Source organism: Mchenga conophoros, linkage group LG17, assembly GCF_057382185.1.
Source record: "Mchenga conophoros isolate Kocher_MC1m ecotype Shallow Benthic linkage group LG17, M_conophoros_male_GT1.1, whole genome shotgun sequence".
In the NCBI taxonomy this organism is placed as follows: domain Eukaryota; kingdom Metazoa; phylum Chordata; class Actinopteri; order Cichliformes; family Cichlidae; genus Mchenga; species Mchenga conophoros.
In genome coordinates, this window is record NC_140542.1 from 11594449 (window position 1) to 11738627 (window position 144179).

Here is a 144179-nt window from a genome sequence, read left to right on the forward strand (position 1 = left end):
GGGACAAACCTCTATACCGCGTCAGGACTGGACAAGTTTGGTGTCCTCTGGAAAATCGCCGAACTGATGTAGTGAGTGTATTTAAAAAAAAAAAAAAAAAAAAAAAAGAAAAAAAAAAGACCGCTGTCTATATTTCAAACTGATTTGCTATTGATTCTCACTGGCTTATCTGTCCTTATTGAAATGCTGTTTTAAGTGCATCTGACTTGAAAAGGTGTTGCTCATACTCAGTTACTCGTAAGTTTGGATCTATTTTACACCTAAATGCTTTTGATCCAGGGTGTTTGCTCCTTCCACCTCCACGTTTCAAAGTCAGATAAGACATGTGTAGCTAAACTTCAGAATTCACATGTTTCATATACTTTTGTGTGACCAGAACTGAAGTTGATTTCTGCTTAACTGCTACCTTGTATAGATTTGGGTCTTTGATAAGTGTGTATTATGGCTACTCATCCTGACTTGAATGACATGTGTGATGATATAGACTTTATGTTACACCCCAACCGACTTACTGCCAGACATAGTACTGCTGACCTTGGGCATAAAGTGCAAAGTCTGCAAGCAGAGGTTGATATGCTTCAGCAGTGTCTTCATGACTCTTTGGACCTCCAGAGGAATATTCTGGAGCAGTGGACTCAACAAAAACGACCAGTCCCAAAAGTGCCAGCTGCCCAGATTACTCACCCTTTTCCTCAGGCCTCCTCTACCCCATATGTGCCAGGCCTGCCAACCAGGGAAACGCAGCAATCTATCTCAGCACCTGGCCCCACGCAGCCCGCCAGAGCCTTGTCCCAATCCCACTCAGATTCACTGGAGCTAATTAATACAACCAGAGTCCTTGCTGCGGCATTGCACCAAGCTAAATTGGAGCCCAAGGTGTTCGCTAATGATGGCAGCCTTCACCCAGAAGAATGGCTGCAGTCTGTTGCTGCTTATAAAACCTCCTTAGACCTAACAGACGCCCAAATCCTCAGAGAGCTGCCACACTTCCTAGCTAAGGAACCAAGAAAGTGGTCTAATGTGCTCATTCCTCACGTATCTACATGGGCTAAGTTTTGTGAACTTTTCAGAACCGTCTTCTTGCCTGCTGACAACCAGGAGCAGATTTTGAGAGGCATCCTGGACTGTTTCCAGCACCCCGAAGAGCCTCTGCCAACGTTTGTTGCCCACATGCTCAGTGAATTTAGGAGACTGAGGAGCCCACCATCTGAACTGGAGCAAATTGAGCTCATCTGTAACCACGCAGTGGAGAAGTACAGAGTGGCACTGTTCGGAACGCCTGTAAAGTCAGTAATTGATCTAGTGCTGCGTGCCCACGAGCTGCATTCTGTTCTTGGCACTAACCTTTCACGGCCCTCCCGAGCTCAGCCGAAAAACAGAACTGAGGGAGGACCCCGCTGTTTCAAATGTGCCATGCCTGGTGTTACCTCTCGTACGTGCCCTAACTGTTCCACTGATTTTCAGGGAGCTCGACACTCTCCCAGGATGGCTCCGGAGCTTCCCCAAACGCTGTCTCCTGACCAACATCCAGTAACTCAGCCTGCGGATCCAGATGAAACTGGCGGGGTCAGGGAGACGAGAGCAACGGGCAGGAGGCCGGGAAACTTCAGGGGGGGGAGAGTGTTTCACAGGGGCAACCCTCCCCCCAACCAATAACTCAGCCCTCATCGTCTTTGTCAAATCAAAGTGTGCCACCAGTGCTCAATCACGTTGAAGATGGAACTTCGCAAGCATCGTGGAACACCCCTCTCAGAGTTAAAGTGAACTTTAATGGGGCGGCTCTGGATGCCACACTAGATACAGGGGCATCTCTTTCAGCAGTAAATGCAGACCTATTATCTGAGAGACACCGAAACCAGTCATTAGAGAATCCGTGGGATTCTCCTCCAATAAGACTGGCCAATGGCACCAACTGCAGTCCATTAGGAATAACCTGGCTGACCATTGGATTTATGGGCAAGCGAGTCTATCAGCGGTTTGTGATAGTGCAGGACCTGTCATCCCCCTTTGTTCTTGGGATGGACTTCATGACTCGCACTTCACTGACAATACATGTCCCAACAAGAACTGTAATTATGGATGATAATCCCCCATGTCTTGATGAACTCTGTGAAAATGGCTTTGTGGAAGCTGATCTTGAGTGTGGAACTATGACCCTGCAGAACACCCCGCAACTCCATGATAAGGCTGGAGAAGCTAACTTGGATTCTGAGGAACGGGAAGAACTGTTGGAGTTGTTAAATAGTTTTGGTGACCTGTTTGATGGCCACCTTGGTCGCACTTCTCTGGCAGAACATGTCATTGTAACTGGGGATGCAAAGCCTGTTAACTTACCACCATACCGCACCTCACCAGCTAAAAAGCAAATCATAGAAGAGCAAGTGGAAAAAATGCTACAGGATAACATCATCGAACCTGCATCAGGACCATGGGCAGCCCCCGTGGTCATTGTGAACAAACCCCCCCGCGAACCACGGTTCTGTGTTGACTTCCGTGGTCTGAATCAGCTGACCGTGAAGGATTCTTACCCACTCCCGCGAGTGGATGAATCACTGGACTTTCTGTCGAGAGGGAAGTTTCTCACAACACTAGACCTCGCTCGAGGTTACTGGCAGGTCCCCATTGCTGAAGAAGCTAAACCAAAGACTGCTTTTATCACGCACTGTGGCCTGTTTCAGTTCAGAGTCCTTCCTTTCGGCCTGTGTAACGCCCCTGCGACTTTTCAGCGGCTTATGAACAATGTTCTAGCTGGCCTAATTTATAAGTCCTGCGCGGTGTATCTAGATGACATTGTTGTCGCATCACCGACCTTTGAGCAACACCTGCTTGACTTAAAAGAGGTCCTTGGTAGGCTTCAGTCCGCTGGCCTCTCTTTAAAGCTGAGCAAATGCCAATTCTGCCTTTCAGAACTCACCTTCCTTGGTTATCGGGTTACGCCGGCTGGCATTCATCCTGACCCTGACAAGGTGAGAGCTGTGACTGACTTCAGAGTGCCGACCACAACAAAGCAGGTGCGACAGTTCCTTGGCCTGACTGGCTACTATCGCCGCTTTGTGCAGGACTATGCCCGCCATGCAGAGCCACTCTTCGCCCTCACTAAAAAGGACGTACAGTTTCACTGGGATGACAAGTGCCAGGCAGCTGTGGACTTTCTGAAACATTCAATAACCTCAGCGCCGGTCCTCAGGTTCCCAGATTTTTCGCGTCCATTCTTCATTCACACTGATGCATGCGATGCTGGTCTTGGGGCAGCATTAATGCAAAAAGATGAGGATGACAAAGACGTTGCTGTAGCATTTGCTAGCCGGGCTATGCACAAATCGGAAAAGCCCTACTCAACTCCAGAGAAGGAGTGTCTGGCCGTGATCTGGGCCTTGGAACATTTCCGACCCTATGTCGAAGGCTTGCGCGTCACCATTTACACCGACCACAGCAGCCTCAAGTGGTTGATGTCTCGACCGAATCCCTCTGGCAGGCTTGCTCGGTGGTCTCTGCGCCTTCAAGACTTTGACTTCAGCATCATCCACAAACCTGGAGAACGTAATAAGGTGCCCGATGCCCTTTCCCGTAATCCTCTACCAGATGTGGATGCCCCCATTGATCTTCTCCCTCCCTATGCCGTGATTGGGAGCATGGACCTTCGTGCTCTACCTTCTGTGATTGTTTCGGACCGCCTGCATGTTCGTCAGCTGCAGCTTGAGGACCCAGTCACAGGCCCGTTGCTCAATCAACTGGAAACTGACCAACAAACGGGGGAGAATAATCAAGATCTGGAACAGTACGTTGTCCATGACAGTCTCCTCTATTTCCTCGACCCAAAGACAAAGTGTGGTCTCCACCCACTCAAGCAGCTTAAACTGTTTGCTCCTACTGCCCTCCGTGGTTATCTGCTCAAATATTACCACGATCATCCCACAGCTGGACACCTGGGCATTGCAAAAACGCTGGCACGCTTGCGTCTCAGATTCTTCTGGCCACACATGAACTCTGACGTGAAAAAGTATGTGGTCTCATGTTGTTTGTGTCAAACCACTAAGCCGAGTCAAAGAAAAACAGCAGGCCTTATGGTCCCTATCCAGCCACAAAGACCATGGGAGTACGCAGGGGTGGACTATGTTGGCCCACTGCCCCGCACACAAAGGGGGAATGCTTATATCCTTGTTTTTGTGGACTATTTCTCAAAATGGGTCGAGGTGAGTGCTGTGAGAGAAGCCACTGCTCAAGTTGCTGCGAACAAGTTCATTACTGACATTTTTGCCCGACATGGTTCTCCCTCACACCTTATTTCTGATAGGGGAACGCCTTTCGTCAGTGAACTCTTTGAGCATGTTTTGTTGACTCTTGGGACTGAACACAGACTAACAACTGCATACCATCCTCAAACGAATGCAACTGAGCGTGTAAATCGCACTTTGAAAACGGCCATTCGAGCCTATGTTGGGGATAAACACACCTCTTGGGACAAGTATCTTCCCCAGATCTGTTTTGCACTGCGCACTGCGCCTCACGAGAGCACAGGCCTGAGTCCGTCCATGATGCTGTATGGGCGAGAGTTGGACACGCCCTTGGACCTTGTCACTCAACCCTCCTGGGAGGGACTGAGCGACCCGGAAACATCCCACTCAGATAACCTGAGAGCTTCGCTTCGGGATGCTCACGAACATGCTCGCTTGGTGCTCGGAGAGAGTCATGAAAGGCAAAAGCGCTACTATGATCTGAGACGTCGCACGGTTTCTTATGAAGTTGGGGACCTCGTCAGGGTAAAGTCACACCCAAAATCAGATGCATCGTCCAACTTCTCTGCTAAGTTGGCCCCGCTTTACACGGGTCCCTACCGCATCTCCAAGAGGATGTCGGATGTGAATTACTCTCTCACCACAGTGGACACTGGGGAGAGAGTGGGAGTTTTTCATGTTGCGAACATGCAACCATTCCATACCTGGGACTCAGCTTTGTCTAGCCAGCGTGCGAAGCTAAATGCTACAGCAGCTTTGGATCTCAGTGTCCCGGACAGCAGTTTGCCTCCTGCTCTTTCAGTCCCGGGCCGCATTGACTGTGACGCGGTTGACGCAACTCCCGCGGTCTTTAGCAACGCCCCTGCTGAGACTGACTTTGACTGTGCTGACGCTGCCCCGCTTGTCATGGACCAGAACTCTTTCCAAGAGACTGCTGATGTTGCTCTGGAGACAGAGGTTAACAGTTCACCTCCTGCTGCCGATGGGTGTGCTGTTAGAGGTTCTTATGACCTCAGACCAAGACGAGTTCCTAGGGTCACCGCTGACTGGTCGGTCAATAGGTGGACCAACCCTTTTCATACTGACAGATTTAACATAAAGTGACCTTGTTTGCTTTCTGATGTGTTTCATGTGGTCTACTGTTGTCACAGGACCGTTGTTTGAGTTTTCTACGATTCATGTTGGCACTGTTTTCATGTTGTGATGATATGTTCATGCTTACTGTTGCAATTTTTGGGGAAGCGGTGGAAACGCAATGTAACAATAAGAGGGAATTTCATTCTGTCATTGTCCTGGCTATCCTAAGCTTATTTTCTTTCTTTGACATTTATTTGAATGGGCATTCACCATGTGGGACACTGTCATGTATGCCAGGTTGTCAATTTTGGACTGTACATTCCCCTATTTTGGTTTTAACGTCTTATCCTGCTGACCATGTATGGAGGCTGGTTAAGTTTGAACTGTACCTTTGCTGTGTTCGGCTGGGGACAGCCTTTGTTTAACCGGGGGGGAATATGTAACAGCCACTATGGTGTGGTGTCCCTTTAAGACACCCAAGTCGAGGGTTGATGGTGTCATCAGTTTGTGCCACTGCTCTCTCTCTCTCGCTCTGGGATTATGAGGACACGTGCCTTCACGCTCGTGCTTAACGAGGGACGGACTTATGTTTTCTTTTCCAGACCCTTTTTTTTTGTTTTGTTTGCAACGCTTGGGTTGTATGAACGCTGGGCATTTTGTTGTTGAGCCGCAGCCGTTCAGCCGGGCTTTTATATGGTTGCTGAAGAATGCGTATTAAAGAACCACCGTGGATTACTGATACCAGTGTGGGTGTGTATCCTTCCGCCTAGCCTGCTAGGTGTTTTGCCGCCTCTTCTCAACCACACAACACAACCCAACGTTACAAGTGCTTCACCAAAATATGCAAACAGTTAACATCTGTCAATGTAGGGTATCTACCTACATTGACAGATGAATACTATTTGGTTAGGGTCATACCAAAGGTAAAACAGCACATACTTGACTTACATTTGTAAAATAACCATTACTACAAGTAAACGCTTGTGTGTGTTGGATGTTTGAAATATGGAACTTTATTACATTATTAGATGTTGTAGCCATGACTCAGAGCCCTCTTGCCCTATTGGAGCTTTTTGAAAGCTCATATTGCTTGAACATTTGCTTAACAAAGTAAAAGTGCATCGATGGCCACAAAAAAACTCCAGTGTCTAACTTAAAAACTATTTCATTTCTATCAAAGTATGATTTATGGGCATGGTTTTCACATTATCAAACAATGACAAGAAACAAACACGCACCAACACACAACACACTTCTCCCTGAGGATAATATTTTCACATCGATGATATTCTGACATCAGTAACCCCCAAACTAAAAGGCATTCATTTTTTTCTCTACCACACATGTTCACTGAAACAAAACTCAACTTTTTCACTCATGATGGTTTTAGCAGATTCTGACTTTGGTGGAAAAACTCATAATGGTGTATTTATAACGATATATGCATGTTTTCACATTTACATGAAAAAAATCATTATTTTTTTGTAATGTTACATCTGTTCAGTTGAACCGTTCACTACCAACAACATTAGTAAGGGAACCAGACAAACTGAAAAAAAGTGTTCAGTGTCTCATTTGCAGGCTGGATTTCATCAATAGAGTGAAAGCTATGTCTATAGGGACTTCCTGTTCTTCTCTGCTAGTCAGAAAATCAGAAGAAATACATTTGATACAAAAATGTCTCAGAACCTAAGGGGCAAGTGGTAAATATGTAATTCCTGCCTCTGCACTGACACTGTAGGATAGAATACTGCTTTGAAAAACAAAGAGTGGCCTTTTTCCCCAGGCCTGCACATGCTGTGATATTAATAAATGTCCTTGATCATTTCCCACAGTGGGATCTTGTTAACCTATGCACCGCACTTAATCAATCTTTAGAAAAACAAACTATGCCACCATGTAAGTACTTTACCTTAAAATATACTGCAAGACTGTGCATTTTTTATCTTAACACACACGCACACATAGAATATAGTTGATAGAAGGATAATGTTAGATTTTCTTAATATACTATATATACATACAGTGTTGGGGAGTAACGGAATACATGTACCGCCGTTACGTATTTAAAATACAAAATATGAGTAACTGTATTCCGTTACAGTTACCATTTAAAAAGGTGGTATTCAGAATACAGTTACTTTGTTGAAATAAATGGATTACACTGCGGTACTTTCCCGTTTCATTTTGTCGCGGGTCAGGACTCGCTCTCTCTCTCTCTGCGACTGTGTGTTTCCTGGGTGAGAGAGCGCCTTTTCGTTGTTGTTGTTGTTGTTGTGCTAAGCTAACAGGCAGAATGCTACAAGCATAGCTCTAAAGAATGTAGCATCATGGCCAGTGTAGTCCGTATTGCAGGGAGAATGGACTGCCATACACGTTATGGGTCTGTGAGCGCGAGGAGGGAGAGAGAAAAAGGGGAGTGGAAAGGTACGAGTTGTCATCGAGCAAAAACGGGAGCTGGAAGCATGTAAATATAATAATAACCACTTCAGCCAAGAAGAGAGCCTGACAAGCCCAGTTGTAAGTAAGCTATTAAGACTCGACTGTACGCTGTGTTCGTGTTTTCCTCCGAAAACAATAAGTTCCGTTGGAGCAGCCTTTCAACGCCTCTCTCTGTCTCTCGCAAGAAAAGTTGACCCACACAACAAAGTAAAGCTAGTTTTCGGCTACGAGCCGACAGGGACCCCGCTGTATTAGCCAGAGGTCCCTTTACTACAGTTCGGAGACGCGGACCTTCAGTAATAGTAATAAATCACACAGCAATAGTACATTCACGTTGTTGTAAAAAGCATGATGATATATTAAGTAATCCAAAGTATTCAGAATGCGTTACTGTCATTGAGTAACGTAACGGAATACGTTACAGAATACATTTTGGGGCATGTATTCTGTATTCTGTAATGGAATACATTTTAAAAGTAACCTTCCCAACACTGTGTGTGTGTGTATATATATATATATATATATATATATATATATATATATATGTATGTATGTATGTATGTATGTATGTATGTATGTATGTATGTGTGTGTGTGTGTGTGTGTGTGTGTGTGTGTGTGTGTGTGCGTGTGCGTAGCTAATACTAGCAGCTGTCTACTCTAGATTAAACTCTACCTGGGTTTACTTGCTCAGGTGGGAGCTGAGAAGTTTTTATTTCTATTAAAAAATGAAAAAACGTTTTGAGTAGGTTTACACTTTGTTTTTAGCTCATGCATTTTCTAGATGTCTATCAAGGAGATGTTCATCTAAGGGATGACAATGGGCACACTAATTAGTAAGGAAACCTTTGTCAACATTTAGAGTTGGTAAAATTAACAAAAAGTATTTTTTCAATTCATAAACTCATTACATTAATAAACATAAGTAATAACAAACTAAAACTATTTGTCAGCTACCAATAATTAGGCTTTTATTTATTGTTAACAATAGGTATATTTAATTATTGATGGATACACACATACACACACATACATTTGCTGTTAGAAACTATTTTTATGTACTGCACCACATGCATTGCCTACAACTTGATTACTGAGCTATTACAGCACTCATGACCTTAAGCAGATTAGATGGAATAAATGCATTTTTGTATAGAGAGCATTTCCATTTAACAGCACTCAGGTCTGCTTGTAAAAATGCAGCTTACTGTGGGTCATCGCACCCAGCTCCGTGGGAAGAAATCTAACCAAAGTGATGATTAAAAAAAAGAAAGAAAAGGAAAAGAAAAGGAGGAGGATTGGTTCCTTCTGACTGAACTCACAGTGATATATTCATCAATAGTGCTGAAACCATGCAAGCAAGGCCGCAGATAGTTTAGCTGTTCTATTCTTGGCAAGGCAGATAGTGCCCCTCTTGTTAAATTCATCTGTCAATGCTATTGGAGAAGAAGATAAGAAGTGGAGTGACCCCACATGGAATCAGTCAAACTCATATCGATCACTCTTGCCTTCATTTCAGCTGGATGGTTAAAAATGATTAGAGTTCCGGAACTGAAGTTAATTCTCGGGGATTGGCTCTCTATAACAAGAATCTGACATAATCGTTGCAAATGATCTCGCACTCTCATGCTATCAAATCCAGCTCCCCTCACAGGCAGAAGTTTAATCAAGGACTATTTATCATTGTTTAAGATTTGCATTACCCCTGTCTGCTAAAGTCTGACACTGTGTGTCCAGGCAAGGATACTGCTATGACTTTTTTGTCCACCCACTGGAAGTAAAATGATTGATTAAAATGTGGTTTTAATGTCAAAGGCTCTGTCAGCAGCACGCTGCTAAGAAATGGGGGAAAAAGATTACTTTCTTGTGTAGAGTAAACTGCAAATGACTGTTGAAGATGACCCTCCACTGAATGAAAAAAATGTTAGTTGACAGTGTTACAGTGAAACATGGGTATCTGGAGCTGTTCAAATATTTTGCAGATCCCCTGACTAGAACTGAATGAAAGTCAATGAAAAACAAAAAAGCCCAATTATCTGTTCCAGTTCTGTTTCTTCCTCCAGTGTAGTACTCCACAGGTCTCGGCACTGGAGTTGTCATAGCTGCTCTTGGATGTTCACAAAAAAGGATGACTGCAATGATTCACCTCACTTAGTAGCAAAAACAAATGTGAGTCTCTTCAAATGTCATAGTGTGGAACTCAGCACTCACCACTACTGTCATGGTCCGCGGCCCGGTGTCCAAGGAGCTGATGGAATGCCCTCGCCCACGGGTGTGGCTGTCGACTCCACACCTGCATCCCATCCCAGGCAATCATCAGGTGAACTATTTAACCCAGCTCAGTGTTTTGAGCCCTCACCTGCCTGTCCTCCTGCCTGCCTGGAGTTCAGATCACCACCGGTCTTCATCTCCTCTGTTTTCCCTGGAGCTCTCCCGCGGACCCTCACCCCTCCCTCTGGTTCCTACGGCCCAGCCTTGATCGTAAGATTAACAACTCTACCCTGCTTATGCTGTTATTTCCCCGTTCCCCAGTAACTCTCTTCCTCTTTCTGTTGCAGCCTCCCTCAGTCCCGACTACGGTGTTCCTGAGTTTTTTATCTCCCGGCCCCTTGGTTTCCAGTTAATTGGCGTGTTTTCCTTTGACACTTCCGGGACACCCTTAGTTAAAAATATATTTTGCGCGCACATTGGCGTGTTGTCTCTGCTTCTGGGTCCAGCTTGTGTGCTGAACTACGGTTCGTGACAACTACAATTTGAATATATTCATGAAAAGCAAGGACCAATAACTTGCATCCATCCAAGCTCACAGCTGATGAGCAGTGTGTTTTGGTAATTGTGCTTCACTTCCATTTCTCTTTAGGATTAAAAAAAAACATGTAGAAGTAAACATGAGACAAGTGGTTGCAGAGTGCAGAGTTGTGGGAACATAATGGAAAGAAGAGTTACATTCATTAGCAAGACAAACCTTTGAATATTTTGACTATTTTCATTCAAATCACATTCTACAAGTCATAGTTGTTTCACAACCACATCCATTGGAGCTCGCTGTTTCAGTGCCAAATACCACTGCAGTATTCTCCTGAATGATGTCCTGAATGGTGTCACCCATCAGGCAATTCCTCCACATCAGCACTGATATAGGAGGAGAAGAAGTCAAAACTGGAAGCGATGAAATTCCTGAGTTTTTTTCTCCAAAGCCTCATTTTTTTCAGCCTGTTGCAGCACCTCCCTCTTTATAATCTTTTATGCAGGTTGAAGGTGGACCAATGGGAAGCACTTAAATCTGTATTATAATGTCCCACCTACTGTCATGGAAGCCTGTTCACTTTGTAGATCTATCAGCTAATAGACCTCACAGGGGGGGGGGGTCCCATCTTACAAATTCTGTCATATTCTCTCCTATCACACAGGCACTCGCTCACTCTTGCTTTCTCACTGTCATCCCCTTAGGTCCACATTCATTTGTGATGCCACTTTCAGCAACACCACAGTAAAATTTTTCATGAATTTCTAAGATTCTAACTCATCTGTTGTTTCAGAGTAGCCACACCTCCTTGCCCTTATTACCACCACATAAATCAATATGCTGAAATTAACCCACTATATAGTGCACAACACTCACAGGAGACTTTATTAGGTACACATTGCTAGTTCCGGATTGGACCCCCTGTTGCCTTGAGAACTCCCCTAATTCTTCATGGCACAAATTTAACAAGGTGCTGGAAACATTCCTCTGAGATTCTGGTCTATATTGACATGATAGTATCACACAGTTGCTGCAGATTTCCATGATGTGATTCCCCCATTCCACCAAATCCCGAAGGTGCGCTAATGGATTGAGATAAGTGAGACTGAAAAGGTCATTTAAGTACAGTGAACTCATTGTCATTTTCAAAACACCACTTTCAGATGATTGGAGCTTTGTGACGTCCTGCTGGAAGCAGCCATTAGAAAATGGGCACACTGTGGTCATAAAGGGATGAAAATGGTCAGCGACAAAACTTAGGCAGTCTCTAACATTTAAATCATGTTTAGTTAGTAGTAAGGGGCCCAAAGTGTGCCAAGAACACACTACCACCAGCAGCCTGAACCTTTGATAGAAGCAAAATTCATGCCTTCATGTAATTTATGCTCAGTTTCAACTCTACCATCTGAATGTGGCAACAGAGATTGACACTCATCAGACCTAGGGATGGGTACCGGTTCTGACATAAACGGTAGTAACCAGACCGAAAAGCAGCGCACATTTCGGTGCTTCGTTTCTGTGCTTTTTTTTACTGAGACATCATACACTTTGGATTCCAGCCAATCATTTTACCTTTGCGAGCTTAGTAGGCGGGCCCAGGTACATACGTTCTTTTAGAGCAGAGCGACAGATTAAAAATGCCCAAAGTGAAGCGGTCAAAAGTATGGCTGTACTTCACAGGAAAAGATGCAAACTCAGCAGCCTGCAACAAGTACTTGAAGGTGATACTGTGCAAAGGAGGTAACACCTCGAATCTGATGAAACACCTGGCGACGTACAGCATTTTGTTAAAAGCCGAGAAATGCGCCGTATTTGATTGCTTGCTGCAAGACCTCACACCGAGCACATCTACTGCGCGTGGGTTGCCTGTTATTTGACCCGGAGTTACATCCCCCAAAAACCCGAAGAGGAGAGTCCTGGCCCCTAGCCCTGCAAGTGTAGCAGAAATGATGACGGATGATGATGGCAGCAGCAGCCGTTCTTCTCTACGTGAGTAGCTTAATGTTGTTCGTGTGTAATTTACATTGAGTAGGCTAACCACGTTATTACATTAATGCATGTAAGGTGAACTAGCAAACAGCGTCGTAATTACATGTGGCTGTCTTCTTGTTTGATGGCAGATGCTTCCTTCACTCTGGCCAAAAAGGCTAAAATGACCAAAGAAAAAGTGGAAAACAGCTAAACATGAGAGGTTTTTGGACAAAGTTTGTTTTTTCCATTGTTTAAGCACTGCTTCCAGCCAAGAGTGATGCCATAAATCCCCTATAGCTGCAGAAAAGGCTAACATTGTTTTCTTTTTACAAAAAAACAGCTGAACATGAGAGGTTTTTGGACAAAGTTTGTGTTCTCCATTCTTTAAGCACCGGTTCGAGCACCGTTTAAGCACCGGCACCGTTTCAAAAGTACAGGGTTGGTACTGGTGTCGGATAAAACCTAAACGATACCATCCCTAATCAGACCAGGCAATGTTTTTCCAATTTTCTATTGTCCAGTGTTGTTTCAGGTTCTTGGGTAACAGGAATGGCACGTAGTATGGTCTTCTGCTGTTGTAGCCCATCTGATTCATAATTAGAAGTCTTGTACAGAGATGCTCTTCTGCATACCTTGGTTGGAATGGACTGATTCTTATATTGCTCTTTTCTACTCTCCCGGAGTACTCAAAGCACTGTACACTACATGCCTCATTCACCCATTAACACCCACTCATACAAGCACTTCTAAACTCAAGTGCAAACTAACCAACAATTGCACACATTCACACTCCGATGAACGCATCAGAGTGTAACCCATAACCCCAAGATACAACTTAGGGTTAGTATATTGCCCACGGTGGCACGGTGGTTAGCACTGTTGCCGCACAGCAAGAAGGTCCTGAGTTCAATTCCACCATCAGGCCGGGGTCTTTCTGTGTGGAGTTTGCATGTTCTCCCCGTGTTTGCGTGGGTTCTCTCCGGGTACTCCGGCTTCCTCCCACCGTCCAAAGACATGCACTTAGTGGGGATAGGTTAATTGATTAATCCAAATTGTCACTAGGTGTGAGTGTGAATGGTTGTCTGTCCCTATGTGTTAGCCCTGCGACAGACTGGCGACCTGTCCAGGGTGTACCCCGCCTTTCGCCCTATGACAGCTGGGATAGGCTCCAGCGCCCCCCGCGACCCTGAAAAGGATAAGCGGAAGCGAATGGATAGATGGATGGATGGATATTGCCCAAAAATGTTTGGCATGTAGACTGGGGAAGCCAAGGATTGAACTACCAACATTCTAATCAGTAGCTGATCTGCTCCACCACCTGAGCCACAGGCACCCCAGTGAGTGGCTATTTGAGTTATCAGCTAGAAAAAACGCAGTCTATCCATTCTCCTTATACCTCTGACATCGACAAGGCCCAAGGATCATTCTCTGTTATTAATAATAAATAAAATGTATTATTATTATTATTATTATTATTATTATTATTATGTTAACCTTAGAGACTGTTGTGTCCGAACATCCCAGCAGTTTCTGAAATCCTTTTGGCACCAACAGCGGTGGTGCCAGTCACTTAAAATCACCTGTCTTTCAAACTTACACCCAGCATTTTGTCTTGACCATGTTCATTTAGTTGCTGCATTGTAATTGGTTGATTAGATTTTTGTATTAATGAACAGTTGAACAGGTGTTGCCGTTTAATAGTGCTGTTCAAAACTATGCATTTCATCCAGTCTACAGTGTAATTCAAAACTGTCAATAAAAAGCGGTCTACAGATATTTTACACTATATCCATCGATCAGAACCGTGTCTCTTCATTTGTCTGAGCAGCAGGTTTTTTAAAAATGCTATCAAACCTGACACCTAGTTGAGACTTTGCTTACTGATAAATACAGTGCATTGGCAACTAATTGAAGATTAGTACATGCAAGCACAACTGCTGCAGTTTTCATTGTGCTTTTATAGGGTGATATGGTACAATCAAAGTTTGTTGTAAGTTAATTAATAACTCTCTTTATTAATGTGGAGAGATATGGCTCAATGACTATGCTATTTTTGTCCAAGTACACAAAGTAGCTTAAATATGGTGCAGGTGTTTGGACATTAATTTAGCTTTATTATGTAGGAGTGATGCATCCCTGTAGTGTCTGAACTTTGCTAACAACTGTCTGCATTTTTTCTCTAGTTACTGCACTTTGTAGATGAGGGAATGAGTAAAGTAGTTGCCAGCTCAAAAAAGCCCTCATCTCCTTTATCTTCTACCTTATTCACCCGTATGTACTTCCATTATTCATTCCCTGAGTACCACCAGTCCAACATTGTTTCATCATCAGATTCTCTTTGTTATGTTTGAGCTTTCCAACCATTTGATTTTATCTGCTACCTTTGAATTTAACCTTGGCCTTTTTGCCTCCTGTGTCTGCTTTAGTTTAACCTACAGCTTTCCAGTGTGTGTATTTGTGTCTGCTTTCTGAGTAACCCCAAAAAGTTATCAATTGTGACTTTTTTTGTATCAGTACCTAATTGTGCCTTTACAGTGTGCAGAGACATATCTAATACAGGATGATCTGAAGAGCTTGGTTATCATAGGTGGAATGTATTGTGTGATGCACAATTTCTGTTCCTGAGTTATCATATGACTCATTTCTCCATGTAGTCAGCTACAAGGTCTGATTTCTAACCTGTACCTGAGGTATATGTCCGATATGAGCTATCTCAGAGGACAGCCAAGCCAGGCAATGGCTCTGGTTTCCAGTTATGTCTTTCCCCAAATTAGCAATCCAGTGGGGTCACCTCTCAGCCTTTGCTGCCATCATCAGGCCCATACTCCAAAAGGATTCCGCTGTTGCCACTGAATGACCTTAAGCTATTGAAGGTCTTCTTCCTCATCCATTTGCTCCAGAGGGGCTCTGCCTTTGTCATCAGGTGTAGTGTTTCCAGTTAGCATGAGTAGTTTCACCTGTGTTTACCTAGTTTTTCATGTCCAGAAGTATGTTGTATTAAAAAAGACTGTCCCCTGCAGCGTTCTCGTATCCACTCAAGCCCTTGGGGTCTTTTTCTTCCTTGTTAGTCTCTTGTGTTAGATTCTGTATCTCCCCTGCAGTGCTTTTTGTTTATATACCCTACCTTTTTCCCTTTGGTAGATGGGTAGGCTGCAGGTCTCCGTGCCCCTGATAAAGATAAGCAGAAGAAAATTGATGGAAGGATAGTTGGATATTAGAAAGTAAAAAAACAAAATAAACCTGCTTGAATAATGCATGAATCATCTATAATGGATGGCTCTGAGAAAGTTAACACCTATGTTGTCAGTTTAAGTGATTTCACCACCCTCAACTGATTCCCAAAAAGTTTGAACATTAACTAAATCACAGGTTTGCTAAGGAAAAAGTCAAGTCTAAAATAAGGTCAAATTGACTGTGATTTTTTTTGTCAACTAATGTTACTTTTTCCATTTTTAGATTCTTTGTTAGTTTGTCATGGATGACCATGTAAGGTCTAATCTGATCATTTAAACGATTTTCATACCAAAATAGATTTCAAATCAATTACACTAAGCCAGTGATGTTTAAAATAAGTCTCTGTGTCAAGTCATGTGACTCAGGTAGCAGAGCGTTGAGGGGCCTTTTAAAGAAATTAAACACAAAAGCTTGGGGTTATTGAAAAGTAGAAACAACGGTGTTGATGATGTAACAGTACTTTACTATTCAATGTGTTTTTTGTCAGCTAGTTTATAGCTTTCTCCCAGTTTTTTTCAATTTTGTGTAATTCTGACGTGTCAAGACGTATACCTTAAATAACACTGGTAAGGTGTTCCTCTTAACCAAATATAGCACAGCAATGAATGAGGGCACAGCTTCAGTACTTTATGGGATGATAAGGCAGGCAGCTGAGAAATAACTAAGAAAGGAAAGCACTGGGCTGGCTGTAGGAAAACACAATGGCAGAGGCAGGGGGTTCTATCTGGCACTTCTGTCCTGTTTTGCCCATCAGTTCAAAGGCTGCATCCTCTGGCAGTCCATATTTCAAAACCTAGTATATCAGACCAGGTTGACAGACCTGTCCTCTACTAAAGGCTTTAAAATGGGAGGAAATTGCTGTACCTTTTTGCAGCTCATTGTGCAATGGCCACTTGTTTAATGGTGCATTCAGAAGGTCCTTGTCAACATGAGGAAGTCAGGAAATAAGTTGCCAAGTAACATTTATCAGGTCTTTGCATCCAGGATTTTAATCATTTAGTAGTAAATACCAGAGGTGTGGACTCGAGTCACATGACTTGGACTCGAGTCAGACTCGAGTCATTAATTTTATGACTTTAGACTTGACTTGAAAAAATGTTCTAAGACTTGTGACTTGACTTGGACTTTTACACCAATGACTTGGGACTTGAATTGGACTTGAACCGGTTTACTTGAAAAGACTTGATATTTTACCCCAAATATAAAATTTAACATGCATATTATATAGAGATTGGAAATGTGACGTCATTCACGGGTAGAACCGCAAAGGATTCTGGGAACTTGTGGCAAGCGGTACTAGCGCACGCAGGCTTTCAATTAAAATCAGTCACACAGCGATAAAAAGAAACACAAAAATGTCAAGAAGCTGTTGTGTTATTAACTGCAATAGCCGGTCGCATGACAGCCACGGGAAGCCGACGGGTAAAGAGATCGGTTGTTATGGGATTACGTCGTTGAAGAGAAATTGTTCGAGCCATGTTTCCGAAGTGACAAAGACGCGAGGGTGTCCTGGATTGCAGCCATTCAAAGATCAAATATAACGTCCCAGAACACTCCAGCTCACAGGTTAGTCTGCTCCAAGCATTTCCACAAAGGTCAGTCTGCTGTTGTAGTTAATGCGTCATTTTTCTTAACATAATTGGTGATATAGGTTACAAGCAAGTCTGGCGCTGAACAGAAATTGTCGCGCTATGCTCCTTTATTTATTGTGCATAAATAGTGAATTGTCCTGACACAATATTGCGTTTCGCTTCTGTTATTATGGTACATTGACAAAAACATATACTTTTATTCACAGGATAAAACAGGTTTTTTGTATCACTAATTGCCCAGTACGATTACAGCATACAATATTATTGTCACTGCTACATTTCTGTGATGGGTACCAGAAATTATTTCCACTACTAATTAATTACCGTTGAGCTCAAAGGTCCTATTAATAAACGGTTAAGGAATGTGTATTTATGACAACAATTTGTGAGACTGGTAAACTTATGATACGTACGATGGTCTTTCGTTCTACACGGTGCATTTCAAGGTCCTGCACCCATCCGTCGGTAAACTGTACCTGGGCTTGTTGCAGTGACCGGAAGTTACTAAACTTCATGAGTGTATGCACTCACTCCAAGAACCGTATGATTATAAATATGCATATAAATATGCTACGATGAGATAGCTGACTTCATCTAACTAGCAAATGTTTTCCAGGCTACGTTGGTGATGCAGTTTTTTTTTTATGTGTATGATATTTTTGTCATGCGATTTCAAAGCTGGTCCTACAACCGCATCCAAGAATAACATGCAGCTTATCTCAGAACTGTCGGTGAAAATTATTCTTGGAGCTAGGTTTAATTGAGCTGCATTTTAAAGAGGTGCAATTTCACAATTTGTGTATATTTTCTAAGTTCACTATTTTGTCATGTGTTGAGAAAAACACAGATTAAAAAATTACATGGTCTAATATTTACATTTAGCATAACTGCAACATGCTTTTTTTCGTTTTTTTTTTAAAGACTCGAAAGGACTTGAAATTCAAAGTTTCAGACTTGTGACTTGACTCGGACTTTTACACCAGTGACTTGAGACTCGACTCTGACTTGCCTGACATTACTTGAGACTTGACTTGAGACTTGAGGATAAAGACTTGAGACTTACTTGAGACTTGCAAAACAATGACTTGGTCCCACCTCTGGTAAATACATCACCTGTACTGCAAAGTATCAAAGCAAATGTCACAAATAAATCACAGTTAATCCTCATCTATCTAACTCTCTCTCTCACACACACACACACACATGCGCACACACAGACACAGATGCTCATAATTTAAACTTGTGATTTTGCACCAATCTTCTGCATGTTGTCAGGCTGTTACAGTACAATTTGCAAATACTTCGCCTTTTTAATGACCGTTGCTTTCACTAACATATTAAATGTACTTCCATCAAAAGAACTCTATACCTGGGAGAAGTTTATGCAGGGGGGGGTGCTCAGTGTGAGGAAAAAAAAGAGAAAAAAATATACTTTCTCGTTATCCAATTCGATGTCCAGCTGGGCCACAAACCCACACTTTGCTCTTCTACTCAAAATAACAAAAGACAGCCTCTAAGCCTCCAGGCACCATTGGATGTGCTTTTTTTTTTTTACATGTCCCAGTCCCTTTATCCTCACAGTATCTAAAAACCTAAAACTGCACTATGGAAAGATAAAGGTCAGGGACATTGGGTTTCAAATTCTTTGATGCTGCTATTAGAGTAGTTGTTCGAATACTTAAGACTTAATGAATTTTCACATTTATTAAGTATGCTTAATAAATGTGAAAATTTAATGTTACACCAAACTGGGGAGAAAAAGAGATTTAAGCAAACTAAATTCTAGCCTGATCTTGTTCCAGAGGCATCACACACTTTAAATTTGGACAAAGCTGCTGGCATCACATACATGCACACAAGGTGTCCCATGGTCGATGTGCCATGACTCAGCAGCAACAGAGAAACAATTATTGGCGTCACCTTGGAACATAGTGCGGAGCTTTGCTTTTCAGTATGAAGGCTTAATGTTGCGATGTGGCATATTTTAATTGTAACTCTAATATTTTCATAAACTAAGTGCCTTTGGATTCCTTAACATAACTCCAATTAAAAGCAAAAGCAAGTAAAAATAAAGCAAAGCAGATTTCACCAACTTCCCAAACAAGACACAAATCCTGGTCTCCTGGCTGATAAACTCTTGATTTGCATAACAGCAGTGCTTGATGCCGTGGGATAAAGACATACTATCAGTTCTGGGTTTCTTTTTATTGTATTGTACACATAGTGAAGCACATGAAATGGTGACTTCTTTGAAATCCAGTACTACTGATGGTTGTACCTTAATGGCATGTAATTGGTATCCCTACATTATTTCCAGTGGTTGTCATATTAAACAAATAAGGTGACAGGATGAGATGATTTGCTTTGATTCACCCAGGGCAAGAACAGCACAGTGTGAAGGGTGAACATAACATCACGAGTTGATATTCAGACAAAGTGATAGAGGCTGTACCCTAGCACCACCCCTGCGGGTCCTCTCAAGAGTCCCACTGACTTCTCTTGATAATAGTGTCAGCCGGTGATTGACATTTGCTAATTTTTCATTTTTGCTTTGCAAGTTTAAGGACAGTTTAAAGCTTGAGGCTCTAAGCAGGAGTCCATGTTAATGACAGTCCCTACTGGGACAAAACCAGTTCATTTAGACCCCGTCTAAATCATGCATCCTTGGCTCTGGTGAGTCTAATTGGGTAAGTAAATTTGACCGAAAATCATTGGAAAAAAGAATTTACTATGAGCATTAATGCTGAAACCCTCACGAGCTCTTTATGTCTACCATTTTTGCTACACAGGTAACAGTGAGTTGGTATATCATATTCTTTTATTACAGCTAAACGAAAAGAGAGCAACCATTTAAAATGAGCCATTGCCTCTGGTTATTTCACCAGTTTCAGTATTTGTAGCCATTTTCTCTAATTGTTGTAGTCAATTTAGGTACAGTACACCACTTAATTAGGATTAATTTGTTTTTGTTGCAAAAACCTTTTTCTGGCTTTAAATAACTGTCATTAAAGTTGTACCAAACCTGGCTAAACTCAGCTTTTAGCAAAGAAATAGATTCGATTCATTAGGACAAACATTCAAAAGAACTTCTTTATGAAAGAAAACTTTCCTTCAGGGGTGGGGTGCCCCCGGCCTCTCGGCCTGGGGCTCGGTCACTCAGGCACGGCTGGCTGCCGGCGGAGCTCACGGGCGCGTCACTGCAACTCCCCCTGGCTTCTGCTCCGCGGCTGCTGAGTGAGCCCTCATCTGGGACTCTCCTCAGCTCTTACTGGGACAGTGGCGCGGCTGCCCCTCTGTTGGTCTTCCTTGGTCTCTTGTGTTCTGGGGGCCTCTGGATGTCTGGAGTTTTGATCTCCTCCATACCTGCTTCATGCCCTGGAGGACGGGGCTGTGGCCCCCCCACACCCTCTAGCAGATCATTACATGAAGGAACCTTTTAAAAAAACAAGCGCGTCCATGCTCACAGGTGTACACACGGGTGATCACACCCACAAACTACACCCTTTTTGGCTCCTACCTCAAAGCACACTGTGTTCTGTTGATCTTATGTGCTGCACAATAATGTTTAACATTTAGTATTTACTGTCATATTCCCATATATCATTGTGATGTTGTTTATTCTATTACTCTTGTTCTCTTCTGCTTGTTTTCTTTTTTCTTTCTCAGCAGGTGATCCAGGTGATCGATATATGCATTTTTTTTATTTTTATTTTTTTTCTCCCCCGTCCCTCTTCTCAGCTGTTTCTCTTTCCCTCTTTCTTTCTCCCCTTCTTTCCCCCAGTCAAGTCTGTCCCGTATTCAGTAAGTGAAAATAAAAGAAACAATAAAAGGTGAATCAAATGGACCATTACGGCAAGGCTGGGATGGTCAATTTGGTAAAGTAAATCCGTTGGGCATCTTACTTTGCCTTTAGACAACAATTCTGATGGCAAAAGAGCCAAACGGGACAGGCAAAAAGAAAGAAAAAAAAAATGAAAGAAAACTTTCATAATATATACTAAACTATATCCTACATGTAATGGATATATTATAAGCACTGATGTGGTTGTTTATTCTCAGTATTTTGAAGTCATATTGAAGCCTTTTATTGAGCTTCCATTCATACCATTGCACTCAACCTCTTTAAGTCGTTTGATTTCCCATTCTAGACTGTTTATACTGAGCAGAAGACATCAGTCATAAATGTTGACAGCTGTATTGTATGAAGTTGGTAGTTCACCTAGTGAGTGTGCTCTTTCCATAAACTTCACTGCTCACTAAAAAGCTGCCTTCGCTCTGCCTTCCTGTTGAAAAACCAATTTAGTCCAAGAAAGCCAATGTAAAACTGAAACTTGGCATGCAACTATACAACAGAAAAACTAGTTACTTACAGAATAAAATGGCTTTGATATTGTCAGGCTAATGAATTGTGGTTCAAATGTAAATACAAGTGCAGTCAAAAGAAGACTGTTACTCTAAACTGCAGGAATTTATGTTTGCAGACATGTCTCCATTCTGGAGAGCAATGGTAAGACCCAGTAAAGAACGGTGTATTAGATATTCTCATATTTGTGTTGTTCCTGGATTAAGATTGCATCTAACCAATCACGCTGTTATGATGTCATAGCTTTGCAGCTTGGAAAATTTTAAGGAAAGAGAACCTAAAACAGGAGGCAGATCATTTCAGGATGAGGGTTATATGTTAGGATGTGATGATTGTTACAGTTTATGGGATTAGAGCTACAGTGTTGGTGTATGGTGTGATGATGATTCATGTCACAAAACTATGACATCACTACAATGGGACTGTTCACTCGCACTGTTGAACTTGGATCAATATTAGTTTTGTTGACCCAGGAATAACACCATTGTGACGATATCAGATCACGTGTACAGAACGGAAAAAGCTGCTCCTTCGTCACTGCTGGCTCCCACGCCGTCACCTGCTGCTGCGCCGCCGCTAGCCATCTCCTAGTCCACGTTGGATTTGGCGAAAGTGGCCACCTTCCAGGCCACTGACTGGACTTCGTCGCCGGCGTGGTCGACTTCCGGACCTGCTCACTTGCCTCAGCCGCTGGCCATGCGGCCGCCCTCCTGGCCGGTTTCATTTTGAACAATCTCTGCCCAAAAAATCACTGACTTACAGATTAATTGTTAAAAAAATATTCCTTCTCTGCATCTGTCAGCTGTTCTATTTTCATTAGCCAGCCTTTATATGTCCTTCCAGTGAACTCATCAGTAGTCCTGCTTCAGATTACATCATGAGCCTTCCATTGTTCTTCACCCCTGCAGCATCACATGTTTATCAACTGATATTTCTGTGCACCAATGTCAAGACTACCTGCTCAAATTTTGAATTTATCTTTATTTAACCAAGATGTCCATTGAGGTTAGTAAATCTCTTTTACAAGGATGTCCTGACCAAGAAGCAGCAGTGCGCCAAGTGCAAAACAAGCATTTATTTACAGATGCAACAATTTATAAAATTTTTCACATTTACCACAAAACATGAAACTGTAAAATATATAAAATTCATTTCAACATTTAAAAACAATTTCATATCCCCCATATTTAAATTTTACAGGTACAGTTGGTGACTAAAACCTCTCAGTTTTTGTTTGAAACTAGATAAAGGGATGAGAAATTCCAACATCAACCTGAGCTGCAGATCTTTCCAGGACCACAGGCTGAAAAAAGACAGACTTAACTTTCCTAACTCTGTGCTCACAAGGGGCACGTTAAACACTTTAGCACAGCCAACTACTGGCTCTGAGATTGCAGGTGTTCTGGAGGGCAATGAACTTGGTGTAGATATATGATGGTAATTTGCTTACAATAGCCTTGTATATAAAAATATACCAATGGTTCATCCTTTGATTCTTGAGTGCAGTAAATCCAGCAAGGGTATACAAAGTGCGATGATGAGTCAGGAAGTGTGAGGCTGTTATATACCTTAGGGCAGTTTGCTAAATGGGGTCTAATTTAGCTAAAGTAGTGGGACAGGCCCATCGGTAGACGGCATCACCATATTCCAACTGTCTGTAAAAGAAGTTTATTCGCAAAGGACTCCTCAACTTTTCCTTATGTGCACACCATGTCAAATCATTTAATTACTCTTTGAGCTGTCCTCTAATTTAAGTCTCTCCTGAATGAATTCAGCTCTCTTGAGCTCTGAGTGAAGTTGATGTGGCACTTGAATGAATATGGATGGCCCTTTGAAGGGAGTCAGGGAAGAAGTTCCCCTGACACATATAGTACGAAATGTCACACAAAACATAAAAAAAAAAAAAAAACTATTTCCAGTATGAGCCAGCCAAATGAAGCAGAGCATAAGCTTACAGAAAATACACAAACCAGAAATCATATTTGAAAGGTGTTTAATTGAAATGGAGGGCAAAGCAGGCAGAGAGTGGGGTTAGCAGGTAAGTAAAGCTGGTGTGGAGGCGCAATGCCTGAGAACAGGTTGGCTTCGAGACCAATCTGTAGCACAGAGAAGAAACCCAGGTGTTTGTTCCAAGTACTTGGAACAAACACTGAGCGGCAAAACTAAACCTGAACTGGCCTGAGAATGTTCTCTACAACCTGAGCTGGTGGATCAATCTGGTGACATTTAATCATAAAAACTATATTGAAGCATGGTATACGATACAATTTCGCAGCTGCCAATAAGAACAGTAAAATTCACTCTATATTCACTGCTTCACTTTAGCCAAAGTAAATAGTTGTGATGGAATGTGTGCAAAAATGTTCACTTTGCAGGTCAAAATTCTGATTTATTTTCTTAGTTTCATGTTGATTTAATAAAACACTATTTCACTCTGTCACCTTTCCCATCTACTATTTCCATTTTTAGAGGTAACTGTTGCTTATACAACTGATTTTTACATGTATTTTTGGTCTGGTTGCCAATGCTGCAACAGCATACACCTACATCTAGACCAAACCCCAATGGAGAATACTTACCCTCAGTGGTGATGTTTACCACCAGTCAAAGCAGGCAACTGTTTGCAGCCCCAGGCCACTGGAGGTCTCCGGGGACTGAAAAACATTCACCTGTGGCAGTGGCGATGTGCTGAGTTTGCAGACCAGCGTTCCCTGTGGTTCCCACCTGATTCTTGCAGGTGCATGCACGATCCTGATCAAAAACCAACAACAGTGCTGGACTTGAGCACACGGCTTTCAGAGACTGTTCATCAGGTGTAGATAGCTGACATCTTCATAAAACAAAGTTTCTCTCTTGTGCTCCAGTTTCCTCAAATTTTTTAAGGATGCACCACACACTTTGCTATGATGCCAATGTAAGCCAAGTTTCTGACTAATAGCATGCTGTGAATTGCTTTATTTTTCAAAAGAACTATTTCATGTTTTTTAAATGTTGTTTCTGTAGCTTTAACCCAATAACTGCCAACATTTGCAATAGCTGGCAAGTAATAAAATGCATAAAGATCTTTTTAAGTTGGGTAGTTGTTCAGTTTTCTGTGTAAACACAACAGTGGTTCATATCTATATTCAATTAGATTTGTGCTGAACATTTGATTGTGCTTTTTTTATGTATATCTGTTTTTATATTACTGTGCAGCACTTTGTGGTTTTTACCTGTGAAGAGTGCTATATAAATAAATTGAATTCTATTGAATTCATATCTTTAGTTGTGATGTGTAGCTTTGTGTTAAGTGGTTTTACAAACAAACAATAAAAGATTCCTTTGAAAATTGCCGGGTACAAGGACTGGACCGGAAAAGCAGCAAATGTCCAAAATGTCCAAAAGCCTGTAGAACTATTGCTCAGCTTTAAAAAAAATGACAAAAAAAAGCCTGACTCCCTGGAAGCACAATATAAAAACATGAAGAATGACTCATGCTTTCACACAGTACTGTATATCAAACTTCATCTGAGGGATTGGTCTAATCAAAAACAACCAAAAACAAGCCCGTGGTCCCTTTCAGCATGAAGGCTTTGCGTAGGGGTTAAAACATGATGATGGTGATGATGATGATGATGATGATGATGTATCATCATGTTAAAAAAAGAAAAATCATTCATAACCACTCCACTGCAAACAACCCTCTGCTATGAATTCACAGAGAGCATTTCAAAACATGCCTAATGAATATTTTATGTAAGGAAAGCTTTGACATCAGCAAAGCAATCAGATAATGGCTACTTGTTAACTCATATCTGGCTGTAAGAAAGGAAAAGGCGACCAGTCTGTTTTTGCATCCCAGTCCTTTTTTCCCCCTTTCTTTGAAGAATATTTAAATGCTGACTCTACACCCGAGCACCACCATTACTCCTTCCTTTCCTCAAACATACAGCCCATATGAGTGACATTTGTACAGGACTGCGAGCAAGGCATGGGTCAAAGACTACTTGCAAATCAATCTTGGTATTTTTAATCTTGGTGCAGTACATGATGGCAGAGATTTTCTGCACCAGCACAATTAAAACGGTGTCAGCAATGTCCACAGGGTGCCAGTCAAACAGAAACATAACAAATTGACTTTCAAAACATCCCTGTTACTGTCAAAAGACTAATTGCATTTATCTACATTAAACCCATATGTTGCACGACTTTAAAAAAAAACAAAAAAACAATGTATTTGAAATGTGGTTGACTGATACTGCGGAAAATCACGTTGGTATTATAAAATAGAAGTGATTATTTTGTGGTGCAATTCAATATGATCTGAACCCCACTCCCTCCCCAAAAAAACACAAAAACAAACAAAAAAAAATTCTTGTATAATCAAGTATTGTTGCCCAGAATTGTGCTCTCATCAAAGTGGAAATACTCCAAGAACAATGTTCAAGCTATTACAGGACAAAAGCTCTCAGAAACTAGACTGATGCAATTCTTAGTGACACTGCAGGGTGACCCGTTCCTCCCAGGAGAGAAGAACTTGAAAGAAAAATCCACATGACATGAATATTTTTATAAAGATTGCATAATAAATGTTCACTACAAATGTATTTCAGCTCTATGTAGTAAGTTGGAGGGTCAATTCAAGGTCTGTATGTTATCAACAAAATTGTGGCTCAAAGCACAAATTTGCTAGACTAACAAATGGAAAATAAACTAAACAACTGGCAAATGTCACAGTGATTAAATCAAACGGGGTGTAACATTTATTTAGTTAAATTTGTCATAGGCTTTATAACTCAGATCATGAATTCAAAATAAACCTTTGAATATTTGAGCAGGTGGAATCACTGGCACTTTTCCCAGCTTTAGTGAGTCTGTAAATAATTTTCACAAACTTAAATCTGAAAATTCACACATCACTCAATTTGCAGTTATTAATTTTGGCATGTTTGAAAAACCTTGGTGTTTATAGCTCTTTATCTTCAAGGTAAGGAGAGCTGAACTGGTGAAGCAACAGATAAGACAGCCGCTAATTCATTCAGTGGCTAATTGTTCTGCTTACACAAAGAGCAGCATCACAGACACCTCTTAAATCAGGTTTGGACTTGCTGGTTGCCAGTTTGTTGCTGAAGATGGACTGAAGGGCTTTTAGTTTGTTTGGGTTTTTTTTATTGTTTTCTGTACATGTTAACTGTGTTTAGTAGGCAGTCTGGTAACCTGGGTTTCATTAGCCATACACAAAAAACTTTCGGATGCATGTATTAAAATTATTCATGACACCAAAATAAATAAATAAACTGAAAAAAAACTATGTATACTAGAACTGTTTGCTTTTTTAAGGAATTATGCTTCTTAAAAAAAACAAAAAACACATGCATGGCTTAGTTTTCTGTTCTCTTTTGTTGTACCTTGGCTCAGCACAATAAGTTGATAAATCTGTTTCTTTGTGCCTTTTCTTTAGGAGAGTAACCTGCTTAGGTGCACATGGATGCCTGTAGATGTCAGTGATAAATTCATTCATTTTAAATGATCACCCCTGATTGTAGCTCACATGTTTTTCAGCAAGATTTCTGCTCCCATTGCAAACGTTCTGCAAATATAAAACTTTTTCATGTATTTCTGTGTAATTTGTGTATTTCTTCTTTTAAATCATCTTGTAGCTCACATGTTTTTTTTAGCAAAACATTCTGCAAATAGAACAGATATGCATGTATCTGTATTTCTCTTTTGGAATAATGGACTTCTTAATTATGTTACTGCACAGTTGAAATGTACTACTTTGACAGTTCAGAAAACACAAAAAGGACATGCAAGATTATTTTAAGATCAGCTAGCAGATCAATTCATGGTCTAGGGTTATCTATTGCCCAGTGGCAGTTGAGATCGACTCCAGCATCCCTGTGACTGTGAACTAGATAAATGAAAGAAAATGGATGGATGAAATGATAGCATTAAAGAAAATATATTCATTGATTTGTGGAACAGTTAGTTCAGAACAAGTTATGGAAAAAAACATTGTGAATGTAATTTGCCCTTTGATCTGCTTGCAGCTTTTCCTGAGTGTCCAGATTGACCAATGCCACTTCCATGTGCACTACTGTATAAATATATTCATGAATATGACCTCTGAAGTTACACAAGAGTTTTTGGATATGAGGTAATAATGGTGGAAATTTAACATACATTAATCTTGCACATTGGTTCTTAATAACACAACATAATTGCTAATACCAACAACCCCCACACTTGAATAAAACTAAGTAGATAGATAGAGAGCTCATAGATTTCTGTCCCTTCCTGTGCTATCCTCTGTCAGCCTCTGGCCTGAACGATGGCTCTCAGTAACTTATGTGACGGTGGAGTTATCGCTGTGACTAATGGGCGCCCCAAAGGAATCAATAGCATGCATGCCTTGTGCTGAGGGAAAAATGCGTACATATTTCAGAGCCATTAAATGACCACAGTTACCATACAGAGGGCAATGTTTCTCAATTTGACCTGCCTTTTCATATCAGGAGGTAGGCTAGATATGAAAAATTAAAGAGTCAGATACAAATTGGAACGGTGTGTACTGCTGCTGCTCTCTGCTGAAAGCATCAGGGCGGAGCAGGGGGGCTGCTGGTCTGCTTCTCGGGTCAAAGGGGATTTGTTAACAGCATTTGCTAGATCTCTACCGTCCCTTTTTAAGTGATAGTGTTTACAGGCATGCCAGATGATTTACGACCTTGCCTCCTGCAATCACATATTGTCTCGATTCAAGAGATACCACATGTAAAGCAAAGTTAATTAAATGATTGGGTGACATGGTGTTTTATCACAGGGGGCCCCATCGTCACTACCTTAGTCGGCCATTTGACCTTTAATTATCTTCACTCAAAACTGGATTAGATAAAGCTTTGCACTCAATGGAAACATGGTGCTATCTATCCTTTCAATTACCCCTGTTCCTTGATGAAGAGGAGGGATTACTCATGTTATCTTAAATACAGTGATTATCTCCATGTTCTGTGTTTAACGGTTTTCTGTGTCCTTAAATATTTTGGGGTTTTTTGGGGCACTGGGTGTTGTATATCCATTAGTCCTTATCACCAAAGGATTTATCTCATGGACACCACGGATACCTGTTCAGAATATCATGGAAATCCATCATGTGCCATGCTCTTGCTCATGCTGTTTATATGGAAATGGGGACAAAAAATTGTTCGTTCCAAATTTTGTAGTGTGAAAATGAAAACTAGTGCGTGTCTCTGTGTCTTCATAAATGCATATGTAACATGTAACAAGTCTTTCCTGAACAAATTTCTTACCTAGTTGGATTTCCAGTTATCACAACCATCTCTTGTGTAGAAGCACAAGCTGCCTTTCAGATCTGACGGCATATGGAAGCCCACCAAGAGCCATGATACTGAAATTAATCACAACATTTTTTGGAAAGCAAAGGCTCTGTAAACAAAATTAACAAAGCAGATGAGCAGGCCAATAAGGGCATGTCCTGTTGACACTGGTGCAATATTGTCACTATGGACACGTAGAGAGCAGAAGATTTCCTCCTTGGCATAGTATGTCTTTCTGAGGCCCAAGCAGCTGGGGTTCTATTAATTAACTTGGCATTAGCAACATTTGGTTTTTTGTTCAGCATCGACTGCACAAGGGTGGTTTAGGACTGTTAAATTAGGGCTCGGGAACAGGGGAATGCTTGCACCAGATTCAGGGAAAATTACAGCCAGTCTAACCACGAGGGAAGAAGCCTCTTCTGGAACCGCTGTGTAATTTAACATGGCTGTCAATCACTCTTTCTAAAGCACCTCTAAATCCCCTGTCTGTAGTGGGGATAAAACAACAACGCCAGGGATTGGCGACAGCTCTGTTTCTCAGTAAATATTCTCTCGAACCCCCCAAAACAGATGTCTAACATTCAATGTCTAAATAAATGTTGATGGATGGAAATTTTCCTTGGAAGGAAGCCAAATAATTATTTGGCATCCCAATTATTTTCCGAGGCAGGTGGTTCTGTTACGAAACCGACTTAACAGCTCATGTCAGAAATACCTGCTTCTAGCAATGACCTTTCAGTGTTTTCAAGTCAATGATGATGCATTTTCTTTTGACATATATTATTTTTAATTCTATGAGTAATGTATTGATTTGAAAGCATGTTAATTTGGTTAATTTGATTAAACTTTTTGCCTAGCTGCTGATAAATATATGTCTCTTTCCATTGCAGGTGAGCTTACCGGTAGAAGAAAGCTATTTTCATGACTTTATCTGCACATTTATAGACACACATTGTTATTTGCTCTACTGCACTCTGGTTTTGTACTACTGAAAGCAGCCAATAGCTTACAAAAATTACTTACTTTTATTACTATAAAAAAAACAAAAAACGACAAAGTGAAAGTGATTCTTCATGATGATTGATGGACTTACAGAGACGTTTAAGCTGAATCTACAGCAGCATTATGGAGGCCTATAGCATGTTTCAACCCAGTGTTTAGCAATTCAGCCCACAGCTTTTAATACGTTGGATCACTGTCACAACATAAATCTAAAAAGGCCCACTGTGTACAACCTTCTCAGCATCATACAGATGGTGCACATAATAGGTATACACATAATTTAGTAGCTACAGAAGCTATAGGATTTGGTCTAGGCTAAAACTGGAGTTAAATGAGACTTTTGGAAAGAATAGTAAATGTGTGGTAACGTCATCAGTTTCATATCTGTTTTCGTTCATGCCTGCTCTGTTCTGTTTTAGGATCTTAATTTCTTCTGGGAGAGTCGTGCGCTCCAAGAACAAAACAAACCTACTAAACATAAATTATGGAGATGCAATATTTACATATGGAAATGTAAATTTTGTTTGGTTTCGTTGTTTTGTAATGATCCTGAGTGACTTCAAGGTATTGTTTATAATTCCTGGATTCATAAATACAAAACTATTTGCAAGATCAACTGCTTTCTTTAAAGTTTGAAACTGCTACATCAAAGTCCCCCGAAACATTTTTTTTGTTTCATTGTGTTTGGATGTTGGTTGCTTTTTCATTTAATTTCAGCCCAGTCTGTGCACCTGATCATTTTCAGAGCAATGAGTATTGGAATCCAAATTTGAAATCTTTGCTTCAGACTTTTAGTATGTTAGGGGGGGATCTTATTAAAACTGATGCAATTATGAAAGCAGATGAGTCTGATTTTGAAGCACCCCAAAAAAAAAACCCCACAATGGCACACTATCAGTCATGGATTGGCCTCCTCAGAGCCCGGCCCTCGACATTATTGAAGCAGTCTGTGATCATCTTGATTAAAAAAATGGAAGAAAAATTGGCCAAAATCTAAATCTAAATAATTCAATTCAATTCTGTGTCAGTGCTGTGTCTGCGAATTCTTTAAAGTAAAGACATCTCAGTAGAGGAAGAGCTTTGGAATATCATTCAAGAAGCCTGAAGATTACTGAAAAAAATGACAAGAAAGCTGCCTAAGAGTGTTCAGGTTGTGTTGAAGAAAGCAGGTGATCATACCAAATATTGATGTTTGACCTTATATAATAATACCTTGTATTTCCATGTATTTTTGTGCATGTTTAAGTAAGTTACTACAAGCAATTTTCCATTTCCAGGCAAAATATAATGAGGGGTGCTCTAGACTTTTGCACATTGCTATAGATGTTGTTTGCAGCATCATGGACATTCAGTCTGTGTGCTACTCTGGAGCCACAGGATGCTATACAGAGTTTTTTCCCCCACCATGCTTTCTGTGGTTTGGTTCTATTGAAATGAAAAACCTTAAAGTCTGATGTGAAATTTGTTTACAGTCAGAAATCAGAGCAAAAATGAAAGAAATTGGTGATGCAGAAAAACACCCTGAGCATGACTGCGATCGAGGAATATTGCACACAGCATTTTCTTTTATGATTTTTATTATTGGACAGCAAGGCGACAGAACGAGGGAAAAAATATGTGGTGAATGTTACGCCATGCATGATGTGATGTTGCTTTTAAATAAGGCGACAGGCTAATGGTTAGCCTGTCGCCTTATTGCATTATGAGAAGAACAGGAAAATCATTTGAAAAACACAAATGAGTGGCAGTTATTTAGATTGCAGATGCATTCATTTGTAAGTCTGATTTTTTTGTGTGTGTGCAGTATCAATGTGTAAATGATTGTCGAGTTGAAGTGATTGGCTTTTGCTCTCTGGCCAAAATGTTCTAATCCATTCTCCTAAGCTCCACTGTAATTGAAGTATTTAATTTGGGAAGATAGATAGGCCTATAAGGGTATTATGGTAATATAAAAAAATCGATTTCTCTGCATAAAGTTGGCAGTGCTGATTTTTGTAATATCGCCAGGGGGAAACGCCAGGTTATAGTTATTAATTTGTAATTTAATTTGTTTGTTTAATCAGGGGTCATAGACCACAGAAGAAAATTCATCAGTTCTACCCATGGTTTTGTGCACACTCTGTGATCGCAGAACCTCCTGTGAACACTTCTTTCTTTCTGCTTGCTGATTTTGGATACTTTTGTAGAATAACAATTGTTTTTCATTTAAAACACTGGAGTAGTTCAGCTCATATCAAGTGTCCATCCATCCATCCATCCATCCATCCATCCATCCATCTATCTATCTATCTATCCATCTATCTATCCATCTATCTATCTATCTATCTATCTATCTATCTATCTATCTATCTATCTATCTATCTATCTATCTATCTATCTATCTATCTATCTATCTATCTATCTATCCATCCATCCATCCATCCATCCATCCATCCATCCCTTTGTCTATCCTTTAAACGGATAGACAAACATGCAGGAAAGCTTCCCCTTTGATTTTCCTGAAAACGTGCAAGCTGGAGATGGAGATTTTGAGATCTTTAATGACAGAGAGCTGGACAGACAGTACACCAGCCAGCTCAGCTCTGATGAATTAACTGTGGACAACCGAGTGCCAAACCCATCACTGCTCAGACAGTTTAAGTAGTGGTAGGTGTAAAATATGATTCAGAAGTCCCAAGAACTGGGGTGTCAATTTGTCCTCCAAACGCCCAACCAGCTCTCCCTACAGCCACCGAGCTTACAGATTTGTCTGAAACCAGCTGTAAATTTAATTTTAATGGTGCAACACCTTTCGCTGAGTCATGCACTTTCCCCTCCCCATCTCTCCTTTCCCCCACTCCTCTCTGCTTTTCCCAATGCTGTCACAAAACCGTCTTTCTCTCTGCCTTGTATTATCTCTGTCAGCAGAGAGCCCATGGATCTATCAGGGCAAGCTGGGAAATACAGATAGTGACAGGGGTAATGTGGACCAGGTCACTTCACATGCCTTAACTTGTCCCCTCTTTCAGTGCTCAATCTTCCGCAAACCACAGGTTGAGAATTTATCTGTATGACTTCCACTCAGCTTTGTGTCATTTGTTTACTCTTCTACCCAAAGCAAAAGGTGAGATTAGAAGAATGTACCATAAAAAAAAAGAGAACCACTTTATTTTCCAGCAGTCCTTTTTCTAACACCCAGAGCAGCCTTAAATCTCAAAGCAGAGCAGGGATAAGACGGTAGATTCATTCTGTCTGTCCAAATATACTGTACCTCAACAAGCCGGTTACAGTCAAAGGGAACCAAATATCTGCTCTCAGAAACTGATGAATCAAATACTTTTTTTCTTCTCATCTCTAAGACTGGCCCAAGGCATTCTGGTGGCATAACTAGACTCAATTCCCAACACCACATTAGGTATGTTATTACAGCGATGCAGGCCTAAGTATATGTCTTAAAAGAATGGAAACATTAAAAACTGAGATTTCTGGGAGTGTGAAAGTATTTCTGACACATTCACACATACCTCCTGACTATTTTAATGATTGCAATTTAACTATCTTTGTCTCTTATGCACCACTGTGGGTTTCAGTATCTTGCTGAAACACAAACAATAAACTGGATGGATGACCTAATCGACCTCCTCCATAGCCACCCACAAAGCTAAGCAGCTAATTGTAAAGAAGGACTCTGATATTTAGTGCAGGTTACGACCTATATATAATATCTGTAAACATATATCTGTATGTGAACATGAGTATCTGCAGATGTGAGAGCACAAGACTTTTGGCACTGGCAACTTTGAGATGCGGTGCACAAGGTAAATAATAACAAATTATAATGTTATGCAAATTCCTGCAGTTATCCAGCAGCAGCCCAAGTAACTGCTATCCCATGTTAGTCAGCGGTGTAACTATCGCTCAGTCTAGATCTTGTGTGAAAACTTACCTGCTTTTTCCTGTCTTCATAGTCGGCTCCTGGAGTGGGGTTCTCGCCTCAGTCGTCCCCATTCAGAGCAACATTCAGAAATGTGAACCCAGGAGTCAAATGGAAATCAGAGAACACATCCAACAGGTTTGGTATAACTTCTCAAATGGCATACAAGTTTCTTCTCTGTTACAGAAAGCCAGCGTCTTTTGGATCAATTGGCCTGAGTACACTTTTAGCAGTGGAGCTAGCTAACCTTGCTAAGCTGCTTGCACCAGCTGTTTCAAGCATACAACCATTGCAAAGTGCCCTTGCTAGCCCAGGCATGGAGCCATCAAATTCAGCCTTGATCCACATATCAGAGGCTCCTCCAGCAACCAGTGCAGAGACATGTTGTCTTTCTTTGTGTATTTGAAAATAGCACATGGCTTGACAACACCTTAATATAAAGGAGACGATGTTTTCAATTGCAAAGATCTAAAACAAGTTAAAAACAGAGAGAAATCCAAACTTTTCACCATTGCTCCTCCAGATACACCTTACAAAACTCAAACCTTTCCATGGTCTTCCATAGAAAGCAGTTGCATTGTTTGAAGGGCAGCTCAAAGGTCATTTATAGACAGAAGCCGAGTCAGCCTAGAACATCTGATCTCATCTGAGACTCTTGGCAGACCAATGAAGAAGTCCTCTTGCGATTCTTTACTTTCTTTGTACCCACTTTAAAACAATGAAGAATAAAAGCTTGCTCTCTTCCTTAACAAGGCTGGCTCTGTCAACTCCTGCCCTGTATCTGACAAGGGAGAGTAGATGATCTTTCTTTGCCCTTGTTTCTTCTCCAGGCCCCAAAAAATAAAGCGAGAGTGAACAAGAGCACCCTGTACTTTTGTGTCAGACTTTCTTCATTTTAAGGAGTTTAACATATCCTTGACTTCCTGTGGATTCACTCAATCGCTCAAGTTCCACAATATCAGACTTCAGATCTCCAACAGATCTGATGATGTTACGAGTAACAGTAAGCATGTGCTGTTGACACAGGAGTTGACTGAACCTTCCTATGGTCACACCACTCACTCAAAGAAGAGAAGTCACTTTTTCTCTGTTTAAAACATGACCAATAAAACATAAAAGTCTCTCTAAAACATCTGTTAGCAGTCATAGTTGAATTAAAATGCCAGTAGGTACTTTTAGGTGAAATATTTGTAAAAGAAACATTGCATTCAACCAAAGAATGATCCGTAAAACCAGCAGGTAGGAACTTGATCTTGAATGTTTTAACAACATCAAAATGATGAGAAAAGAAAGAAATGCGATCAAGGTGAGCCAAAGAAATTCTACTGTCTTTATGTTGAGACCATGTGTACTGTCTGCAGCCTGCGGGCATCCTTCTCCATACATCCAGGCGCTCCAGAGCACACTGGCAAATTAAAAGAGGTTCTGCATGATGATCTAAAAGCTCACTCTCAGTATAGTTAAATTCTAAAAAAATAAATAAGCAGTAACACTGCAATCTTTCAGTTTTTCATTAGGAAACATGTCTGCTCTGCTCCACCATTAGGAGCATAGAGATTTAAAAAAACAAACAACAACAACAATAACAACAATCAAACAAAAAACATTAAAAAGCTCAAAAACAGCAGTGACTAATAAAGTTCTGTGTTGGGCCACTGTCTCCACTCTTACAGATACTGGGGCAAATGCCTTGGAAAATAAAATCCCCACTCCTACACTAAGTGTTGTACCATGTTTTAAAAAGACCTTCCCTGCCCACTCTCTATTTCAGTCCACTTCATTGTTCAAATCACTGTGGGTTTCCTATACAAACAGGACATCTGTTTAAGGTTTGCAGTTTTAAAGAACACTGCTCTCTTTTTCTGTTTCATAGCGCCATTTACATTCAAACTGCCCACTTTGAAAATATTTACAAAGCCTTAAATATAAAAAAAAAACAACCAGAAACAGTCAATAAACTAAGAAACAAAAGCCTAACTAGAACGGTGTCCATCATTGTCAAATCTGTTTCTTTATTTTGGCCAAAGTTTCCTTAACCTGTAAACTTCCTGGCTTGTTAGACCAGACTGAACTTTAGACAACCTGTATATCCTGAAAAAATGACTCTGAGTTCATCCTCTTTATGTTTTTTGTTTCCTGTAATAACTTTTTAACAGCCACAGCAGGATACAACTTGTCTTTGGTTTCTGACCTCTGAGTACAAAACAAGTCACTCTGATCAGACAACATGCTCTCACTGTCACTGTCATCAGAAAGCCTGGTTCTTCTACCCAGCTGGCTGATTCTCTGTCTTCTAGTCTTAGCGCCAACTTCTGCACCAGCTTTATCCACATTTGTTTTCTTACTGTGCCGTTTTAATGGAGGTGCAGGATCCTCGTAGCATGGTCCACCTCACCAATCTGAACAACTCAAGCATCAATAATTTCATCATTTGGACTCACTTTTATCATATTTCCCTCTTCCTCACAGCCAAAGCACTTCATAACAGTGGACACTGCAAAAAAAATTTAATCATAATCTTCCAGTCTGACACGAAAGTGCAGCTTAAGCTCATCTGATTCATTGTGAAGAATCATAAACACCTGGTGTCTATAAGAGATGGAATGACTAAGTAAGGGTGATTTGCAACCAGACAAAACTTTCTTAATGGAAGACAAAACTTTCAACACAACACAAACGTCTTGAAAGCTCGCATCTCTGAAATTCATCGCTTATAAATGGGGGCACATTAGAAAGAGTGATCAAGTAGCAGGCTGTCCCAGCAGAACAACTGACACAAAAGCTCCCCCAACAGCGACCCCTTCCTCGACTAGCCTATTAATCCGATCTACCTTCTCAACAAACAGGACCACAGCTCTGTTCAGCGCCCACAGTCAAAGCAACCTCCTCCACCACACGCAGAAAACATTAACCCTGATGTCATGCTTTCGTGTCAGCATGGAAAAGCAACCTGTACTAACCATGGTGTTTAGACACCAAGTGGCCAAAAACTTTACTAAAAAACCCACAAAATAATGAAACAAAACCAACTGATGAGGAAAAAAAAAACAAATAAAAAAACTAGGAAAGAAGGAAGTATGGAAAAATACAGCTACACAGATCAGACACCCTCTTGCAGTTCAGACCTTTCAAAGTCAAAGTCAAAGTCAGCTTTACTGTCAAAAACCATATATACAGATCATACACAGGAATCTGATATTGCAGTGCTCACATGGCCCTCAGTGTTACAGGCCATGAGATGTAAGATGTAAATAAGGTAGTCCAACAAGTGCCACTCTAGAAGTCTCCAGAAGTTTACTGGCTGGTCATAAAATGTTGGGGGAATGTCACAGTTGTAAATATGGTTCTATCACAACTTTTTTTGTTTTCCTGCAATCAAATTTAAAGTGACTTTACATTTTTTATATAAACTAAAGGTAGATTTTTTTCCCTTTTAATATTTGATGTGTTTTCTATGTTCAGTTGTGAATAAAACATTATTTTATGACATTTCCAGTTCATTGCATTCTGGTTTAATTATTTTACACAGCATCCCCGTTTTTTGGAATTGTGGTTGTATCAACCAATTCAGGCACCTGCAAGTAAACAGTCCTTGTGGATAATAAAAAGAGAGATTGAACTTTTTTGTAAATGCAATCTGGAATCTGCAGCTCTGCTGTTGATTGTGTTTTATTTATTTATTATTTATTTATTATATATTTATTATAAGCAACAACTGGGGAAAAGAACAGGACCACTTGGACCTAACTGTCACTTGCAGACCTTGCTTCCATCCCATTCTTATAAAAGCGATCTCTGTGAGCAAATTTCCTAAAATCTGGCATAGTTCACTTAGAAGAAGAACCTATTAAAATTTGATGGTTGAAATTTAAAGTCACTGTGACCTCCAGAAAGCTGTTTTTCTCCCCCAAGGATAAGAAGCTCTAGATGACAAGATTTCAAACAAATATCTAATAGGATAAAACAATGATCTGATAACATTCTATATAATGTCAGTGGCTGACTTCACTGTGACATCATTACTCTCCACAGAAAGAAGAATCTGTGTCTGTTTTAATATTTTACATTTGATTGAATACCGGATTGGTGAGATTAATCTCTGATGCCAAGAGATCAAATTCTCTTGAAAATCTGTTTTCTTTAGGGTTGCCTGTGCTGACATGGATGCAGACTGCAACCCAAGGATTTGTTGGAGGCACACAACCCTAGGGAATAATTATTTAGTCAGACAACTGGTGTACAGAGTGGGGATACAATACCCAGGGCATATAAAGCAAATTTTGAAATAAACACACTGTGTCATCTATTTCAAAGGAAAGGGAAAAAGCTTTAGTTATGACAGGCATATATTAAAGAGAAAAAAATAAAGTACAATTAACATTTGATTCATAACTTCAACAATGGATTTAATAACCTAATCTAGGAAATATTATTCACCTTCACCTTATGTTTATTTGAAAATAGTACATAGAGAACATATCAAATCCTTTTGTTACCTAGCCTGCAACACAGTGCCAAACATGCCCCAATTTCAACCTCACACCTATAATTTCAAGATCAGATCATTTAAGCCAATAAATAAGGTGTTGATTGCAACTTAAGGCAACTAATGGAAACAAAATCATTGGATGACACAACAGCAGCCACAAATGAAAACTATAAAACTGTCTCTGTAGTTTGGAAGAAAAAAAATAGGAGCTTTTTGATCAGCAAGTGAAATTTTCAAAGGCCAAAAATCACATAATCTATTCTGTTGTATTCTATTCTATATCACTAAGAGTTAAGGTAAGGGTCACTTACAGCTCAGAGTAATCTATGTGGAATCTATGCGATCACCTACCACAGAAGAGCAAAATTAGTGTTGATCAAATGACACTTTCTGGGATGCCACTACAGTTCACTTGGCTGAGCAGGCAATCCATGTGCCCAAAGGCTGTAGGGCCCGAGTTCAAATCTGCCTTGGCCCATTTCCTTTGTGTCATTCCCTCCTGCTCTCTACTGCCCTTGTCTAAAACCAATAAAGGCTGAAATAATAACAAATAAAGCTCCAAAGAAGTGACATCTTCCACACAGGTGCCTAAAATTCTAACAAATGATAATTAATGATGATAAGCAAGATGAGAATGAGCAAATCCTGAAGCAGCTACAAAAAATTCAGACTGATGCCACGCCCCCTGTCACAGGACACTTTGATTAGAAAATGCAAATATTTAAACATTTTAATGTGGGAATCTTGGAGTGCAGACACCATGCTGCTGTCCTACAGTATAACGGGAAATGTAAATATTAGGTCTGCCTCCTTCAGCACGCACTGTATTATGGCAGTGTGGGTTAAAAACGTAATTGGGGCATCGGTACTTCAGAGGGATCCGCTATTGCTGGGACATTAAGCAAAGTTTTTGCTGAGAGTCATGTTTTCCAGTGTGTTCTATTTCAAAAGACCAGCCACCTCTTGGAAAAGCCTTTTTCACCCACCGACTCGGCTTGACAATGCATCGCTTCATTGGTGCCACTGATTCCTGGATTTTTAAGTCCTCGAAATATGTCAAAAGATTTTACAAGACCTCGTGCTCATCGTTTATTTTCACTTAACTCAAAATACGGGCTCAGCTGCAGTCTGTTTACACGAGCCTGTGTGAAATAAAACCAGACGCTCTAGCGAAGATTCACCTCAGCGCTGTAGAGCGAGAACAGCCTTTTGACTTAACCTTCAAGCACTGATGTAGAGGCATGGGCCTTTCCATCCCAAGTGCGGAGACAAATTGTGAGTTTGTTCAGTTCTGTCAGTATACACACACCAACCCCCAACAAGTAATAGCGTTGATATGAATTCCCTTGTACAGAGACAAGCTCTGACTGTTGTATTGAAAAGAGGGGGCTGTGTACTCCGCGATGGCCATGGGGGAGTTTTTCGCTTTCATCAATGAGGTCAGCCTCTCAGCAAAAGCTTGTTGCTGCCTAGTAGTTTATCTGCAATACATCATAGGTGATGGATGGGTAATGGAGAAGCCATAGCTTTCTCATTCACAGCACTATATCATTTCAGATAAATCTTCAAGCTATCTGTTCATTGGGTTTCGGTGATATCCTCCACGGCACAGCCTAGTCCTGGTATAAAGGCACACTGATCTATCCATATCTCTCAATTTTTTCAGCTTTCTTTCTTGAAATCTCTTTATTGCTAAGAATAAATATGACTACACAGATGGATTTAGCTGTGCTGCGGATCATGATGATTATTTTTGAGTCTTTTAATATTTCACCCTTGTTATTAAGTTTATTAGAAAAGAAAACATTACAGCAAAATCAAAGAGAAGCTGTCATGGTCCTGGGCCATGTGGGCCCAGTATTCTTAGTTCTTTGTATTTTTGTATTTCGTTCCTTATTTTAGGCCATGTTTTCTGAGTTGCCCTCTTGTGTTGTTCCCTTAGTGTTTTCCATTCGTGGCTTTTGCCCCCTGTGTGCCCCTCTGTGTATCTGTGAGCCCTCGTCTCTCCTTATGTTTTATTCCATGTTTCCCCAGCCCACTATGCCCGTGCTCTCTCTCTCTCCTCCTGTTTGCACCTCTGTGTACTTCCTGTTTTACTTTGACAGTCTCCCGTCAGTGTTGTTTACTCCTGCCATGTCTTGTTATGTTTATCTGTGTCAGCTGTGTTCCCATGTGTGGCCACTTCCCCTGATCATCCCTCTTGTGTATTTAGTCTCTGTGTTTCATGTAGTCTGTGTCGCGTCGTCTGTGTTATCTCCCCTACCCCTTGTCATAGTTCCCCAGCCTCAACTAGTCCTAGTTTGTACCTTGTTTAGCCATAGTTTTCCCAGTCTATGTTCAGGTTTTCCCTCAGTTCCTTTGCTGCCTTGTTCCTTATGTTTTCGGCCCTAAATAAAGGCTCGCCTTCTGTTAAGTCCGGTTTTGTGTCCTCACCTCTGTTTGCTCTTGGGTCCTCCACTCACTCCACACGGTCTGCCCCGGCGGTCCGTGACAGAAGCAGTGGGAGTTCTTTGTCAAATGTTTATTACAGCTCTGCTTTGCTGGCTAATGATTAGCTTAGCAGGGGTAGTGATTCAGTTTTTAGCTAACCTAAGGGCACTCTGAGTGTGGGTTGGTTTGTTTTTTGTTTTTTGACCTTGTAGAGGGTTTTTTTTTCATACAACTTTTCAAGTTTACATCATTAACAGTGAACGGAAATACAATTTACATTTCATTTGCAATTTGTCTTTACTAAAGTCTCCAGTGTTTCTAGTAAGATGGCTGTCAGAAAAGAGCATTATCTGTATGAGATTATGAATGTGATCTGTGTTCACTAAAGGACAGAGAAAGCAGCTTACCTTAGTCCACAGCTTTATCAATCCCACAATCCAAATGAATTAGCAGCCACACAGTTGAGCACTGCCGCTGTCGTACAGTGATAAATATCTCCAATGCGAACACAGATCACTATCAGAGTGTTACTGTTCACAAGGTTATCTCACCTTTATTATACTACCTCTGGTGTCAGGTTAATTTCTCTCCTCACAGGGGTCAGCATTAACACCTATGCCGGCCACTACACAGAGTGTTGCTAATTGCACAATAAGTCCAACAGAGAGATTTCATTGTCGCGCACTAAAAGCTAAACAACAATGATTCCAACTTACCTCCTTAAAAAGTCAAGGGGAAAAGCAGCAGTTTTCCTTTTGCGGAGAGAAGAAATGTTAAATATTCTCTCTGAGCCGTTTTAAAAGTTCCTTCTGTTCATGAACCTTTTGTCCTGGGTATGCAAAGATAAGCACATACCATAATAAACAGGGTATGATACTGCTGCCACTGGCTTATATTCTAATACCAAATCTGTAGTGCAGCAATAGATAGAAGGTAACACAAGATAGCTTGGGGTAATCTGTATGAAGCATGAGGTATATTCATCCCCCCTGCACCAAATAATCCTAGCTGTTTTAAATATAGAATAGATAACTGCTGCTCTGGTGGTATTCTGGGGGAGATGATAGACGGTGAAATGGAGCCAAAATGAATGGGCCCTTAGTTGAACAGGCCTAAATTCATTTCACAGACCCAGTGGAATGGAGTTATCTGAATCAACTGTCCTCCATGGCTGCCTGAGGGATATTGGAGACTGCTAAGGTCAAATTACAAGCGAGGATTCGACTTGTGTGTGACTGTGGAGAAATTACCTTAAGAGTTTGCAGGAGCCTGACAGGAGCCTGACAGTCAGCGTGTCTGCTACACTAAGATCCACTAAAACAAAAAGAAAGAAAAAACAACCCTTCCTGTTGTGTATTGAAGTCCCTATTGACAAAAGATGTAAAATCAAACAAGCGTTCACGCAAATTTAAAGGTTACATCTCTGATTCAGGAATGACTAAGCACTGACATGGATGTGAACCCCTTTTCTGAAGCGATCGCTGGCATTAGAAGATGAAGAATGACAGCGAAAAAGGCCAAATATCACACTCCTCTTCCTGCTAGAGGGACATCATCCAGACAGCAGTGGAGCTCGGATGAAATGTGACGCTCTCCAGACACCTCCAGGTCCTCTAATGAGATTGTGCTTAAGGTGTAAATTAGTTACACAGTCTTGCTCATCACAGACACTGGAGCAGCAAATCCACTGGGTTGTTCCAGTTCCACCAGCCATGATGGAGATCCATTTCATGAACATCGCTCATTAATATGGTAATGGAAGTCATTAATGCTTGATAGCGAAATTAATAGAATTATAGTACTTGGTGGGTCATAGCCAGGAACAGTGAAAAGGAAGGGGCTTTGTTTCCAGTAGGAGCCATTTGCAGGAAGAAACATGTTTCTAGTGAGAGTGTTTAAACATCCAAAAATCAGTGAATATGTTTTGTATTTAACACTCACAGATACGAAATGACTAATCCAGTGAAATGTGGACGTGGTTTGTGTTTCAGCACTGGTGAGTGAGCAGAAGCAGAGAATTTTGAGCATCAGCCTCCTGGTAGCAGTCACCTTTGACCACTGCAATCATCTGCTTCTCATACGCACATGCACGTTGTCACGGTGGTTTATATATGCATCTAGTGTGTGATTATTTGAAAACCGATGCCACCAAGGGAGTGTGCTCTGTCTTAAATCTTCAGTTGACCAGTCGGCACGCATTAGAGATGAATGCACCAATCTAAATACTGATACTATTGATACCAGCACTGGTATTGGCATTGGATCGATACTAGTGCGATAGGATCGATACTTTGTTTCTATCCTCCAAGTAGAGCATGTAGCCCACTGCTTTATTTTGGACATGTTGATACAGTTTCTGCGAACACTAAAAATGATGAGGGAAATTCATTTGCAATTATTTTAGCCATTTAGCTTTACCTTTTCATCGAGGACAACCTTGTGAGCTGGACTACTGAATTACAGCTATCTCCCATAAAATGGGTAGTATAAAATTGAAGATCGCCTCTGGCTGAGTCTTTAAGTCTAGAAATGAGTGAGTGACGTCATGGTGTATGCAACAATATTGACTTCAGCACACAACAAAACATTTGAACTTTTATATACTGTCTAGCCCAGTGGTTTTCAAACATTTTACACAATAGGCACAACCTTCACATATGCACCCTGGCTTCTCTGCCAAGTGAGCTGCCATTGGCCTTTCTTTTAACTGTCTTGTTAGTTAAACAGCATCATCTGCATATTTATAAATATTTCTTTATAATTTTCCCTTCATTACCTTGTCCAACCTTTTCACATAGTCTAACACATAACCCTACTGTTTCTTGCATTCTTCGGCATTCTTTTGAGTTAAGCTGAAGGCCATACAACCTTTTACAAAGCTTTCCTTTTCTTTTTCCTTTACTTTGTGTTTTAGTTTGACCAGATGGACTTGCCCGTCATACGAGATTTGTCAGAAGACAAATCAGGATTATCAGAGTCTTGGTTGGTAAATAAATACTAACAGTTGTGGGCAGTAAATATTTTGCATCCATTGTTTTTTGTTTGTTTGTTTGTTTGTTTGTTTGTTTGTTTGTTTGTTTGTTTGATGCAGCTGTATGATGTAATAATTGACTCAAAGTGCAAACTGTGTCTGCCTTCCTTCGGGAACTACTTGTTTACCCAACCGAGCATTGAAAGTTTTTAGCTGATCAGGAAGTTTAACCTCCACGATCCCCGTCATGGTCCTGGGTCGTGCGACCCAGTGTTTTGTGTTTAGTCTATTTTGATGTTTATTGATTGTTTAGGTTCTTTAAGGTAGTCCAGTCCTTTTGTAGTTATGTTACCCTTGTATCAAGCCTCCCTTGCCCTTCGTGTGTTTATGTCTGTGTGTCTTGTATTGTCAAGTTCATGCTGTCGCGTCTGTCACCTCCCCCTGTACTACGTCTCCCCGGTTCATGTCCCATGTTTCCTGTTTTACTTTGAAGGCCTGCATTCACTGTCAGTGTATTCAGTTTCACTCCTCCTGTCCTGTCGTTAAGTTCATGTATATCAGCTGCGTTCCCATGTGTGGCCACTTCCCCTGATCATCCCTCATGTGTATTTAGTCTCTGTGTTTCTTACAGTCTGTGTCGCGTCGTCTGTGTTCCCACCCTCCATGTTTCCATGCCCGGTCTGTTGTATTCATAGCCTTACCTTGGTTCATTCCCAGTTTAGGTTTCTGTTTAGTTATTGCTTTTGAGCTGCCCTTATTCTTGTTTGTTTCTCTTGCGTTACCAGCCACAATAAAAGGCTCGCTTTTGTTTAAAGTTTACTCCCGTGTCACTCGTGTCCGCACCTGAGTCCTCCACGCACTCTCCACACGGTCTGTCACAGCGGACCGTGACAATCCCAGGAGCTCAAAAGATCGTGGTTATTCTGCCCAAGGTCGGCACCCCACCCACAAGCTTATCACCAGTAACAACTACGCAGCCAGAGGCCTTTAATATGAATGACAAATGAGCCTGATAGTGGGACAACGCTGTCATCTTTGTACTTGCAGCATACAGATGGATGCACGCACTTAAGGAAATGTTTACATTAGACGCATTTTTCTAACAAGTTGTCACATTTTGCAGCACCGGTCTGATCGGAATTGACAGTTGGGGATATAAAAAAAATCAGAGTCTGTGTCACGCTGAATCTGCCACAAATCTCTGCTGGGACGCGACATAAATCAACTTCAGAACCACGGACAGCTCCAGTACGGTACGGCATACTAAAAGGAGGCTGGAACGCACGGGGAAACTGGGTTAATTAGCACCACACCGAGGCTACTGTGCCCACAGAATTCCACACCCCGATTGCTCCCACGGATTAATTTCTGCTGTTTCTGGGTAGATTCGGGTGCCGACAGAATTATGAGATGAGGAACGGCCCGGGCACCCCCCGCTCCCCCAACACACACAAACAAACACACACACAGAGACACACACAGAATTGTATATGTTGCAGTCTCATCATCAGCGTTTATCAGTGCATGCAATATGAAATCTCTGCAGTGAAGTATTTAGCATTCACTTTTTTTTGTTCTTGATGTTTTAGGAATTATGGGCTGCTCTCTGAGAGGATTCAAATTGCATTTCAGATGTAATTCGGGCACAGTGCGCACGCTTTCCCACCAGCCTGCATGTTAATTATTTCTGCAAAGTAGTAAGAGCCAATAAAAAGGAAACGGAATCCGCCTCCCTGACCAATTCACATCCTGCACGCTCTGGCGCCGCTTTTGATCAATGCAATCTGAAATGAAATCAGGTGCCCAGGCAGCATACAGTTGAACAGCGCTGATCCCTGTTGCTATAATGTGTGCTGTCACAGTCATTATGAAAATGCCAGCATCTATTCATTCACTCAGTTGCTGTATCTCTGCTGCATGGTGATTTTTATTTTTATTTTATTTTATTTTGAAGCAGAGCCGCCTTTGCAGTGCCATTTAATGACTCATGGTTCATGCATAGGCATGCTCCACAAGACAAAACCAAAGAGGATTAGGCATTATGCTCAACACCTTCTCCTCCTCTAACTAATGTGACAGCTCAGACACATAAGGACTTAAACACTGACGTCCTCGCTAGAGGGGCTTTTTTCTGGAGTTTGCAGCCAAGCAGTTATGAGGGATATTCAATGACTTCCGATGCTCGTGTCTTTAGAAATAGCTGCAGCATTAAAACAAGTATATTGGGGCATAAAGTTAATGGCAGGAATGCCATTTCGAGCATTTTGCGAAAAGGGCTTTTCATCTGAAGTGAGCGGGGGAGAAAGTCACGCATTATTATTCTCGCCACGTCGGCTACCTTAGTCTACCCTCCTTTGGCAGCTATTACAGAGGGCTACTTGTGTCTTAAACATGTGACTAAGTGAGAGAGGGGCACAGGGGAGAGCCGAAGCGCCCATGCCTGTTATCTGCTGAGCGCCTATACCTTCAGTTTCCACAGGATCTGCGCTCCTCCACACAGCGCTGCGGAGTAGGCGGGTCAAGTAGGTGGAACAAAAAAAAAAAAAAAAAAAAAAAAGAAAAAAGAAAAACGGTGCCGGGGCGGAATTCACAACGGGATATTTAACAATCTTCGTGGTGTGGCAGGTAGCCGCATTCCGTCGCATCTGTCCGAGGCTGGACCCCGCCGCTTTCTGGTAACTGCGCTAAGACAGCTTTTAATCTCCTGAACGTTAGCTCCTCTGCGCTCCTGGAGTCTTTCTCCTCCTCCTCCTCCTCCTCCTGCTCGTTTCTCCGATTGACTACATCTCCTGCTGGATGATTTCATTTTGTAAAGTCATTATCCCCAGAAAGGTCAGAGCCTCTGCTTCCAGGAACGTTGAATTAACTGTGGGATAAGCCGTTTGTCAACCCCAAGCGCACCCCCGACTGCTTTTCTCAAAGTTTCTCACTGGTGTAGAACCGACCGTCGGATTTGTCCGGAGCAGCTTTACCTCTTTTTTTCTCGGAGTGTTTTTTTTTTTTTTTTTGAGTGGTGTTTTTTTTCCCTCCGTGGAGTTGCAGTTGAACCCTGACAAACTGTGAAATGAGTTTCTCCACAATCTGGGCAGCTGAGAGCCACCGGGATTCGGCGAGAGCATGGGACACACTGAGTTAAACTTTCTCTGTCGTCCTAAACCGCGGTGAGTTCTTGCAATTTAGCTTAATTTGTCGAATTTGTGCGAGTATAAAGTAAAAGAAAAACCCCACGCTACCTGTGGATGTTCACCCTCAGCACCGTGTTTGACCCGAATAGTTCTTTGCATCTGCTGTGACTGTGACATCAGTGAATTTCTTTGTTGCTTGACCACAGTACAATGTGAAACTCTCACGCACAGACGCATACACACAGTCTCACCCCTGCATACATGCACACAAACTCCCGAACTGTATCTGCTGGCACTTTCAGGAGAGCATACACAATATTACTTTTCATGCCTTGTCAGTTTATACATGAGCACAATCAGACTCATCTCCTCCTCCTCATTTCTCATTGCCTGTCTCCTCCACCCACACACACACCCTCCTTCACCCACACTGCCACTCTTTATCTGCCCTAACAACAAACATTTCTAATCTATATTCCTCAGGGGTGTATTGGCATTCGCTCCTGTGGAGGATCAGATCTCTTACACTGATGTGTGGACAGAGTACTGCTCGCCAAGCTCCCAGCTCTGCTCTCAGGCTGGAAGAGTGAAAAAAATAAATAGTCCCACTGATTTCATAATTATACATTGCACCCTCAAGCCTCACCCTCAAAAAAGGCACATGAGTCAAAGGCAGCCTTATGGGATCAGTGGAGGCTGCGATAATGAGCCAAATACCCTCCAAGAAAACAAATAACATTTAAAATGCTATCATAGTGGCCCGAGGGCATGCTGGCATAGGTGCTATTTGCAGTATTTTAAATGTAACTTCATGTGAAAACCCCCAACTGCAGTGGCAGGAAGGTTTGTTTTATTGCAAAGCTTCACGGTAGGAAAAAAAAAGTCAGTGAATCACTGCTGTAATTCTCATTGCCACTTGCCAGTGTTAGGCACAAGTGCCAAAGCCTCAGACTGTTTATAGGGCCACAACAGGGCCACTGTTCAGCAGTGTCCTCATCTATCCTGGGAGACTGGTGAACTCAACCGTGTCCAGGCCTGAAAGGCACACTGTCTCCTCCTATGAAAAGAGAGATTTCTCTCCTTGCATCGGTCATCTGAGCAACAAAAACGGAAGGAGCTCAAAACCTTGTCTGATTCTTTTTTTTTCTCTACTTCACTGCTGCGATGCCAATCGAGGCTGTATATGGCATGTAAGTCTAATTTTCTGTGTTCGTGTCTGTTTGCTTGTCAATCACAGACAGGACCATCTGTCTGTGATTGACGTGTACTTGAGAGGAAACAAATCGAGCTTGAACAGAACTTTTACAGGGCAACTGTGACTGAGCAGGAAACCAGCTATAGGCTTTTTAGACTGAGGCTAACAGGAGGCACTACATGCCTGAGAGGGCTCCTTGTTCTTACAGTTTAGTGGTGGGCAGGAGGCAGCTTCATTTGAAGGTGTGATGGCTGAAGAAGGACGGATGTGGTGGGAGGAAGTGGGGAAAAAAGAGCAGAAAGCACAGGAAAAAGGACGAGAAAAGCTCTGCGCAGAACATTAAGTTAATGCAACGTAAAGTAGTTTTCTGTTGCTGACTTCAGGAGGATCGGTGGATGAGGTTTAGAGGGTGGTACCAAGTGTTCAGCTTAAGAAACCCTGTAATTGATCATAATTGCTATTTTTAGGGGGCAAATTACAGTTGGCATGATGACACAATGACATAAGGAAGTAAAGTCATAAGCTAAAGAAGAAACGAGAAGAAGAAGAAAAACAAGAAGATCACCCCATCTTGGTTTAGGTGGTATTTCGAGGGTCGAGTTTTGCCGGGATCTGCTCAACATCTTCAGCCCATTAATTTATGATAATGAGCAAACTGACAAAGTTTCACTTCAGACAGAGAAGAGCCGCTGCAAGGAGAAGAGGGAAAAGTGGGCGAGATGAGAAGATGAGAGAAAAGCTAAAGAGGAGAAAATCAAAAAGTTTCATTGAGGGATTTGAGGCTGACTTTGGCGCTAAAGTAGAATCTCTCAGATTAAGACCGACGGGGACATTAAGCCAAAAATCTCTCTCTGAGGCAACTGGTAATTGAATGTTGAGTCTGAGCATATTCTGTAGAGGCGCACAAACGGATGGACACAGGGCTGCTTTGAGAGCAAAATTGTACCATATTGCACATAATTCTTTACAGATCAAGGACAGACTTCCTGTCATTAAAACAGGCAGGTGTCACGCTGTCACCCTGCCCATAAATATGCACTGACAGAGGTGGCTGAGCATGTGACTGGATGACACATGAGGGGGGTTGCTTTTCAAATTTTAACTAGCTTACCTGATCAGTAGTGGAAGAATCGTGCAGTGAAACATGTATTTCCATTTACAGATATTCACAGAGTCAGAGTTGCAGCAGAATACCAGAAGAAAAAAGAGCCCAGAGTAAATAGTGAGGGAGGAATGTGTGCCTTTAATTTAAGAGCAACCTTTGTGTCTGTGTGTACAAGGCCACCAGCAGAAGAGGCCTATTTGTGTTCTCCAGTGATTTATAGAAGCTTCCTCTCTGTATGTTCTTGGCCACTCAGTGATATGCAGCCATATAAATGCTAGAAAGTGAGAAGTTTACAGTCTGAGGAGCAATCATTAAGACAGCTTTCCCCCTGTTTGCTTTCAGCTGAACTTTTACGCACGGCACCTTATAATGATTTACAATATTCTCGCGGATTAATCCTCACAGAGTTTTACTCGTTAAAACCTCCAACCTGCTTCACACGCCATCGATTGAGCTAAACGATTGATCTCACGTTGCCTCCACAGACAGCCACCGCAAGGAAAAGACGTATGCAGATACTGTACGCTGCCGGAGAAACACTCAGAATTTTTTCTGCCTGTGCTAACATAATTATATTGATAGTCAACACTCGGAAATCAAAGTTTGCTGTGGATTGATTTGGAGGAGCTTGAAGTGTTGCGAGCTAACTTTCTTTGCATAGTGATGTGAAATGTTGATGTCAGTGTGTGAGCTGACTGGGCGCGCCGCTATTCATCTTTCATAATGAATTGTCGCTGTAGTAAATGAATGGTGCTGGGGGGGTGCTGTTTTTTGTTATCAGTTTATTGCTTCCTCCAGCCAAATTTTCCGTCCTGCGTTTGCGAGGAGAAGGATTTGTCGGACTGATCTATTTCCATGTTGGCCTAGAAGACGTCTGCTGTCGAGTCTCTCCGCCTTAATAAGCTACTGTCTCATTTTATAAATAGTCACAGAAAGATTAAATTGGATTTTTTTTAATACAAAGACATAGAGTCTTATGTGGCACATGCCTATGCCTGTTAAACAGAACTACACACTGTTTCACTGTAAAGTCCCACCGTGCATTTGTGACAATAACACGGGCTGGGTTATTGGGTTATATGCTGCCTGGCTCCACTGTTGCACAGCTGCATTCATTTCATATGGAGAACAAAGAGTTTTTGTTTTTGCTGTATGACAGTAGCATCCACACTGAGCAAATGCATCATTAGTACACAGTATATTGCCTTCGCCATACTTAACTCTAATGCATTGTTTTTGGGGTCTAGTTGCTCCAGACCCTCGTAGAGGTAGGAGATACCAACCAAACAAACAAAAAACATTGTCTTTCAAAAAAAATCATCTTAATGTTTGCTGAGTTTTAGACATGTTGTTACAATTGCTGTTTAGCGAGATTTGATTTGAATAAATTCACCTGATTTCTTGTGTGTCACAGATCCATGACTTGCACGGTTACATGATCTGTTTTTTAAAATATATAAATTGCTTACTCTAGTAGCACCATTCCAAAATAAGTAAATATTTCTGCTTAAACATGCTCGTAATATGTTTAATCTTCAGTTCGAGGATCTATCCATATCAAAAACAACAAATAATTATCAACATTTATAGGATATATTGTACTTTTTTGTCACCTCATTTATGAAACCAGCTGTATATTAAACTATATACTCTTATTCTTCTGCTATATTGTTTTTATTATCATATATATTATAAATTTTAATCATGAAAATGTTTCCTGAGTGTCATGAATCTACATAAAAGAAGCATGGAAGTAAGTAAGATTAAACATGAGCCTGACTATGATGCTATTGTGTTTTGTTGATGATTAAAGTATCACAGGGTCACAATTTTGTCTCTATTTTGGTCTTGAAATGATACTAGTGTGCTGTAATACACAATTCAATCAAACAAACAGAAGTTTTAACATGTATTTGTCCTTCTGTATTGTTGAAAAATAAATGTTTCGTAAGCCACAGAAAAAGATTGGCTGAGTAAATGTCATTTTGTTTGCATGATTTGTTTGTTGCACTCCTTTTTACGTAAAATGATTGGAAAACACAACTATTACGTTGGAGCATTTGTCATAAATAAAGAAAGCAGCCTAGGTATGATAATCAGAGCCATTAATAGAGTAATTTAAAATAGAATGGGGCCATAAATCATCCCACTCTGTCATTTTATTTGCTAAAATAGCTTGGTTGCTTTAGAGTTAAAAATACATGAATATACAGTAGTATATATGATTATAGCAGCACCAGCCAGTTTAAATAGGAAATGTAAATAAGTTTCCATTTTTTCTATGAGTAGACCGGAATGTATTTGCATACAAAGAGGATTAGTAAAGATAAAGAAAACTGCAGAAAATCACAAAGTCTGATAGCTTTACAGGGATAAAATGAGTTTAAAAGAGCAGTTTAATGTAAAACATGAAATTAGGGCTCGTTGTCTTCTCTTATTAATTCAGATTTTAGTATCCGAGAGCATCCTGGTGGGTGTTTTTTTTTTTTTAAACATTCCATCATTAAATTGGATCACCAGCATCTTCAGAAGTCTCAGAAGTAAATTTGAGAGTCCACAGAAAAACACCTACACAACAGTTTGTACAGGGAAAAAAAAAGCACTCAGTCACACACCCACACTGCCTACACACTTCCACTGACCTTCCCCGCAGCAGCTTAGCGTTGCTATTCATGTATTATTGTTTTGGGTTTTCATGTCTAAAGTTTTTAAATGCATGTTTGTAGATCTGTAAATATGTGTGTTCATGGCTGGGCATGTAAGCACTTTGATAGTGACATTTTTTTTTATTTATTTATTTATTTATTTATTTTTTGGTCTTTGATGTCTTTTTCCCAGGACACCATGGGAGCTGATCCTTTTTATTTGTTTGTAAGACAGCCGGATGAGTGCAACTGGCAGTCATATTATAATTTCACAAAGGCTGTGTTTTACCCGTGGCACTGGTATGAGAGGCATTGTTGACAGTTGTAGCGGGGAAGATAACTAGGTTAATTAGGGCCAAAAACCTCATTAGTCAGCACGGAGGGGAAGATGTAAAGTTTATCAGTTCCTGTTTCCCTACTTTGAGGATGGTTTCAGGGTTGGCTTGCAGACAAGTTACAAAGTGGATCCTGTTGAAGAAATTCTAATGAAATGTTTTAATCAAATCCTCCCCCCTGCAAAGCGCATGCCTCCCCTCCATCTATTTTTCTACTATTGTTTTCCTTCAAATGTGTTCAAATTGTGAGATATCACAAAAAGAGACTTGTTTCAATTTGCATATTTGCTGTGCCAAGAAAGTAGATCTGCTGTGTGTGTGTGTTCCAGACATGGATATGGGGACACTTTGTGAGAACACACATACATACATTTACACTTAAACACACACATACACACACAGCTCAGGCAGGTGACCATTACAGCTCTGGCATTCTTCAATAAGTGAGCAGATGTTCGGGGGCTGGAAGCTCAGTTCTGTCCCAATCTCCGACTAGAACGGCTGCTGAAATTCTCAAGAAAGATTAGGCTTGGGAGTTCCCTCGTCTCATCAAGCTTACTGTATCCTCCAAAAGACGGGGTGAGAGTCAAGATCCAACACTGCAGTCGGTAGCCAGCCCTATATCTCTGGAGGAAACATGTAATTTTGGCTGTTACACAAAGTTACTGGAAGAGCTGCAGCGCAGCCTGAAAGAAAAAAAAAATTGTGCAGACAGATACATCTATTCATCACAAATGGAGCAGATTGGTAGGCAAGGCGAAATAAATGAGCTGTTTAGAATATTCTGTTTAACAAAATCAATTGAGATATTAACTCAAAGTGGAACACTGCTAATTTTGTTAATTTAGCTCAAGAAGCCTGTGAATCAATCACCCGCTTTCAAAACGAGCAACGAATAATGTCGAGGATATCGGCAATCACGGCTTCTATGAAATCATTTCTTTGACCGAATGAGGAATTTGCAAACATTTTATTTCATCCCAGGGCTGCTAATCTGTGAGATTTTACAGCTGTACCATCTGAGGGCATTACAAATAATGGTTTTTATTGAATCTTTCAGTGTTTTCTGGGAAAAACGGGAAAAACAAAACAAAGAGAGCTGTCGTTTTCACGCAGATGCTCCAAATAGCTGGAGGAAATGCTGGCTCCGCACTGTGCACGTCATACCTTTAATGTAACCACCAGTAGTTCTTGTGATGAAAAATGCTTTGACTCAGTGTCTCATCTTTTCATTGACTTTTTTGCCTCAGGGAAGAACATTTTGAGAGATGACTAAGTTATGGACATGTGTTTCATTTTTGCTTGACTGGTGTTCTCGCAAAAATAAAAATAAAACAGCCAACCCTGCTTTCCAATCTGAAGTTATGTTCCGAGAAAAAACGGTAATTCTTTCATTGTGAAATGACTGCACGTCCCGCAGCGTGTCATTATTGCAGTTGAGATATGGCACTTAATAGTCCGATAAATGTAATATCTAACAGAAGTCCACAGTAATACACATGCAATTTAGAATGGATGATACACCTGCATTAGAAGTGTTAGGGACTGAAATCACTGATTTGAATCTGAAAATTCATTCAAAAGATTAAATGGCTCTACTTGTGTTGGGCTCTCAATATTTGTAAGTCACTAATTTATAGGAGCTCAAATTCTTGACCCACATTAAGGAAATAAAAATATCTAAACAGCAAGTTAAATATTTGCTTTTTTGGGTATTTTAAAGAAAACCCTACGGCAATACTGGATGAGACCTGCAAGGGATTTTGTAGAGCTTTTTTTTCTGCCATCCAACTGCTATCAACTTAATGGCTAATAACGTCGTGGCTCAGACACGGCTGTATATGTGGAGACAGGAAGAGAGATTGAGAGACAGTTAGGGAGGAACAGAGAGAGAGACTGGGGAGTTTATTTCTCAATTCCACCATTAAACAAAAGTAATGCATTAACATTATACACATTCCAGAGCACACAGAATCATATTTAGCCTCAGCAAGCCTGTCTTGGTTGATGGTATCAAATCATAAAAGTCTTCAGGTTCTTCCCTTTGTCATATTTCTTTTTTCCAAATTACCTTTAATGCGCTTGATGAGATACAGCAGCAAACCCAACGGTTGTATCTTTAGCCTGAAAAGAAGAAAATAGTGTGGTCTTTTATATCACCGCCATATGCTGAAGGTTAAGGATTCTGATCATAAAATTGCATTTTTGTTCATTTATAGGACACAAGGTTTTCTTTAGTGCTGCACATACAAGCACTTTTATAGATGTTGGCAGTCGATGTCAATAAGTACAATCTGTACCTTAGTGTGACTACCTGGATTTTAAGATTAAGAAAGAAAAAACTAGAAGGAAACCTGAGTTTTGAGATGATATTTTACAAATCCAGATGAGAAAATGTTGTCTGAAAGTATACTACAGAAACTCTTTGCTCCTTTCAGACTTTATTGAGCACACACCATGTTGTCTGTGTTTTTATGTTCCTTCTACCTGCGTACTCCTCAACCGGTCGCAGCAGATGCCGACCCTTCCCTGAGCTTGCTTCTGCCAGATGCCCTTCCTTCCTGTTAAAAGGGAGTTCCTCCTCCCCCTTGTTGCCAGGTGCTTTCTCAGAGGGGATTATTGCAACATTGGGGTTCTCTGTGCAGCAGTGTAGGGTCTTTATCTTAGATTATCAAGTGCCTTAGAATGAATGTTTGAATGTTGTTGTGATCTAACTCTATATAAATGAAAATGAGGCGAAGGGAATTTTCTGTGATTGCAGAGAATGGTTTAAACCCCAAGAGATGAAATGTATTTGGAAATAACTTGACAAATGTTTTATTCAGAATTTGAATAAGATGAGAAAGATGTATCACAGAGTTACGCATCACTTTTTTCTTTTTTTTTTGCTGTGCCATCGACGTACGTGGCCTTTAGGTCACGTAATGACAAGAAATTAAACCTTGCATATGATGAGAGTCATCAAAGATGCCTTGTTAAGTATTTTTTCAGCTGAAATATTTGATGTTCAGCGGTGCTTACTGAATATAGCCTGCCATTATGATGAGCAGTGGGCGTAAAAATGTTGTAGTTTGATCCACTGTTGGCTGTGCTTCAGTGGAATGGCCATTTGTTTAACACCCTCCTCTCTCTATTGAAGTAGCAGGACAAAAAAAGGAAAGCATTTCCAAATGGATATTTCTTCCCCACAGAAATAAACAGGACCTTGTCATAGGTGTCATTTCAAAGATAAATTGCAATCTCTGAGTGTTCCCGCTGCTCAAAGAAACATTATGTTTCCTCTGCAAATGTCTTGGACAATTTTTTTTCTTTTACATGAAAAACAATCATGTGTCACATGACAAGGCTGAAGTGATTGTGCATGGGGGCACGTGCTGACTGTCCATTTCGTCAGAGAGCTGCTGGAAACCTTGAGAGCACAATGACAGGTGTTTACAAATCTAGGAAAAAAGGTTTATGGAATATTATGTTTTACTTTTTTCAGATTGTAAATTGAAATTATAATTACCTCAGTCCTCATAGAATAAGCCCAGCAGCCTTTTTTGAGACTTACAAAAAGATTATGAAAAGAGTGGAACAACAATAGTCACTTGATTGTTCACATAAACATGGATTTGCTATATGATGCCACATCTCGCCTCCTTTCAATATTGTTCTTGGTATTTGCCAATCCGGAGGACGCAACTCTTCATTAAATTCATGTGTGGGAAAATGTGGTCCCCCATCATTTGCACTCCCGTCACAATTCCGCTGAGAGGACCTCACATGAACAAACAGTGCTTTTATTTTATACAGAGGTTCCAAACAGCCTCGAGCTAACTGCTGGCCCACGTCGTGCAAAATCATATTGGAGTGGATCTGCTGGAGCTCCGGTTGCTTCCTTACTGCTTCACATGAAAATTCCTTCCATCTTCTATCTCCCGACATTTGTTTTGTTGTTTCTAGATTATACAGGGGACTCAAGGACGAGTGCTTTTAACACGGCTTCATGAAATGCACTGAGTGCACAAGTTGAATATTATAGCATAATCTAGAGGTAAAGTAAGAAAAAAAAAGAGAAAAGCATTTGTGTGAAAATAGCAAATGTCCGTATGTCATTAGCGATTTGATGCAAAGTTGGCTTTTAGAGGTAATTGAGGCAGATGAGGATGAGAGTGGGTTGTGTGAGGAAGGTGAGACAAAAGAAGTATGGTGGGGTGAAAAAGAGAGAAAGCGAGGCGAAGAGATTCGAGAGAGGCCCATGTTCTCCTGCATCAGCGTTTTGGACAGCTGCCTGTTAGATGATAGGATTAAAGAGTCTTTAAATGTGACCTCTGAGCTGTATTTTGATATTAACATGCCAGAAACTGCCCTCTGAGCAAGGTCACTTTATACACAACATGCACAATGTAAAGTAGAAAAAAACAAAGCTTTTCATCTGTGTTATGAGAGGCTGGAGGTAGGTGTGGATTCATCTAACGGAGCTGCACTAGCAGCTTATTTTTGGGGCCATTTTACTGCAGCAGAGGCACACTGTCAGTACAAAGCAACTTGTTCTCAAACTTCACACTATAGGATAGTAACCCGTAACTTTGGTGTCAGATTTTTGACAAAACACACACAAAGCATAACTGCTCACTGTGTGGCAGCGTCTCTGCTGAAGGAATAGGGACGGAGAAAGAAAAGTGAAACGCTCAAGCTCAAACGGAGAGCGTGGCAGACGATAACAGAAATGCTGGGAAGACAGAGGTCTCTCTGTCACAGTCCAATAAACTATTCAGCGCTGCTGGAATGTGAGGAGAAATTGCTGAAGGAAACACTCACAGTTTAACTGCATCAACAACAAAGAAGTTGAAAGAGATACGGGGGAGGATTTGCCCTGTTTCGGCACCGGGTAACACCGTTCTCGGCCCCGTTTCATTAAAATTGTACCACGTTTCTGCCTACTGCATGTTATACAAGACCTTAAGGTAATGTGTACTTATCAAAACTGCAGACTTGTGGGTGTAGTCTTTGACCTGACCTGATCAGTTAGTTTTTCCGTTTGATCAAGTCTTTCCCAGTTAGATTATCATAAAGATGATTTTTCAACAATCGGCAAAAAAAATAAAAAATAAAAATGTTATGCAAATGATAAAGCAGTGGGCTGCTATGAGAGCAAATAATTTTTCTGATCCAGTTCATCAGGTTTCAGTGCAGGGTCACAGCTGGGCAAAGTTCACCTCAGTCTCATAAAGCGCTGTCTCCATCGGCTGTCCCTGCAGAGTTCTTCCCCTCCCACATCCAGCTTTTCATCGCCTCATCCAAGTCTGGCTTTCCCCTTTGTGTCTGTGGCTCTACAATGTAAAGCTGTAACATACATTAGCAGTACATCTTTTTCTTTCTGTTTGTCTGTGTCTTTTTTTGTAAAAGGTGGGATTTCAGGGGCTGGATGCATCCCAACTCCAGTCACTGAGTCAGATGTCCCACCCTTCAGCTGTTAACACCGAGGAACCCTGGCATGTTAGGAGGAGTCTAACAGACAGGGAGTCTGCTCTTTGCAGGTTTTAATAAACTTAAGGTCTATTCCCAGCGGTAGAATCAAAGACTTGACTGCTCCGGACTGCTCTGAAATGTGACTTTTTGACTCACCTCCCTGAAGTCTTGAGCTCACAGAAGATTTGAAAGTAAAAAATCTCAAGACCCAAGTCAGGCTAGAGACTAATTTCTTCAATTTTGGCAATGTACTTTAAGCACCATGCAGCAGCTGTGAAAGAAAAATGTTCCACAAAATACTCGAACAGCTTGGATTATGACTCAGTTTAATACTTATAACCCAACTTGGACATTTGAGTTTAGATTTGAGACCTGCATTGGTGCAATTGAGACTTAACTGCCTGTTGGAGATCTGAATATACATGTCTTTTTAAAAAAAAAACACATTTTGCATAGTTCAATGATGTCATGCAAAAACCAAATTGCATGTACAGGCATTAGCATGTGCTTTCTGTTAATTAAAAGCACACTAAACCATAAAGCTGGTTATACAGATGTTTACATAAACACAAGTGAGAATGGACACACACACCAGGGCTTGACAAACTGAGTCTGGGGAGTGCTGACAGCGATGTCAGACTGAAATCAATTTCCAAATTGCCAGCTCATCTCATCTCATTAAAATGACTAAATGAAAGTCCTCCTGCATGTTTAACTTTCAATAATTAACCCTGTAGATGAATATATCATCGTATTTGATAGCAATTTTGTTCTTTTTCTTTCTTCCCTTTACCCACCTCAAGCTGTGGTGTGTTCTTCCAGTGCTGTCGCCTGCATTGTCTGAGAGCAGTGTTTTTTTTTTTTTAAACCTTCACACCCCCGGTCATATGGCTGACTTAACTTGACAGATTGTCATCACAATACTGTAATGGGACTGACCCCCCCACCCCCAATACCCCAACACACATACATGCACACACACTGCAGGGGAGATGATTGACAGAACTCAAAATGGTGATAGAGACTAATGCGAGCTCTGGACAACAGTCTGAACAGCAGGTAGTCTGATAAATCACAGCAGCCAAGACTTTTTATCTTAAAGTGTGTCTGTGCGTGTGGGAGTGTGTTCTTCCTTCCATTGATTTGCATGAAACTGCAGCTCTTAATAGATGTGTTGCGGTGTGACAGTAAAGTGTTCGAGTATGACGGGGATAGTTTTAAAAACAGCAGCAAAGCAATTATTCACCAAGTTAAAGAGATGAATTTATAATTAGAATCATGCCAGTTTAGACTTTTTTCTTCCTGGTGGAACTTCTACATCCGAATATTTCTGCAAATCACAGCACCAGGCTGCAGTAGAAGTGTGTAAAATTAGTAATCAAGTCTTTTCAGTTCAAATTATTTTCTTTTGGATGGAAATCCCAGCTCACATGGAGCAGTGAATGCGGCGAATTGTAACAAAAGTTAAATACACTTTTTTTGGGTGGGGGGCTAAATGGTTTTGTGTCTCTCTAAAGTAAGATGGATTCACAGCACTTTATTGCTAGAGATGGCACGATACCACTTTTTTATGTCCGATACCAATACTGATATCATAAATTTGGATATTTGCAGATACCGATATGAATATGAATATGTATTTTTTAATGAATAAAACTGTTTTTTTTTTAAATACATCTTGCTGCATTTTGTATAAGTTCACACTCGAGTTTTAAAACACAAAACACCAAAGATATTCTGTTATACCTGTAGGCAAAAAATACACTGCACCCAAAATATTACATAGTTCAGCAATACTGATCTATCTAATTTACTCAAACCTACACCATCCTCCCTATTCCGGTATTTTAAAGAGTACTTAGCAGAAATATTAAGCAACCTAAATAATAGGGCTGCCAACTCCCAGCAAAAAAAAAAAAAGGCAACCACCCCCCACCCTGTGATGCTTGATCAACGCAATCAACTTAAATTCAATGCATGTGTAAAAAAATTAATTATTTTTCTACAATAATTAAATAGATTCAACATCTTTCTTCAACAGAATTGCAGACTGCACAGATGGTACCTTCCCAAAGGAAAAAGTACTATAGCTTACTAGGGTATATTAGACTTAATAGTTACTATATACAGTAATGGATTTCTATACATTTTACATCCGATTAAAACTTTGGGTGTAAGATTAAGATAATTATTTATGAAAATCTAGACATTTTAAATGAGAATAAGAAAGAAAAGTATGTCTTTGTGCCCCCTTTTCCCTGTTAATGCCTGTTATAGCCCCCTGGCTAAACTTTGCTAGATCCGGCCCTGCACAGTTACCAGCTGTCAGCTACGTAGAAAAGGATCCTGGTGTAGAAAGTAATATTGAATAAATTTTAATTGTTGTTTCTGTTGTTTAGCTGCTGATTTCCTCTTTCTGGTGCAAAGTGGGCCAAAAACAACGTGCTAAGGTTGTGAGCCGAGTTACGCCATGTCGCAAGTTTTGGGAGATGCTGTCGTGATATTTAATGGATCGGATTACATTTTTTATTTCCCTCCGATATCTGATCCAGTAATTTAGTTCAGTATCAGACCGATGCGGATACATAATATCGGATCGGTCCATCCCTAATTATTGCTGGGTCTTTTTGCTTTCAAATACTGCAATTAAACTATGTTACTGCTCTCTCATCATGCTCCAGAAAAATTATTTTTCTTTATTTGTGTAAAGTAGGGTTATAATTAATGATTGGGTGTGTTTAATTATTGGCAATCTCTTTTTTTTGTGTGCATTTGCATTATCAAAGTAATCATGTCTGAAAAAACCTGTAAAACACAGAATGGATATTTTGTAGCTGCTTTTGATTTTAGTTTTAGTTTGTTGACCATTTTATTTATTTATTTAAAATAGCATGACATTTTGAAGTCCCTTGTTTTGTACAGTTTTTTATAGTCTGATGTTTTCAGTATTTTCAGATATATTGCAGACATTTTAACAGTTTGCTGTAAAATGCATAATAATTATACAGTAACGTTCATTTTTTTCACTTTAAGACAGCAAACTACTGTTACATTTAAATTCAGATTTCATTTAGAGATGCTGTAATGGTTCCTTTGGATTAGGCTTTGGTTGCTGTGGATCAGTGATGTGTTTTCCTGTGCTTCTGGGAGTGAGAAGGTTTGAACTAGAACTGGGACACCACGATAGAGGCTTTAGTGGCTACTTCCATTAGGCCAGGTTTCATAATGTTCCATATCTGTGTGATAAAAGAAGAATGGAAACTTGGAGGAAAAAGAAAATGCTTAAATAGGGCACAGGTGTAGACATTTTACAGTAAAACAATGAAGCAACAGTATAATGGCAACCAAACAGTTGACAGTATTCTACTGCAGATCTTATATTCTATACATTACAGTGCATCATTTCTTTTACAGTAAGAAACTGTTTTTATAGATTACAGTAAACACACTGTAAAATGACTTGTCATTATTTTACAGTAAAGTAACATGAAATTTTACTGAAGCAGCACCATTAAAGCAACAGGCGCTCACAAGCTGAAATTAGCAGGTGTCATTTTTACATTTATTAATTCAAGTTCCACATAATGAACCTGATTCAAACAGCATCCCCACACCGTACTTATTACTCTGCGTTATCACAGAATCCCTGGAGAGGCTTCTGTCAGCTGCAACATATTCTGAGGATTTCTTTTTTGTTTATTTCTGTCTTTGTAGCCAAGTTTCTTCCTTGCTGGTTGTGGGTGTTTGTTTGTTTGCTGAACTGTGTGTTTGTGCTTTTGCCTTAGGTGTTCGGGGGGCATTGAGGCGATGCAGGTCCCTCGGTCATCCCAGTGGAGGAGCCAGCTAATGACAAGTATCTTTGGCTGCTGAACGCCCCCCACCACCACCACCATCACCACCACCCTCATCCCTCCTACCCTCCATCCATCTCTGATGGCTCTATGGGGCATTCTCAGCCTCAGCCTTCACTGCTGGGTGTGTTTATGGTCCAGTGTAACAGCAACAGCAACATCAGCCAGCCTCCCAAATGACAAACCCGGGGGACCCCTGGACTGGCTCCTGTCTGATAAGGGGCCCTTCCACCACTCCCCAGAGTACATCGACTTTGTGGAAAAGAACCGACAAGGTTTCTCCACCAGATACAAGATATACAGGTGAGTTGTGACTGCAGCACGAGGAGATGCTTTTACACTGTATTTACTACTGCCAAATCGCTACCCTATTATATGCATGACAGATCTCACAGCAGTCGCATCAAATAGTCTCTGTGGTTGTCCTTTGAAAGATCAGCTGTGTGTAAATAAGGCCACATGATATCGATGTTAATGTGTTTACATTTTGAGGTTAGTCACAGTCTCAGCATTTTGTTAACTCCAGGCTTCTGTGTACAGTCAGTATGCACATGCTAAACACTTTAACCGCTAACAGAGAAAGGCTGACACCAAACTTATTTAGCTTGTGAATATATTGCACCTATTATTACAATTTAAAAGTCTTAAAATATATTAAAAAATCAGCTTATTTTGATTCAATGCAGTTAGCAACCAACAATCTAGCAAAAGACACAGTTACAGTAGGCAATACATTCATTGTGTGGCCTATGCACTGATTTTGGGACTGTTCAAAGAAAGAGACATTGACAGTGACTATTTCCTGTAGGTACCACCGGGCGATTATCAGTCTGCTGTTGCGTATTTTGTGGTGTGTAATAAGAAAGATTTACACATGTACTCTTCATAATTAATGTGAAATGTGAATTTCGGCAACCTGAGAGCTAAATAAAAGTCCTTTACTGACCCACATAAAGCACTGTAGTGAAAATGATAATGCTTGCAATGAAATGAAGCCGCTTCATGTAAATGAAATGATGGAGATGAGGAAGGAAAGGAGTAAACATTTATCTGCCATGGTTGGAAAAGCTTTTAAAAGCATGCTCATACATCTGTTGTAGAATGCACGTAAGGGACAAGTCAAAGTTAAAGAGAAAGATATTGCAGGGGGATTTTATTCTGAAAATACACGTTTCAGGGTACCAAGGGTTTTTAGGGCATCTTCCATTCCTTGTTTTCTATTTTTACAACGTGTATGGGAGGAGAGAGAATTTAACATAACTGTAGAGCATTTGGTGGGCAGTATGCTTTATGAAATCCCTGTTCATGGCTCTTTAATACACAGACTGTATTATTTGGCTTGCATTGTCATGCATTAAAGCATCCTCACAGCACAGTGCTCACAGGATAATTGACACGCCTAGACAGAATCATGATGTATTACATGCACGCACGCTGCTATCAGCTGGTTCTATATCACATTCTGCTGCTCTCCAAACCCTCGGGGAGTCACCTGATCAGGTGGTCAAATGAGATCTGTTGATTAGCACTGTAAAAGAAGAAAGATTTGTCATGACAGCACAGTCAGAGGTATCGCCACGCGACCAAATTAGTGGAGATTGTGTCATGAATCATATCCGTCGTCGTTTAGGAGGATGTTGTCCAGGCTTCTGGAAATGGACAGACGGGATTCCTGTCATCTACGGATCGTTGTAAGGATGCTTTATGGCTTCTGTGATCGGTTGCTGCGTTCGAGCTTTTTAATATTTCCTTCCCCGGCAAAAGGCAGTGGTCTGCTGGAGCTGAGCTGCATAGGCGGCAAGATTAATAGTCTTATCATGTGGCCAAGTGATTAGTGAGCTCTTAGTACTTATTACTCTGCATTATCACAGAATCCCTGGAGAGGCTTCTGTCAGCTGCAAGGTTGTGTTTGAGGCCCTCTAGATTACTACAATGCGGCATTGATTAATAGTGATTATATTAAAAGGAAAAACCAACCTAAAAAGTAAATAGCCTGTAAATCTTCCCAAATTGAATTCACTTGGATTCAGTCCCATTTGATTTCAGTAACCGACACAGACATTGGCGGATACAGCTGCGTGTTTTTGTTCTAGCAAAAAAAAAACAAAAAAACAACAACTTCCTTTTCAGTCCCAGTGTTGGGGGGTGAAGTGTAGTGATGAGTTTGGGCACACACACCTGGACATAGCTCATAAAAAATTCAGGGAGGATTGTTTTATTAAAGAAATGTGGGCCCGCTGCAGTTTTCTCCCAAGGGGGTCAAACCACATGGTTATGCCCCTGTTGTGTTACAAATGTCCTTAAATTTCCAGTCAGGCTATTTCTGTACTACAAGAACAGATCGCTATGCACTGTTAAGGTAGTCACTGACCCTTCTTTGGCCTGCGAAAGATTAAATGAATCCTACTTACTACTCCTCAAAACCAAAAGATAGCGAGCACATCTTCAAAGACTGATGTTTGCATTTATTTAAATAAAAGGGACCTAAATAGGTGTGGTGTTGATTGGTTGATTGGTTTTGATTCAGCTTTTTTATTAGTAATTGAGCTGGGTATTTCCTCAAAAGTTACAATCCTGTCTAAACTTTAAATTGCATTTAAACAGAATACAATTATTGAAATTTCATGAACCCATATTTTATTCATAATAGAACATTGAAAATTTATTAAGTGCTTTCACTGAGAAAATGTACCATTTAAGAAATAATAAGCTTGTTTTGAATTCAGCATCTCAGAAAGGTTCGGTTATGGCAACAAAAAAATTGAGAAAAGTCAATGGTATAGGTCAGTAACATGATTGGGGGTAAAAGGAGCATCTTAGTGAGACAGTTTCTCAGATGTAAAGATGGGCAGAGGTTCACCAATGTGCAAAAATCTCCCTAAAGACTTGTTTAAAAAAAGAGGGGATGCTACACAGTGGTAAACATGGTCCTGTTCCAATCTTTTGAGACATGTTCCTGCCATCACGTTCATGATCGTATTTTCTTTTTCAGTTCTTATTTTTTTGCACTATGTCACTAAAACATGTTTTTATTTACATTTTACACAATGTTTTTGGAACTGTGGCTGTATAATAGTAATTTACTTTATTTCTTATATCCATAATGCAATGTTGGAATATTGTCCACTAGCAGCTACACAAGGTAATGTTTAATTTGTATGGCAACATAGTTTTGTGATTTAGAAAAATCTGACCACATTATATATACAATCAATCTAATAAAAATTTACTGAGGAATTACAGATTTCTTTATTTTATTTTTAAATTAGACTGTATTTAAAAGTTGGAACTACCACCCTGCGGTTAGAGATTTACCACTGTGTAGCCTAGAGTATTAAACTTTTTGTTATTGTGACTCGTAGGAGGGAAAACCTGACTATTAAATTGCTTACTGGCTGTAGAAGTATAACTGGCCAATCCTTAGTATTTTCATTATGACTTTAAGTGATAATTGAACCAGTAACCAGTATAAATTTGGTCAGCTGGTCATTCCTTCTTCTATATGAAGTCATTTTGTAACCTGAAGAGTCATCATTGCTGACAATTAAATATAATACAAGTTTAAGCACATGGTTTCACTCTTCAGACACACCACCACCAAGCAGTTACATATTTTGCCAGTATACATTGGTGTTTTCTGGTTCAGTATATATATATATATATATTTCGGAACTGCTCAGCATTATTTTGCTACCCCATTAGTGTTTGTTCTGGAAGTTGCTGAGCTGAAGCTCTGGTCATCCTACACCGCCTTGTCACTTGAATACATTTAAATGACTTTTGTGTGGAGATAAATATTCCTGGCTTATCTAACACAAACCTTGCAGTACCTCTCACGATGAGACAAGCCCAAAGGTGCTTTTACTGTAATATTTGTCACTACAAGCAAATTGCCTTTCAGCTCAATCATTATCTGCTGCCTATTATCATTATTATTAGTAGCATTAGCAGATAAAACCAATGGATTCCTTATAGCATATTATATTATAGCTGTGTTTATTCAATGCTCATTGTTTTAAGAATTGCACTAAATTCCAGATAAAATCCTTTTTGCTGTATGAAGGGATTTGGGAGCTATTAAAACTGTTTTGCACTAAGTTTGCCATCGACATGCAAAAACATTTTTTTTAATATTCTGTAATATGCTCAGTGATATGTGAAGTGATCTTGGTGATCCCATAGTGTGCAGATTAAATAATATTGTTGTTCCTCCTTTTATTTGGTGCGAGATTTTGTAGATGTGTCTTGGTAGTAGGATGCTTCATTTTGATGAACGTTTTTATTTTATTAAATGTCACATGTAACTCATCTGTCTGCCTATGCAGAGAGCAGTTCTGCATAAGCTCTTTAAATTGGGTTGTGGTGGGTTACCAGATTTTGTGACAGATGAGTTCAAAGTATGCGTATTATGTGGAGTGTGTTAGATTAGAAAGATTAGCTGGCAATTACACACACACACAAAATAGAATTCGACTTAAGTTGTGAAAGTAATAACAGATAGTTTTGAAATAATAGAGAACCTCTGGAAACACAGAGGTGTTGGCAAGTATTACCAGAACATTATGTATGCTGTGATTTCTGATTGAATCCCAGTATTAAAAGATCCATTCCTTAGTCTCTTCCTCAAAATGAGGACTTTATGCATAAATTAATAAGCTAGAGTAACATCAAACCTACCATAAACATCTCTCTCTTACTCCGTAAAATAAAATGTAGCTAATAAACACATCCAAGAATATAATCTGCTCTCAGTTTGAGTGCATCTCTCTCACATACACAAACATGCCACATGTGGAAGTTAGCTGAACAAAAGACAGGTGGAGTAAAATAGGAGCATCAACATCACCGACTTACTGACATGTTATGTTACAGTAAGCAATAGACCGAATAGACCGAACACCAAGAGCTGGAGTGAGAGAGAGAGAGAGAGAGAGAGAGAGAGAGAGAGAGAGAGAGAGAAATGCATTGTCATCATAGGATGATTTCAGGCGTGTCAACTCACTTGACTTGAAATTTGCTGTTAAATGAAAAACTTTTGCAACATACAAAATAAAGTTGCTGGTGTAGCCTGAATATCCTGACTGCTGACTAATAATAGGTGCAATATATTCACTTTCTGTTCTTCTAGTATGTTGCAAGCTACTGCTAACATGTAGGGGCCCTTAGATTGATTTGCTCATGAGTCCGGATTGGACCAACATTTGATCCAAAGATGTGTGTCCATATTACGCATAGGTTTCCTGTACATGTCGAGGACCAAGATGTTTGACAAAAGCGGAAGAAGAAAATTAATGGACAGGATTTTTGTTCCTAATAACAACAGTAGAAAAAGGTTTTAGTTAACCATTTTAACAGTGATAAGTATGAGGCTGCTTAGTTTTCAGTTAAGTTAACAGTGCTCACCAGGTGGTTGCCAATTTATAGTTACATACCCAGCTTATTATACCAGCTGGGTGTCTGATGACCAGTAGAGTGTATGTATTCTATTTTATTTTATTATTATTATTATTTTATTCTATTCTTACTACTGAGCTGGGTGACCTTCCTGCATCCTCATTTTCTAGCATTTGTCCCCCTTCAGTGTGGGTTATTCCTTTCTTTTTTCATTCAACTACATTTATTCACTCCAACACATCCCGATTCCCTTGCTGTGGATCCTGGTGATGTGGATCAGTGAGTAAATTTTTTTAGTCACTCTTGACTTAACTTGATGTCTCCAATGTGCAGGTGGTGGCTGATCATCATTCCACTTGTAATTATATCCACTCTTTGTGATGAGCTGGTTTAGAGGATTAAGGCCTATGCAGAACAGCAGTGGGAACAGTGCATCACTTTGATCTTTTTTGCACTTGGTGATCACTGACTTGGAGTTGGTCTACAGCTCCTCTCCTTTCCCACTGAGTTGCTGATGAAGGTAATGGTCATCTGTGACACTCCCCATGTGCATTAATAAGCCTTGGTCGCCCGTGACCCCGTCACTGGTCACTGTTCCTTCTTTGGATCACGTTTGATAGATACTGACCACTGCAGACCGGGCATGCACCACAAGAGCTGCCATTTTGGAGAATCTCTGAGCCAGTCGTCTGGCCATCATGCTTTTGCTTTTGTCAAAGTTGCCCAAATTCGTATGATTGCCCAGTTTTCCTGCTTCTAAGACATCAACTTTCTCATATTTCAGCTGTGATAGACTTATGACTCTATGGGTCTGTTTCTGTGCTGCCACAATCAGAGCCTCTCTGCTGTCATTTAAGTGGGCCTTTTCTAGCCACTGGCAAGATTTCTTGATGTCAGCCCCTTCCTCTATTTGTTGATCGTACATCCCAGGTGCATCGGTCACTCAGTCTGTCTTCAGCTAGCTTGGGCATTCTTGAAGCAGCTCATCTCAGGGTAGGGGGCATCTTCCTGATCTATTTTTTCGGATTGTTGATTGTCACGCTGACACTCACTAAACCTTGCACTCCCTCTTTCTGTTGCTCATAGAGCCTCAGGGTCCTGGACTTTCTGTGGCCTGCTTGTTATTCCAACAAGGTATCCGATGACTGGTACACTGCAAAACATCAAAATCTTACCAAGTATATTTGTCTTATTTCTAGTCAAAATGATCTCATTACACTTAAAATAAGACACAGTCAGCTACAGGGCAACATTTCAGTAAGCTAAAGGAATTTGTTTCAAGACAGTGAATCTTGAAACTAGAGAAAATTAGAGATTTTTCACTTGTTCCACTGGCAGATTTTTTTCACTTATTTCAAGCTAAAATACCTCGTATTAAGTAAAAAAAAATCTGCCAGTGGAACAAGTGAAAAATCTCTAGTTTTAAGATTCACTGTCTTGAAACAAGTTCCTTTAGTTTACTGAAATGTTGCCCTGTAGCTCACTGTCTTATTTTAAGTGTAATGAGATAATTCTGACTAGAAATAAGACAAATATACTGGGTAAGATTTTGAGTTTTTGCAGTGTAGGGTGTATGTATTGATGGCTTGGATCTTATTCTTATTGTTGAGATGGCTTACCTTTTTAGAGGTGTTTTGCTGGCTGACCTTCTTGTGTCTTTATCATGGTTCCCATTGGCCTGTGGGATATCAGGTACTTTCCTGTTTGTCTCCTATTCTGCCATCTGGCAACTCCAACTCAATCCCAGTCCGGATCACCTTCCCTCTCTTTCGTCTGTCTTTCTGTCTGCTGCTCTCTCTTTATATGTATGTGTGTGTTTATGTGTTTTTGTTTTATATCAGAGATTAGATGTAACAGGACTCAAACCTTCCAAAAACCTCAACTCTTGAGTGATCAATCCACAGACAATTTTCCCAAATGTCTCATGGATCATCAAGACATTTTTGGCTAATGCGAAATTAACCTTTGTTGTTCATATAGGCTCAGACAGATTTAGAAAGCTTTTTTTCTTTTCTGTAATAAGTGAATCATCATTTAAAATTTTCATTTTTGGTTATTATGGGTATCTTTGTCTAATAAAAAAGTAGGCAATCTGAAACATGTAAATGTGACATGTTAAAAGATCAAACCTTTAAAAATAAACTCCAGTCTTTCAACATGCTGAAGTCAATTTAGTCTACCACTCCTAAAGCTGCTGTCAACATAGATATTGAAGTCATCAACAACACATAATTGCTTCACACTTTAAATTAAGGACACATAATTAAACTACTACAACAGTTTTCAGTGGAATTAATTAGAGCACAGATAGCATCAATGTGTCTTTGAGCGCCACTGTATATTAACGAATAGTAGACTAAAACAATGGGATTCTTCTAATTATTCCTAATTTATTTATTCAACATGCCAGAGTACTTATGATGCACCCATTCTTTGTGTTCAACTTGATCACAACAAAGCGGCTTACGGTTTGATATAAGAGGCACTTCAGCTACAATGAACAACAGCAGAGTTCCTAAACCACAAGGGAGACTGCAGGTGCTCTGAAGAGGGTTGAGGTGAGTGTTTTAGAGCAAACTCCCTCAGCGCTGCTTCTCAACATCCCACTGCTACATTCTAACTGATGTTCTCTGTCTTATCTCCTCTCCTGAAATCCCCTTAGAGGTTTTGACAACTCCAAGTTCTCCCATGAGGTAAATAATCTGGTAAAAGAACCATAATAAATAGTAGGCCTTTAAAGACTCTTCCCTTTGATTGTCTTGGAAAAAGTGTTGCTCTCTTGGCACTTGGTTGTTTTGGAAGTGAAATAAAAAACATTTCACAATTATATAAATCAGTAGAAATCGTAAAAGTATTAAAGAGACAATGATCCCACTGTAAATGGACAAAATACAGGCTCATTTGCTTTAATTCTTTTTCTCATTGTCATTGTCATTCCTTTAGTGCCATCATGACTTTGACGTTTACAGTTTCGAGTGAAATATCTCTGTGACTTACAGCTGGCTTGTCAGATATTTTATTCAGATTGCTTGGTTCCAGCCGCAGTTTGTTTTAGGCTAATTTGCAATGAACACACAGCACTGTGGCACTTGACATGCGTTACACCTGCTAAATAGAAACGTAGGTTATTAGCATCAGCGCTGACATTACCATTTAGCTCAAAGCAGTGTGAGAACAGCACAGCCTCACCCAACCATTGCAGTCACAGCATCAGACTATAAGTCCTGTTGAAATAAATTCACCCTGATTGTGTTGCTATGTCACATTAAAGTTATGTTTTCTTGGATGCATTTAAAAAATTATAGAAGATAGTGAAGAGCCACAGTATGTTCTAATGTATTGATACATTAATCACAATACAACACTGTCTCACCTGTTTCTCTTTTGAATATTGGAAACTGTCCTCTATCATGTGAGAAGCTTTCACCAGTAAGTGTTTTTCACCATCGTGCTACATTCGTAAGTAAATGTGGCTTTCGCTTGTGTTTGTTGCCAGTGATAATTTTTGACAGTCCTTTTTTAGTTGAAAGACACGCTGCTTAGCGCCGACTGCTGGGCAGAGGTGATTGAAAGTGACAATATTATTTTCTGGTCTGCTCTTCCACATGTGTAGTTCAGATTTCTGCTAAATCCTAATAAATGCTCAATGACAGGAGAAGATGAATTACCAGAATCGGTGGCTCGAGTTACAGTGTTTGAGCTGGCTCAGCAGTGATGGAGTAATGAATTCACACCACGTTATGCCTCTACTCAATTTCCCACTTTTCTTACTGATTGAATTTGAAATATTTTTTAACAAGTTCTGCAAAGGAAATGAAAGAGGCTTTGTGTTTTTGTGGGTGTGCAAGTGTGTGTGATTGTTTGCTTTGGGGATTCACTGGAGAGCATCCCCACTGCTTCCAATGCAAACACAATGTGGGCCTTCTGCCTTAGCCACCTGTTCATGGCGAACACTGCCAAGAGGAAAGCTGCCAAATTCACCAGGGTGAAGGTAGGAGTGCTGACATGCATTTGGCCTTACTCTGAACCTCTTGCGTCTAGAAAATCCATGCGGTTATTTTTTGTGTTTTAAGATTTCAATAAAATTACAATTTAACTGTGAATTGATTGAATTGATTATGCTGATTAAAGGTTGTAAAACCACTTACACTCATGAAAAAAGCCCACCTTTCTTAAATCCTAAAGGTTTATGTTTCAGGACAATAAAAACAGTCTGGTCCTTTCGGCAGCTTCCTGGGGCCTGTTCTTCGTACCGCGCTAAGTGAGTTAGCTGGATGAGATTGTTGACGATTTCGCGTGATCCTGGATCGTTCGGTTCCCCGAAGCCCATCCGGGACTTGCTGTCATAGCAACCGAGCCGTAAGCGTAAACCTGCTGGGGAGCAGGTTTACTTTATGTAAACAGGATTAGATCGCGGCCACGCAGGTATGTCCGCGTCATTCATACGAAAGCAACAGCGATATTCCACCACTGTTTCACCATAAATAAATAACATCAATGTAACTAAAGATAATGCAGCACTTGATCCTTTTATTGATGTCACACAGATACATACAGGTCATTTCCTAAAAAAGGGAAATGTACTATTAACATTCTATTACATGTATGTGATTATTACAGATGTAATTCATATTTCAGAGTAGTAATTGTAAATTACTTCGTGTAATCAAGATGAGAGACCACGGCTATAAAAGCGAAGGTGGATTTGGGAAGCCTGTCGCAGCCATGTCCCGTCCGTTTACGCGAGCAACCCATTGCGGAAGGTGCAAGATTGATAAGGAGAGTCCTCAGAATTCAGCGTATATTGCGGGACAGACAGGATCCTTTAGCTCAGCGCGACAGTGTGCTCATAGAGAGATATCGATTTTCCCGTGAGGGTATTATTCACTTAACCAACTTGTTGACGAGGGGGTGCAGGACCACCACCTGTCTTTTTTTTTGCTCTGCCCTTTTCTTGGTTGCTGTTATGAACAAACAAACAGAGAACCGGAATAGCGAGCTCAGAGTTAGCGCGATGATTTGGTCTTGGATGTTTCATTTGATCTTGGATGTAGTAAGCGACGTACGAAGCACAGGGCCCTGTTCATTCTAATTCCGTTGTTTTCATTCAAATTCTTTTGTTTTCATTCAAACTCTGTTCTGTTTATTCAAATTCTATTCATTTCATTCTAATTCCGTTCTTTTCATTCTAATTCCGTTGTTTTCATTCAAATGCTTTTGTTTTCATTCTAATTCTACTCTTTTTATTCAAATTCCATTGTTTGTTCTCAAATTCTGTTGTTTACATTAAAATTTCGTCTTTTTCATGTTAATTCCGTTGTTTTCATTCTAAATCTGTTGTTTGTTTTAAACTTCCATTGTTTTGATTGAAATTCCATTGTTTTCTTTCAAATTCTATTCATTTCATTCAAATTCCATTGTTTGTTCTCAAATTCTGTTCTTTTTATTCAAATTCTATTCATTTCATTCTAATTCCGTTCTTTTCATTGAAATTCCGTTGCTTTCATTCAAATGCTGTTGTTTTCATTCAAATTCTGTTGTTTTCATTCAAATGCTTTTGTTTTCATTCTGATTCTACTCTTTTTATTCAAATTCCATTGTTTGATCCCAAATTCTGTTGTTTTTATTGTAATTCTGTTGTTTGTTTTAAACTTCCATTGTTTTGATTCAAATTCTGTTCTGTCCATTCAAATTCTATTCATTTCATTCTAATTCTGTTCTTTTCATTGAAATTCCATTGTTTTCATTCAATTTCTGTTTTCATTCTAATTCTACTCTTTTTATTCAAATTCCATTGTTTGTTCCCAAATTCTGTTGTTTTCATTCTAATTCTGTTTTTTGTTTTAAACTTCCATTGTTTTGATTCAAATACTTTTGTTTTGATTCAAATTCCATTGTTTTGATTCAAATTCTGTTCTGTTCATTCAAATTCCATTGTTTTCATTCAAATTCTATTCTTTTCATTCTAATTCTGTTCTTTTCACTGAAAATCCATTGTTTTCATTCAAATGCTTTTGTTTTCATTCTAATTCTACTCTTTTTTTTTCACGCGCCCGTGCAGGACCACCACCTGTCTTTTTTTTTGCTCTGCCCTTTTCTTGGTTGCTGTTATGAACAAACAAACAGAGTATTCCAGGGTCTCTTTCCAAGAGACGACAAGCAATATAAGTGATGAATATTACCATTCTGTAGAATATTCTTATATTTCACTTTTACTTGTTCCCATGTTCTAGTGGGTCCTGTTGTGGCTCTAATGTGAAAGGGGATATAATATAACATATTATAATATAATATAATGTAATATAATATTGGATAATATGGTGTGATATGATAAATCTACCCTACCGCCTACTGGTGTTGGCCAGAGGGGCCGATGGCGCAATATGGCAGCCTGGCTTCTGTCAGTCTGCCCCAGGGCAGCTGTGGCTACAACCGTAGCTGCCTCCACCAGTGTGTGAATGTGAGAGTGAATGAATAGTGGCATTGTAAAGCGCTTTGGGTGCCTTGAAAAGCGCTATATAAATCCAATCCATTATTATTGTTATTATTGAATTACTTACGAGTTTGATTTGTCAGCAACTTTCTGCCAGCCCTCTCTCCTTGCTTTTGCAGCCTTTGCAGTGTTCCCTTGCGTTTTAATTAAACTCTGAAACTCCTGAAATCCCTCACTCAAGAGTTCTTGCTCTGCTGCCGAAAAATACTGAGCGCGCTCCTTCGACATTTTCGCCGACCAATCAAAGGGTTGCCGATCAATGTTTCTACTATCGATGCGTAGCCCCTGTTGGGCCACCCAGTGATCTCACATTACTTCATCCAGCTATACTAATCGTCAACAACAGGTGTGTTCGGGGAACCGGAATAGCGAGCTCAGAGTTAGCGCGATGATTTGGTCTTGGATGTTTCATTTGATCTTGGATGTAGTAAGCGACGTACGAAGAACGGGCCCTGGTCTGGAGTATTCAGGTGTTTGTTAGCTCAATGCCACAGACAAAAGCAATTGTCGCCGGCCATCAAGGCGAGGGATATAGGATCATTTTCAAACAGTTGGAAGTCCATTATTCTATAGAGAGGAAGATTATCCAGAAGTGGAAAACTTTCAAAACAGTTGGCAATCTTCCCAGAAGTGAACATTCTAACAAATTCACCCCAAGGTCAGACTTTATAATGCTGAGAGAAACTGCAAAAACCCAAGAGCTACAGCTCAGACTCTGCAGACCTCAGTTAGCATGTTTATGACAGTGATATTAGAACAAGACTGAACAAGTATGGCTTGTTTGGAAGGGTTGCAGGAGAAAGCCTCTTCTTACTAAAAAAGCCTCTTCTTACTGGCAGCACAGCTTATGTTAAGTTGTTAACAAACCACAAGGCTTCTAGAACAATGTCCTCCGAAAAGATGAGACAAAAGTGGAGCTGTTTTGCTAAAATGCACAGTATAACATTTGACAAAAACCAAACACCACATGATCTTGGCACCTTTCAGTCATTGGGGCAACAGTGTAAACCAAAATATTCAGTAGTCTAATGTAATACAAGGTCAACTCTCTAAAAGCTAAAGCTTGGTCAAAAAAAAAGCAAACCTACAATAGAATGACCGAAAAAGAAAATATTCAAGGTGCTGCAATGGTCAAAGTAAAGACCTGAAACTGATTGAAATGCTGTGGCTGTTTCTTAAGAGAGCTGTGCATAAATGAATGCTTGCACACCTCAAAGAACCTAACACTGAAAGATGAGTGGCCCAAAATTACTCCACACTACTGTGAGAAACTGATAAATTCATATGGGAACGTTATTGCAGTTATTAGTTATTATTACTAGACCTATTGCTGCTGAAGGTGCCTCTATAAACTATTAAATGATGGGGTATATTAAGCTTCACACAATGCTTCTGGATTTTGGCTTAGGGTTTTTTTTTTTTTGTGTGTGAAGTAATGACATGGTGTGATATGTCATGTTAGGCTGTTCGTCTCAGGTTGTATTTACCTAATTGTAAGACCTGGTAGGGATGTTACTGAACTGCAGTTTTGTGTAGCTGATATTTGACATTTTTGTGTTCTTTTTAAGTCTGGGGTGGTTTAGAAGTTGGAGTGCAATCATCCCTCTAATTTGTAGTTGAGCAGTACAAAATTAACAACACATGGAAGTATTTTAGTTTAGTAAAAGTGCATCAGTTGTTGAGTCCTTTATATTTATCCAGGACTTCAGAGTAGACTGAATGTTTATGAACTCAAAATATCATTTTGGATTGCCTCATCAAATATCCTCACACAAAGACAACAAAAAAAAGAAAATATCAACAAAAACAGAAATGTACACATGCCCTGAGAAAAAACACACTTTAATTATTCCACTTACCCACTCAGTGGAGATAAAAGAGAGAATAATATTCATATGAAGGCAGAGTAATAATGATTCTTCTAGTTTAAACAGCTAATAGCTGAAGGGACAAAAGATCTCAAGTATTGGTTAACTGTAGGCATACATATCCTGCATGCTGATTAAAGTAAAAGAAATATCATGTGCAAAGGCAGTAGCGGCTTGTATAAAGTTATCTTAGTGGCTTTTACCCTAAAACGATGGTCAAGAACATTCAGATTACTGCCAGTGATCTTCTGACAGACTCACTGTCCATTTTGTTAACCATACTAAGGCTATCGAGGCAACAGACGAGCACAAAGGAATGTAGCACAATGGTCAAAAACACTTACTGGTGAAAGCTCCTGACATGATAGAGGACAGTTTCCAATATTCAAAAGAGAAACAGGTGAGACAGTGTTGTATTGTGATTATTGTATCAATACATTAGAACATACTGTGGCTCTTCACTATCTTCTATAATTTTTTAAATGCATCCAAGAAAACATAACTTTAATGTGACATAGCAACACAATCAGGGTGAATTTATTTCAACAGGACTTATAGTCTGATGCTGTGACTGCAATGGTTGGGTGAGGCTGTGCTGTTCTCACACTGCTTTGAGCTAAATGGTAATGTCAGCGCTGATGCTAATAACCTACGTTTCTATTTAGCAGGTGTAACGCATGTCAAGTGCCACAGTGCTGTGTGTTCATTGCAAATTAGCCTAAAACAAACTGTGGCTGGAACCAAGCAATCTGAATAAAATATCTGACAAGCCAGCTGTAAGTCACAGAGATATTTCACTCGAAACTGTAAACGTCAAAGTCATGATGGCACTAAAGGAATGACAATGAGAAAAAAATTAAAGCAACACTTAACTCACAGCCTTTCCACAGCAGCTAACAATATCATCTACAACCGGACAATGTTTCATCGCCATATCACTGAAGATCTACGGTATCCATACGAACATCAGAATGCAGAGATGGTCCAGCTGAAACAGGACCTTTTGGCGTTTGAAAGGAGGAAAAAAAATCAACAACTTGGCAGTAATGGTGTTAAGAGAGTTGAAACTGATGAAACTGATGTACCCCTGCAAAAAGAAGAAATGAAATTGATAATAATAATGACTTAGCTGGGTGTAGAGAGGACTGCAGCCCCTAAAATCAACTCTGTAGTGAAACCCATTTCATTTTATCCTTTCCCTGCAGGATGAACCATTTGGCCTATTGGGGGTTTAAGATAAGACAGGCCTAGCTTATCACAGTCAACGATAACTGAAGAAACGAATAACAGCGGGGGATTTTCGAATACTCTTCCTGTACCTGTAACTCCCCCCGCCTCCCCCCTTTCTATTTCTCTTTTTTTTGGTCCCACAGAACGTGCTGTGGCTTTGAAGTAGTGCTTTCACACTGCAAAGTGGAACTCAAGAGACATAGTGTCCCATTTGAAGAGGTCATTTATTTGTACGGCGTGAAATGAGGTGAAGATTAATAGCTACACTAGATATATCTGAGCAAGAGATTAGTCAAAGCCTTTGTCTGAATACTACAGTGTCAGCAAAAAGGTCAACTGGTACCACATATCCATTTAACATCATTATGTTTACTTCGCACACTGCCCTCAATTTCTGCTTAATTTTGTGCGAATCAGTCTCACTTTATAGTTCTATAACAGAAAAGGAAAATGATATGAGTTGTTTATAATCTGTGTCACCAGCTTGCTCTAACTTTTGTATGCAGCAGCCTGAGTTCTTGGCGATTTACTCTTTGTATCATTTAAACATCTGTGTGTTGGAGCTTTCCTCATTACTCCTGGTTTAATGTGATATATACCCTTTCAAAAGGCCACACTCCCTCCATCCATCATCTGCAGCCAAGGTTGTTCAACCCATTCTGATTACAGCAGTCAAGCTTTTACTCAGAAGACAGAAAAGTGCAACATTTGACTGATTGGACAATGCAGCTCACAAACATTTACTAAATGTTTGTTATTTCCTGCCACACAGTGAAGTCTGACAAAAATAATCCATCACTCGGGACAGTCGCATTCATTTCTGCATGGCTCATTTGTGCTTTTGATGTTCACGCTGCATCAGGATGTAACCCATCATAAAAAAGTTTTAAATGAATGGAGTGCTCTCCAAAACAGGCAGAAGGGTTTTTTTGAAGAACATTTTTCCCGTTACTTTCTTCTCACATGAGCGTGATTATGTGAGTAAATTGGGAGCAGCGCCAAGCAGAAATTGGCACCACACTCTGGTACCCTCCAAGAGAAATTTCAAAGTAATCATAGTCTATCTGTTATAATTACAGCTGTGATATCTGTCTGTGACTTCATAAATGTCTCTTTAGAAATTCATTGCAATGTAGATTTGCAAGGAAAGAGCGAAAAAAATCTATCTTCAGCAGTTCTTGGCTTAATAACTAAGTTTTACATTTTTTTTAAACATCAAAAACATTGAACGGCTTTAAAAAGGAAACAGCCTTAATTTAGCAAAATGGCAAACTAGGTTATTTCTCTGTAGGCGGGATGTCTTTTTTCATGTTTATCTGTTCTTTTTTTATCTATGTCATGATAATATTAATACAAGTCCAATCATAAATTAAATATCTGTGTTTTATACTTAATCTAACTGTCAGGAAAACTGTAACAGAAAAAAGTTTTTGTTTTTTTTAAAAAGCCTTCAAATTGAAAATGTCAAAATGCTGCTCTGCTTCCTGAAGCTGATTTGTTTGTCATAAACAGAAAGTAAAAGATAAAGTAAATTAAAGTAATATTGATTTTGTGAAGTTATGGAAAAATATATTAATGTGGGGTGGACAGCAATTGAACAAGAAAAAGCATCCATCCATCCATTTTCTTCCGCTTATCCGGGGCTGGGTCACAGTTGCAGCAGCCTAAGCAGCCTCCTCCAGCTTGTTTTGGGGACCACCAAGGCGTTCCCAGGCCAGCCGAGAGATATAATCTCTTCAGCGTGTCCTGGGTCTGCTCTGGTGCCTCCTCCAGGTGGGACATGCCCAGAACACCTGACCCAGGAGGCGCCCAGGAGGTATCCTTGTCAGATGCCTTGACCATCTCAACTGGCTCCTTTTGATGTGAAGGAGCAGCGGCTCTACTCTGAGCCCTTCCCGGATGGCCATACTTCTCACCCTATCTCTAAGGGAGAGGCCAGCCACCCTTCGGAGGAAGCCCATTTCCGCCGCTGGTATCCGCGATTTCGTTCTTTCGGTCACTATAGGTGAGGGTAGGGACGTAGATCGACTGGTAAATTCATTCAAAAAGTCATGCATGTTGCTGTTGATGTTAACCCCACAACTGCCACTGCTTTTAAAGAAAACAATGAAGGAGCATCCACTGCAGTTTAATCTCTCTGATTAGACAGTTTCCACAATAAAAGAAGAACAACATAACAGCAAAATCAAATCAACAACAGCTAACAAAACAGCTGTCAGGTATTGTTGGATAGATTTTATAGTAACACCTTTTTCAACATTTAGCTTGTTGAGTTGTCAGTGGATTTTATAAGCAGTTCTCTTAAAAAATCCCAACACAAAATGAAAGGTAACTAAGATTATCATCTAAATTTTACAAAATCTGATTGGTAGGTGGAAAGAAATAATAATAATTTTCATGAAGTCCCAGAACATTTAATGTGAGCAGCACCAGCATAGATACTGAAGTTGGTTGAAGTAACTGTTGCCACCCTCGTGTTATATCTTTTGGGCCTTTAAACATCGATACAGATTAGGAATCCCTGAGCTCAGCACTCACTTCTAAGTGCTTCTTTCCTGTATAGTGACCCTGTGTTTTGATCTTCGGCTACCTTAGTCGCATGGAGTTAGGCCACGGGTTCTCTTATCCTGTTTGTTATGACAGCAGGGTAGCAATGGTCAGAGTACAACTTGAAGCCTTGCCTGAAAGTCTGCAAGTAGCAGTGCTTTTATCAAAGTTAGCAGACTTTTTTCTCCCTGTTGGAGATACTGAAATAAAAAACCTTCCACCTGAGCTCAGTGGGTACACAGCATATGTTGCAACAGTACCCTATAGGTTTGAGAGCGTGAACCCGCAGACACACTTTTCTATTGATACTTTGAACAAAAGACCGAGTCAATATATGGTGAATGAGTGCAAAGTTTTTTATTTGTTGTTCACCCATGTGTGCAGTCAGCTTTTCAGTCATTTCCTGTGCCATGCTTTAGTTTACGAGCCGTGAATGTTGTGTATTGTAGGCTTTGGGCTTTTTATGTCAGAGCACAAGCCTGTGAGGAGCCTCAGAAGTTATTTAGTTTTATCTCTTTGGTTTCTTTGGTGATTAACTTCACATTTGTGAGGCTTTTTCAAAGCAGTAAATAGTGTCTTGGGTCAAAACCACACTGATAAGAAAAACTTTGTGCTATCAGTTAGACTGATATTGGCAGCCGACATTTGTATTTCAGTTTTGGCAGTTGCCATCATGTTGATGAGGGGGAAAAAAAGAAATAGTGGATTACAAATTTTACATACTGCATTTGTATGTGCTTTAGTGACTTGATTGATACATTTCTTTATTCTTACTGCTTTTTACACTTCTATACAAGGTGACCGTGAGTACTTTGAAAGGTGCCTAAAATAAAATGCATGATTATTATCACTTTATGTTTTGTTATGACTTGGTTCTTAATCAAAACAAATATATTGGGTAGCAAAATTAAAATGCATTATAGCAAAACTCCAAGGAGATCTTTTTACACGAAGGATACCATGCGAAGTTCTCTTCTCACAACACAGTGTTCTCAGCCAGTACTTTTTTGCCACATGCTAGACAAACAAAGCACACAAGAGGCTACATTTGATTCACTGAGGCTCACTCTGTTGAGAAAAGTGTGTAAGTGCAACTAACGTAAACAGTACTATGTGTGAAGGACGCTTCATGTGGAAATTTATCATCCTTGAACTTTATGGTAACAGAATAACTTTGTGTGAAGTCAAAGCACTGCCAAATGGAATCCCAGTACAAAGAGCTGTGCCTCGGGCAAATGTTGCACACAAATACTTGGAAAATGCATGCAGGGTGCAAGGTTGGTCTTTATTGATTGAACATCTGTATCCTTTAGTTGGTTGCGTCTCACTCCGCTTCAGTTTATCGTGCTGTCTTTGACATACGGTATCTATTTTTCCTCTCGTGATGTCCTTGCTGTGTTTTCACATGGAAGTCGATGAAGTCTCTGCAGCATATAGGCTATATGGAGGAGAGAGGTGGTAAGATGGTTCTGCTTTATAGTATTATTCATTTTTCTTTCTTGAATTATTATCGTCTGTCAAGTGCAATCCTACACGAATATGTTCATACATATTCTAGTAAATAACAAGTATTAATGTACAGTAAATGCATCACATAAGCTACACTTGACGTGAAAATAATTTGAAGGAAATGACAGAGAGGAAGAATCTGAAGACGTAACAAAGGCTCAGAGTCTTTTCTTTAGGCTCATCTCACTTTGTTTTCTTTTTCAATATAGAAAACATCCATTATTGTTTCTTTTACTGCCTTGTACCTTGTCCATTTTGATGTATATCTCTGTAATGATAGGGTTATTAAAGAAAACAGCTGGAAGCTGCGTAGTTGGAGCACATTTTTATCCCATGTGGCAGTCGTGGTTTCAGTTGATAGCAGATTTTTCTCTGGATGTTATTTCTAAAGAAATTCTTGTGAATTCATTCATTCTTTTGTTTCTCACTCTTTCTCTGAGCTGCACCTTAATTCAGGCTGCGTCAGCATGGTCGAGAGGTTTTGAACACTGTCATAGCACACAACATAATAACGTAAATGCAATGCACTACTCTTTCTTTCACTATTTCTCTGTCTTTGCTGTTTCTGTCTCTTCGTGTAATTTATTCAGCTCAGTTTTAGGCAGAAGATCTATCTGTATGATGTCACTGTATCTCTAATATGCAAACGTGGTCAACTCTTTTACCTTAGAAGAAGTGATGCCATAATGACTACTTTAAGCCATGTTTTTCCACTCCTAATTGTTTATTCTATAATGTTGCTGTGACGTTTTGGATCAACTGAAGGCTTTTCAAGGAGTTTTATAGCATGAAGTTTCCATATATCACATTGCTAAGTGTAGCAACAGTTCAAATCAAAGCAATTCAATTTGCCATTATGTAAAAAGGCCAGAATACAGAGAAAATACTAAAGAACCTGTAATAAGTGATTATGACATATTTTAGCTGCATAAATGATTGAAAGTCATGTGAACTTTTCTTTTAAATGAAGATTACTTTTACATGTAGTGTTAATCAACAAAATATAATCTGTCTATACTCTTCTATATGTGCTTTTTTCTTTCTCTTTGCTAAGCTGCTGTCTTCTTCTTTGCTGGTGCATTTCTGCATATCTTGGCACATTATTTTCATCTGTTAATCGGTGTGAACCAGTGAGCACGTCTGCTTCAGAACTACAAGCTGTTTGCTATAAGTCTAAAGTTGCGCAAATCTTGTTTTCATTTGTTTTCAGGTAATCTTATTTTCTCTTATCACTTAGAAACCCTAATCTAGTGGATATTAATAATAATCACTTCTCATTTTCCAGGGAGTTTGGAAGATGGAAGGTGAACAACTTGGCGGTGGAAAGGAGAGATTTTCTGGAGTCTCCGTTACCTCTTACTCCTGAGTTCATCAGGAACATCCGACTCTTGGGCCGCAGGCCCACCACCCAGATGATCACTGACAGCCTGATCAGGAAGTATGGGACTCACTTCCTGTTGTCAGCTACCCTGGGAGGTAACAATTATTAACCATCCTCTATCGATTGTTTTACGATTCACTGTTGTTTCCTTGGGCAGTTCAGGACCACCATGTAGCTGCTGTTTTTAGATTAGATCACACTTTGGAAGAACTGTTGAAACTATGTGTATGTGCACATTTCCATTTTTGCCATGAACTTCAGACAAAATAAGAAATAAAATTGAAGTTGAAGGGTCAAAATGACACACTGGAGCAAAACAGATTTAACAGATGAAATTACAGTTTTTGGTAAGCGTTCTTCTATGAAATCTGTTGCTGGCAGATCTTATCAGCAGTAACTACCTATTTAGATATTCAGCTAGGCAGTTTTGCTCAAGTCACAGCTCTGATCCTGATTTTCATATCTCTGACATGCTTTCAGAGCTAAATAATGAATGATGCAAAAAGACTTTGGTCCCAGGTCAGCACCTGCAAATGACTAACAGAAATAAAAGAGCAATGTTGCTACTCCAGCGTAGAACTACTTAGCCCATATATTACAGCTTAGAATAAACAGGGAAATGTGCTTTAAGGAACTAGTTCTCACTCAGGTGATCTGGGGTTAAATAAAGTATGCAATTTGTGGTAAAAGCTTTTAAAATTTGGTTTTCCAGGTGGTCTGTATGGAAAACAGATGGACGGGACATAATAATGCAATACACTCAGAGTAACCGAAAAACACATCACAGTGGAATTATATGCCACTAGCAGCTCAGAAAATTGGTCTCCAGAGATGTATGAATACATGTAAAAGCCTGTGTATCGTGAACCTGCCACTCCCACTCCCAGTCACAGCCACGGTACTTTTGATTTTCTACCGGCTGATGAATGGATAAGCACTAATAGTTCTCTGACTCAAGAGACGAAAAAAAAAAAAGTCATTTAAGATGCTGGAGAGTCCCGGGCAAGTCTTGAAAAGCACATTTGCTTTTTACAAAACAACACATGTCAATTACTTTAGACGCAACTCCTGGCTTTGAAAAGGTCGCTGTTGTGAGTAGATGCATAAAATGCAACCCTCCCAGCTACCAGAGCTGATGCAGCCCTGCACTCTGGCTCTCAGCCAGGACTGAGTGGTATGAAGAGAGGAGAATGAGGAGTTTGCCTTGGATCTTTGCCAGTGATATGCCTCTGTGGTTCTGAATGGATAGCCTCTGTGTTCGGAAACATATGGACTTAATGAAATTAATAAATAGATTGCAATATTAAGAGCTTGCCCTTCAGCAGCTGAGTAAGAAAGGCAGTGGGCAGAAAATGGCCCTGAAGCATTAGCACTGCATTATGATGAGAAATATGATGTGCAGTGTCTTGGGAACTCTCAGAGCTCCAAGTGTGCTGCATCACAGCTCCTAGACTTATGAAGTCCTGATTGCAGTGATCAGTGCCGTCTGATTCGGGGTGACGTGACTTATCCTAATTATGGTCAAGTGTCTTTATGCTTCAGAGGCGCCTGCTGTCGCTGTGCTCACAACCACCTGGAGTTTGGTGCATGTATCTCTCAGCAGGTTTTAAAGTACCCTATCAATTGAAAGACCATTTGCATCAATGCTAGCTAATAAAGCAATCATGAAAGGATTAGCTGAGGTACAAGATCAGCTCCTAAAGTTTGAATGAAGTAGTTGACCTCAGTGACACTTAATGCATTTAGCTACATATGTGGAAGAGCTTGCACATGATCTTCATCTGTATTTGCAGGCATGCTTGCTTTAGCTTACATGCGCTTGAAGAAAGGCAGCACTGGGTGGATTTTATTCAAACAATCATTTATTCTTGGTGTTTTTGATAATATTTGTCCAGAGTTCTTTACACAGAGGTTATTAGAGGCAACAGAGAGGTTTGGGGAAGGTCTCATTTTGAAGCTCTGCTGCAAAATATTGTGACACTAGAAATAAATGCCTTCGGGAAAAGTTGAATCCTAGAATGCATTTATTTATTTCATGTTCTAAGTGTCTTTTAAAGACCACCTATGTAACATTATGCGGGAAAACATCTATAACATTCTAGTTCTATATGCTTCAAATGCTGCTGACATTTTCCCCTTTTCAAAATTTCAAATAATGTCAACTTTAGGTTGTTTAGTTGTGCTGGTTTAGCTCACCTGGTGGATGTGTGTTCTTTCTGTCTACCGAGCCTGTCCTGTCCTAATGAAGGCTAAAAATCCCTCAAAATACTTTATGGGAAATTTTCTTTTTTCAGTTAATTAAAAAAAATCTATTAACATGCATAATGAGCTTTGGTCAGGTATGACAAAATGCAAGTGAAAAGATCTGAGCTCCACGATAAAGAAAAGCAACTAAAAAAAAACCCCAAACAAGTCAGGGTCAGAGCTACTGACCCTGACTTTATGTTAAAAAAAAAAATTGAAGGGCCTTAATTTCAATAAGCAATGTGAACTCTCTATTCCCTTTTCTAAAACTCCGAGCGCCATTTGAAAACAATTAAATTTGATTATCTTTTAATTGCAGGAGAAGAGGCCTTAACCATATTTGTGGATAAGCGAAAACTGAGTAAGAAAGCAGAGGTGAGCGATTACTCGGGCAACTCTTCCACTGTGACTCTGGAAGCTCTGCACCAGCTGGCTGCCTCCTACTTCATCGACAGGGAGAGCACTCTGCGCAAGCTGCACCACATCCAGATCGCCTCCACTGCAATCAAGGTATCTTTGTGTGCTTGTTATGAGTTATATAGGGACATATTTAACTTTACACATTATTAAAGCTTCTATCTAGTTCAGTTTTTATCCATCAGTCAAATCACAATGACAGTAAACTGACATGGTTATACTATAATCTAAGGCTAGAACACTTGTGCTCTCAGTAGATCACTCTCTCTCCTTCTCAACTTGGAACATTATTTCACTTCTGCTGCATACTTGGAGCTAAATCAGACTCCTCTTATATATAGTGCCTAAAAATGTATTAGAGCCCCACCCAATGTAAGATTTATGCCAAAGCTGCACTAAAATAACACACTTGGTAATTACCAAAATAATATTTCTCGTGTCTGTAATGGTTCATCCATTAGCATGAGTAAGTTCTTTAATCAAAATAATATTTCTGATGCTAAACTACAATTAGTGTTGTTATTCATGAATTTTCAAGTTTTGCAAACAATGAGAAACAATACTAAAGTACATCATCATTTTGTGATAAACCTGTCAAATTACAGTTATTTACTTTCAACAGATAAAAAAAAATCACCAGTTGAATGATTTCATTTTTTATATCAAATTTGGGTATAAAAATATGAATTCAGTTCAGTGAATTGAGTAATTTTTGTGTTAATACTACGACAGACAGACAGACAGACAAGGATTGTTTTCTCATTGCAAACATCAAACTATGTCCAACAAACCTTCCTTTGTATTGCTTCTGCATTACAAGGTTCATTTTCATGAAAACACAGGTAGAAGTGGGTGGGAATACTGTTGCCATTTAGCACTAGAACCCACTGGAACCACCATGGGGGTCATTTTAACCACCTGCCGCAGCAGTGTCAAAACTGGACATAAAAGGAATTTAAGATTCATTTCATGTGATTGAATTATGTTGCAGTTGCTTTAGACTTTCATGAGGAATGGGAAATGCAGAAATTCAAAACTTCTACTTCAACAAACAAGATAATTAACACATACCAGTCTTTTAATTGTTGTAACTGATGAGTGTGTAAAACTTTAAAATGAAAATGGGTTTTTAGCAATGAGTGCTAGCTTTTTACTGAATAGACTGAACATGACACACATATTAAAATTCATCAAGAAAGTAACTAATGCTTTCTAATTGTTTGAAGAAGAACACTAAGAGTTGCACCACTGCCACACACTTTCCCATCCACAGCTTCCAGCTCTTCAGCTTTGCTCCTCATGGCTATGATTCCCACACAAATCAACTACACTATATGTTTCCACCCTCTGGGAACTATGCTTGGGTCAGCTATAGCTTTGCCCTGAAACTTGACACTGATTCAAAACTCACCAGCAAGACTATCTCTGAATGGCTCAAAAAAAAAAAAAAAAAAAACTAGCCTAATCAAATACCAGAAATAAATCTGAGATGTTTTGACATAAACTTAACCACACTCAACAGCCCTCCAATGCAGCTGAATTAAAACAAACACTTTTTCATAGCTCCGTATTATCTATTAATCAAATCAAGCTCTTTTTGGCTCATAGTTTTAAATTGTGTCTAAACAACTACAGTTGCTAGGCAACAAGACAAGACAAGACAATTGTTAACATAGGAAATGATTATACATGATAATACATCTAATATGCGCGATAGCAAAAAGTAGGTTTATTCCTGCAATTCTCAAAAAGATAAACATAAAAACATCTCGTAAATTTTAAAGACCAGTACTAAATGAAAAGCATTAAAAATATATTGCCTAGTTGCATATAACTGTTATTATTCTATAAATGATGAATAAAAGTTTTCCTCTTATGAGCTATCAGAGATCTATAATTTTTAATTTCAACCTTTTAGCTTTTGAAAACTGGTAAAAATGGTTGTGGGTGCAGTACTGTTTCCTTTGTTAACGCTTTCCCTTGTTAAAACACGGCGATAACGCCAGTGAAAATAAAGCAGAAGATTATACTTTTTATCCTCCCGCTTGTGATGAGATACGATCTTCAGCTGCAAGCACATCCGAGTCTGGAGGAAGCTCCGTGATGAGCACATATGGTGAGGGAAAGATAAATGAGCCTTGTGAAACACGCCTCACGACAGTTTTCTGCCTCCAGTTGTCACCTTCAGGTAGCATGGGGTTAATAGGGTGACAGAGGGAGGGATGACCCTTCTTTTCTACCTTTTTCATTTCTCGGTACACAGCGGCGGTGGTCCTGTGAAGTGACGCTTTCTTTGCTGTAGCAGAACATGAATCAGATCCCCCCTACTTATATCAAAGCTCTGTCCTCTCGCTACATTGTGTTCAGGGAGGATTGGATATTTCTTTCTGCAGATCAGGCAGGCACATGTGAGGTGGAGAGGCAGAAACTTTTGTCTGTTTCATTTCTTGGGAATCAGGGCTTTTTTCAGTTTTTTTTTTTCTTCTGAAGCTACAGACGCGAAGAGAAGACGAGAGAGTGTTGCTTTCATGCTCCAAAGGCAGTCATCTGGTGTAACTGACAGGTGGGAAGTAGTATGAGGAGACATTCACCTCCAACGCTGGTGGGAAGAGAGTCAAAGGAGCGACAGATTCCTCCACACTTGCGCATCATTTCCACAGGGTGTTGACCCGTACAGTAGCAGAACAGACCTGCATGAATTGAACTTGAGGAATGAATGAGAGGGTTGCAGGTGAGGCAAAGGCCCCCTCCGGCGGTCTCCATGCAAAGAGAAATTTGAAGCTCATTTCGAAGAAAAAGCACTTTGCTGTGGTTTGCCGGGGGGGACGACTTTGGAAATCTGGGCTTTATTCAAGAAGTCACAGTGCAGAGGAGAGTCTGATTGGACCAGCTTGTTTGTACAATGAGTAATGACTGCAGTTGTTAGAGAACAGAGGGGAGCAGTTTTGCTACAATTTGAGAATTTCCTAGACTGAATCAATGGTCAGTTCCCCACCTGACTCACACCATATTTGCCAGCCCATCTAAACACAGTGTGCCGGTCACGAAGTAGAAAACAGCAGGATCGTCTGGTTTTGATATTTCCTTCTTGTGGACAGTCAATTTATTGGGCTTTGTGGCTCACATTTGAGTGCGCCCAGTCTTGTGACTCGATCGATTGGTGGCTGAACTATCACAGAGCAGATAGGCAGCTGCTGTGGTCATTTATGATTTCCTTCAAACTAGTTTTTTCTCACAGGATATGTCTAGCATGAAGATACCAAGGAGAAAAATAATAAATCAGTCATAGACATACTGCACACACAGAGCCACAAATTGACACACTCATAAGGGCAGTTGGAGGCAATTGAGAAGGCTGGTTTTTTATGTTTTTTAGCCCGCACATTTCTGCTGTCTGCAGCGCAGGGGTCACTTCTCTCTCTCTCTCTCTCTTGTTAGGAAAATTTGCATGTATCTCTATTCCTGTTAGGGAATGGATCAATTTATGAAGAGTAGCTTTAGAAAACAGAATTTCTGAGATAAAGTTTGTAATTTTTTAGGATTTGTCAAAAACTAAACAGGAAGTGAGAATGGACCTGAAATCCATCAGGTTAACAGAAACAGCAACTATGAAACAGAGACATCATTTCATAACAGCCAGTCACTAATGCTAACTTAGTCAGATATTAGCTCAGGTTCATGTCATATGTGTGAGTCAGAGTTTTCACACTTTTATTATAATTATTGCCAATAATTATGTGGTAACTGTCATTTTACATCTTAATAAAAAATAATAATTTGCTTTATTATTTTTCTGCTTTTTTTTTTAAATAAAACTGACATTTGAAAAATGATGAATAACACCAATAATTATATTTTATGAAAAAGTATGCTTGCGTTTACTAATGGATTAACAATGACAGAAACATACGAAATGATTTTGATTATTACTAATGCCGTTCATTTAGGACAGCTTTGGCACAAACCTTGATCTAAGAAATGTGTTAAGCACTGTGTGTGAGGCGGTCCGTCACCGGTCCACGCTGAGAACACTGAAAATTGGCCAATTCAGTTTCCCGGCTGGTCGATCTCCACCATAAATAGCCCTTAAGTGAGCTAAAAACTGGGAAGTCACAGAGATCGGTTCGATGAAATGACAACACTACAGATTAGATCATGCACGGTTAGTGTTTGTGGCCCATGTCACGGAAAATACATAAAACAAATATCAGGATTTGAAAAGGATACCGCAAAAGCAGCATTTTTTAATGCATCCTGCACAGCCGTGTGCAGCTATGTGGCAGAATGTAAGTAGCTACTAGAGGAATCTGAATGCACATGTATTGTTTCCATTATATTGTTCTGTTTTTCTGGCACACGCCCAAACTCCCACACTCCCTCACTCCTCCACAGACACCTTGCATAAAAGATAAAAAACAAAAATGGAAGGCCTGTTCCTTTTTTTACGTTTGCAGAGACGGTGTCTGCAGCATGCTCACACAACACACACACGCTTATCATTACCTCTCGCGTCTCATGTATCTATTGTAATTGACTTTAGTGGAAGCATTCGTGTACCTGTGGGGTGTCAATTTTCCTCATCTTTAAAAGCGTGTGCCAGCCTGGTCAGCCAGACCACTGCACTAAGGTTATAATTTTAGCTCCTCGCTCCCCCAAAGAAGTTTTTGTCAATCACTCCTAAGCTCACACTTCTTGCTGGACGCTTTAAGGCTAAATGAACAGTTTTCTGGGAGGGTTTTGCAGAATGTTTGTGAATACTGCCACTGGACTATAATTTGAGATGGTAAAGAAAATGGCCAGACAAAGACACACATTTTCCACTTTCATCTTCCACATTTGCTTCCATCCCTCATGTAGTCTTGCGCTGAGGTACAGGTGGCCAATAATGTCCTATTAAGTATTTTTAATATACCAGAATGTATCTACAGTGAATAGCAGCTGCTAAGCAAAGCGGAAATTGAATGCTCTGCTCATCACTCAGTGTTTTGCCATATGGCATATCATATGGCATATCAAATAATTCCTTATATGGATTCAATATTCATGGGGTCTGAAAGCCAGCATTGTATCTCATTTCCTCACAGTCATATCGGCATTAAAATCCCTCATAAGGGAAACAAGGGATTTATAATGTGATATAAATATTATAGTCAGAGAATTGCACTCAAATTATCTTCCATTTTCCTTTTCCCATTCACAGAGGATATTTATTCTTCCTTCCGAATCTTTCTTCTGGATTAGGCTTTTGATTAAAGAGCCCCGTACTGAGTTTTCACTTCTCTCCAGCACCGGCCTGATATTAGTTCCCAAGCCCTTCAGCCCTCTGTGATGGCGCTACCGATCGTCTGACCCTTATTGTCTTGCCTCATCCATCTGTCACTTTACACCAACTGTCCTCTGACAAGCCTGACCAGGACAAATCACTGAACAAAATATGGTGTCCCGCAACCACAAAGAGAGAAAAATGAGAAAGTGTTAGGTGCTCCTCACTATGTCATGGAAAGAAAAAAGGAGAGAGCTGAAATAGGATCTTGTCTTGCAAATGAAGTGAAAACAGAGTCTCTGTTGGAGAGGCTTTGTGACAAAGGTCAATCGAAACATCTTCAATCAGTGGCTGGGGTTGGGGAAAAAAAGGAAAAGTCGACTTCTTGCATAGAAATAAGTGCAACAAAGCACTCTTACAGCAATTTAGAGGAATCAAAATGAGCTTAACCTCGTTTCCATTCCTTTCACATTCACTAGTGCAATCGATTATGGAGGAACTACTTTATTTAATCAGAGGCGAGACAGCCATTTATGTTGCATAAGGTACATTTTCTGTGACCTACTATGCCCCATTTGTGCCTGAAATGTAGAAGTACCTTTAAGCATATTTTTCTATAAAGAAATCTAACTTAATCATGCACTTGTCCTAAAATGGATGCAGTTGGGAATTTATAAATGAGCCTTTTATTTGTTGTTGCCCAGGTGACAGAGACCCGCACAGGTCCTCTTGGATGCAGTAACTATGACAACCTTGATTCTGTGAGCTCGGTGCTGGTTCAGAGCCCTGAAAATAAAGTCCAGCTGCAAGGTTTGTTGAATTTCTACCACTTTTATTGTGACTGTCATGATATTATATATTTTATCTGAAAAGACAGAAATATGGGGATTTCTAGATTGCATTAAGTGTGTTACACACTCTGGCAGCAGACTGACTCTCCAAGGTCTCAGTTTGATGACAAAACTAAACCCAGCTTTGTTTTACAGGCTTGCAAGTGATCCTTCCAGACTACTTGAGAGAGAGTTTTGTACAGGCGGCTCTCAGCTACATAGCCTGCAATGGAGAGGGTGAGTTTGTCTGCAAGGACAGTGACTGCTGGTGCAGCTGTGACCCCAAGTTCCCAGAGTGCAACTGCCCCTACATGGACATTCAAGCCATGGAGGAGAGCCTGGAAAGAGTCACCGAGACATGGGGCATGCTGTATAAGGAATTTGAAGAATCAGGTGAGGAGGGCCTCTTGATAAAAAATGCATTATTGGAGCCTTTCACGTCGCAATCCTCATTTAAATTCAGGAAAATCAGACAGTTTGAATATAAATCATTTATACGAGTGAAAGTAGGGATGATTTCAGCTGTTTTATCTGCACCATTAAATCTGAGTGAGAATTCTCTATGTATGTCCCTCCCTATTCTATGATTTATAGGTAAACTATTATAGTTGACTGAGCACTGGGGATCCTGGCATCCTGTCTGGATATAGCAAATTAACAACGCAACATGACCAGATTAGAAAAAAAAAAAAATCAACAGCTTTCGGCTCAGGTAGTTTACAATATGTCTGGAGCAGATTAAGCAGCTATAAAACCCATTTATTCTCCGTCCAGCTTTTCATATCACCAGTGAAACAGAGTTTGAATGGAACCTCTAAGCATAATGTTTGGTTATTATTGCTGTGCTCGGTCACCAAGCCTTGGTGATTATTACTCAGATGAAATCAAAATTGATGGTTTTTTTTTTTTTCTTCCAGTCTTGAGATTTGCCTGAAATATCCCTAAGTGCAATTACTTTCAAACTTTATGTTCTAGTAGCTGGCTGTGAAGCTAGGGCAGGAGCGTGCCCAGAATATAGACACCCACAGGTGTCATAAATGTGTCCTTTAGCAGGGGAAAGTGCCGATTTTTAGCTCGCTGCTTTATCAGCAGAAGCAGAAGTCATAAAGGCTGGCTGTGGCACAGGTGGAAGAGCGGGTTGTCCAATAATTGCAGGTTTGGCAGATTGATCCCCAGCCTCTTCATTTGCTGAAGTGTCCTTCAAAAAGACTGAATGCCAAGAGGAGCACGTTGCATGGCAGCTGAGTATATGAAGCGTAACTGACAGGCATTGTAACGAGCTTTAGAACATGCCTAAATAACTATATAAGTGCAGAACATTTACCATCTAAATCCAACCAAGAATAAAGACTCCTAATTCTGAAACAACAGGTGATAAAAGGATACATTATATATCTATTCTTCTATAACTGCTGGCCTCAGATGATCTTAATTCACATAGTATATGGTAAATGGTAAATGGCCTGTATTTGTATAGCGCTTTTCTAGTCCCTAAGGACCCCAAAGCGCTTTACACAACCTGTCATCCACCCATTCACACACACATTCACACACTGGTGATGGCAAGCTACAATGTAGCCACAGCCACCCTGGGGCGCACTGACAGAGGCGAGGCTGCCGGACACTGGCGCCACCGGGCCCTCTGACCACCACCAGTAGGCAACGGGTGAAGTGTCTTGCCCAAGGACACAACGACCAAGACTGTCCAAGCCGGGGCTCGAACCGGCAACCTTCCGATTACAAGGCGAACTCCCAACTCTTGAGCCACGATCGCCCACAGTATATGTGCAATTTTGCTGATAACGAGACATTTCTTAACACCAATAAGGCTGTTTACATCATAATTGTTTAATTACAATGCTTTCAGCATCAAATAAAAACTGTTTTTGTCGCAATGCTTTTTCAGATTTTGCTTTCTCAAATTTGAGCCATGATCCACAGAGAGAGAAATATATCTTTCTGCTCCAAAGTGCACCCAATTTTTTTTTGGGCTTTACTGAAAATGATGAAAGGGTGAGAAGTGACTCTGCATAGCACCAGCTGCCAGATGCCGTCCCTATTCAGGTACTCCAAAGTCTACATTTGTAGTCAAAACAGACAAGGCCGCCAAAATGTGTCGACATTAAAAGGCTCCTTGTTTGTTTGCCTCAAACTGCGGAACCAATAGATAAATATCCTACACGAACTAGCCGCTGCAGGAAGTCAATTATGGCAGGAAGCCATAAAGGTTTTCCTTGTTAGCATCCTACACATTATGGACAGAAAACTCACAGTAAGGTCATGCAGAATTTTTTTCATCCAAGCTGTTAATCTGTGTGAAAGTAAAATCCCACAGCTGATACCATACAGTTTTTAGACTTCTCCCACTTAATGGCAACATATCCTTATATTACAGTTTAGGTAAGGCTAACATACAGCCCTGTTTAATACATAGAACCTATATCCATTTAATATAGTCATGATTCTCTAGTAGAAGTCAGTGAATATACTTAGAAGTACTTCCAAAAGTAGCTGTTAGCAAACACGGTTTGCAGCATCTACAAATGCAAGTTTAAAAAAAACAAACAGACAAAACTAGCATAGAAGATAAATATACACACATTCCAGAAATTCTGCTAGCAAGATCTCACTCACAGAGTCTGAAGAAAATTACTGCAGTCTGATCAATACAAGTATGAAATTACTTTTGGAAATCGTGGATGTAATTGTGGATGCGTATTCATTACACAAAAGAGGACAGAGGAAACTAACTTTAAGCATATGCTTTAAATTTCAGTATCCATGATGGCATAGGGATGCATTATAAATGGTAACTGGAACGGTACTAGTTTTTTTCTCTTTTAAACATGTTTTGGCCAACAAATTATATATCTCTAAAATAAACAAAACAAAACAAAAAAACAATAAAATGTCAAAGGTAAAGACAATATGCACCATCTCATTTTTTTCCCCATTTTTCACAGTTGTAATAGATGCACGACAGACCGGACCACGTTTCCATGCTCTTCAGCATACTTTTATTCACCAGTTGCTGTTGTCACACACACACACACATACACACACACACACACGCACACACACACACACACAGACAGAGCAGCAGGTTTTCAGCTCTCAGCTGAACTCTTCCACAACAACAACAACAACAGTACAGGATCTAGTTCAGCCTTTAAGCCGACGAGGCATGAGTGCGGATGCCACTCAGGTGCGTCCGCCTCCCCTGCAGCGGCACCGCAGACCACACCCCGCCACAACAGTCTTGACACAATTTTTTGAAAAGAAGAGTGTAAATGAAAAGTTACTTTCAAATACATAATGATTTGATCTACTACTGACCATCTTAGTACAATAAAATATAAATCAGATATCTAGCAGTGTAGCAATGAACTTAGTAAAATGTGTTTTAATGGGTGGCTGTAGCTCAGGTGGCAGAGCAGGTCAGCCACTAATCAGAAGGTCGGTGGTTCGATCCCAGGTCGGTGGTTCGATCCCATGCCATATATCCTTGGGCAAGATACTAACCCCATGTTTGCCTACTGGTGGTGGTCAGAGGGCCCGTTGGCGCCAGTGTCCGGCAGCCTCGCCTCTGTCAGTGCGCCCCAGGGCAGCTGTGGCTACAATGTAGCTTGCCATCACCAGTGTGTGTGAATGACTGAATGTAGTGTGAAGCACTTTGGGGTCCTTAGGGACTAGAAAAGCACTATACAAATACAGGCCATTTAATGTGACTGGTTTTGGCTTTCGCTTTATCTCTTGATTTGTTTTTGTACGACACTTTGGGCAAACTTAAAAATTAAATGCACTAAAAATTGAATTCAATTCATTTTTAGTTATCTAGCCCTAATTCACAACAACAGTCATCTCAAGGCACTTTATATATTGTAAAAAAAAACAAAAAAAAAACAGCATACAATATTAGTGAGAAAACCCCAACAATCAGACAAACCCCTGTGAACAAGCACTTGAGCAGCACAGTGGGAAGGAAAAACTCCCTTTTAACAGGAAGAAACCTCCTGCAGAACCAGGCTCAGGGAGGGGTGGCCATCTGCTGCATTCGGGTGGGGGGTGAGGACACAGAGAACAAGTGAGGGAGACAGGAGAAAATACAAACGATGGTAGAGCGAAGACACAGTTTAATGACATGCATTAATTGTCAAGGAACCAAACCAGATCTGGACTCGTGAGACCATGACAGTAATGGTGTATAATCACATGGGGATGGAAGAGACGGGAGTGTAGCACAAGCAAGCCTGCAGTCTGAGAGCAAGATGCTCTGTTGGGATGATAATAATGCTCAATGTCTTAAAGATATGATGCGGCCTGATGTTTTCTGAAATAAAATTAAATATTAATTTGCATGTATAAGGTTTAATTTTATTATATTTTCCACATTCTCCTTTTATTTCAGTGTATTGCTTGTAATGTGCAATTTATTTATGTTTTGATTTTGGGAGAAAAGTCTCATGAAGTCTCACGAATACGATACTCTTGGAGTTACAGGGTCACCAAAGGTATTGCAGGATTGTTTCAAAGATCTTTTTAATACATTTTGACTAAAATAACTTAAATACATGGATGGTTTTACTTTTCCCAACAGTGGTGCCTCCTAAATAAATAATTGCACTACATAGGGTACAGTTAACACCTTTATTATGGACTGCTGTGAACACTGGCTAGGTCTTTGATTTTCTGATTTGGCCCATTTCTTTTGTCTGTACACTTGACTAAAATCTTCAATATATACTGAAATAACTTGGTCATGTTTCATGTTGAAGTAGCAGCTTTTGTTGTTCTTTTCATTTTGCTGTCTTTGTCCTTAATAGTTGAGCTGCATGGCTTAAAAAAAAGGGAGGGGCCTGTCAACCACTAGTGTGGGTCTGTTATCATAACCAAAATATTGTGATCATGTGCTGTCCAACAGTCAATGATTGGTTGTGGATGAAATGAGGATTGAGAGATTTAAATTTTGTGTGTTAAGATAAGCCAGCTTCATAGCGGGCTGACTGCATAATTCAGTCATGACAGTTTTGCTCATTGACCTGAACAAAACTGGTTATTATTTCAGTTATATTTTCATATCCCAGTCCTATTGCCAAGATAAATTCTTAATATTTCTACTTACTTAGTAAGACTGCAATAGTGGTGATGAGTTATGCCTTTTACCTCTTTCTCCTATGTCTGTTGTTGCAGATGAATTCAAGGCCTTCTATGCAAGGCTGCCCCAAAACTATTTCCTGAACATGTCAACCATACAGCACATGTGGTCCCTGGATAGCCTGTTCCAGTGGCGATATGAGCAGCTGGAGAACAGCATGCGGGTCCTCTCCAGACGTGCTGAGAGAGTCATCTTCAAACTCTTCAGTCTCAGTAAAAGATGTCACAGACAGCCCCAAGTACGCATACCAAGAGAACGGTGAGCACAACCACAGTAACATGCATTCTCATGCTCACCATTATTATGTTCACATTAAATCTCAATAATTCTGCACAGCTTCAAAATGTTCTCATAACACAACTCTATATACTGTGGCCTTTTACATTAAAGCGGTGTCTTTTGGTGCAGTGTTCTTGTTTGAGGTTTTCCTCATAGAGGTTGCACATCACAAGTTTACCCTATAGACTAATCCAGACACATTGATTAAAGTAAACAAGTTGCCATTGTAGTTCTGGCATTTAGCCTGCGTACCCTTGCAATTACTTTTTGAATAGGGGGAGATTATGGAATAGATTTTTCTGTGGAATCACTCTTGCACCTGCATTTGCTAAGAATTTTTGTACATCTTGTTGCAGTCATTGAAATGTTGTTAAAACAGATCAGGCATTTTTAAATAGCTTTAATTTTTTATCCAAGGTTTTTACAGCTGCATTTCAAAAGAAAGGAGTTCACATAGCATACATTACTGTAGCATTAAGCTCCTAACTCTGAATCCCCCTGCAATGTTTTTGAAACCAGAGTTTCTTGACTTGTTTCATGTCTGAATGTTGAAAATCTTCATAAAAAATGAATAAAAATCCCTAATTTGTCTAAATACAAAGACAGAATTATGAGGTATAAAGACTTTTGTTAATTAAAACTTAATTCATGAATTGATTAATTAGCAAGTTAAGCTAATTAAGTGACAACATTACACTTACACATCAGTGTTAAATTTGGTTTTAGGCAAATTAAGTAACACATTCCAAGACTTATTAACGCATTTATTATACATAAATGCTTGTGTGGCAATATTTCGTTAAAAATATAACTATCACTACATTTGTTCCAGAATGTTTTCTGATGTGTGACTTCTGTGGTTCAGTTTAACCTACTTGAATTATTGAGTGATGTGCAAAAGGCACCTGCATTTTTTGAAACAATTACAGACACACACACATAGGTGGATAGCTATGACAACCTAGCATCCACCATCTATGTAGAGATGGGCAAGTAAATGTATATTCCTGTATCCACTATTTGCTTTCAGGGTTGTTTGAGAGTTGTCTTATTTTTGGAGGGAAGCACTTTTTTTTAATTACGTAATATTTTGATGTTTTAATTGTCCAGATTTAGTCACCTAGCTCAGAAGAATGCTATAATGTGTGTTGATTTGACTGTCACTAGCTAATATTTGCTGCGGAGATGCTGTTTTTTGTCTCCTTAATATGAGTTACTTTATAGTTGAAGACTTGGAAGGACAAGCACAGTACACACATAATATATATGTACTTTTGTAGCACAAATACCAAAGTCCCTTTATTCCCTTTAGTTTTTTGAAGCTATGAAGATTTCCCACTCACACAACCACATATTCATTCATTTAATAGCATGTTTTTCCAAGCAGTTTGTAAAAATCTAAAAGTTTGTTAAAAAATTAATCCTTTAATTTAAAAAAAGAACGCATTGGCAAACCCTAACATCATGCACCTTAACCATTTGCTGCTGAGAGAGGAAGGTTTTTATTTCTATGGCTTGAGTGTGACAGTCACGGGGGACGAGGCACCAAGCGCAGGACACACAGAGGTAGGATAAGATCCAAAATCTAGTCTTCAGTTCAGACAGCTAGTGAAGGCAGGCAAAAGGTCTCTACAGAGAAAAGTAACAGCAAACACAATTTAATACAAAAGGAAAAAGTACACAGGAAAATATAGATCCACCCAGCGAACACCTTGACTTGTTGTACAAGTCATAATGAGGCAGTAACAAGCCACTCAACACTTTTCAAAAAATACAGAGGTGTGTGATTGGCTAATTGGAAACAGGTGTGAGAGATATCACAGGGGAGACCAATTAGGGCAGGGCATATAGTCACAGAGGAGGGAAAACTAACACAGGCTGGAAGTTAAACTGATAATGGTGTAAACAGACCAAAAATTACAAAAGGAAACAGGAAGTTACTCAACAGAAACCCAAAATGAGAATAAAAAGGTAATTTGTCAGTAAAACGTACAGATCTGCCCTTGTAAGTGTTTGAGCTTTTTCTTGGAGGAGACAAATCACACACTAGTCTTTTAAGATTGAAAGAAATCCACATTTGTAATGGGTACCTTTTACCTTCCAGAAGAGGCAATTGGAGAAGGTGACGAATCTAGCAATCACTGTCAGTCACACTACGCTCACCTCGATTCAACCGCCACGGTAATGCTGCAGAAATGGCGACATAAATCAACACATAAATCAACTTTCAGATTAATCTATTAGAGTTTGCTCTGTTTAATGTCCAGCCCATGTCTCTGTTGTTCTTTCTTTTCTGTTTCTCAGTGCACCCTCTTCTTAATCAATGTTATTCTCTTCACCACATTGCCAAAACACACATTAATCACTGATCTATGCAGCTGATATTCCCACAAGTTTGCCAGGAAGTGTCATCGCACTCGTCCAGGCACTGTTTATCTACGTTATTATTGGCACATCAACTGTGAAGCCTTCCCTTTCTTTTCTGTCTTCATAGAAATCTCCATACTTAGTAGAAAGAGACTTGGAAAGGGGTGTGCGTCAGCTGGCTTTGGAGAGAAAGGGAAGCTCTTGAAAACCACCCTTAGTCTCTCTTTAACATCCTGTTCATAGGACTTGCGATAGAAGGGAGATGTGTGATTGATTTTGCTTCCTGCGGGCTAGTTTTCCACTGCGCTGACAATTATGAGCAAATAAGCCAGTGGAAGCAGCAGTCGGCTCAGCTTTTGTTCAGCAGCTAATGATGAGACAGCACAGTACTCTTTGTGCTGAAACTTTGGCCATTATGCATAATGCTCCACATTGCCATTCAAGTGATGCTTTTAGTACTTATGCTTTAATCAGGTTAGAAAATACCTTTCTTATGCATAGATCTCTCCCATATAAAGGTGCTGATTTTTCCTTTTCTATGTACACTTTTGAATGTTTCTCTGGTGGAGTCCTCTCCTCTTTGACTTCTTCCAGAGTGTAATTAAGATTTGACTTGAAAAGTGTTGAATAGCTTTTTAATGACCCTTTCAAGGCATTTGGTAGATTTGACAACTTTGTCTTTAAAATCATAGTGTTTAATGGACATTCATTTGTACAGATAAAAAAAATGGCCCAAGTGCAATTATTGCACTTCATGACTCTGGTGACTTCTTTATGTTCTTCATATTGATTGTTCTTGATGGCTTGGTCTGTTACTGGCTGACTAATAATATACAGTGCCTCTAGCAGAAGATAAATATGATGAAATGTTCTGAAAATAAGTAGCACAGTGCTCCTCTGAGGAGCCTGTACTGCAAATCCAACAATAGAACATTAGCAGTAGAAATAGTATTTCAAGCGCAGTGTTATTATTGTAAAATACCACAGTGATAATAATGATTTGATTCAGTCTTGGGGTACCTGCAGAACCCAGAGGTTTTTTTTTGTTTTTTTTATAAATCCGTTTTATGCTACTATTACAATTCACCATTATTTTGTTCTTATGTTTGTTCCCTAAAGACTCAATATATAATTTCCTCCTGCTTTTGTTTTCAGTGCATTTTAAAAAATTTCACTGTACACAACCCAATGTACAGGGATGATCAGTGACATCAGCTAAATCCGCCAAATCCCATGTGTACATCTTGTGCAAATACATACACGGTTTACTGATTTCTTGCTTGCACAAAGTTCTGACCTCAGCTCCATCCAACACCTTTGAGATAAATTGGAACTGAGCCGGTCCTTATCGTCTAAAATCATTATTGAATCTCACTAATGCTCTTATGACTGAAAGGTAGCAAATCCCTGCACCCATGTTCCAAAACCTTCCTTCCTTCCCAGAAGACTAGAAATCTGATTAATGGCAATGGAATCAGAATAATAAGTTCAATTATCACATTTGTATATAATGTGCAAGTCACCATATGTTGCACAGTATTTTACTTGAAGCTTGACTATAATATTTTATGTACTTTATCTATAGAATTAAATGACTCACACAGCTCTGCATTTGCTTGATTGTATTATCAAAGCTCAGTGTTGCTGGCTCCTCGCAGCGCAAAACTCTGTGATTTACAGCAGCGGTTTGGAGAAAGAGTTGTGGGGAGCACAAAGCCTGTACATAATCACAACCGCAGTCTTCTATTGGTGACTGCTTTGCTGTGCTGAAGCTGTCAGAGGTGAAATGCCTTACCCACAGGTAGCGGTTGATGGAAAGGAAGAGTCCTTTCGGTTCATTTCCCATGACCGCATTTTCCATTAGAGGGTTTTGATATTCAAATCAGTGATTTTCCGAGCTCCGGCTTGCTTGCCACTGTCAAGCACACAATAACAGCAGAGTACAGAGGAAGATTCCCTAAATGTAATCCAGCAAACATTTTCAGATTAGCATAAAGTTTCCTTCAATGCATCCTCATCAAAGAAGCCTTTTTTCTACAAGTGAAGCCAGCGGTATAGAGTGAGCATTGCATTCATAAAGCAAAGAGGATAAAAGCCATAAAGTCCTACAGAAGGGAATCAAACTCAAGTGCTCATGGGGGAATTATATGTATGTCTGAGATTAAACTCCCCCTACAACTGCTGTGCACTTCCAATATTTATGTCACTAACTCATCAAAGACAGTTTCTCTTGCTCTCTATTCAGGTTCTCACGCTTTACCTTCCAGAACTGCTTGTACCCGCAGTCTCCGCATGCATAACCTACATCATAAAATATTAAAGTGTAGTAAAGCAAACTAATACGAGCGACTCAGGTACTTCTATAAGTATTTTGTTTAAGTGTTAACATGTCTACATATCTACACATTACCAAAGAAAATATAAAAATATCATTATTTTGTGTGCTTTATACTAGAAAACATAGAACAACAAATCTTTTCAGTATAAAGCACAAAAATATCAAACTATTGGGACATGGAGATTTTATAACTAGCCGAGATATTTATTTTGATTCAGTCAACACAGGTAAAGTTTCACAGTTTTGCTGGCTACTGACCAAATGGCATTATGTAAGAATGCTCAGAATGATAATCTCTCTCTGGAACAATGATGGGTTGTAAACTCACGGGCATGTGATTATTGCCTTATTGGTGAATTTTATGCTTTTAAGAGCTTTTATCTACATGCCAAAAAAGTTAAAAGAGTTAATGGTCGTTATACGCCTACTATAAGTGTTAACCTATTGTTAGATCCAGTAGTGTTTGGTCTAACAGTTCGGGATTCTGTACCATTCAGTACAAAATACCAGTTCTTAGTGTTGTTTGCTCAGGAATGAATTCATTTTCATATTTGTCTTTTTATGTACCATATTTGTGTTACGAAAATTCTTTGTCATCCTCAGGCTGTCAAACAAGCTGGAACTTTCATATTGACCTTAAGAAACCCTTATGAATTGTTCTGTTTTAGTTTACCATCCCATTGGGGAAAATAATGAAAAGGACTGACAAAGAACCGACAGTCCTTTGGTGACACTGGGACGACTGTGTTGTACTCATTTTAGTCAAACAGTAGTTGGTTCCACTTGATCTAGGTTAGAACAAAGTTAAATCAAAATATTCCACAACTTTCAGCCATCTCTTGTGAACCTTTCTTTTGGCTGATGGAGTTTGATCATTTGTCACTATCGCATAACCTAATTAATGAAAAAAAAAGTCTTTGGACGTTTTGCTTTTCTAAGTAGTAAATACAAAGTCAGTGACAACAAAGTGTCAAAACCTCTTGAAATAAAGATTTCGTAAAAAAATAAACTTTTTGCACAAGTCTTTTGACCTGTAAATGACCTAAATGATCACTAAAATGATGTCAGGTCTTTCTTTCTTTTATTTTTTAACAAGCAAGCTGTCTGCAGACCCAGACAAGTGTCCTGGGCTTAACAAAACACTTCCCTATTAAAATGGCTCATCCTTAAAGCTAGTTCAATAACCAGTCCCTCTTTGCCTTTATCTCTTTGTCTTCTTTTTTTCCCCACCAGGCCTCAGTCCTACTGGCTGAGTCATTTCCAGTCACTCCTATATTGCTCAGAGAACAACCAGCTTGGTGCATTCTCAGAGGAGCTCCACAGCTGCAGCTGCCGATATGAACACAGCTCCTGTCAGCTGCCTCCACCCTGCTCTGTTGGAGAAGGCTTGGCCTGTGCGGCCTGTGCACCAGACAACCAAACCCGCTGTGGGAGCTGCAACCCAGGCTTTGCCCTGACACAAGGGACCTGCAGGCCTATGGTGGCAGACTCTACAGAGAACTATCTGGGGTTCGAGACAGACCTTCAGGATTTGGAGCTGGGCTACCTACTGCAGAGAGCTGACCGCAGGCTTGAGGTAGTTTTCTTTTGGCCTTTGTGTAATCATGTCAGGCTCAGTGAGAGCTGAGCTGTCTTTTCCCAGCAGTAGTCTTGGAAAGACACATGTAAAAAATCTCACCCTCTTGGTGACTGAAACCCTTTAGTTTCACCACTTTTTCTTTTATACCATTTATTGTCCTACCACACAGAAAGTTTGTGGTTTCTTTTTATTTTACTTACTTTTGCTAGAAATGGGAATGAAAAAGTGACCTGGAGGAGTCACTCTAGAACAGGGTCTCAAACTTAAATGAGCTGTGGGCCACTGCTGGCACTGTCATCTCATGTGAGGGCCGCTTTAGCGTTCAAGTAGTACAAAAATCAAACAAGAAAACACCCACAAATATTTCTGAAAATGTAATGTTTTGTTTGTTTTTTAAAACAAGATATTGTATAACAAGTCAAAACTGCAAACATGAACACATTTTTTTCTTCTCACTCTTAACTAACTGAAGCCTTTCATTGAACTACCACATAAACAAATTGGTGCTCTCTTTCTGGCCAGACATGTGGCAGCACTCCTGCTATAATTTTGTTCATATTTAACAAAATATAAATGCAGACATAAGTGTACACATTAGTTTTTGGCTGCTAGTGAAAATTGTTTTCTTTACAAATAACTCTCTGACTGAACTAACACAGCCAATCCCTCAACATGTTTGTACTCTCTGCTTCCTACTCTTGCCATCCTATTAATGTTATATTAAACTTAATTTAACATTGCACTCAACAACAAACACATCCTCCATCCCCGAGAAAAAAAAAGTAACTTCGAGGGCCAAATTGCATTATATTCCCTCATGTCAATATAGGAAGTGGCGTGGGCTGCAGATGGCCCCCGGACCACAAGTTTGAGACCCCTGCTCTAGAAACTACAGTATGAAGCCCTTCACGGCCTTCCTTTGTGATGTTGATGTTGTCAAAAAGGATTGCAGACTGACTCTATCCAAAGGCCACGGTATAGTTTTAACCCATCCTTTATGCCCTAATCGGGTTCATTCAGCTCTATTAAATGACAGTGGACAGTGGATTAAATGACAGATTTTGGCATGTGGATGCGTAAAAAACAAACAAACAACATTTTCCAAGATGGTTTCCATAGTGCCAAAAAAAGTCCATGAAGGATCTTACATTTTGGTCTTAAGATACAGTGAAAACAGAGGACAATTTTCCATCTGAGCATGTCACAATTTCTAATATCTTAATATCATGTGTAAACCATAAATACATTGTGCCTTCTTCAATTCAAACCAGGCTCTTTTGCCTTGTAATATGCCTTTTATAAAGTTGCCTAAAAAGGCAGCTCATAGTTTTTAGAATACTCCACACCTTATTTGGCTATCACTTTAAAAGTAATGCACATAAAGTCATGTTGTTCTCCAATAAATATAGAATTTCTCCAGTAGACATGGAGGTGAAGTGAAAGCCTCGCCTCCACAGATTACCAGAACGTATGAGTAACATTAGTACCATCAAAAATCTGTTTTAATCGAATTTTTATTTTTAGCACTGCATCTTATTTTACTGAAAGTATGTATTTACTTTGTCTGACAGGTCCATGCAATCTTCATCAGCAATGACATGCGACTCAACAGCTGGTTTGATCCATCATGGAGGAAGAGGATGCTGCTGACGCTTAAGAGCAACAAGTATAAGACCAACATGGTCCACATGCTGCTGGGAATATCCCTTCAGATCTGCCTTACAAAGAATAGCACCCTGGAGCCTGCCCTTACACTCTATATCAATCCTTTTGGCGGGAGCCACTCAGAGAGCTGGTACATCACTGTCAACGAGAATAATTTTCCAGACTGGCAGGCCACCAAACTGGACCTGCCCTTTGACTGCTACAACTGGACTCTGACATTGGGCAACAAGTGGAAGACATTCTTTGAAACCATCCACATCTACCTTCGTAGCAGGATAAAGACTCAGGATGGACTGAATGACAGCATTTATTATGAGCCTTTAGAAATGGCAGATCCTGCTCGGAACCTGGGCTACATGAAGATAAACAGTATCCAGGTCTTTGGCTACAGCATGCATTTTGACCCGGAGGCAATCCGTGACTTGATTCTGCAACTGGACTACCCATACACTCAAGGGTCCCAGGACACAGCTATGCTCCAGCTCTTGGAAATACGAGACCGGGTCAACCGGCTGTCCCCTCCCGGTCAACAGAGATTGGACCTGTTTGCCTGCCTTCTCCGGCACAGACTCAAACTGACTGCCAGCGAGGTGGTTCGCATCCATGCTTCCTTACAGGCCTTCAGCTCACGTCTGCCCAATTCAGTGGATTACGAGACCACCAAGCTGTGCAGTTAACAGCTGCTTGAAAGGAAATACAGTCTGTAAATGGCTAGAAGGAGAACTCATGGACATAGGATTTGTGCCCATTGTGATACAGATGCTTATATTTGTGCTCATTGTCTATGGATTACCAGACTCTACAATTAATCAGGAGTTGATTGGCTGTGGACAGCTGAAGAATGTACTGTACTGGTTGTTCTGGGGTTTTTTTGTGGCAACTACCTTCAGTGCTATAGTATAATGAATGGGAAGGATCAGTAAGGAAATACACAACTCTCCAGAACAAAAACTCTTTACAAAAGATGTCTACAGTAGAAATTCAGATATCGCTTCATAAAGTTGAACCATCCTGTTTCGAAATGACTCTGCTCATTTATACTGTAAGTACCAATGACAAATGATTTATGTTAAAAATGGTACAGTCTGTTTGTTTGTAATTTTTATATGTTCCTTTGCTTTAGTGACAGTGCACTTTCCATGGAAACCAGAATACAGTGGTGTCAGTCAAGATTTTGTAGATAAATTGATATTAAAACATCACGTTATAACACATTCCAGCTGTCAGAAGAATTCTTGGGTCCCTTTCGTATTAAGGAATTGCATCACAGACTTTTTGTAAGCATGGTTCAAATTTTCGGGGGGTGATCAGGATGACAGTCAAGAGTACAGAGTACCATGTATTTAGGGATTTGTACAACCAGTTTGACCAGACAGTTGTTAGTCTGCACCAAGAACCTTAGTCAGTTAAATTAATCATTACTTTTTTCATAATGCACAACACCAGTTAAATGTTGATTTCTATGATATTACAGACAACAGTCGCCATCCATTTAGGCAAATTGTAAGTAAGCAGGTTAAAAAGTACAGCTAATGACAGGTGCACTAACCAGCGCAACTCTGCAGTACTTGGATTACAAAATTAAGTGTTGTTTAGGCTGTTACTTGATATTAAGGAGAATGGAAGAATACATTACAGCAGGTCCTGTCTGAAGTTCAAATCTTACACTGGGCTTCATAAATGACTTTCTATGTCAGCTTTCCAGATAAGGAAACACAGCATGTCTGTGCCATATCTACAAGCAGGTGGGCTGTCCTTGTGGTCCACTGTACAAACCATTCAGCAGTCTCAGTAGACTTACCTTTGTTCAGGCTGTTTCTCAGGTGAGTGAGACCTCATTAAACAGAGCGGTTAACCCCAAGAACTCGATTACAGTGCATAACGTCGTCCTACACAAGATGTTAATTTGTAAGGACACAAGGTGGTACTAGCACTGGATATGTCAGTAACACTCAGCAAATTAATTTGACATTGTGTGCAATGTTATGCATGGTGCAATGTGCCACACCTGTGATATGTTTATATTAGAATGTTATTTACTCTTTCAAGGGGCTCTTAAATATACTTGTAAAAATGTTCCATTTGTCTCAGATATTCTTTCCTCTTTAAAAATAATTCATGCAGGGCATGCTGTGGGGATAACGTTATGTGAATTAAGGGTAGCCCCCTTAGCACCCACAGCTGTGTATTTGGTATAGCCTGTAAAAATAATTTTATAATTCTTTCACCTATATTGTGACCTATAACCTGTAAAATTCAATTGAAAAACAGATTAAAACCTTGAGAGTGTATCAACATGGAGCAATTTGGATTAGGGCAGTGTTATTTATAAAAACATCCCAAATATCTCAAATTTGGGTCATCTTGGTACAGTCCTCAGGTCACCTCAACCCTGGATTCAGGTCTGTGCAATTGCCAAGTTATTCCAAAACTTGTTCTGGTGGAGCCTTTGGGTTTTTTGGTTAGTTGATGTGCTGATAGGTGAAACATCTCTTTGTCTTAAGTTTTTCAGCAGATTTTGTCTCAGAACTAACTATGACTTGGAACTGTCAGCAAATGTCAGAAAAATCTAACTAATTAAACTAGAACATCTGAAATATATTTGATTTAAATCTGTAACTTTGACTGATTGGTTACATGTCGTAACTAGTGGATTTGAATGGGACTGGTTAATTTTGACAAACACTGACATATCTGCAGTAAGAGGGATATGCAAACATTATTCAACACCATAAAAGATGATTATAAAACTGAATTATACAAGTTATAGGTAAGATGAAAGAAGTTCTGAAAAGTGTGCAGAAGTGTTATGTCCATTGTAGTAGTTTAAAAAGTAATAATGTAAGAACATATACAGAAAATACAATCTACACACAAACAAAAGAGCTGGCCAGTGGCTCACAGGAAACAACATTTATGCATTAAATTATCTGTTACCTCTGAAAAATTCCCTTTGTGTTTGCTTGTTTGCAAATCATATCTAGTGGATGTTATTGCTACAAAGTACATGCATATTATATAAATACAGTATTACATAACAGCAGCTCTTTACTTTTTTGCCAGCGGCTGTGGGTTGAGACGTTGATTCTGATGATGCACTGATTTTGCTATCTGTGAATTAAATGAGAAACTTAATAATCACCTTTGGCATTTCTAGTACACTTAAGTGCCTGCTTACAACTGAGGACACTTTGGTCAGGGACGTTACTTGAACTAAACAACCCATGATCCACCATTAAAGAATAAAGACTCACTCACTTATAATTAAATAAATACATGCAATATATCCATCCATTTTCTCCCACTTATCCAATTCAGAGTCATGGGAAGGGGCTGGAGCCTATCCCAGCTGCCATAGGTCAAGTGGCAGACTGACAACCGGGACTGGTCGCCAGTCTGTTGCAGGGCTAACACTGAAAGATAGATAGCGATTCACACCTAAGGCCAATTTAGAATCAACACTTAATCTAACCCCTCTAACTGCGTGTCTTTGGACTGTGAGAGGAAGCTGCAGTACCAGGAGAGAACCCACAAAGACATGGAAAAAAAATGCAAACGCCACATAGACAGGCAAGATGGCGGATTCGAATCCAGGCCCTTCTTGCTAAAACACAACTGAAAATGTAAAAAGAGAGAAAAAAAACTGCAATTTTTCTTTCAGCTGTCAATTAGTAGAGATGCAGGCCCTCAATAATTCCCCCAGAGTGTGCTGCATGGACTTCAGCACCTGTGATTCCCACGGTTTTGGGTTTAAATGTCTAGGAACACTTGTTAAGCCTTCAATTGTGATTAGAACACCCAAGCTACTTGCCAAGGTGGTTTGTAAATGCTAATGTATTTTTGCCAAAATGAAAGTAGTCAATAATAATAATAATAATAATACATTTTATTTATAGACGCCTTTCAGACCCTCAAGGTCACCTTACAGTAGCATGTAAACATACCATAAAAAACATAAGAAAAATGACAGAGCATGAGCAGAGAGTGACAAGAGCATTGACAAGTATGGCGGTACTGTGTGGTGTGAGTGAGGGATGAAGATGGTTAATATTACGGAGATGAAAGTAGGAAGACCGAGTGATATTATTTATATGTGCTGTGAAGGACAGAGTGCTATCGAGAATGACACCAAGAGTCTTAACCTGAGGGGAGGGTGTGACAACAGAGTTATCAATGGATAACGAAAGACTGGTTGGAATTGTAGTCAGTTTTGATCTGGTGCCTATTAAAATGAATTATGTTTTATTGCCACTAAGTTTAAGAAAGTTATGAGTAAACCAGAGCTTGATTTCACTTAAAAAGTCAGAAATGGATGTGGGTGGGAGAGTAGCTGTGGGTTTGGAGGAGAGCTGGGTGTCATCTGCGTAGCAGTGAAACTGGATGTTATGCTTCCTAAAAATATTACATAGGGGTAGGAGATAGATGATAAAAAGTAAAGGACCCAGGACAGAGCCTTGGGGTACACCGGAATTAACTGGAGTAGATACTGATCTGTGAGGGAGTAATTGAACAAACTGTGAGCGGCCAGAGAGATGACCATCACCCGGGAACCTTAGCGTGACGCATAGTAGCAGGGCTGAACGGTGACATGTGACTTGAGCACCAGAACACAAGAAAGAAAGTAGAAAGCCAAGAGTGTGCCACACATTTATGTCTGTTTATTTATTTCAAGGTTTTGAAACCACTTCATTTAACAGAAAACTAAAGCTCAGAGACATGAGAAATGCGCTCCACATCTGATTACATCTGCTGCATTTACTAGCATTATAGTATTATTTCAAACAAATAAGTTAAAAGGTGATACATATAGTTACTTTGTTTTTTAGATTGCTTGCTGTCACTTGTCTAGTAGGGTTTTCCAAGACCATGCTGGATGTGTTCCCTTTTATTTTATTTGTGTAGGTAAATCTGCAGAAGTTAAACAGTACATTTTCTCTGAACAATATTTGGTTGGTTTGGAAGAAAATCCCTTATTTACTTTCTCTTTAAACAACAGCGTGTGTTAAAAAAACACAAAACAAGGGGGAACAGTGTGAAATTGAAATGAAGAGGTTCAAGTTGCAGAAAGGAATTGTGTGTTTAGTCACTCGCAATTTTGTGCACGTAGACCTGCTGAGCTGATTTCCTGAAAAACAGGAGTGGTAGATGCAGAGACGCACAATCAACACTGGAACTCACAGGTGAGTCAAGGGCAGAGGGCCACTGCAGTATTTGACTAAAGCCCGAGGGCCAGATATATAAACAATGCATGTGCCTTTCCATGTGCATAAACTGCTATTTACAAGTGTGATAAAAATGTGCCGGCCGCACATATATTTCAGTACACATATACGCTCGTTAACATAAACAGAAGTTAAAACAGAACAAATGATTTATACTGAGACGGTTATTACTGTGATATTATCCCTATTTTCCTGCTTTTCAACCTACAATTTTTTTACCAGGTCGTGTTGTATCAATTCTTATAAGGTGACTAATTATGGGTCTATATTTTATCTGTATTTTCTGCTGAAATGGAAATGATGATCATTTTTTGGCTAAAGGGAAGAGTAGCAATGATGTGCATATGTGTAAAACAATGAGTGAGCTTTATAAAGAGTGGATTCGTAGCTTTGTTTAATCATCCAGTGTCAGGTGCCGGGTTTAGGAACATAAATATTTCAGTGTGTTTGGTTTTTCAGAAATATGTCAATCTCTCTCTCGCCTGTAGAAGATAACATCCCATCAGCAATGGATGTGTGAGTTTAACGTTCCAGTCTCTCCTCCTGTCTCTGTGATTGATATGGATGGATGGGTGGATGGATGGGATGTGAGGTACACTATACCTATGCAGCTGGCTACACCAGCTGTGTAGTGGCCTCCCTCCTGCTTTACACATTTAACTGCAAGCTGAAGCCTTTGTCAACACTTTCAGGCCTCTTAAACAAACAGATATGCTTGTGTGTTGGGCTTTGAGCTCTGTCAAATAAGTCTTGAGTGCACAGCGGTGCACTGTTGTCGAACAGATCCAGTGTAGACCCTAACAGAGGATAGCAGATGCTGCTATTGTGATGTTGACATGCTGCTTCCGCTGTGTGGCCGCTTTAGACAAGGTGATGGGACGAAATACCAATTAGCTCAGGCAGCAGACAGCACTTTCTGTTCAACTAAAGTGCATAGCAAAACCATCATTAAAATGGTGCCTGCAAGAAATGCCTGTGTGGGGTTGTGTCAGTGTGTCAGGGCAAAGGGGGAGAAAACAAGAGCTTTACTTTTAACATCAGGGGCCATTTTGTACAGACAGCGCTCAAAAATATTTAAGTACAACCTCAATCTTTTCATGACCTTTAGTGAATTAGAGGTACACTCGTCAAAGTGAAATGTACTCATCATCATCTGCTCTTTTCAGTTCAAAAGAGAATTGCAGAATCCCAGTGCTGCCTGATGAGACAAAGCAAACCACTATGCTGGGTACATTCTGGTCTAAGCAACTAATAGCTGGAATTAAAGGGGTGGCCGCTCTGATGCAAAATTAGAACCTGTCTATTTAAACACCGAATGCAATCTTGCTAGTGAGCAAGTGAACTATCCGGCTGGCAGTTTACTGTTGCTCAATGAGAGACTGTCTCTTTAGAGCATGTGTAAAATGATGGTAGGAGGCTGTCAACACGACAGCAGCAGGTAGCCATTTGTGTTTTAATCAACAAAAGTTCAGTTAAGCTGGGAACACTCTACCGGAAACAGTCTAAGATTTCACACATTTACTACAACATGTTTTTTTCTACATGGTCTTTGCTAGTATTTTCTCCTCTGTGAGAGAGGAGGACAAACTTATAATAAATCACACCTAAAACGACTGTTAGCAATGACCTGATGTTAAAAAACAAAAAGAAAGAAGATTCTATTCAGATCAGTTCATAGATAGATAGATAGATAGATAGATAGATAGATAGATAGATAGATAGATAGATAGATAGATAGATAGATAGTTAGTGCCAGCCACCAACAGCCAAGGCAAAATTTTGTGTTATATTTTTGCCACACGCTCAGTGTTGGAGGGCCTTCAGTCTGGGCATCTTTGTTTTTCAATACCAGACATCACAGATGTGGGGGAAGATTTGACTATGAAACAGTGGACACTGCACGCTGAATGACAAGTAGCTAAGTGACCATGCCATTTATTTTTCTCTATTTTGACACTAATTGGGGATTATAATTCGCAAAATTAGTATGAATATGAAACTACCTATTGAGTGCACATATAAATATGCCATAGAAGCGTTTCCCATAAACCTTTCACAACTCCCTTCAACAGTTTTCCAACCAGGAATCTGCATCATTTATATGCGCTGCACACAAAACTAACTGGACCCAGAGGCACTGAACATTAATCCTGGAATAATGCACAAATAGTAAAACTCTTCTGGCTTTTAAAAAACCGAGGCCATAATTTGCAGACACTATATAGTGCATGACCTCATTTGGTTCAGTCAACCGTCACCTGTCAGGTTAATAGTAAATGCTGAACTACACCTGCTTCTGAAAAAATGCGTACATGCAGACAGTGAGCATGAAAAAAAACTACAGAGTTAAGAAAGTCAAATATCACTTGATGTGTGATGAAAGCATGCTGTAAATTTAATGTTACATTAGCTATGAGTTTAAACTTTAATTGTAGGCAGCCAAGCTTCACTGTGTAGGTTGTGTTTCACACATGAGTGGACTCGGGCTTTTTACTTTTCCTCACATTAATTAATTACTAATGTCTCCCGTTTAGGTGGGATTAAATAATGCTAAAGAGATAAATAAACATATGGGCTTTACGTTTAGCTGCTGATTAAATCCTGTTATGCGTCTGTAGTCTAGGTCAAAGATCCTGCCTGCATTATTAATCTCAGGTGCAAGATGTCATCTCTGATCTGTTCAAATGTACGTGCGTCAGTGACACCGCACACCAAAGGGAAGTCAAGCACCTGTGAAGGTTAACAGTCATCACCTCAATTTGTCTGCTCCTCCCATCAACTCCAACTCGTGTCAAAAGCTACGGTGGATGAGGACTACATGGATGAGTAGCGTTTGATGAGATGTGAGTGGTGGAATGTATTACCAAATGTCAGCATGTCTTTTCCTGGATACAGCCGTGTCAATTACACACAGGAAATGAGCGCTTACCACTGCACGGAATATGCAGCTCGGAAAGATTGAAAGACATCACTTCTGGTTATGACATAGTTTCAACTTTGAGGTCGTTGAATGTCCAAAAACCGACTCAACTGAGTAGGCAATCCTGAAGTTGTTAAATAGGTTGTAACCCAGTGTACAGGAGGGAAAGGCATTACAACATTTCCCCCATCTTCACCAAACTAAAGAAAAAGAAATACATAAAATAGCAACAAGATATTCACACAGCCTGAGTAATTAGGGATTTGGAGGGTGATTTTCAAAGAAAAATGGAAATGGAGGAGTGAAAATAATTCTGCCCTACGGTACATATTCCTCCTCCAGCAAAAGGAAAAGATCCCAAGGTAGTACGCCCATAATTATGATGTTTAACAGCACTCTGCTCATTGTGCAATTACTACACTCGGTTCTAAAAACTCATCCAGCAGAGGCAGCTATAGCCATAATTCATTACCTCAAGCTTGTGAATAGCTCTCTCTCTCTTTTTTTTTTCATTCCACAGATGACTCTAGCCTCCCATGTGACAGTGTGAGTGGGTGGCAAGAAGAGCGCTTTGATTAGAGAAGCTTTGACCTTTAGTAATCTGTCAGTCAGAGGCATCAGAGGCTAGAAAAGCATGTCTAATTCACTGTAAAGCGTCTTGATTAAAGCCTCCATCTGAAGTTTCCTGAAGATGTTTGCTTCACCTTTATTTGTGCATTCATTTTCTGTTTTGAATTTGAAGAGAAATTTGCCCAAAGGCAGAACAGTTATGCAGATGATGACCTTGGACATTTAAAATAAACCTTTAAAAAAATAAATCACTCAAAACAAGAAACCAGACAAGACGGGTAAGGTAATTTGTACAGGCTTTCAGTTGACTAAAAGCAATTGCAAACACATTTTGAGCATACTGAATGGATAAAAGAGAACTTTTTTTCTTACCATATGTGTTGCTGTACTTCTCTGGACACCTGAGAGATCTCTGCTATCTATCCTCAGAGGTCTGGTGGGTCAATATCCCTGTGCAATGTCTGATTTGTATTTCCTTGCCTAAACCACTTAGAGTAGTGATTTATAAGGAGCGGTTTTATTTTAAAATCAATTTTTGACAGAATGAACCCCAGAGCAAATATTTGAGAACTGGAGCGATGAGAACTTTATTAGAGACACGGTGCTCTTATTGAGCTACATCTGAGGTGTCTGAGTTGATTTTCACAAAGATGTGAGAAAATCTCATTACTATAGATAAAAGTTTTTAGTATATTTCAGTAGTTTTTCTACAAAATCTGCTTCTACAAAATTGCTTGATTCTGGCTATAAACTGAAGTGGTTATTTGTGAGGTGAATTTTAGGTATGAAGTCAGGACTACACTAAATCTCAGATTCTATCAACGTGATGAGCAAACATTGTTAAATAATTTTTCTAGGCTGAAAAATGAAAAATCAGAACTCTAAAAAGTTCTGATCAACATCATTATTTTTGTGTTTTTGCTACTATTAAAATAAACTCTAGCAGCAGTGGCACAATAAAATTAACTACAAGGGAAGATCATGTGACTAGCTAGTTTATTGTGATGGTGCTTTGTTTTCTCTATTATTATGTTGCTCTTTGTTGTTTGCTGTCTCCTCTGTTTGTTTTTGTTTGTTTGTTTGTTTGTTTTTTCTCCATACAGGTGACCCAGGAGTTTTTTTTTTGTTTTTTTTTTTCTCTCTCTTCCCCCCCCTTCTCACCGTCTCTTCTCCCCTTTGGTTTTCTTTCTTTCTCTCCCCCTCTCTCTCTCATTCATTCCCCCTGTCCTATTTATTAAAAAAAAAAAAAATGACAAAGGATGAACTGAAGCTCTGCCATCACGTAATGTCGCATACTGCTGTTTCTGATGTCATTTAAGAAAAAAAAAAAAAAAAAAAAAAAGGGAAGATCATGGTCTCGGTTAAGGGTACCTTGTTGAGTTTTGTTGTAAACAAACCAAATTTATGCTAGCATTCAGGGTTCTTTGGTAAACATCCTTGAGCTTTAACAAACACATTGAATAGATTTCCATCTATTCATCTAAAGGTTTTTACAAAAACACAGTTAAGCCTTTTTTGTTTGCATGCTTGTTTACTCCAAAGAGCAACCTCTGGTTAATGTGAAACACAGTTCCTCTAATGGCCACTTGAGGCTGACTTCAAAATCAAGTCAGGCCCCACTGGCGTTTTACATGCCCATTCAAGTTTCAAATCCCAACTTCTGACTTATTCAGGGGTGCACATTATATTCCAGAAAAAGTGATAGGAATATTGCTTAATACTTATAGACAGAGCTCTCCGTATGACTTAATGAGTCAATAGTGGAAGTATAGATTAAAGGTTTACAGTTTTACTGCTGCTTACTTTTGGTATGTTGGACTTTCCGAGCGGAAAATCCGACTTGAGGGAGCGGTCCCTAAAAAAAATCTGATAGGGAACTTGAAATTTCCGACTCCCACTGTATTTACAAACCCACCATAAGATGGCTAACTACAGAGGTGCAAAAACCAGTTTGTTTCCTCCCTTCATAACAACTACATGATGGCTGTGGGAAATGCAAATACCCATTCTGGAGTTATACTAGAATGAATTTAAGTTATTGTGTTGTGTGGTAGTGACCCTCCAAGAAATAGTTTCAGCTTTTGAGAGTGAATGTCATGTACTGAGCTGGTTATACAGTACTAATATATGTATGTGTCCACAGTTAGATCCGTACGTTTTTTTCCTTGAGTTTTACTGTACACCAGTTTTGTTCTGTACACCAGCACAGATGATTTAAAATATTTTTTATACACCCATTATTAAGACAAAACCTATAGATGGGAAGTTGTGACACTATAGTTTTATTAATGATTAAGACATGCATATTGTAATATAATGTTCCCTTTCTCATCTACAAATTCAAATAAACCTTTAAAAAGTAAAAAGTTGTGCAACTAATTGACGTATTATCCCCCCCCCCCCCCTTTTTTTTAATCCCTGCTAGAGCAGATCACCTGAATAGAGAATCCTATGGTATGTGATTTATCATTTGAGAGACTCAGAATCAACAAACATATTTGTACACTTCTGTCTAACACCCTTTCCAGAAAAATCTACTTGTTCAAATCAATATCCCTTCCATTGTATTTTTGCAGACTTTAAATCTCAATGTCAGTGTGGATGTGCATTTACTGTAGCATAGTGTAAGACTTCAGCTTCTGTAAAGACCAAACTTTTCCTCCCTGGAGATCCGACACTGGAATGAAACAGAGAACAGGAGGAGAAGGCAAAAGGTAACTGTCGCCCGCCAATAAATCAATACGCTGCTTTATTACTTCAGAGAACAAAAGGCTCTGCACTGAGATCGATTGCACCTCTGAGGAGCCTCCGATAAGAAAAATAAATAAATAAATAAAACTCTCCTGGCATTTGGCTGCTCCGTCCCTACGACCAGATCAGCATCAATTTATTACTGATGTGATGGTTTCCGCCTGATGTGTTTTTGTATAAGCACAAATCAATCCCGAGTTTATTAGCCACTATGATGCATTGTAAAATGACATTACTCAGGGTGCTAGATGAATGCCATTCATTAGGAGGTGAGGCTGCATCGACCGTGGATGTGCAGAGAATGAGAGCGAGTGAGTGAAAGACATAGGCAAGTGGAAGAAAACAGTTCTGGAGTTTGGGCTGAATTTATCTGTACTGAAATAAGTGTTAAGCTAGATTACAAGGCGTAGAAGAGGACAATATTAATTTGAAGATTAACCCCTTAACTGGTATTTGATCAGTTTTTTAGACTTTTACATCATCATTGCAATTCTCCCCTAATTATATGCAAATTAATAAAAAAAAATACTCCAGTTTCGAAAATCAGAATTTTTCGTGATTCAGGCTTTTAAGTTTAACATTTAAGCTGGACAGAAGAAAATCAATGTAGTGTAACATACCGGTATATGTTTCAAAGAAAGATTGTCATAACGCATTCTGCAGGGTTTATGCAGCAGGAGGGAAATAACTTATTTATGACTATTCATGTAGGCTTATTAAAAGTCAATCAGGTGCTTTCATTTTAGAATTTGAGCCTTTGAGCAGTACTACTTTACTACACTGGGTTATGTAAAAAAGCTACATTCAAAATTTCACTAAAAAGTGTTTAATCCAATATGTAATTCATGTATATGATTAAAATACTGTACTTAGGGATCACGCGTAAAAGCACTGGGCGGCACAACACACGATATGAGAAGAACGACTTGGCTGGTTATTGGAATCATTAACAGCAGTCCAAGAAGACGGAGCTCAAGGAGTCAGACACAGCTGTAGGAATGGCCTATTCAAAATGTTATGGCATTATATGCACCCTACACAGTATATATTGTACTACAGCACTATTTCTGACACATTAATAATAAATTGAATTGGCATAGTCACACTGCAAACAAGGCAGAAACAGTCCACAACTGCAAAAAAATGCTGTTAATTATTCAGCTCGGCTCAAAATCAATTATTTATTTATTTATTTATTTTTTGGTCCAGTATATTAACACATTTCTTTTCCCAAAGTAAGCTGGATACTGTGTGTACTCGAGAAATCACCAGAATGATGTGTCCTTGTCACATCACACAGAGTGGAGAGAACAGCATGAAATCGTCAGCATGGAGGATGAGAGACAGGGCCGGACGTTGCTTCTACTTTTATTATGGAAATATTCTTTCAAACGTCACACGCAGCACCACAGCAACTGTGCAGATGCACCCAACAGAACACAAATGTACTATGCTTGAATAGAAATGCTGCTCGCACGGCACCAAAAGCACATTGTGAACTCATTTTAGGGTGTTATCATAATTGTCAGATTGTTGCAGCATATGTTGCATAGTGCTGCTTGTAAGGACCACTGGTTTTAGTGCTGTATTCATACAGGCTTTATCATAATCTCTATTTTTTGCACAGTAAGCTAATATTAGGCATGTGGTGGCTGCAACGCCCGTGCAGAATGCAGCCACATGTTTCGCAGGATTATACGTCTGCGTATACAAACAAATATACGTTTGCTTGTTTCTCCGCATCTGTTGAGATGAAGGGGAATCAACAGAGCACGCATCTGATTAGGCTTGATGAACCCTGTTGGATTGAAGAGAAAGTGGAACACCAGTCCCCGGAGTCTGCATGGCATCAAATGCAAAAAAATAAAATAAAACAACAGAGATGAGACGGAAAGCCGAAGATAAAAAGAGACAAAAAGAAGGACTGCTCTCACCAATACCCTAATACGCTCCCATAAATTCCAGCAACTTGTTTGTGTTTGTTTTCACTGCTGTTCATTATTCCAGGTGATCAGACTTCAGAATGAACACGCGTATCGTTCTGGTCAGCAAAGCGCACATTTACAGATGAGATGAAAGAAACACGGCGGGACACACAAGAATGCGATCGGCTTTAATGGGATAATTGGATGTGAAACTGTCATTCCACCTGGTGAGGGACTGCTTGTGTGAGGCAAGCGGCTAGACGGCAACAAAAAACCAACCTAATCAGCCAGGCCCACTGAGAGCCATTTTATGCTGCAACATCAATTACAAAAGAATTGCTTTAGGGATACTCTGTCCAGGCTTTCCAATGCATCACTTATTAGACAATCCTTTGCTCTGACATGTACTCATCAGAGGATTGAGGCACCAGTGCTAGACAAGGTCATTTATGAATTATTTGGATTTGTGTCACTGTTTTTTCTTGTGTATGTGTGGTTTGTTTTTTACAAATAGACTGCTCCACAGTCAATGTCTGAGTCTGTCTGTGTGTAAAGGGACCAGGGTGTGTAATCAGTACTATTTCTTCCCTGGATAACTGAGACACTGTAGTCTGACAGTTAAAATATTTCATACTTATTTCTTTAACATTAGACTGGCCCTTATAATTATGTCTAATTGGGGTCATTTAAATTGGGATTCATTTTGTAGTTTTTCCTGGAGGTACTGCAAATGGATAGAAGTACCATAAGAGAAAATCAGCTGTGAAGAAAGCTTTGGTGAAAATGAAAAGGGTTTTTTTGTGATACCTCTACATTAGCTATAGCTCCTACAGAGTGCTTCACTGCCATTGATAATTGGATGTCTTTAAATTTCTTCCATCTCAATCCAGGCAAAAAGGGGGTTCATGTCTTCAGGTCCCATTAACTTCTCTAAGGAGGTCAGTCATTACACAGGCAACTCTTCCTTCTCCTCCCCAAAGTCAAAACACCTGCTAAGAATCTTGGCATTATTTCTCACCAACATTTACATTTTGAAACTCGCATCCCTAAAGCTCATCCATCGCAAAACTTTTATTGGCTCCCGATAACTTTAACTTTCTCCAGTCTTGATTGTTGTAGCTCACTTTTCACATCTATCTCCCAGTCCTCCATAGTCTGTCTTCAGATGGTTAAGAATGTAGCAGCTAGGCTGTTCACACATCGCCCTTATTCCTGATGCCCTTCACTGGCTTTCAATGAAATTCAAAATACATTAAAAAAAAAGATTAATGGCATATAAAGCCCTCTATGGCTGGCCTTCTGTATATATGGCAGACCTGCTCAGACCTGATTTCAGCAGTTGGAGTCTCTGATCACCTGACTGGTGTGGTCCATGTGGTTATTTTGAAACAACTGCTGAGTTTTTTTTTCTTTAATTTTTTTGACTTCTTGTATACAGAAGTGTGCATGCAGGAATGAATGTAAAACTGTATGTATGTGTTTATATATTTTGACATGTACACTTATCTTTAACGTGTGGTTTTATGCAAACTGTAACAGTGTGTTTAGAACATGTTATACAAATAAAGTTATCGTTCATGAAAAAGGTGCTTTTTATATGGAATGGCCCAATGTGGGTAGTCAGTTGATACATTATATTGAAAAAGTCATGAAAGTTGTAAGACAATTATTTGTCCAGTGGATTGTTAGCATGGGTCGGGGTCCCATTAATTGTGGAGTACTTCAGAAGTGCTCACTTTGAGATGAGAAGTTCAGAGAATGGAGGACAAAGGAGCTTGGAAAGAAAACGACTGGACATCTTTAAGTTTCGTGAAGATCTTTCAGTTCTCATCCAAGAGGCTTTGTCAGTTCCAAGTATGATAATTTACCTAATTAAGAATTTTCAGGTGTTACCCACATGCTAGCATTCATGCTTTCTTGTGTATAAAAATCACTACTGTGATAGCTACTGTATCTAGGAAACAATTGGTATTATGATTCTTATAGAGATGCTGCTTTGCTTATGAACTATGACGGCTAATGCTGTATGTGATTACAACATTAGAAGAGTTATCTCTCCTATGCTCTTCATTTGGCACTGATTTAATTGAAGACCTACAAAAATCAGTAGCATAAGTTCCAAGAATAAATAAGATGACTGTATCATTGCATTAGGTTTTGTTTTCCTTGCATCATAAATCTAATGAAGTAAAATAATATCAGCCACTATTTTTGTTTTAGTGAGTGTATTATATCTCTCAGTTGCTGTATATTTGACATGTAAATGGCCTGTATTTGTATAGTGCTTTACTTAGTCCCTAAGGACCCCAAAGCGCTTTACACAGGTAAGGTTTTGTTTATTACTTCACAACATAATGTAAATAAAAAACGGGTAATTCAATCACTTCACACTCAAAAAAGGAGCTCATCATCTTTAAGAATAATGATTCAAGAAAAGGCGCGTTCAAGAAACTGCGTGACTTGTGTTCGTTAAAAAAGAAAAGAAGCTTCCATTACACACAGACACACACACAGACACACACACACTCCAAATCAAATTCTGAGCAGCCTGAAGTGCTGGGAAATGATCATTAGGAGCCTCAGTGGCACTTGAGACGTTGCAGTTGACGTGCGGAGGATGCTGCTCCCCGCAACCTCATGGTGATATGCGTCAGCAATCAGAGGGAGAAGATGTGTACCAAACAGCCGGGATAATTAAGGTTGAGCCAACAAACATAATCAACGCCGAATCAGGCTGCATTGTGGCAAGCTACGTTGCCTGAAGAAGCCCATGTTAATTTTCTGCTTCTACATAAAGTGGCTGCTGGTGAGAACATAAGATATCTCTGTTTGAATAGGCATTTATTACCAGAGAAAAAAACAAGTTTAAAGGTTTTACCATGAAATTTACTAAATGAAGCAATTTTCTTATTGCATACCTGGTGCTGTGTATGTTGTGGCGTTTGCATGTTCTCTTTGTTCCTGTGTCAGTTACTACCGTCTAAAGACATCCACGTAAGGTTAACTGGTGATTCTAATGTTTGTATGTGTTTGCCAAATCACAAGTTGGTTTCTGTTGTGACATTACACTTACTGTAATGCAAGGAGACCATTTCCTACTTTACAGAAGTTTACTTTTACTATAAATCGTCTGATTAGCAGTTGTTACACCTACAGCGACTGTCACTGGGTCTGTTACAAGCCTGTGTGGGCAGCCAAGGTTGTATGCCTGCATATGGCCCACAGCGGTTTTTGCCTTTTTGAGTGAATGTTTTATTGTGGGCTACTTTAACCCCATAGTAATTTTAACAATTTTCTGTGGGCAAGTTATATTGAGTTTACCAAATGAAGTTAACAGGCTTGGCGGAAAAAAAAAGTAAACTTTTTGTTTAGTTGTTACTGAAGTTTACATCAGCACAGAGTACTCTGTAGTTAAAGCAAAGAACAAATACTGGTGATCTTAAATTTCTAAATTAAATGAAATTAAAAAGACTTTACATGTCTGTGATAATACTTAGATAAATTATTATTTATAGATAAATAATCAGTGGTAGCTGAAGCCTCTAGTTTGTCCAGAGAAATGTGCACTATAACTATACCAGCTTTCCTCACTTAAGAAAATGAGTTAAGTGGCTGTTAATTTTTAGAAGTTCACTGATTTTTTTTGAAGTGATGTTAAAAGAATAAACACGAAAGAAAGCAATGACATCATTCTATCAGTAGGAGAAAGCAATGCACTAAACCATGCCTAGGCTGCCAAAGAGAGGAAGAACAACAGCCACTTGTGTGTGAACATGAACGTTTCAACTATTTGTGCTCTGCTTTTTTTATGGCTGAACATTGTTATGCAGTCAGTGTAGCATACTGGTTAAAGATCATCAGACTGCTTGGATTTTAGACACTTTTTAGAGACTCGTTTTCTCTTTTGAAGAATAAGAAGGTCGGTACCATATAATATAAATATAAACTATTACTCCTGTAAGACCTAAATTGCTATTTTGAAGTAATGTTTGAAATTAACTGTTTTGTCAGAAGCCCATTAATGTTGATGCCTATGGATTTTCCCCACAACAGATAGTAACTGTTGGCTGTCCTGTCAAATATGGTGGTGTTTTTATTGTTTTTGAGAGTTTGTTTGTGTTATTTTGAAGATAAGATAAGATAAGATAAAATAAGACTTTATTGATCCCACGACGGGGAAATTTTTGCGTTGCCTCAGCTCAGGTACAGATATTAGAAGGAAAATACAAATAAAATACAAACAAAAAAATAATAATAAGTAAGATAATACACTATATACAAGGTTTCACAATTTTCTCTTTTTTCATTGTTCTTGATTGTCAGAACAGAAAGAAGAATTCTGGAGTAAGTTGGATGAAGTGTTAGAGAGTGTCCTTAGGAGCTTCCTGGAAAGTGGTTATTGGAGCAGATTTCAGTGCACAGTGGGTGAAGGGAAGAGAGGTGATGAGGAAGTGCTGGCCAGGTAAGGTCTCAAGGAGAGAATTGTATAAGGACAGATGGTAATGGGCATATTAGAAAAGGGATGATGAATATGGAATTGGCACGCTGGAGGAAAAGAGGATGCAGCGAAGGAGGACATGTGGTTTGCTGTGACAGAGGAGGATGCTAGGGATAGGATGAGATGAAGGCAGACTATGCACTGTGGCGACTCCTAAAGACAGTCTTTTTTTGTTGTTCAGTACTACTTTGTACTGCAAGGCCTCCTATCCAGCAAGGCCACAGAGGGCTCAAGTTAGCAGGCCTGCCACATCAGATGGTGGTCCCAACGCTCACAGGTGGCTTCCTATTTGGGACCCACAGTGCATTGCTCCACTAGACTCCCAAATGGGCTCCACAATGAAGGGCCGAGGGGCTTTACCTTATTTATAATCAAGTTTACAACAAATTTTAATTTTATTAATTAATCCTAAATTACCATATTAATGCTACTTGTAACTCATTTTTGTTAAAAAAGTACTACTTTATTTATTATAATTACTTACTGTAGAAAGTAATTCATTACATTACTTTTTACATTTTGGTCTTAGCTACATTGTCAGTTAATTACTAGATATTACTTTCTTAATGAGTACAAACAAAAGGCTTTCTTTTTAAATTATAACACAAGACTGACAACAAAGTTGAAAACCATCTGTAGCAAGTCTCCCAGTATAGCCCAGGCTCACCAAACAGGAACCAGTCGTGATAAAGCGATGTGAATATCTGAAACAAATACACTGATCTCATTATTTCAAACTTTGGCAATGTTTAGTTTGAGCATTCAACACTATAACTAATATAAACACAGATTCACATTAGTTTATAGAATTCTGATGTTCAGACTCTTCTTTGTGCACTTTGCCTCACTGTTATTTGAGTGAGATTATTCTTGTTCCCTATTTCAGTTTACTTCTAGCATGAATTCAAAGGTTAGATCCTTTTGTATCATTCTGTTTTTGTTTTGCTTTATTTCCCGCACTTCTGTTTCTTTTTCTGCCCTTTCTGTTGTCTTGGGTTTATCTGTTCCTTTTCATCGCTCTAACTGATGTTTGTATTTTGTTTGCCCTTTTGTCATCTAATCTTGCCCCTGTTCTTCAAGCTTTACTTTTTGTTTTAATCATTTTTTCCTCACTATTTATTTTTTTACTATAACTTAAAATATAACATACTTACTATCACTGCATCCTTCAGTCTTGTGTTGGGTTGTCAGCTGTTGGGTTCATGCATAAACGTCCCCTGAATTTTGACACCCACACATGGATGTAATTTTCATCAGTATGTGACATCAGGGAAAGGACTTTAAAAAGCCTAGCATTTGAATTTTTATTAAAATGTGGTTAGGACAGCAGCAGCAAACTCTCCCCCCCCTCCCCCCCCCTCCCCTGCTTTCACTTGAAATGAATCAAACTGTAAATTAGGTACAAACACATTTGCATTGTGAGTTCACACAAGGACATTTCTCCAACTCCTACTGTTTCTTTTAGCTTTAATGACTTTTTTTTCCTCTAATAGAGGCATGAAATTCTCCAAAATAATGACGAGACAGGGAAGCTGTGGCTTTAATTAAGGAATGCTATCATTGTGATCATTTTTATTCATAAACACGAGTTAAAAGCGGCAAAAAATGCTGTGGAGAGAGGGATATATTATTGATTGAAGGGAAAGATTAGAAATTAATGACCCATATGTCCCAGATTGAATAATCAATTTCAATTAATATCAATTTCACACTGCAGCTGCTTGGTAACAGTTCTGAGATCTGCTTTGGTGCCGTTCATTTTTCAGCCTCGTGGGGAGAGTGTGCCAATGGCGTGAGAGTGGGGACCGTGCAGGGTGGAACAATGGGCAGAAGGCATGGTCATATACGTCTTTTATGCTGTTCCTTCACAGGAAGTTAATGTGATTCCCACTGACCCCCTAGAGCTACCATCTCTTGCATTTTTCTTTATATGAGGAAAACATCAACAGTACATATTGATGTTGCATTTTTGCTCCTCTACCTGGCAAAGCAGAGAGCAAAAAATTGGAAAACTGGTTGGGAGAGCACAGTGTTCCCGTTTGGCCTTGAATACAATACAAAACCATCCATCATTCAAGTCTTATTTGAGGTGACAGTGATGAGGTGCTTGAGTGTGTGTGCATGCATTGCATCTGCGCATGTACCTACATGCTGTGGAGAGGTAACAATCTCCCCCGAGGAGTGCAAGTGATATTTTGAATCCAAATTGAATGGATGGGGTGATTGCTCCAGGAGAACATAATAGTGACATCTCAATAGGCATGCCCTTATCAGGGAAATAATAAGACTATTTTCATGACCAAAATTAGGCATGCAGACTGTCAGAAAGAAAAAAAAAGAAAGGGAGGGAGAGCGAGAGGGAAAAAAGAAAGGTCTGAACCAAATGAACCAAAGAAGATGCTTATTAGAGAAGTTCAATTTGCATATATTGTATGTCAGACATATTGGCAAAAATGTCAAAAACTAAATCAAAAAAAGCCCTTCTAGTGTATCTGCTGAAATTGCTCCTTGATCAGAGTGAATGGATTTGACAGAATGGTGACGTTGTGGCTATCTTGCGGAAATAAATCATTGCTGAGACATTTATGAGACATAGCAGGAGTGCAAGCTTCCCCCTCAGTGTTGTTAGATCAGAAAGAAGAAAAAAAAACCTCCCTCCCCACCCATTTCCATGCATTGCAAACCATTTCTTTTTTTCCTAAAACCAATGTGGATACAGAGGTCCTTAGGGACATTTATTGTTTTTTGCGTTTTTAATTTTAAACCATTTTCACTGTGTTGAGTGGAATATAGCCAAATTTGTCAAAGAATTTTCTTTTTAATTATATTTTATAATTGTGGTGTAAATTCATTGAATTAGCCTAAAATGGCTAAGCTACAGAAATGCATCCACCTTAGTCCCTTTGGACAAAAATGTCCACATTGAAACCCATTATAAACGCTATTTTTCACGCCAGAAAAATTACGGTCAAAGGGATCGTCAGGTTTCCAGCTTAGGTTTCGTTTTGGACTACAGGCCTTAGAGTTGTAATTTTTTTTATTTGTCCACCGGGTGGCGCCCTTGCTTCACATTTGACCTCTGCTGGAAAACAGCGGGCTGCTTGGACAGACCTGCCGGAAATGACGCCTCTTTTCCGGCGTGCAGCAGCGGCTTCGCCCGCTGATCGGGCGGGACCATTTTTTGGTCCCTAGGACCATGAGAGGGTGCATTTTTTTTTAGTCAACAGGAAATGACGTATTTGTTGTCACGTGGTATCGCACGTGTCTGCTGGAGAAAGGAGTCCCACGCAACATGCCCCGGTTCTTCGTCGCGACTTACCCTGGGAAGAAGCATTATTTTCGGCCTAGAAGAGCAGCATTGACCGCCTGGAGACCGTTTTGGGCTCCGGAAAAAAAAATTAAAAGTAGATCGAAATTAATTTTGGTGCCAATCTTTGGACCATCTAAAGGCCTAATTATAATAACAATCAAATATTACTTCAAATGTTTTTTTGGGAAAATATTTAGTTTTTTAGTTTTTTTTTTAGTTTTTTTGTAATTTAAAGGGTTAAAACAACGAAAATATAATTAAAACTTTATATGAATATTTCAGGGAGAAGTAGTTTTAAAAGACTGACCAATTTAAAGTGAAAAAAAAATTAATATTTAATATTTTTATTGCACTTTTTGGGGAATTGTCCTTAGGCATGCATTTTTTTAATGTGCTCCTGCAAATGTTTTTTTTGGAAAATATTTAGTTTTTTTGTTTTTTGGGGCTAAAAAAACAGGGCGCTCATGTAATACAACTGGGATTTAAAGGGTTAAAACAACGAAAATATAATTAAAACTTTATATGAATATTTCAGGGAGAAGTAGTTTTAAAAGACTGACCAATTTAAAGTGGAAAAAAATATTAATACATAATATTTTTATTGCACTTTTTGGGGAATGGACATTTATGTCCATTAGGGACCAAGGTGGATGCATTTTTTAAGGATCTCCAAGGGTTAAATTCTGGAATTTTTTCAGTGCAAAAATGCCCTTCAAATCATTTTTTCGTTCTTTGAGGCGAGAGCGGGACTGCAGACTGATGCAGTCCTGTCACCACAGCAGATTTCTGGAGGTATCTGAGTGAACTGTTATGCAGCAACCTGCATAAATATAACACACACACAAAAATGTGGAGGAAAAAAAAATCATATAACTCATAAAAACAGTTTTACACAGAATGAGTTTAAAGGCCTCTGTGCCTCTTACTATCCTCCATCCCACCACTTAACGAGCTTTGGTTAAATTGCAAAATGGCCTAAAGCCCATCATGCTGCAGTAGTCAGTGTATAATCTAGTCATTTTCTCTTGCATCATGCTGCACCCTAGCAAATGGTGTCCCTCTACTACTGTAGTTTCAAACCTGAGAGCTGAATTTCCAGAAGTCATACTGTGTTACATTGTATGTCCATCAATGTTATTTTCTGCAAGAAAAAGAAGATCATCCACTTATTGATGTTTACCCACTGAAATTTTCTGTTGAAGAGAGGTCTAAAAGATGTCTAAAAGGTGCACACCCATTGCAAAAGGCCAAAGCATCACACTGCTTCCACTGGCTTACGTTCTTCCAATGCATCCGGCTATCAACGTGATGTAAAAGAAAACAGAAGAAAACAGATTCATCAGATTAGGCCACCTTCTTCTATTGTGCTGTGGTCCTGTTCTGATGCTCATGATGCTCTTGTAACCATTGTTGGTACTTTTCAGCAGTATGGATCTTGTATACAAAACACAAGATCCATAGAGGCTGGGGTCTATCACACCAGGCAAGATCCCAGGTGCAGGCTGTGTAAAGATGCCCCTGAGACATAACTGCAGGGTGCAAGATGCAAGCATGCAGGACATACATGGAACGCCATAACCAAGTGGCCGGCATAGTATGTAGGAACATCTGTGCATCTGTGCATCTGTACATCCCGAGAGGGGAGAGGTTTCTGGTGGATTTCCTCTGTGCTGGTCAGAGTGTGCTACTGGCTTAGGTGTGGAACAGCCTGCTGCGTATGACCAGCCTTCTGGTGTGTGGCTCTGGTATGTGAGTAGTGATTAACTGAGCAGTGATTGCCCATGAGTGACGGCGGCCTTCATTGGTTTGTGTGGCCTGCCTGGATATTGTTTGTTAGCAGCGTTGCTGTCTCTTTCTGTTGAAGCCTTGTTGTTGCTTTCTTTGTTGAGTGGTCATTACCATTGTGGGTTGACCTCCCTGATTTCTCGTTAAAGCAGCGGTGCTGTCTCCTTTTGTTGTTGCCATTTATAATTATTGAGGTGTTTTCTTATAATAAATATACATATATATATATATATATATATATATATATATATATATATATATATATATATATATATATATACATATATATACATACACACTTCGTATGTGCCATGGGTCATGGGTCTGTTCACCTCTCAACTACATGTAGACATTAAGGGAGGTCTTTTCAACAGGCTTGAAGAACACATTTTCACCTTTCACTTTTCAACCAAGTCTCTGTGTTTAAACATCTTGCAAAGTTGTCTTTGATGTCTTTTCACCAGGTTTTTACTGGGTGAGTGCACGAAGAGGGCATTTCTGACAGTCGAGCCCTGTCTTATATGGTCCCAAATCGCCTGGCAAGATCCCTGTCAGCCTGTCTCTGAGAAGTGAGCCTGAGGGCCTGTAAAGTCAAGTGGCTTTGACACTCAAGACAAATGTCCTCAGCTTACGTTTGTGAATAGTGGATCACTACCCATGGCTGTATGGCACACTCATCTATGCACAGGCGCAGAGGAAACTAATTACTTATGTTATCATCACCATCATTATCATCAAGTTCACATGCGCTGTTTCCAAAAAGCAAATGTAGGGCAGTCAGCGAGCCTTATCGTTTGTGCAGGCACCGGCACCTTTCAAAACTTACAGGCATTAATTAAGAATCCATTATGTGCCTAAATCCATCAGAAACATGGACATTATGCAGAGTGGCATCACATTAGTCTAGCCTATGTTGTGTTTTGTATGCAAGTGTTGTAACAACTTCTTGTGGGTTTTTGTAAAAAGAGCAGCGAAGCCATCTGTTTCTTAGCGGTTCAGGATGCAGAGTGAATATTGATAAGGACACCAATGTTCTTGCTAATATGTCAGCTCACAGCTCTATCAGATAAACCAGAGCAGCGGGATAACATGTAACTTATGTCATAACTATCAATCTGACACAAACAGGAACAGCATTTGTATTTTCGCTGGTGCACCTGCAGATACCGACTTGACAAATCGAGCCAAATTACAGCCGATTTACCACAAAAAAATATTTTTTTTCAGAGGCTTTTGTTGCCTTTAAGCCCTGGAATTTCCATGTAAGGGTTTACAATGCAAAATTCACAAATGATATTGATTTTTCAATGCCTGGGTGAGCATACAGTTCATATTCTTGTCTCATTCTGGCAGTGAGATACGTATGTAAGTAAGTCAAAGTGTGAACCCAGGCCTCAGATATACATTTGGAGACCAATGAATCTTGTCCAGCTTTGACCTTTTATTGGAATGACATCCACTTTTTTTTTTAGGAAACTTTTTCATTTGAGCATTTAGACAATTTGTAATTTATTCAGGTTTTCATGATTCAAAGCTTTCCTTTCAAGCTGGACACACTAAAGGAAGCCACCAGGATAACGCCAAATAAAGGACCACCCAGACATGCTACAAGGCACCAGCGTCAGGCCTTGATAGAATTTTATTCCTCAAGGACAAGATAATTTGGAGTGATTACAGATACATCACCTTTTAATCTGAATATTTACAGCATCAGATTGAGTCATACATAAATCAGCCAAGAGGTCACATGAAAGGCGCGTGCCTCTGAGATAGTCCCAACACATTCTTTGAAGGTCGCACAGCTCTAATCGTTATCTTCAGCCCTCGTACTAAAATCAAAGAGGGAACAGAAAACGACAGAGAAACAAGATTCATCTTAAATCCCTGTAAGCCTTTATTGAATAAACGCTCACTCACAATGAACCCAGCATACTGGAACAAATGTAAACAAGGAACTGACACACATTCATGCACAAATACACACTCTCAAACCTGAGATACAAAGGAAAACAAAATGAAAGTCCATCCATCCATCCATCTTCATCCGCTTTATCCGGGGCCGGGTCGCGGGGGCAGCAGCCTAAGCAAAGAGGCCCACACCTCCCTCTCCCCAGCCACCTCCTCCAGCTTATCCAGGGGAACACCAAGGTGTTCCCAGGCCAGCCGAGAGATATAATCTCCTGGGTCTGCCCCAGGGCCTCCTCCCGGTGGGACATGCCTGGAACACCTCACCCAGGAGGCGCCCAGGGGGCATCCTTGTCAGATGCCCGAACCACCTCAACTGGCTCCTTTCGATGTGGAGCAGCAGCTGCTCTACTCTGAGCCCCTCCCGGATGGCCGAACTTCTCACCCTATCTCTAAGGGAGAGGCCAGCCACCCTTCGGAGGAAGCTCATTTCTGCCGCTTGTATCCGCGATCTCGTTCTTTCGGTCACTACCCACAGCTCGTGGCCATAGGTGAGGGTAGGGACGTAGATCGACCGGTAAATTGAGTAAAATGAAAGTAAAAAAGAAAACACTACTGTAGCCGGCCAGAGCTACATAGACTATTGCAGTTCACTAGTTCTGGATAACACTGAAGTTTTGCTTGTACACTTCTGATGGGCAAGCAATTTGTGTTTGTGTTTCCAGGATTTTTAAATTCAGTGACACCTAGGAGGACCAGAAATGAGCCAGCAAGGGTTCATGGGAAAAAAATCCCCATATTTTGTTTGAAATAAATTCTGTTGCAAACCACATGAAAATGGACTGACTTGTAATAGATAATATTATGATATAAGACCTCCTGCCTTAACAATACAAAAGCTGTAATAAAGAAAACGATTGAACCATGGTGGTAATGAAGATAACAAAAGTCTGGTTGCAGCCACATGAAGGCTATTTGAGTACTAGTGTTCATTGTCATATTTAGGAAACCAGTTTGAGATGGTCTGAGCTTTGTGATATGATGCTCTACCCTGCAGGAAGCAGACATAAGAAGATGTGTACACTGGTCATAAAAGGATGGACACAGTCAGCAACAAGATGCCACATAGGCCGTGGCGTTTAAATGATGCTCAGTTGGTACAAAGGGGCTCAAAGTACATCAAGAAAATATCCCTGACATCATTACACCACCACTAGCCTGAACCTTTGATAGCAGGCAGAATGGATCCTGGCTTTTATAAGTGTTGTTTATACTGTTGTTTCTACCATTGAAATGGCACAACAGAAATTGAGACTCTTTTGAACAGGCAAAACATTTTCCAATCCTTAGAATTGAATAGAATTGTAGGCCCAGTTTCCTGTTAATTGTTGACAGTAGTTGCACTTGGCATGGTCAACCTCTGTAGACCATTTGCTTCAAGGTTTATGTTGTAAGTTCAGAGATGCTCTTCTGCATACCTTGGTTGCAATGAGTGGTTATTCTGTTATTATTGCCTTTCTATAAACTCAAAGCAGTCTAGCTATTCTCTGTCATCAGCAAGGCTTTTTTGCCGCTCACTGGATATGTTCTCTTTTTTTTGTCATTCTCTGTAAACGCTGTGGGAAGTAAATTATCAGTTTCTGAAATATTCAGAACAATCCGTCTGGTACCAAAAACCATAACATGTCCAAAGTCACTGAAATTACCTTCTTCCCCATATTGATGCACAGTTTTAACTACAACAAGTCATCTTCACCATATCTACAGTAGATGCCTAAATGAGTTGCAAGTGTTCAGTGAGTGCAATTAATTAAAATGATGAATTAGAGAGGAAACACTCCTTTTTTCTCAGACCCCCCCTCTGTATTTTTTATATGACACCTCTGTCTGAGAATAGGTGATATTGCCAACGCTATGATCTGCCATTCTTTTCAGCTACACCCCAGGCTTATTCACAGCACTCTAGTAAGTAACATCCAATTTTTTCAATGCATGTGTTCACGGTGGGTAGGATTACCTCAGTCTGCTGCCACAGCTCACAAAGACCACCCTACTTCAATCCTCTTCACCAAATGCAACCTTAGAACCATTTACATTACTTCAAAGCAGTTCTTCTGTTTGTAGCTACAAGTCCTATATGATAGTCAGCTTTTGAAGCTTGACCTGTACTAGTGATTAAAAGTTTAAAAATTAATCCCTATCGTCAGACAAGGACATGAATATTGAATAGGGTATTATGTCCAGTTCTTACTACAGCATATGTTTTATGTAAGTACTTTGTAGTTATGATAAGGTAGGGTCAGACAACTGAAGCAAAGGGTATGCTGGCAAAAGAGTAATTACAGGTCAAAGACTCCACGTCAAGTAAAGCCAAACAACAGCATCAGCATGCTTTACCATCCTATTCACAAGACAGAAAACCTCTATTTCAATAATTTGCAAAATTTTTTAATCATACCTCAACTTTATGTGGTCCTATTTTAGTAACTAAAAAGATATTCGTTTAGTTTTCAAATCAGTTTTGTCTTTCAGTTGTCTCTAAACTGGTATTTGAAATGATTTTAAAGTCAAATGAATGTTAGCAAATAAAGCCTCTGTGGACACTTTGATCGGATGAAACAAGCTTGGTGACAAGTCTACAGGGAGTGCAGAATTATTAGGCACAAGTTGTATTTTTGAGGAATAATTTTATTATTGAACAACAACCATGTTCTCAATGAACCCAAAAAACTCATTAATATCAAAGCTGAATGTTTTGGAAGTAGTTTTTAGTTTGTTTTTAGTTTTAGCTATTTTAGGGGGATATCTGTGTGTGCAGGTGACTATTACTGTGCATAATTATTAGGCAACTTAACAAAAAACAAATATATACCCATTTCAATTATTTATTTTTACCAGTGAAACCAATATAACATCTCCACATTCACAAATATACATTTCTGACATTCAAAAACAAAACAAAAACAAATCAGCGACCAATATAGCCACCTTTCTTTGCAAGGACACTCAAAAGCCTGCCATCCATGGATTCTGTCAGTGTTTTGATCTGTTCACCATCAACATTGCATGCAGCAGCAACCACAGCCTCCCACACACTGTTCAGAGAGGTGTACTGTTTTCCCTCCTTGTAAATCTCACATTTGATGATGGACCACAGGTTCTCAATGGGGTTCAGATCAGGTGAACAAGGAGGCCATGTCATTAGTTTTTCTTCTTTTATACCCTTTCTTGCCAGCCACGCTGTGGAGTACTTGGACGCGTGTGATGGAGCATTGTCCTGCATGAAAATCATGTTTTTCTTGAAGGATGCAGACTTCTTCCTGTACCACTGCTTGAAGAAGGTGTCTTCCAGAAACTGGCAGTAGGACTGGGAGTTGAGCTTGACTCCATCCTCAACCCGAAAAGGCCCCACAAGCTCATCTTTGATGATACCAGCCCAAACCAGTACTCCACCTCCACCTTGCTGGCGTCTGAGTCGGACTGGAGCTCTCTGCCCTTTACCAATCCAGCCACGGGCCCATCCATCTGGCCCATCAAGACTCACTCTCATTTCATCAGTCCATAAAACCAGGGGCGGAGCGTGGGGGTGGCTTACGGGGCTTAAGCCCGGGTTGTTTTGTCAGAAGCCCGGGGTCTTTTGGAGTGTAATTTTTTCATAGTTAGATGTCTGGCTGACAACTGTATAAAACAAAAAGTACACACAATATTCGAAGCACATAGTGCACACTGTGGGAATTTACGACTGTGCGTGAATCCCCCCCTGATATTGGTATGATCCGAGCTCAGGCACTAAGCGACTGAGCGAGGGGGCGGGGCAGCTGCTGCCCGTGAGTGCGCTGTTGGAGAAACAGAGCCAGCCATACTAAGGAGAGCTTAAGTTTGACCAGTTACCAAAGCAAATCATTCGTACCGTACAAATAATGTAAATATGACGGTGCATCACGAAAGATTGATATGAAACTGATCACTTGACCAATATTATTTTACTTGCTCTTCAAGTGAATCAACAAATGGCAAAATGAAAAGCCGAACAAATGCTATTTTTTTAGAGAGTCTTAGCTTACGTGTGTTTATTTCATATTTTCAGTTCTTACCCTCCCCGACTAAATCGGTTTCAGTTATGTAATGAAACATAAGAATGGACATTAGAGGCTTCTTTCAAAGAAAAAACTCAGGTAAATGTTATTTTATATATTATGCTTTGTATGTTGTTCAGTATATTTCTATGCAAAACAAGAGGGATTTCAGTACACAGCAGGATATTCACATTTGTAACCAGATATTTACACTTTAGGGAGAAAACATAAAACATTTTTACTGTACAACATCAATTTAGAGTAAATTTTTGTTTTAGATAAATATTGAAATATATTTTGAATTAGTTAAATTTCAGAATAAAGAGAGACAGAGCTATTTTTATCACTTTCATCAAATGTAGGAGTACATGTACACTAAGTTTATTGTTAATTAATAAGAAAACTGCAGACGATTCCATTCTGAGCTGAAGAAGCTTCTGATAGGTTAGTAGAGTCCATGTGAGTAAATTGGTGGCACAGCTGTGGATGCATATAAGGCAAAACACAGAGCCTGTTTCTTTGACATGGGAAAATCAAGAGATATCAACCAAAACACCAGGAAAAGAACTGTAGAGCTCCATAAATGTGGCTCAAGTTTGAATACAATTTGGTGCCATTTGCAATTAAGAAACACAGATAGTTTCTCTCTTTACTCTTAAAGTTAACAAATATGTTTTTATATTTATCAATCTAAAAAAATAAACATTTAGTCTGATTTGATGTTACAATTAAAAAGTGTTTGTGTTTTGATCTGAAGAGTACATAAATATCTGGTTTCAACTGTATATTTGATGATTGTCAGCACAAAGAGGGAGAGAGAGGAACAGAGATGAACAAGAGCAGGTGAGACACACATGTTAGTCAAATGGTTGTTTACCAAAGTATCACCGTATCATAGGTACTCATGTGTCTCGTACCTAGTGTTTCTTTTTAGGTTTGTTATTTTTCAAATTCTGTATTTATTAAGTTATGCAGGCTTGTTTGCACAACAAGGCTAAATAATTATATAAACTTTTCTCAATCTAAATAGTGGACTTTGGTAGAATTAAAAAATAAATGTAGTGCAGGTCTATGATGATTTTTAGTGCTATCATCTAGTTCTGATTCTGGTTCTGTCTCGGTTAAGTCCTCAGTAGTCCTGATTTTGAACTGTTGTAGTCCTGTTTTAATTCTGGATCAGTTCTGGGTCTGGTTGAATTGGGGTTTAGTCCTCGTGTCTTGATACAGCCCTGACCTTGTTCTGCCTTGCTGCTTAATTAAAAAACTAGTTTAAGGTGTCCTGCACATGTGATATATATTTTTCCCTATATGAAGTCATTCTTTTTTGAACAGAGCCTATTAATCTTTCAGTCATTTCTACACCCCCCCCCCCAAAAAAAAAAAAAAAAAAAATCCCACATGCATACTACTCTTTGGGCTAAGCCCCGGGTGTTTCAAATGTCTGGCTCCGCCTCTGCATAAAACCTTAGAAAAATCAGTCTTGAGATATTTCTTGGCCCAGTCTTGACGTTTCAGCTTGTGTGTCTTGTTCAGTGGTGGTCGTCTTTCAGCCTTTCTTACCTTGGCCATGTCTCTGAGTATTGCACACCTTGTGCTTTTGGGCACTCCAGTGATGTTGCAGCTCTGAAATATGGCCAAACTGGTGGCAAGTGGCATCTTGGCAGCTGCACGCTTGACTTTTCTCAGTTCATGGGCAGTTATTTTGCGCCTTGGTTTTTCCACACGCTTCTTGCGACCCTGTTGACTATTTTGAATGAAACGCTTGATTGTTCGATGATCACGCTTCAGAAGCTTTGCAATTTTGAGACTGCTGCATCCCTCTGCAAGATATCTCACTATTTTTGACTTTTCTGAGCCTGTCAAGTCCTTCTTTTGACCCATTTTGCCAAAGGAAAGGACGTTGCCTAATAATTATGCACACCTGATATAGGGTGTTGATGTCATTAGACCACACCCCTTCTCATTACAGAGATGCACATCACCTAATATGCTTAATTGGTAGTAGGCTTTCGAGCCTATACAGCTTGGAGTAAGACAACATGCATGAAGACGATGATGTGGACAAAATACTCATTTTCCTAATAATTCTGCACTCCCTGTACATCTAATGTCAAGATGTCTGGAGAATTGTCATTACGATAGGAATTACTGACCCAGCCGAAGCCTGATTAAAGTTAATTGCTCCCCAGTGTGCTATGACCAAGCGTGACAGATTGCACGGCCATGTACGTCCACATTTACGCCCACACGACCGAGCTCGAATGAATACCTCTGTGGGTGCTGCCAAGTGGGACTGCAGTTGAGGGCTAATGTGAAAGCTATCCATCATGTTTTGATCACTATATTCTCGAAAGGTACTCAGATGGAACTGATGATAAACTGCTCAAAATACGCATAATAACTCATTGAGCCTGGAGGCATTCCAGTTCTCGTCTTTCTTAAGATGAGAAAAATTCTTTAAAGTTTAATTACTGACCCAAGAACATGGTACAGTAGAAGCTGGAGAAGGCATCTTTTAAGTCACACTCATCTCTCCAGCCCCTCCTGAGATGACGGAAAACATTCGCAGGTTTTGAAGAATGTCACACGCATTTCTCTTGCATAACATTTGTACATTATGCATAAACTGTGGGAATAAAAAAAAAAAACAAGTACAAATTTGACTATTTGATAAGAATGTGACAGTCGTTAAATATTCAAAAACTCTGCCCTCTGTTCTCAGCTCTGAATTCATGTGAATGTTCTCACTGCAGTAATATGTGTCTCATATCACTCTTAATTACCTCCCACGGTTCAAGATTGGAGCTGATGACCCATTTATTCATTTATTTTTCTTGAGACAATCTGTGCAATCTGTGATAACTGCTCCAGGGTTAATAGCAGAAAACAAAGTTTAAAAAAACAGGACAAAGACATTGTCAAAACATACAATTAAAATGTTTACAGAGAATTAGTCAAAAGACCAGAGTATGAAAGTGAGAGGATACACTGTAAGTTATTTTTTCATCCATTTATTGTGGTTGTTTTGTTTTGTTCTTGTTAATGCATACTGTTTTTTTCTCTTTAATTGTACAACTTTCTCTGACATAGCATTCATGCGCAACAAAAACAACACCTTCCTCAACTTGCAAACAATCAGGGTAAACGAAGAAATGCAGTTAGAGGTAAACAGTTTCTCAAGGGGAACAAAACCAGCTCCAGCGTGGCTTTGCTGGCTTAAAAAAGATAATGAAGAAGAATACCGCTAAAATGCTCATAAGCTACTCTGAGATTTATTTAATTGGTCTTTTCTTATACTTCATTGTCCTCCAATTTTATATCCAGGAAGTTGCTACTACGTTTTAGACAGGGTGTTGAAATGAATGGGATGAAGCACAGGCAGCTTAAGTTAATATGACTTTTAATTAAACCTTTCTGAAACACGTTATAGGCTGAACAATATCATATTGAGTCTTTTTTATGCACAGTCAGAGCTGACATTGTTGTACTGTCGTAACTGAACAAAGACAAATGTCTGCAATTAACAGTTATGAGGCTGCAACAGAAGTGTGTCATACCATAGTCCCATCTCTCCACTGCTGCTCTGACTTTTTCTTTCGTTCCTTGGCCTCCATCCCACGCTCAACATTTATTGTTTTGCTTTTCTGTTAAAACAAATCTCAAGTTCTAACAGCTTTCCCCCGATCCTCCTCATATGACAAGCAGCTCACCTTGTGCTTCATTCTGCAAGCCTTCCAATCCCATTCACCTGCCTACCTGTCTACTCCTCACTGGTAATTCCTCCCCTCATATGTGCTGCTTCACCAGCTCAAGACCTTCTCATCTGCCAACGTCATTCACACAGCCAAAGCTTTTTGACAATAAACCTTTTAAATAGACCCACATTGTGCATTTGTGTCTGCCAGCGTTTCTTACCTTTCTTGATACTCGTAGTATAGTAACACAATATAAAACTAGCTTTTAATCATGTGTTTCTTATGGCAAACTACATAGTAACACAGACCAAGGGCAGGAAAAAAAATTATATTTTCTGATGCAAGGACTAAATCTTCAGACAATGACAGGCTTCTCTTGCCTTTAACATCCCTCCAAGTCCCTTTCTTTGGATGAATCCTGACAGCTGACTTGGAACTCATGAATCATCAAGAGAGAATTAATAATTCCAGCATATAAACGTCGACTCTGTGTGGAACAGCTGTCTTGTCAGATGTGTAAAAGAAAACAGAACAGTATTTATAGTCAGATACATTTTATGAAGTTACTGTTGCAGTGTGTTAAGGTGCACATCAGACACAGTTTAGATGTGATGCTGCAGGTATTTATTAAATCAAAGAAATGACACTGCAGCGTGTTATATATTAGATCTGATACTAGAGACAAGTAAAGGAAGCAAAAAGAAAAGAAACCCAAAAAACATGGAAGCTTATTTGTGATCTTTTTGCTTTCTATCTATACTGCTTACTACAGACACAAGCTGAGGCATTTTTGGCTTTCATTATGCAGAAATGTGAAGAAAAACTGAAACACTAAAAGAACAACCACTTTCCTCTCTTAAAAGAACTTTCATGGCTTGCAAAACAACAATTGTCTTTAATATGTAATAAGATTGCGTGCAAAAAATCCTGTATCAACAATTCTTAATTAACTAGCTTGCCACTGTGGCCCCTTACTGAATCCCATTAGTAGTTTTTTTTTTTAATGTAACAAATAACTAAAACACACACAAAGGTTGCTGTGTTAGGAAACTGACAATAATAAAAAAGCAAGACATAGAATTTAAAGAGGAGTAGTTTTATATCTCTCGGCTGGCCTGGGAACGCCTTGGTGTTCCCCCGGATAAGCTGGAGGAGGTGGCTGGGGAGAGGGAGGTCTGGGCCTCTTTGCTTAGGCTGCTGCCCCCGCGACCCGGCCTCGGATAAAGCGGATGAGGATGGATGGATGGATGGATGGATAGTTTTAAGACATAAGAACATGCATAATGGTATCATGAGTTGAAAGTTGTTGTATTTTTTTTTTTCTTTTTGCCTGTCCCGTTTGGCTCTTTTGCCATCAGAATTGTTGTCTAAAGGCAAAGAAAGATGCCCAAATTGACCATCCCAGCCTTGCCATAATGGTCCATTTGATTCACCTTTTATTGTTTATTTTATTTTCACTTACTGAACATGGGACAGACTTGACTGGGGGAAAGAAGGGGAGAAAGAAAGAGGGAAAGAGAAACAGCTGAGAAGAGGGACGGGGGAGAAGGGCAAAAACCAATAACCAACAGAATGAGCAGAAAAAGAAAAAAAAAGAAGAAAAAAGAAAAAAAAATGCATATATCAATCACCTGGGTCACCTGCTGAGAAAGAAAAAAGAAAACAAGGAGAAGAGAACAAGAGTAATAGAATAAACAACATCACAATGATATATGGGAATATGACAGTAAATACTAAATATTAAACATTATTGTGCAGCACATAAGATCAACAGAACACAGTGTGCTTTGAGGTAGGAGCCAAAAAGGGTGTAGTTTGTGGGTGTGATCACCCGTGTGTACACCTGTGAGCATGGACGCGCTTGTTTTTTGTTTTTTAAAAGGTTCCTTCATGTAATGATCTGCTAGAGGGTGTGGGGGGGCCACAGCCCCATCCTCCAGGGCATGAAGCAGGTATGGAGGAGATCAAAACTCCAGACATCCAGAGGCCCCCAGAACACAAGAGACCAAGGAAGACCAACAGAGGGGCAGCCGCGCCACTGTCCCAGAAAGAGCTGAGGAGAGTCCCAGATGAGGGCTCACTCAGCAGCCGCGGAGCAGAAGCCAGGGGGAGTTGCAGTGACGCGCCCGTGAGCTCCGCCGGCAGCCAGCCGTGCCTGAGTGACCGAGCCCCAGGCCGAGAGGCCGGGAGCACCCCACCTCCGAAGTGGCCCGAGCGAGCCCCAGGCTCCAGGCTCCGATAAGCGGCCACCAAGGAGTGAGCCGGTGTGTACCTGGACGCCCATCCCCGGACACAAAGAACCACCAACGCACCGACGTCTGAGGGAGTCCGCCACTGGCAGGGGAAGTGGTGGTAGGGGGAGATAGGCCTCCATACCTTGGAGGGCCTAAGATGTCCCCAGAGAGGTGGCGCCTGACACCCAACCTGACATATAGACACAGAAATACAGGCACACACATATACAAACATCCATTCCCACCCTCATGCTCTCATATACACTTACTCCACACTCAACCAACGTGGAGACAGACATAAAGAGACGCTGTACACACGATCACACTCCCCAAGTGTACTCTAAGCCCCGGGTCTAGGTACCCTTGCCCCTGGAGGGGGGGGAACTGCACCCAGACCCAGGTGGTCTTACCCTTTTCCCTGCGGTGGGGGGAGGCAGACCGCCCCGACTCCGCAGCAGCAGGGAGGCCCCACACTCCAGACCGCAGTCGGACGGCCAACTCCTCCTCCTAGCCCCCCCGCTCCAGCAGGTCGCAGAGAATGGGGGTGAGAGAAGACTCCAAACCTCCCTCCACCCGCTCATTGTAGTGTTGATGCATGTGTGTTCTGAGGTGCATTTAAAACCCAGGAGGGCATGGAGCTACCTGCCAGAGAGCAGCAGGTAAGCGCATGGTCCCTCCTGCTGGCCCTCAATGTCTACGTGTATTTAACATTGAGAGGTGGGCAACGACGCCAGGGGTGGGGTGTACACCCTGATGGTACTTTGGATTCCGTGTATCGTGCCCACCCCCAAGATCCTATATGTATGTGTAATGAGAGTGTGAGTAATGTGAATGTCTAAGTTGTGGGATAAAATTGAGGCAGGGGCAGCCAGAAGGGGACGGGGGGGGGGGGGGGGGGGGCTCCTCTGCACCCTGGTGACATACCCCTACTCCAAGGTCCTGCATGTGTGGGTGGTTGTGATGGAGCGGGAAGAGGGAGGCAGCTGGAGATGGGGAGGGAAGGAAGGGAGGGGCAAGTGACCCCTCCCTGGGGCCAGCTCCCCCGCTGACCCCAGTAGGCACCCCCATACTCCGCGACCCACCAGGGAAAGGGGGCCCAGGCCCATCCAGACCGGGGCCCAGCGCAGAAGCGCCTCCCGGCCCCACAGAGCCAGGACAGTCCACCCAACCCTTCCACAGAGAAAACTGCACCCACCCAACCATCCACTCTTCTTCCAGACTACATAAGACAATAAACACCCAGGCTGAGATCTTCCTCCACCTCTCCTGTATCTCCCCCTCCTGTAGAGAGAGCCCCTGAGGAGAGGAAAGCTCCTGCAAGATGTGACAATCTTCCCCACCAGTTGAAGAGCCCCCCAGGTGGCTCGATGCACCGGCGGCACCATGCTCCAGGGCTGGGCCCCCATGCACCCACCCGCCCACAACCCCGGCAACACACCATCCAGGACCCAAGCCCCCGAGGCCCGGCCCGGGCCCCAGCCCAGAGACGGAGCGCCCCCAGAACCTCACGCCCATCCCGGACCCACCCAGGGGCAGCCAGGCTACCAGGTCAGTAACCCACGTCCGTCAGCACAGACCCTCCCCTAGTCCCGCTGCACGCAGCCGCGAGGAAACAGTCACCTGAGAGCCAACAGAGCCCCTAACCGGACATGACCGCTACCCCGGGTTGAGCCCCCCAAGGAAAATTCCTCCGGGGAACCCCCCGACGCCCTAAGCCTGTCCCTACCCCCACACCAATCACAACAGTGAAGGCGGGACCAAACTATGACCCCCCACCCCCACTAGGTGATGGAGCTGATCAAAGGAGCCCAGAGCAATTGATCTGATGTGGTGGCAGAGGCTGTATCAAGACTAATGTAATCTAATAGATAATTTCTATATTGGTTAGAATTAAGATTATTTTTATTTTTCCAGTTCATGAGGACTGTTTTCTTGGCTATGCATAGGGCAGTGAAAACCATATGGGCGATATTCTTTTCTGAAGTGACATTATCTAAGCTGCCCAACAAACACACTAAGGGGGAAGTTGGAATGTTACATTTCAGACACTTTGATAAGTCTTCACATATCTCGCGCCAAAACTTCTGAACTGGTGGACAGAACCAAAGAGCGTGGATATAATTGTCCGGTGAATTGGTTTGGCAGTGTGAGCAGTTGTTGGTAGACGTAAAGCCCATCTTGAACATCCGTTGACCTGTATAGTGCACTCTATGTAATATTTTGTATTGAATTAATTGAAGACTGGGATTTCTAATTAGATGAAAGGTTTTTAAGCAAATCTGAGACCAGAAGTTTAGGTCTAAGTTAACTGATAAATCCGCTTCCCATTTTGCAATAGGAAGTGATATTGATTCATCTGTTTTAGAAAGCATTCTGTATATTTTGGATAGTAATTTGGGGGTTTTAAGAGTAAGAAATTGAACCACACTTGGTGGTGTTTGTAGTTCAACTTGACCCGGTTTAAATTTCTTTTTTACTATGGATTTAATTTGTTGATATTCTAAAAATCTTTTCTTGTTGATCCCATATTGTGTAACTAGTCTGTCAAATGTAAATAAATTCTGTTCCTTCTAGTATATGTTCTAAATATTTGATTCCTTTACCACTCCAATCTGAAAAGTTAATCATATTATTGTTTTGTAATATGTCAGGGTTGTTCCAGATAGGTGTACATTTGCATGGGATTAATGAAGACGCTGTCAATTTTAGAAACTCCCACCATGCTGTCAGAGAAGCGCTGATGTTGATGCTTTTAAAGCATTCATGTCGTTGGATGTTTGAGCTGATCTCTAGATTATTGCAAAGTGCTTGTTCTACATCTAGCCAAGGTTCATCTAAGAGGGTATGTTTTAGCCATCCTGAGATAAACTGAAGCCTGTTGGCTAAGAAGTAGTGCTGAAAGTTAGGCAGTTCTAGTCCTCCTTTATCCTTGGTCTTTTGTAGTGTTTTTAAGCTTATACGTGGGGGTTTATTTTTCCAAAGGAATTTGGACATACATGAATCTAGAGATCTGAACCAATCTTGTGGCGGTTTAGTTGGGATCATTGAGAATAAATAATTTATTTTTGGTAAGACCATCATTTTTATAGCGGCAACCCTTCCCATGAGTGATATGGGTAGACATTTCCATCTAGCCAGATCATCTTCTACCTTCTTTAACCCTTTAGAGCCGATCGGAGCGGGAACGCTCTGTTATGCGTAACTATTTTTAAATCCCGGTAGCACTGCAACCACGTAAGCTAGCGCAAAAGTTTTTTTTGCATATGAAACCGGAGGAGTTGTACTTACATCTGATGCCATCAGCTTGTCCTAGGTCACGGTTTCCTTCCACATAAAGCTTTGCAAAAACTGCATAAAAAGCGCTTGCAGGAACAAAAACATAATATTCCAGAAACACGCTTTACCGATCTGATCAGCTGTTCAAAACACTTCCTACGTTGGAATAGACGTCAGCGCGAACTTTTGCATTTCCGCCATTACCTGCCCGAAACCGGAAGTGACGTCATTTTCGCGGAAATGTAGTCTTTTTTGCGATCAGGGCCTCAGGGCATATACTGCTCTTTTTAAAAGTTATCTTTGACTTTATGACTTTCTGTGTCGTTTCTGGGATGCTTAGGACTCATATTGCACTGCTGGAAATAGTTTATTTTGATGCATATGCTGCTTTTTTGCAAATTTGCAGTATAATATTTATTTTCATTTTTCCTGCAGTGTATAAAAATTGGTGTATTTCAAAAATAAAACTATGAAGACACTCAAAATAAATTTCCTGTGGTAGGAAACTATTTTGTGCAACTTTTTTGTATTTACAGTTTTGAGGGATAAGACTCTTAAATTTCTCTAACTACAAATATATGTTAAAAAATCAAAAACGATTTTCAATTTTTTTGTAGTTTATTGCACTTTTTTGCAATTTATGTAATTACTATGCACTTAATGAATACATATTATTAAAATCTGGGCTATAATGGTTGTATTGATGTATAGCAACTTGAAATGCTCCCAAAAATGGCTCCACAGCATGTAAAAATATAATATAAGCTCTGGCGGACTTGGTTCTATGGTAGGTCTTAAAGGGTTAAAAGTGGGATATGGTTTAATTTAGTTAGATCTGCAAGCTTGGGAGAAACATTAATACCTAAATATTTTATATTTCCCGATTGCAGTGGTGTAGAAGAGGAATTATGGAGGGAGCAATTAATCGGTAGAACTGTAGATTTTGACCAGTTAATTGAGTAATCTGATATTCTTGCAAAAGAGTTTATCAATTCAATCACCCAAGAGATATTGGTTTGTGAATTTTGGAGAAAGAGTAACACATCATCCGCATAAAGGCTGATTTTATGTTCCACGTTCTTGCATTTTATGCCCTTAATTACTGAATTCTGTCTAATTGCTGCTGCTAGTGGTTCAATAAAAATTGCAAACAGTGAAGGGGAGAGTGGGCATCCCTGCCTGGTGCCCCTCAAGAGACAGAAGCTGGAGGATGTCTGGTCATTTGTTCTAACACAAGCTGTTGGGGAATTATATAATATTTTTAACCAGTTTATGAAAGAGGATCCAAAACCAAATTTGTGTAAAGTTGCAAATAGAAATTTCCAGTTAACTCTGTCGAATGCTTTTTCTGCATCTAAAGAGAATATTGTAGTTTCTAGGTTTTTACTGTATGAGTAGTCTATCAAATTAAGTAATCTACGTGTATTTGTTGATGAGTGCCTATCTTTTATGAAACCAGTTTGGTCAGGATGAATTAAGAGGGGGGTTATTTTCTCCAGTCTCTTTGAGAGAGCTTTGCAGATTATTTTAAGGTCTACGTTTATAAGGGATATTGGACGATAGCTTGAGGGATATACATGGTCTTTGCCTGGTTTTAGCAGGAGATTAATGTTTGCAGAATTCATATTTGATGGAAGTCTGCCCTTTTCTTTAATTTCCAACAACGTTCTGTAGAAAACTGGTGCTAGAATCAACCAGAATTCTTTGTAGAATTCTGCAGGAAAGCCGTCTGGACCTGGAGCCTTATTATTGGGCATACTTATCAGGGCTTCCTGGAGTTCACCTGGTGTCAATGGTGAATCCAGTGCCATTGCTTGAGTGTCCAATAATTTTGGAAGAGTTATGTTGTCCAAAAACTGATCAATTTCTTTTTTAGATGGGTTTATTTGTGGTGAATACAACGTTTTATAGAAATCCCTGAAAATGTTGTTTATTTGTTTCGGGTCATATATTGTGTTCCCAGATG

General features: G+C 40.0%; 1 protein-coding gene across 2 annotated transcripts; it reads left to right on the forward strand.

Moving 5' to 3' along the window:
* The first annotated feature begins 45897 nt into the window (after positions 1 to 45897).
* On the forward strand, positions 45898 to 105260 carry LOC146555122 (BMP/retinoic acid-inducible neural-specific protein 3-like). Of its 2 annotated transcripts, none has more exons than XM_085252042.1 (9): positions 45898 to 46938; positions 61422 to 61790; positions 81814 to 82004; positions 84473 to 84663; positions 90538 to 90643; positions 90820 to 91056; positions 95854 to 96076; positions 102036 to 102378; positions 103953 to 105260. In XM_085252042.1, the coding sequence occupies exons 2-9, from the start codon at positions 61570 to 61572 to the stop codon at positions 104721 to 104723; spliced, it is 2283 nt and encodes a 760-aa protein (XP_085108168.1). In that variant the 5' UTR covers positions 45898 to 46938; positions 61422 to 61569; the 3' UTR covers positions 104724 to 105260. The 2 variants fall into 2 exon arrangements, with proteins under 2 accessions (XP_085108168.1, XP_085108169.1); XM_085252043.1 differs by lacking the exon at positions 45898 to 46938 and adding an exon at positions 47847 to 48092.
* Positions 105261 to 144179: the final 38919 nt, after the last annotated feature.

Bases quoted from the DNA above. Each gene is read 5' to 3' on its own strand.
- LOC146555122 (XM_085252042.1), top strand. From the start codon at position 61,570: ATGGCTCTATGGGGCATTCTCAGCCTCAGCCTTCACTGCTGGGTGTGT. The intron at 84,664-90,537 runs GTATCTTTGTGT...GTTGTTGCCCAG, and splicing joins TCGCCTCCACTGCAATCAAG to GTGACAGAGACCCGCACAGG. The intron at 102,379-103,952 runs GTAGTTTTCTTT...TTTGTCTGACAG, and splicing joins GAGCTGACCGCAGGCTTGAG to GTCCATGCAATCTTCATCAG.